Source organism: Mercenaria mercenaria, chromosome 14 (genome assembly GCF_021730395.1).
Source record: "Mercenaria mercenaria strain notata chromosome 14, MADL_Memer_1, whole genome shotgun sequence".
Lineage (NCBI taxonomy): Eukaryota > Metazoa > Mollusca > Bivalvia > Venerida > Veneridae > Mercenaria > Mercenaria mercenaria.
In genome coordinates, this window is record NC_069374.1 from 26,663,970 (window position 1) to 26,808,148 (window position 144,179).

At 34.6% G+C, this 144,179-nt stretch overlaps 6 protein-coding genes and 1 long non-coding RNA gene across 9 annotated transcripts; 2 read left to right on the forward strand and 5 right to left on the reverse strand.

Moving 5' to 3' along the window:
- Positions 1 to 3,981: 3,981 nt before the first annotated feature.
- LOC123527082 (cationic amino acid transporter 2-like) lies at positions 3,982 to 30,896 on the reverse strand. Of its 2 annotated transcripts, XM_045306350.2 has the most exons (16): positions 30,645 to 30,896; positions 29,893 to 29,965; positions 20,051 to 20,178; positions 19,538 to 19,657; positions 17,930 to 18,058; positions 16,934 to 17,089; positions 15,269 to 15,370; positions 14,741 to 14,880; positions 14,307 to 14,433; positions 12,185 to 12,407; positions 10,795 to 10,934; positions 10,076 to 10,235; positions 9,577 to 9,734; positions 8,889 to 9,055; positions 5,521 to 5,629; positions 3,982 to 4,735 (listed from the first exon to the last, which is right to left on the reverse strand). In XM_045306350.2, exons 3-16 carry the CDS (start codon positions 20,154 to 20,156, stop codon positions 4,548 to 4,550), a joined length of 2,025 nt encoding a protein of 674 aa, XP_045162285.2. In that variant the 5' UTR covers positions 20,157 to 20,178; positions 29,893 to 29,965; positions 30,645 to 30,896; the 3' UTR covers positions 3,982 to 4,547. The 2 variants fall into 2 exon arrangements, with proteins under 2 accessions (XP_045162285.2, XP_045162286.2); XM_045306351.2 differs by lacking the exon at positions 15,269 to 15,370 and having other exon boundaries at positions 30,645 to 30,893.
- A 4,502-nt stretch (positions 30,897 to 35,398) lies between these two features.
- On the reverse strand, positions 35,399 to 65,018 carry LOC123527086 (macrophage mannose receptor 1-like). 2 transcript variants are annotated; one of them, XM_053523103.1, is made up of 16 exons: positions 64,754 to 65,017; positions 64,438 to 64,548; positions 63,738 to 63,810; positions 63,164 to 63,484; positions 62,624 to 62,905; positions 61,807 to 61,953; positions 61,335 to 61,406; positions 59,643 to 59,927; positions 58,647 to 58,829; positions 42,631 to 42,752; positions 41,993 to 42,097; positions 40,429 to 40,501; positions 38,904 to 39,407; positions 37,850 to 38,128; positions 36,865 to 37,017; positions 35,399 to 35,522 (listed from the first exon to the last, which is right to left on the reverse strand). In XM_053523103.1, the coding sequence occupies exons 1-16, from the start codon at positions 64,856 to 64,858 to the stop codon at positions 35,485 to 35,487; spliced, it is 2,853 nt and encodes a 950-aa protein (XP_053379078.1). In that variant the 5' UTR covers positions 64,859 to 65,017; the 3' UTR covers positions 35,399 to 35,484. The 2 variants fall into 2 exon arrangements, with proteins under 2 accessions (XP_053379078.1, XP_053379079.1); XM_053523104.1 differs by lacking the exon at positions 38,904 to 39,407 and having other exon boundaries at positions 64,754 to 65,018.
- LOC123527087 (uncharacterized) lies at positions 44,818 to 58,408 on the forward strand. Its single transcript, XM_045306360.2, has 3 exons — positions 44,818 to 45,549; positions 46,661 to 46,825; positions 58,090 to 58,408. Exons 1-3 carry the CDS (start codon positions 45,396 to 45,398, stop codon positions 58,191 to 58,193), a joined length of 423 nt encoding a protein of 140 aa, XP_045162295.2. The 5' UTR covers positions 44,818 to 45,395; the 3' UTR covers positions 58,194 to 58,408.
- A 4,739-nt stretch (positions 65,019 to 69,757) lies between the features above and the next one.
- On the forward strand, positions 69,758 to 89,264 carry LOC123527090 (uncharacterized). The gene is made up of 3 exons (XR_006681629.2): positions 69,758 to 69,854; positions 87,616 to 87,766; positions 88,806 to 89,264. It is a non-coding gene; the product is annotated as an uncharacterized LOC123527090 (long non-coding RNA).
- On the reverse strand, positions 72,308 to 86,049 carry LOC123527089 (secretory phospholipase A2 receptor-like). Its single transcript, XM_045306362.2, has 10 exons — positions 85,825 to 86,049; positions 83,433 to 83,546; positions 82,269 to 82,341; positions 81,696 to 81,842; positions 79,566 to 79,847; positions 78,717 to 78,863; positions 75,811 to 75,885; positions 73,660 to 73,944; positions 72,838 to 73,020; positions 72,308 to 72,378 (listed from the first exon to the last, which is right to left on the reverse strand). The coding sequence occupies exons 1-10, from the start codon at positions 85,921 to 85,923 to the stop codon at positions 72,350 to 72,352; spliced, it is 1,434 nt and encodes a 477-aa protein (XP_045162297.2). The 5' UTR covers positions 85,924 to 86,049; the 3' UTR covers positions 72,308 to 72,349.
- LOC123527088 (macrophage mannose receptor 1-like) lies at positions 88,729 to 106,477 on the reverse strand. The gene is made up of 14 exons (XM_045306361.2): positions 106,366 to 106,477; positions 105,509 to 105,664; positions 104,866 to 104,976; positions 104,328 to 104,400; positions 94,611 to 95,021; positions 93,800 to 94,078; positions 93,271 to 93,417; positions 92,518 to 92,631; positions 91,878 to 92,156; positions 91,536 to 91,685; positions 90,264 to 90,305; positions 89,842 to 90,126; positions 89,316 to 89,486; positions 88,729 to 88,868 (listed from the first exon to the last, which is right to left on the reverse strand). The coding sequence occupies exons 2-14, from the start codon at positions 105,629 to 105,631 to the stop codon at positions 88,837 to 88,839; spliced, it is 2,217 nt and encodes a 738-aa protein (XP_045162296.2). The 5' UTR covers positions 105,632 to 105,664; positions 106,366 to 106,477; the 3' UTR covers positions 88,729 to 88,836.
- A 2,539-nt stretch (positions 106,478 to 109,016) lies between these two features.
- Positions 109,017 to 116,617, reverse strand: LOC123528083 (uncharacterized). The gene is made up of 3 exons (XM_045307832.2): positions 116,164 to 116,617; positions 111,513 to 111,639; positions 109,017 to 111,197 (listed from the first exon to the last, which is right to left on the reverse strand). Exons 1-3 carry the CDS (start codon positions 116,355 to 116,357, stop codon positions 111,108 to 111,110), a joined length of 411 nt encoding a protein of 136 aa, XP_045163767.1. The 5' UTR covers positions 116,358 to 116,617; the 3' UTR covers positions 109,017 to 111,107.
- Between the last annotated feature and the right edge of the window lie 27,562 nt (positions 116,618 to 144,179).

The following is a 144,179-nucleotide window of genomic DNA, read 5'->3' on the forward strand; positions in this document are numbered from 1 at the left end:
TATTGTCAGCAGCTCTGTGGGAGTCGTACTTATTCTTTATCTTTTGTTGAATCGCTCCCTAAGTGACACCAATATCTACCATCTCTAATGCAGTTGTACTAAAACTCGATCAAATTCTAGAGACATTGAAAATCTGTCTCTATATGGCACCCAACACAACTAACAACATCCATTCCCTATTCTAAACCCAATACAAACAACAACAAAAAACGAAAAAAAACAAAACTCAGCAGTAAAGAAGGTATCTCTATTTTTACACACTTTTTACGCTCGCTCCTAATTTTTTTGGAAAACATCCGATGACCAAGAAATTAATTTGGTGTGGCCTAAATGACTTGGTTTGGATTTAGGGTCTTCTTAAGCACTGGGCCGACAATATTTAAAATTTCCTCTTTTATTGTTGGTCCAACTTTGGGCAAACTAGAGCTCATTTCTTTGTTGAACAAACTTGGCATGTTGATTTTTGCCCAACTTAGGTCACAGTGTATAGACTCTCTGTACGCCCAAGCGGAAGTCGCCAAAAACTAGGCGTTCAGAAATCAAAACACAAATTTTTGCTGTCGCGGATGGCTTGGATTTTTATTGTTTATTTCGTTAATATCGCATATAGTAAGTGTATTTTTAATCTACTTATTGTTTAAGAGCTACTGTTTACGTAGATACCAAACACGGCTATTAAAACTCTTAATATACTTCATTTGAAGTCAAATCACGTGTGGGTATTTGTTCGATTTTGTAATGAAACTATCAATTCTTTAAAATACATGTATCTTGAGCTTTTGCAAAGAATTGAAACCTTTGCTACTTCGTAGATAAATATCTTACGCATCGATAAATACTAGCATGGCTCTATGGTAACGAATGCGTTTTTAGGAAAATGTGTTTTTTTTTTGAGACATATATGCCGATTACACTGTCCCACTAGTCGATACATTACTGGCCCACTAATCGCAATTTCTAAAATCCGGACTGAACGCTTAGTCGAAAAACTGTACGCCTATTCAAAACTTCTTTTCATTTATATATTTCAATAATTTGACTTTGTTTTATGATAACCAACAGTTCAAAAGTAATAGTTATAATTTCTTTCGTTTTCGTAACAGTCACGGACCAGTCTATATGTTATTACTGCAGTTTCGAATCCACTTTTCGTAAAGGTTAGTGTTTATTAGTAAGTAATTATCAAATTAATTTAGTCTAGCGACTAATTCAATTTGGTAAATGCGTACTAATAAACTCTAACCTGCATAGTGTTTGAAATTATTTTTTGTAATAATGACTAGATTCTTTACACATACATCACTAACGCATCATTCATATAATCGTTACGTGGCACAACTCAGTGTTTGATCCATTTCCGGCATCTCAGAGACTTGTTCGGACTTTACCTCGGGAACTTTATCATCATTCGCAGAATAAGCAGCTGCCGTCGGCGCGGTTATTGGTAATTTCAGTTTATTTTAATATCCGGCTCCAAATCACCGCTGATATCAGTCAAAATCAAGCAGATTGAAGCTAATATCCAGTTATTTTTCTTTTGCATTAATAATTATTGCAGTAATCGCTACAAAGCAAAATGAAAATGACCTGGCTCCTAATGTTTACATCAGTTGTTCTACACGTATAACTAACCACCGTCTTGGAAGATAGATGAGCGGACTCGTTTTGGACACTTTGATTGTACAAAGTTTTCATGTAGACAGCGCATTTGTCTGTTGGCGGAGCTTAAACTCAAAAAATAATTTCAAGTACAAAACCTTGAGTGACCTTCATCTTGGGTATAATGGGCAGTCCCTGCATAAAAAGGCTTTGTTTGCACAATGTTTATGTGAAGTTACAGTAAGGTATAAGCAAAAGTAAAAAAAAAGATGTGACAGAAAAAAAAGGTTGCCGAAAAAAAACTTAACTTTAACCGAAACCGGGGCGAGTAGAATAGCACCGCTATTCCCCGAATAGTCGAGCTGAAAATACAAAGAAAAAACAAACAAAAAAAAAACAACAAAGAGTCCTGTAAAGCTGAGCGGAATAAATATATATTTTTCTCTAATGTTAACGGAAGCACGTACACAGATTCTATTTCTTGTCCAAGACAAGGACATCGTTGGTGAAACAGACCAATAAATACTGTTTCACTGTCGCAAGTAAAATACAATACAAAACTTATATTTATAAATTCAATAAGTACAGTGTATAGAGCCTACAAGCCCTAACATGTCGTCATTTCTTTATTAAAAAGGCGTGCAGTGTTTTGGCGAATAGTGGTTTTAGTACAACTGCCTTAGAGATGGTAGATATTGGTGTCACTTAGGGAGCGATTCAACTAAAGATAAAGAATAAGTACGACTCCCACAGAGCTGCTGACAATATCAACTAGCTATACTGCGAGTCTGATAATTTATTATACGACCCTAGTGCTCAGTCAATATGAAACCACCGGTCACAAAAATCGCGTAGAATACTTTTCTGTTGCCATGTAGGCATTTACAATTAACTTCTTGCCTTGGCTGTGCATTGGAAGGTCTGAGCTGGCGGTAAACCATTCATGTCAACGTCAGACACAAATGGATAGCTCGCAGGCAAGGCATGTATAACACAGACATTTAAAAAAAAAGAGCTACAGGATTTCTGTGCGAGTGAGCAATACCACTGGGTGACAAAAAGGCAAACAATTCTGTATTACGAGATTCCTTTTGTATTGCAGCTGAGCTGAAGTATTTCATGCCATAAAAGGTGACATACTGGCTATTTGACCCAAACAATAAGCAGGACACGGAAATGTTAATGTTTCGTGGAGAGTACAAAAGCGGACTTCATGTACATTGGTTACAATTAAAGAGCTATCACCTGTTTACATGTACATTTACCTTAAGATGTAGGATTTTGCTAGTATTGGTCAGTAGAGTTACCGCGAGATCTGCATAGAAAATGTGAAAGAGTGAATTGTTTCCACAGCATACGCGTTTTACCTAAACATAAAAACGTAGTACATATACATGCAAATAAATAAAGCTGCGTACGTCTTCAAGATCACTTGTATCGTTTTTTGTTTGTTTTTTTCTTGCCTAGTGTTGGTAACTTTACTCTGTTTAGAATACTGAGCTCATTTTTCATCTTATTTACGAAACCTTAAGGCGTTCATCGTGAATATATGTTTATTATTATATTGTGGCATGGGTGCCTTCTTACGTATGTGAGGCTATGTTTGTTTTCTTTACTGAGCAGCTGCCGCTAAACCGACGTGTTCCATTTGCCTATTATTAAACCGCATTTAATACATCTTTTTAAATTCCGAAACAATCATTTGAAAACCAACCAGAGCACTAGAATTCTACATTTGAGCCGCGCCATGAGAAAACCAACATAGTGGCTTTGCGACCAGCATGGATCCAAACCTGCCTGCGCATCTGCGCAGTCTTGTCAGGATCCATGCTGTTCGCTTTCAAAGTCTATTGCAATTAAAGAAACTGTTAGCGAATAGCATGGATCCTGACCAGGCTGTGCGGACTATGCTGATTTTCTCATGGCGCGGCTCATTTATTAAATTTTTTCTACAAAACGGGAACGGCTGCTTATGTTTCTCCATATTAAAAGGTAAGACCATTTTCCCTATTTTGAAAGAAAATCTTGTGGCTTATGTCTTTTTCAAGTAAAGTTTCATTCAAATCCATGCAAGATTTACAACTACTGGATAGAAAGTAATCTAAGTCTAATCGTCAGGCTTAAAATGTTCATGAATACCGATCAATAGACCATTTTTATCAATAATTTTCAGATCGAATGTAATGGAAGCGTCGGACTTTTTTTAACGACAGACGGAATGCGTTTTAACACTCGTTTCAAATAACAATATTCACGATAATTTTTCAAAGCATTCTAGATTGTGCGGACACTGTGCGGACATTGTGCGGACACTGCAACACTAAGGTCAAATACAGCTTGATAAACACACCATCTTTGTGAGCTGTTAAAAATTCTTTCAAATCGTTTAATCATACTTTATTGCTTATTTACATTTATATTTAAGAACAATAACACGTGCACAAAAAATAAGTAAAACAAGTTCATGTAACAAGTAATGTCAGTTAACTTCATAAAGATGCAACACACTTACTTAAACATGAATTTGTTTTTAATCTCAGTTATGTCAAATTGTCAAAAATTCCCATTAGTTGAATGTATATATTCCCATTGAATGCTACAGTATATATCTTTTGAATCTGTACCATAACACATATCACAACATGTATATAATATTTATAAAACATTGTCGAAAGCCTTATCCCTTACCATGCTGGACATGATTGATTCTGCCTTTGCGACCAGTGTAGATCATGATCAGCCTGCACATCCGTGCAGTCTGATCATGATTTGCGCTGTTCACTATTCAGCCAGTATCATTTTGGTAAGCACCCCTTTTAACAGTTAATGGTACTGTCCAAATTGGAAGATAGACAAGACGTTTTTATTTCATTATAGAACTTTAGCAAGGTAAGGGTTAAGATGTATCATATTTGTAATGTCAGGTCATGCTCAATAGGAAGACTAATCTATACTACTGCACGAAGCAAGCTCGAGGTCTCGGATGGGTTTGATTCATTATTTGGTATTCTGGGCTCCCCTGAAGCATTGATTGAATTGTCACATCTAACTTCGTAATCAGGAAAAGTATCCGTCTCAGATTCCCTAAGCCCCTGATTGCTGTTTCTAAATCCATAGAAAAAGTAGACTATGAAACCTGAAATGTACAAACTGATAATTGTATTGCAAGTACACATAAGCCGCACCATGAGAAAACCAACATAGTGCGTTTGCGACCAGCATGGATCCAGACCAGCCCGCGCATCCGCACAGTCTGGTCAGGATCCATGCTGTTCGCCTATTGCAACTAGAGAAACCGTTAGCGAACAGCATGGATGCGTAGGCTGGTCAGGATACATGCTGGTCGCAAATGTACTATGCTGCTTTTCTCATGGTGCGGCTCATATATTTTAGAAATGAACTGGCTAAAAGACTGAAATTTAGCTTTTTATAAAATACCTGAACGCATTGTACTAGGTGTACTCATATCATCAATGTTTTAAAGGTCCATAATGCTTTAAATTTTTATCTTAAAAACAGATGAAACAGCTTTCCAAATAGATGTTATGCGTACTTACATGGTTAGGAAAGCACCATTTTTAATATTGCACATGAGCTCTTATAGCTAGTGCCATAAAGGGAGGTAATAAAAACAATAATATATTCAGCAATATATTCAAACCTTTGACAAATGTTAAAGAAAGTAATTATTAGAAATAGGATTTAAGAAGAAATTAATGTATCTTATGTTCACAACGGAAAATGTGGCAGCCACATTTTAAACAAAAGCGTTCAGGGTCTTTAAGCTGTCTGTTTAACATGTCAAAGTATATAGAATGCCGATACTGCAATGGACGTCAACAGTTACTATAATTCAGTTCAATTTTAACCGACTTTGCTATACAGCTGGTATAAAATAAATAACTTTGTATTTCACGCTACCTATAGCCATCCAGACAGCAAATCTTATCCAAGTCGCATTTGGAAGTCGAAGCATAAGAAAAATATTCACAAAAATACTTATGCCCGGTAAAAACGGCAACCAAGGCACCTGGAATGAAATAAAAATGCATTCTTTTAGACTATTGGTAACATACGTGAATACTGAGATTAAAGTGTTATTACATACCTAGTATTTACTTAAGAAATAATATATCTCATCCAGTGATTTGTCGTTGAATAAATCATTGTTTGGAGTTCAGATGCGAAGGAATTATATCACGAGGGCGCAGCCCGAGTGATATAATAATACGCATCTGAACGACAAACAATGATTTATCCAAGAGCAAATCACTAAATGAGATATATTATTTCGATTCTAACACGTTACCAAGGATTTTTAAGTACATCCTTGACGACATTCATTAAATATTTGCCCATTTTCAATCGGTTTCTTTTCCAGCGCGCCGCTATGCCGTTTGACGCCATGACGTAATAATTGTGGCGTCAGAACAGTGATTTGTTGTATAATAATTCACTGTTTTCAGTCTCCTTTGTTTAATAGCAAAATCAACTGGATCGTGTTAGAATCTCCGTTAAGTTACAGTGGAACCTGAAACGTCAATATTTTTCCATATTGACGTCTGAAATTTCATATCAGGGGCGTGACATCATTTGTCATGTGTCGTTCGATTAGTTTCTTTTATTAACGTCAGTATCGTCAATTTCATTCAAGTTATTCAACAAATTCATAATATTTATGTCATATAGATATGTGTAAATACGTGTGTTACTGTAATAAAAAGGTTATTAGCTTTGCATCGAGAAATAGGCACGAGTCACGTTCTTGAGCGGAATAATATTGCGCTCCTAAAATCGCGCAATATTTCCACCGCAGAACTCGTGCATATTTCTCGATACTAAGCTAATGACCTATAAATATTCCGTGATATATTTTGTCTAAAGTAAATACAACGTTCTTTCTGTTTCGATTTGAAACTTTGATATCTATAAATCCCGCACGATAACTCAAACGATAACATGTTTGATAATTATGATTTTCCTTCATTAAAACGTTTCAATACAGAAAATATTTTTGTATAACATTACAGTATGCACTTAACTTCTATCATTGACAACCTTTTTTGAGTTCAACGATGCATGAGAACCATAACAATCAAACGATAATATAAACATGCTGTCGTTTAAATTATCGTGCGGGAGTAGTACCTTAAACTCATTATCTTTTACACTATAACAAAATGAATTCGAAAACAGCTTTATGTCAGAGATAACTGAATTAACTGTTTAGATTTTATTGAAGAGAAAATATAATTATGCAATATGAGCAATTCAACAAATTTTGCCTAATTTTTAGTTTTCATCACATGAAGCCATGATTAATATTACTGTTTAATTCTGTTTAATCAAACTAAACTACACTGCGTTTGTTTGCTGAGCAAGTAAATGCCATACAGACTCAGCTCATATTTCAAGCTTAAATAGTGGCGGGGAGTCCCATTTGCCCTTCAGGGACAGGCGGGCACTTGAGTAGAACTATTAATATTGGTTGACTTAAAGAAATCTACCATTGATGCCCCTCCATTAAAAAAAACAACAATATAGTGGCATACATGTTTAAAACTATGGCAAAAGGAATAAAAATATTTTCCGACCTGTACCAGATGCTTCCGTAGACGTATAACAATTTTGATAACATAAATCAAGTGGAGACAAAACGTTAACTCTTACCCTGCTACATTTCTAAAATGGACTGGTCTATCATTCAGTTGGGACAGTACCACTTGTTATTCAAAGGGGTGTTCACTGAACATTTACTGACTGAATAGCGAACTATGCAGACCATGATCAGCCTGCACTGATCTTGGTCTGCACTGCTCGCAAAGGCAGGTTAAGAGTGTACAATTACTTATTAATAGATCTTGTCTTTATTTACAAACAACATGTTGTTGTTTTTGAGGAAGAATTCAATTAACTCATAGATATACTAATTACTCTGTTGACCTGACCGAACCCCTTTTGATCTTTGTTATTCCAGTAAAAGTTTTATAACAATTGAATGTTTTACGAGGGTCCTGCAAAAAGTTCTGTCACTAATGGGCTTCCGTAGTTTTATCCCGGGTATTTTATGAAACGCTTAATTGCACTAGAATGGTGTGTCCAATAGCCAACGATATCCGTTTATTTTGTGCAATTGCTTTTCAATTTATTTATTTTATTTTGTTGGGTTTTACGTCGCACCGACACAATTATGGGTCATATGGCGACGTTCCAGCTTTGATGGTGGAGGAAGACCCCGGGTGCCCCTCCGTGCATTATTTCATCACGAGCGGGCATCTGGGTAGAACCACCGACCTTCCGTAAGCCAGCTGGATGGCTTCCTCACATGAAGAATTCAATGCCCCGAGTGTGGCTCGAACCTACATCGACGAGGGACAAGTGATTTGGAGTCAGCGACCGTAACCACTCGGCCACGGAGGCCCCCAATGACAAAGTTATTTCAATTTGAAATACATGCAGTCATAGACACGACCAATTTACTTGTCACATTGTAAAATGGATGAGGATTGAAATTCGTAGCTTTATCAAATGCCGCATTAGGATTGATATAGATTCAAAGCAGATATTTGATGAATTGTGTGGTATATATGGACCTCGGGCCATTTCAATGAGCACAATTTTAGGTGGGTTAAAGCTTTTAAAGCTTGGAAATTATCTGTCGAAGATGATACCCGTTCTGGTAGGCCTAAAACCTCTGTTACCAGCTGTATAAGCTGTGGCCGACCAGGATGCGCGATTGTCGATGAAAGATATAGCCATTTGCACTGGCATATCAGAAGGCTGTATGCAAACAATTCTGAAAAAGCCTAAGGACCTGAGAAAGGTTTTCTCTAGGCGAGTACCTCATTTGCTCACCGAGGAGCGAAAAAAAGACGCCTTAAATATGCCCGGGAATTTTTGAAAACATACACAGGCTTACAGGTGACGAAACTTGGGTGCACATGTTTTAGCCACAGAGAAGGGCTGATAATAAGCAATGGAAGCGAAAAGATAAAAACACTCCCGTATTGCCAAGAGAACCGTAAGTTCGAAAAAGATGGTGTACGCAATTTCCTTCAATTCTAGTGGGACATTCGTTCAAGTGCATTGTCCAAATAAATTATTCAAAAGTTTGGCATGGGACAAACATTGTTTAAAAAGCTGATGTATTTATACCTGAATCGATTCTTAGTGTAGTTCATCTTGTAAATGAAAACGTGTGAGTTAAAAATAACTGCTGACTCTTTTAATCTACAAACCCTACAAAGAGACGTGTGGTGTTACAAGAGCTAGTGACTGTGCATACAAACCTTAAAAGAAACGTTTCTTTTGTTCTGTGGTTGACATGCCATTGAGATAAGTAGAAGTGGCATTATTATAGTAAACACAGATGTGATGACAATCGCCCAGGCTTTACGAGCCGACAAATCGTCTTCTGCAAACTTTAGAAAGAGCGACAGTCCAACTGTTAAAAGACCTGAAAACATTATATTACACATGCATCCCTAGTTAAAATGTTGGTTTCTTACATCACGACAAACAGAATTTCTCTTCCTACATTAGAAGATGCGTGCGACCATCATCGCTTTTATATACAGCTGAAACTCGATATCACGAACTCGCCTATCTCAAATACCGGCTATTTCGAAGACATTTTAAAATCCCGTCCCAAAAATCGAACAGGAAATATCATTATAAGACGAATTTCGGTTATCTCAAAGTATAACGCTCGATCCACTAAAATTCGAGATAACGAGACTCAGCATATATATATTATCATTATCTCCGATTGAGCTGCAATACTAAGGATCCATGTGTCTCCTAAACGAATAAAGGTTATAAAGGTGAGATGATACTGAAAGAAGTTTGGTATCGTCTAGCTTTTGTAGAATTCATACAGACATTTCATGGTCTGTGTTGCAACAGCTTTTACTCTATAACAAGACTAGGACTTGGCTTAAAATATCTTGACCGACAGATAGAAAATTCCTCACTTACTAAATAAAGAAACAGCATATGCAGATGTTTTCTCAGTAATCGGGGACGGGTTTTCATTTCTAAAATTAAAAGCTGTTGAAAATATGGTCTGGTCACCATAGTCATTTAAAAGCTGTCTTCTGTCATTTAAAGCGTCCGAAGGATCTAGATGTTCAGCACTGAAATTGTATAATGAAATGACGATTGGTCACGCCAGAAACAATCAAATGTTAGAACAACACGAAATAATTTGTTAGAAAATATCGGACAGTTACTCCATCACCACATCATTCTGCTCGGATATACCCTTAATATAAGTACTACATTTATATTTCTTTCTTATGAATGTTACGAATTTTAGACTAATAATTCCTTAACGTTAATTTATTTAAAAAGTTAAAATGGTTTATAATTATACAGAGAAAAACCTTGAAAGTATTTCGGACATATTTTGCATCTGAGGCTTTGCAACACAGCATTTTTACATGTACAAGTATATGCCAATGGTTGGTTTACTCACACTTGTGTATAACTGTCTCTAGACTCGTCTATTTCTCCTATATTATGGACCCTGTATCTCAACAGAAGTACAGACACTGCGACTAGAGTGTAAGCTAACAGGGTTCCTATAGACATCATGTCAACTAGCTCTTTCAGGTCAAACAACATCGCCATTATCCCTGTGATAAAAGGCATCTATCTCTGAATAAAATTTCTATTGTTCATATGATTAAAGGCGTATGTCAGAGGTCAGAGGACATTGAAACTGTCCTGTAATGAAAACCATCTATTTCAGACGTCAAACAACATCGCCATTATACCTGTAATAAATCTGGTCAAACAACATCGTCATTACTCCTATAATAAAGGACATATTTCTTAAATGTTTAAAAACATCGCCACTATTCCTACAATAACAGACGTATATATCTCAGAAGACAAACAACATCGCCATTAATTCCTATAATAAAATATATATGTCATTCATATTTATCAAAATTGTTGTATATTACTGTGTGAGTGTATGCATATCAATTTTTATTTATTATAAAAAAACGAGTAACTAAGTCTTCATGAGAGTTTTTTATTCATATTTATTTGGGCAGTATACAAGTAGAACATTGTAAATTTTTAAAGTCTTTGCCAGCCCAATGTAACCGACTTCGAAATATAAGCAAATTGTTAAACACATCTCATCTACATGCATATTAAAAAAAAAGGTAAATCAAAAGTACTAACCTGCAAAGGCACCAGATATTAAAGTTGCAATCAGTGGTGTTTTAAATCTGTCATTGACTTTGGCCAGAAATTTAAAGATAAGCCCATCACTGGCTATAGCGTAGATCACACGAGGAAGTGGAAACATTGCACCAAGGAGACTGCCAACATTTATATCATTCAGTATTATTTCACATTATTTCATTCTTATTGTAATCATACAGTTCAAATGAATAAAATAGTAAATCAGTTTTGTGGTGTTACACGATTCTAAAACATAATTATAATGATTCCAACGTTTGAATCTAATAAGCGATCTTATTTGATTTAAGATTGTACAACCGCTTGAATAAATCAAGCGCCTGTGCTTATAAACTGTAAACGAGTATGTACCAATAACTCTTGTAACAGAAATAGGTAGAAATTAAACGGTAGACGTACTGCAGTGAGCTATATAGAAACAACCAACTAGTGCTGCAGCTTAGTATTACGTAATCAAAGACACAATCTACAACTAATCATTTTTGGTATACATCAATACAGGTGAACCTGTATTAGCGGCCACCTGTATCAAGCAGCAAGTCAGTGAATTTCCTGAATTGTCACTGTCTTTTTTCTTTCACCTGCCTTAAGCAGCCACTTTCCTTAAGCAGCCACTTACCTTAAGCAGCCACATTGCGTCACTTCTCTGACTGGCTGCTTAATACGAGTTGGACAGTATAGATGAAACAGAACATACAAACTGCATTGCTAATTCTGGAGAAATACTTAGAAAAACAATAGATTACGATATATATAGAACGTACGAACATTTATACTAGTATATATTACTACACAATCTAGATCGGTAAAAAATCCCCTTTTCACTGAGTAAGAATCACTCCCCCGCCCCCTCATAGCCATGAGTTTAGCTCAGTAGGAAAAGCACAGATCTATAGATCGCGGGGTCGTGAGTTTGTTGAATGGGACTGGAGTATGCTCTCCGTGACGCTGAGAGAAAAAAAAGGACACTACTAGTATCTTTGTAATCATTCGTTCTCCACCTCATATTCATATGGGGAAGTTGGCAGTTACTTGCGGAGAGCAGGGTACTGGTACAGAATCCAGGAACATTGGTAAAGTTAACTGCCCGCTGTTACATAACTGAAATACTGTTGAAAGGAAAACGACGTTAAACCCAACACAAACAAGCATATTGAGACCCTGCAAGAGAAGAACTATTTCATTAGAGGAATCATTTCATCTGACTTGCGAAGGATCATTAATTTCAGGTACCATCTGTGTCTGAAATAATGCAAGGAATGAACATGACGTTTCCCTCCAAAATTAAAAGCTAGAAAGTAGCAATATGATCTAGATTGCATCAGTACAACAGAAACCCTATAGAACGACAGTAAAGCTGGACACATACCTTGTTGATAATCCACAGACAGCACCCACAGCAATGATGTACCTGGCAACAGGCCAACCAACTCTATCAAATACAGCGGGTAATGGTGCATTCCCGTCCAGTAAGTAATAAGGACACATCAGTGTTATAACAACAGATATACCAGAGTAGGCAAAGAAACACGCCAGCAGAGACACTACTATACTTATAGGTATAGCTTTCTGGGGGTTCTTTACTTCTTCACCTGTAAAACATAGTGACCTTTTTATCGTGTTTGCCGTGAGATGGCCCTTCCACGCTCCCGTAGAATCAACATTTATTACACGAAATTCATTTTGAAAATATTTCTGAAATGTCTGGTCTGCAGCTCTCAAATACGGAAATATCTTACATCCGAGGCATATAATGACACTTTCAGACAACATAAAAAGGGACCTTTTGAACGATTTGACGATTTGACGAAGTTCCAAAAATCTCCATATACCCTTGCTCCGTTACGGACCCCTGTGGGATTTGTCTTTATTCCGAGTTCAAATATTGTTTCGTAGTTGAAAAGCTGACATGTCGTGCTAAAGCTCAGGTATTTTCAAATCGTTAGAATGTGCTGAAAATTGACACTCCATTAGCAAAAAAAAAATGTCCACGCGCATACATTTAGACGGGGTGACCCCTGCGCGTCATCCCTGGCTATAGACCTATGCAAATGCGGTTTAGGCTGTTTACTTTCATTTTCTTTACTTCCGGAAAGAGCTGAAGGTCGTCTGACGCCATTTTCTGTGTTGTCAAAAACATACGTATGCCTGGCGAGATTGCATAAAAATGTGCCGGTAGTCCTAAGGCTTAGACAAAGCTATTTAGACAAATTACCTTGTTTGCAAAAAAGCTGACAAGAAATCATCTGATTCAGAACTAGTCTGTATTTGTTCATAGGAGATAACTCCCGAGGCTATTCAATATTTTCTATAACTATGCCCCTTTCCTACCCAAAACATGGATAATAAGAGCTAAAAGGAATATTCTGAGAGAGTAAAATCGAGAAAGTACAAATTTAGAAAAATATTGATAACAAATTAAAAAAGATTATCTAGTCAGTAGCCATACTAATTCCGAACATGAAGCCAGTTTTTATACTAATACTGAATTAGTATAAAACTGCCATATAGGCTGCACGGACCTAAATATTATTCCCTATATATTAGATCATTCCCGCATATTCAAGTATTATCTTAAAACTGGCATAAAATGAAAAGGAAATTAGAGTGCAGACATGTTCTAAGACAATCGCTTTCTGCACAGTCACATCAAAATCACACTGCTGTGACCTGGTATTACCTCACATACTAAAATTGAGTTTTCTGTCTCCAAATACAACATTCTTTCTCACTTTATCGACCAAAATGTCAAACATACATCAAGAATGACATTTAAACGAACACTAGCATTAATTTTGACGTCTATGGCCACCAAAGTAACAAAATAATGTCAAGAAATATGTTGGCAATTACACGACTAGATGACTCCTAAGTTGGTTCCGTTAGTACTGTGAAGTCTATAATAGTAAAAAGAACCTTCTAGTAAGATAGTTTCACTAAACCTGACCGTGAATTTGGTCACTAAACCGAATACAACGTGTTCACTAAACCTGATAAAGTATGTACTAAACAAGACAAAAGGTGTTCAATAAACCCGATAATGTGTTTATTTAACCTGACGATGTGTTTACTAAACCGGACAATGTATTCACTCCACCAGACCACTGAACAGAATAATGTGTTCACTAAACCAGATAATAGTTGTTGACTAAATCGGACAATAGGTTTTCCAAACCTGTCAGTGCGTTCACTAAACTGAAGAATGTGTTTACTAAACCTAACAATATTTTATAGGTTTTCAATAAACCTTATAAATACTGTGTCCACGAAACACGAACATGTGTTTTAACCTAACAAAAGTTTAACAAAACCTGAATATAGGTGTTCACTAAACCTATTAATATAGTTTATTAAACCCAACCATGTGTTCACTAAACCTGACAATTTGTGAAATAAACTAAGTTGTGTTCACTTAACGTAACAATATGTTTAATAAAACGGACAATATATCTTCTCTAAACCTAAAGATGTATACATTTTTACTGCTCTACCTGTTGTTGCTATTGCATCAAATCCAATAAAGGCATAGAAACATGTAGCCGCCCCAGACAACATACCAGAGAAACCAAACGGTAGAAATCCACCGTCTCCAATAACTGTAGAGTTTACTTCAGGTACCTAAATGAAATGCAATGACAATATAATATTGTATTTCTGTCAGTTTTTCAGATATACAATGTAAGAAAATTTAAATAAGAAACATAAAGTTGATAATCTGGATGTAACACATATGATGATATACTAAGGGATGAAATGATATTTGCCATAAAATGTTTCTGAATTTAATGTTACCTAAGACTTATCAAATGTATCACATGTACCGGTAAAACCTTTCAGATGGTATCGCATTCAACATATTGTTTAACATTTCATATAATTAAGCGAAATGTTTACTTTTATTCGATCGCGTAGACTGTATCCATACCTTTTCTGGGTCTACTTCCCAGTTATTAACATCTGCCTTGAATGCCCCACAGATCACTATATACGTTACTACCAGCAGATTGACAGCTGTAAACAGGTTGTTGAATCTGGAAGACTCCTTCACTCCCACTGCTAGGATTACTGTAACAGTATACATCAAAACGTATATACACACATGATAATAATTCAACCAACGTGTTATATTAGAAAAACCTGTAATAGGCTAAGCATGAGTAAGCTGAAATAATATAGATCTAACCAATGTGCAAAATTCAACAATTTCATTCAAGTTATATAACAGTACAAACCAATAATTCTTAATTAAGAAATAATGTATCCCAAACAGTGATTTGTCATTGAATAAAATCATTGTTTGGAGTTTAGATGCGAAGGAATTATATCACGAGGGAGCAGCCCGAGTGATATAATTATACGCATCTAAACGACATAAATGATTTTGTTCATGAGCAAATCCGTGTTTGAGATATATTATTTCGATTCTAACACGTTATCAAGAATTATTATGTACGTCCTTGACGAAATCCATCAAATATGTGCCTGATTTCTGCTGATTTCTTTTCCAGCGTGCCGCTATGCCGTCTAAGGCTATATGACGTAATAATTTTGACGTCAGAAAAATGAATTGTTGATTAATAAATAAATGTTATAGAATAAACAAACTTGAAAGTGTATTAATATACCCAATGTGTAATGATATACAAACAATGATTATGTAACAGTTAAAATAAGCTGTATAGTGATATAGCAAATGTGTTATAAAATACAAAACTTGTATATGATACAAACATGTATGTAAGGATAGGTCCAGTGTGTAATGATATATAAAGCATGCAATAACACAACTAAACTGTAATAGTGTAACCATCATGCAATAATAAACACACTCCGTTACAGTATGAAACGTACCATATTTACAGAAAACAATTAACTGGATCAATATGACACATAAGCTTATATTAAAATATTTTACAGACTGGACAGAAGAAAGATCAATGTTGACTTTTGACCTTCAAGTGTAACCTTGATCCTTCAGCTAGGGCTCTGTGTATTGTACATGACGCATTATCTCATTATGGGGAACATTGATGTCAAGAAATATTGAAAAACCTTACAGGATGACATTCAATCTCCGACATTGAGCTTGACCATTGAGTTAAATAAGGATGTGTTGCGCAAGACATGTCGTCCCATAATGGGAAACATTTGTGCCAAGTGATATTAAAATCATTTACTGGATGACAGAGTTGTGGACAAGACAGGAAAAAAAAAACTTTTGACATTTTGCTTCCAAGTGTGACCTTTGAGATAGGGGTCTGGATGTTGCGCATGGCACGTCGTCTTATTATGGGGGCATTTGCACAAAGTAATACTAAAATCTCTTTATGGATTGTCAAGTTACAGACTGGACAGATAAAAAGCCCTGTTGGCCTTTGACCTCAAAGTGTGACCTTCGAGCTAGGGTTCCAGGTTTTGTTCATGACACATCGTCTCATCCAGGGAAATATTAGTGCCAAGTAATATTTAAACCTTGTTTTGCATGAAGTTATGGACCGGACATGAAAAAAACTTTTCGACATTTGATCTCCAAATGTGACCTTGATCTTTCAGCTAAGGTTCTGGGTATTGCGCATGGGGAACATTTAGGCCAAGTAATACTGCAATCCCTTTATGGATGAAAGAGCAAAACATACCCTGTTCATGCCTTATTAACATTTGTCTGCCAAGTGTGACACTGACCGTTAAGCTAGGGGTCTGATAGTCGGCTTATTATGGGGTACATTTTTGCCAAATAATATCAAAATCCCTCCACAGATTGTTGAGTTATAGTTCAGACAGAAAAGGGCCTTGTTGACCTTTGACCCCAATTGTGACTTTGACCTTTAAGCTTGGGGTCTGAGTTTAGCGCATGACACGTCGTATTGTCATGGGAACATTTGTACTAAGTAATATTAAAATCCCTTAATGAATGAGTTATGCACCGGACACGAAATTACGGACTGACAGAAATTACAGACGGACGGACGGAAAAGCGCAATCATATCTTTCCCGAAATTGGTTTTCAACTAGAATGGGATTAATAATTATAGCAGACTCGGTTTGATTGTGTCTGTTCATGAGAGGTAATGAATAGTGCATTTCTTGCTCAATATTAGTACATGTATATGTTACTTACCTGTTAGAAGAAGGGTTATTCCAAGTGCAAAAAAGTCAGGGTAGGGTGAAAGACCAGAAATATGCATTGGAACATTGCCTTTAAGGTAGTTTTGTATTTTGTTGTGGACGAGAGAGTCAAAATACGAACTCCACGCTCTGGCCACACTTGCTGTGCCTAAAAACGTTAAAATCCAAAAGAATCAAATGAAAACGTTAATTAGAAACTAAAACAGATTAATTATAATTGAGCCGCGCCATGAGAAAACCAACATAGTGGGTTTGCGACCAGCATGGATCCAGACCAGCCTGAACATCCGCGCAGTCTGGTCAGGATCCATGCTGTTCGCTTTTAAAGCCTATTGGAATTGGAGAAACTGTTAGCGAACAGCATGGATCCTGACCAGACTGCGCGGATGCGCAGGCTGGTCTGGATCCATGCTGGTCGCAAACCCACTATGTTGGTTTTCTCATGGCACGTCTCAATTATGAGTTTTATTGACATGCCGATTTGTTTTTTGAAAGATATTCTGCTTCACCAATACCGCTTTATAATTAACATTGTTGGCGAAAGACAGTAAACACATTAAATTATGGTTACTAGGATGTCATATCCCTTAATATATAAATAACATTTAGGGAATGCTGGCAAATGTTTATTTTTAGGTCAGCAAATAATGAGTCTTTCACTGGTTGAATGCGCGGCTCGAAGGTAACCGTTAAACAGTTATCCGAGAGCCAGATTTGAGATTTCCACTAGCGCTATATTATTTTTCTTGCATGTCGTATTCTTTCATTAATAAAAGATATAAAGTAAAACAAATGCCTTTCTTTTTAAGCACTATTTTATTACAGTTGCGTATGAATTTACGCATTCCTAAGCTACATCACTTGAGTTATCTTACATCTCAGAATGTAAGACGAGTTTTTCCAGGAAATTTTTCCAGGAATACACGAAAAAAAAGTCCTGTCTGGCATGCGTAAATCAGCACAGTGATGAATTGTTTGTCTAACATACCAATTACATATTCCAATATGAGATTCCAGCCAATCACAAACGCCATGAGTTCTCCTATAGTGACGTAGCTGTATACGTAGGCTGAACCTGTTTTAGGTACGCGTGCACCGAACTCGGCATAACACAGTCCTTAAAAGCAAAACAGCAACTGTGTCACATATAAATTATTAAAATAAAGTGACAGATATGTTTACTTGGTCAGAATGCTTTGCATTGACTTGTGAGTTTTAATTACAATACTGGACACGGAAAAACGCAACTTCGGCCATCTCCGAACAATCAGCACAGACTCTAAGTCAATGGGGTGAGATAAAGTACTGTGTGAAATACGTCTACGAAAAACCGGATGTAGAGAGAACAGTCACGTGATAAATGTTTATGACAATGGAACACATGGAATGCAGATCTTGGTTGGATAATCTCAATAGTACTTATTGATTCCTTTGACAACAATAAGAGTATAACTCTGGAATTCTGTTCCGAGTTGTCGAAGGAATATGGCCTTTATTCTTGTTTCAATACGGCATTCTTCGGACACATATATGTAGCTGGACACTTAATGTCAAAGTTATTTATAGCCAATACGTAATTCACCGATTGTGACGTCAACTTCTTTCAGAATGTTATTGTGAATAGATATGCCTATTTCTGATCTAATCTTATGGCCAACATTAACCAAATTAAAAAGTCTACTAAAACTAGTTCAGGAAAAATAATTGTAAGCTTAGCAAAATTTATATATGAAGCTAGGCTTAAGAAAAATTAGACAAGTTGATAAAGTGTAGCAAGACACCATCTTATCTATACTACACTGTTACCTGAAACTGAATATAGTAGTCTTACACCGCTATAAAGTAAACAAAGTTTGCAGACGAACTCCATGTTCAAACTTCTTCAAAACTACAGGTAAAAACCGAGTCCAGTTAATTTAAAGTATAACCGGTCAAAATTTATTCCTCTCTTTTACGAGTATGCAAGAACTGAATGTTTTATATGTATACTATCTGAAATTACTATTCTCACCAAATATCATGCTTTTCTAATTTCAATATACCGTTATGCTGAACTGCCACATTGTGTATATTGCAATGAACATATTTATGTTTATGTCAAAAAAATCTTTGACTTGACTTGATCTATCTTAACTCTATAATTATGTTATTAAATATTAACCGCCACTGCTTAATTAAGATGTTTAAATTTCTGTCAGAAACGAATTTGCTGGAACTGTTAGTAAGAACTGTCAAAAATACGAAAACCCAATATCTCGAACTCACTAATCTAAAAATTACGGCTATCTCGAAGGGATTTTCAAGTCCTGTCCCAAAATATCATTTTTGGTCGAATTTCGGTTTACTTGAAGTAAACCGTTCGATCCTTAACCATAAATGTGGCACTGAGCATGTTGAGTATACATGTAAATACAAAAATGTATTAGTAGAGTAAAGTACAGTCTTTTCTTTTTAATTTGTCTTTCCTGAAAAAATAAGCAGAAGCAACAGTTTTGATACAGAACAAAAAATTTAAAAAAGTGGTGGAAATGACAACTTGTAAAGGATTTTTAAAGTGTTGCATAAATTCGATTGACAAATAGAAAGTTAATTTTACCTGCAAGAATGGAGGCTAATGCAGCAATAAGGAAAGAGATGAACACAGAGGGGCCGGATGTTTGCTTGGCAACCTGTCCAGCCACAACATAGATACCTGCACCCAAGGTACTCCCTATACCTGTTATAAAGACAGATTTTTTTTTAAAGTTTACACACATGCAGCTTGCGATTGTGTTGATAAAGAAGTAACGTTCATTTATATCTGTAAACTTTGGGCACGAATGATATTTTAATAAAAGTACGTATAGATAAGCTTCAACAATTTATTTACGATAAATTTGTATAATTATATAGTCTACCAGTCAGTAAATGGCCTCTTCTTATCAAAGTGTAAACAAAGTTGTGTTTTATGAATATATTTAGTAGAACTCCGTCTGCTGCAATCTTTTACAGCGGCAATCTGTGGTTGGCTCTTGCTTTGCTCAAATGTATTCATTCTATTTTACCTTTTTATTGTTTTTTTTACTTAAACACAGTGTTCTTGTATGATTTTAATATCATACGCCATTACCTAAAGCTGTTAAATCCACAGTATTAAGACACCGTGCTAGCTTCGTTTCGTGAACAGAGTCAGCTCGTATAAACTTCTTCCGGGACAATTTCTTTAGTATCTCCATATTGATTGCCTGTGGTGCTTTACTGAAAAGTAAATGTGCATAAACTGTTCCCAGGATCCAATAGCAATAGCTGGACAAAGGATCCAATATAAAAAGCTGGACCAAGGATCCAATAGAAATATAAATAACTCGATCATGGATCCAATGAAATATCCGGACCAAGGATCCAATATAAATGGCTGGACCAAGGATCGAATATAGACAGCTGAACCAAGGATCCAATATAAATAGCTGGACCAAGGATCCAATAGAAATAGCCGACACAAGGATCAAATAGAATATCCAGTAGAAAAAGCTGACCAAGGATCCCATAGAAATCGCCAGATCAAAGATCCAACAGAAATAGCTAGATCAAGGATCCAATAGAAAAAGCTAGAACAAGGATGTAATATAAATAACTGGATCATAGATCCAACGAAATATCCGGACCAAGGATCCAATACAAATAGGTGGACCAAGGATCCAATATAAATAGCTGAACCAATGATCCAATATAAATAGCTGGACCAAGGATCCAGTACAAATACTTGGATCAAGGATGAAATATAAATAATTGGATCAAGGATCAAATGAAATATCCTGACCAAGGATCCAATAGAAATAGCTGGACCAAGGATCCAATATAAATATCTGTACCAAGGATCCAATATAAATAGCAGGACCCAGGATCCATTAGAAATAGCCGAACCAAGGATGCAATATGAAAAGTTGGATCAAGGACCAAACAGTTATAGCCAGACCAAGGTTCCAGTATAAAAAGATTGACCAACGTTGAAATAGAAACAGCCGGACCAAGGATCCAATATAAATAGCTGGATCAAGGATCCGATATAAATAGCCGGACCAAGGATCCATTAGAAATAGCCGAACCAAGGATCCAAAAAGTATATAGCCGGACCAAGGATCAAATATAAATTGCTGGATCAAGGATTCAATATGAAAAGCCAGACCAAGGATCCATTAGAAATAGCCAGACCAAGGATCCAATATGTATAGCTGGACCAAGGATCCAATAGAAATAGCCGGCACAAGGATCAAATAGAATATCCAGTAGAAAAAGCTGACCAAGGATCCCATAGAAATCGCCAGATCAATGATCCAATAGAAATAGTTAGAACTGGGATCCAATAGAAAAATCTAGAACAAGGATGTAATATAAATAACTGGATCATAGATCCAACGAAATATCCGGACCAAGGATCCAATATAAATAGGTGGACCAAGGATCCAATATAAATAGCTGAACCAAGGATCCAATATAAATTGCTGGACGAAGGACCAGTACAAATATTTGGATCAAGGATGTAATATAAATAACTGGATCAAGGATCAAATGAAATATCCTGACCAAGGATCCAATAGAAATAACTGGACCAAGGATCCAATATAAATATCTGTACCAAGGATCCAATTTAAATAGCAGGACCCAGGATCCATTAGAAATAGGCGAACCAAGGATGCAATATGAAAAGTTGGATCAAGAACCAAACAGTTATAGCCAGACCAAGGTTCCAGTATAAAAAGATTGACCAACGTTGGAATAGAAACAGCCGGACCAAGGGTCCAATATAAATAGCTGGATCAAGGATCCAATGTAAATAGCCGAACCAAGGATCTATTAGAAATAGCCGAACCAAGGATCCAATGTGAATAGCCGGACCAAGGATCCAATATAAATTGCTGTATCAAGGATTCAATATGAAAAGCTAGACCAAGGATCCATTAGAAATAGCCGGACCAAGAATCTAATATAAATAGCTGGATCAAGGATCCAGTATAAACAGCCGGACCAAGGATCCAATATAAATAACCAATATACTGTAGGCGTACATTTATTAGCGCGGCAAAAATTTAGCGCAAACGCAATTTTTGGTGAAATATCTAATTAATGAGTGGACGTAAATTAGCGATCTCGCGAGACCGCTTATTTCTAATTTTAGCGCTATCCGAGATGAGGCTCTCGGAGATTTACGGAGATTTACGAAGAATTTCGGAAATAAATTAACCGTCGGCAATTTTTATCTACTGTATTTCTGCTGTAATTATTGTAATAATTAAGACTATCGACCCTAATCAACCTGAACATGTACCAAGTATGACTTTAAGATAGTGTGCCGTGATGATACTTGTATTTTTTCAATGATACTTTCAACTGTGATGTAGTAGCTTTATGTTTACGTACAGTATATAAAGTATAATTGGTCTATGACAAAACATTGACACGACAAAACGACGATGCGGCAATTGACCGATGCGACAAAAGATCGACCTTTCGCATAGTGTCGTGTCGGCGTTTTGTCGCATTTATGGTCGAAAATAATTTTGATCATACGATTATAATTATCATACGATCATGATTTTGATCATACGATTATCATTCATAAGCATTTACGTGCTCTAAATGCCCTAAATGATCCGAGTATTGAACATCTTTACAATTAATTAACCGAAAATAATTTATTGATCATAATTAATAATTCATAATTTTGATCATACGGTTATAATTTATAAGTATTTACGTTCTTGTAGAATTAGTCTAAGAGCACGTATAATCGAACGATGAAATGCTCCAAGTATTGACTTTCTTTATCGTCACAATAGAATGAATATAATTGAATACATGTACAAAAAGAGTGAAAACACTTTCATCTTCGTTCATAGTAATAATGTTCATTAATATACAGAAAGCAAAGTTACAACTTGTGTTTGATGGATATATTTTTAATAAGGACAGAAGTTGTAAGGATAAAGTATTCTTGTACACCGGACTGGCGTTTCCGGTGATTTTATCTGGCACCCCGCATGCCAGATGAAATGACAACTAGTGGTTCAGGCACTAGTAATATATTGTTTAGGTAAAATACGAAAAAGCAGGTACCTTGATAGTTTTTCTCCGTTCTTTATAGTATATTTCTCGATTGAAAATACGTTAGTTTACCGTAAGAACATAACGTTACGCTACAAATGATAAAACTAAAGTGAAACTTTGTTATTGTGCGTAACGCAAAACATCATGACGTCACTTCTGCTTACGGACGTTAATTTCCCGCGCTTTGTGTTCATTCTCTACTATAAGAAAGAGTGCTACGTAGTATTTCTACCTGTTATATTTGTAAAATACGGTATTCAAAAAAAATAATTTGCCAGAATAAAATGCTAACATGTATACAGTATGCAAGAGAAAATAGCAGTCATGTGTTTACGAATCGGATAGAAATATCCGTCCCTCGGCCATCTGCGCATGGGCGGTAATTCGGCAGGTGCCCTCGGGACGGATATTTCTATCCGATTCGTAAACACATGACAGATATTATTAGTAAAAACGTATTGGCGATGTGTCATACAAGAATGTTCAGGTCGAGCTGTAACCATCGGGGAACCACCGAATACCGAAGATGCCCGAGGAATAAAACGCTACACCATCATAGAGGCCCTTAGAATTACCAATATCTTATAAACAAACTGAAAAGGAAAGCAAGAACTTACTCTGGTCTGGAAGTAAATCATAGTGGCAATAACATGTTATTATTGTAATTTTTTACACGCGATCTGTTTCAGGCCTGTACCACCATAAATAACCGAACATGAGCGAATATTAGTTTTTAAATGTGTATTATATATTTTTGGATTGAATTGATCATAAACATCAAAATACATGGACGATCTTTTCTGAATACGAAATATTTTTATAAGTATACTAACTGAATTACATCAGTTGAAAGTTTTTACCTGTGAGATTCGTGTTCGTTGACTGAAATAAAAACATTGCAAACTTTGCGCTAAACAAGCTATCAAAGAACAATAAGTGAAGGCAAAAAACAAAACTAAAAAAGTATATATATATATATAATTGCACTTGTAAAAAGACTACGTCAATTATTATGAAATGAATACCTTCCTAGGAGATAAAAACAGGTGTTATTACGCCATGACAAGGTTCAAATTTCTTATAAATTACTTGAAGGCTATCTATCCATCATGATATGATTAACGACGTTTGAGACAATGTGGCGCGGCGTTAGTGAAATTCTATAGTTTAACTACAGTAAGTATTCGGTGGTTATGTTTTGACAACTCGTAAAAAACGGTTATGACGTTGATTTATAACAATAACTCTTAGGCTAATGTTTCCTTCTAAATAATCAAATAGTTAAAAGCGACAGTATTGTATACAGGGTTGTCAAATTATCTCTGTTTTATTGTTTTATGCTTTTGTTCATAATTACTAAATGTATACAGTTCAACATCGGTTTTAACGGTACAATTAAAACCAATCTATTTATATAAATTTTGCTATGATCAAAGGAAATCGCATAGCTTGAGTCGCTACTGACATATATAATCCACTAAATAGACGTTTTGTTGTTTTGCCAATATCTTAAACCTTACCGAAATAATGTCTTTAATTTTGCAGAGTAAGGGAACGTATATCATTTTTGTCATACTTCAATTAATTTGAATGAATTTAAACCATATTGCTAACTTTTTTTCATTATTGGCTAAATTACAGATATTATCTTACGAATAAGAACATACAGAAATGCAGAAATGAGCTGTTATCTGTGACATAGAATGATATTATTTGACACGAAACTTGTCTAGTATGTCCTAGTATGTCCAAACTAAGATCTTTGTCATCAAAATTGAGTTGTTGTCACATAAAAGATATCATGTTGCACTTAATCGAACTGGTATTATATTTTGTGCCAGCTGTGTATGTTTGGTCAATACCTGACGACAATTTTCACAATTGCACATTTTAATACCACCACCCATTAACTGAACATTAACCGTAAATGTTCGAGTCTTAATCTTGACTGTCTGAAGATTTAGACCAAACCTTTCAGATATGTGTTAAAATTTCAAGGTAATTTATCACATGAAAATGAAGAAAAAGGGTAAATAAATTATGTGTCGATGTTTGTGTCGATGTTTTTTGTCGAGCTTTTGTCGCGTCGGCGTTTTGTCGTGTCGGCGTTTTGTCTGTCAATGTTTTGTCGCGCTCCAAGTATAATATTGCCTACGTAACTGTATTGTCTTCTTGTATTTAATTATAATAATCTGCGTGTTTTATATTCTGTATACTAGTTATAATTGCTGAAATAAAACGAGATTGTCACACATTTTAATCATTGAATCCCCTTTGTCCTACATGCATTGTGTCTTAATACAAACGTTCACACCTTTCCGTAAACGAGCGACTGCAACAACGGACATGCCCGAAGGTGATACGGAAATCGATAACAACTTGGTCAAATGAGAAAAAACACAAACTACAGGCTTTAATATTTTATTTTGCATGATCATATATTTAAAATAATAATATGAACAATAAACAGGAATATCATACGAACCTTAAAATATTAGCAAGCAGTGTAACTAGTGCAAACTCTCAAGAGTATTTATTTGCAAAAGCTCGAAGAAAACATCATCAAATGAAAATGTACATGAAAATGCTTGGACAAATTAATGCGCGGACATGAATTAGCGCATGTACGATAGCGCTAAAAGCGCTGTTATTAGTACACCGCTAAAATAAGTAAGCCTACAGTATATAGCCGGACAAAGGATTCATTAGAAATAGCCGAACCAAGGATCCGATGTAAATAGCCGGACCAAGGATCCAATATAAATTGCTGGATCAAGGATTCAATATGAAAAGCCAGACCAAGGATCCATTAGAAATAGCCGGACCAAAGATCCAATATAAATAGCTGGATCAAGGATCCAATATAAATAGCCGGACCAAGGATCCATTAGAAACAGCTGAACCATGAATCCAATATAAATAGCCGGACCAAGGATCCATTAGAAACAGCCGACCAAGGATCCAATATAAATAGCTGGATCACGGATCCAATATAAATAGCCGGACTAAGGATCCATTATAAATAGCCGAACCAAGGATTCGATATAAATAGCTGAATCAAGGACCAAACAGAAATAGCCGGACCAAGGATCCATTTGAAATAGCCGAACCAAGGATTCGATATAAATAGCTGGATCAGGAACCAAACAGAAATGGCGGACCAAGGATCCATTAGAAATAGCCGACCCAAGGATTCAGTACAAATAGCTGGATCAAGGACCAACCAGAAATAGCCGGACCAAGGATCCATTAGAAATAGCCGAACCAAGGATTCAATACAAATAGCTGGATCAAGGACCAAATAGAAACAGCCGGACCAAAGGTCCAATGTAAGTAGCTGGGCCAAGGATGCAATAGAAATAGCTGAGCCAAGGATACGATAACAGCCAAGACCCACTAAAGAAAGCGACGTAAAGTACGGACATACTTTCTGATCACAGCTGCAGAAGTTATATTTTTTAAAGCATAAAAAGTAACTTTTTCTGAAAAACGGTGTTTGTTAGGGGTTGGGGAGGTTGAAAATTTTCAAATTGTTTTTCACTTCATAGTTAATTTTGGCCAAGGAGAATTTTTGGATGTTTTATACAGCGGAATATCAGTGTTCTCTTGGCTGCTATGTTTCACTCACAGTTGGTTGAGGATCATATTCTAACTCTTTTAAAGTTGTTTTGCCCTATTTTGAATTTTCATAATTCTTATTGTGCATGTAACTGAAGGCCATTTCAGTACACAAAATGTTAAGTACCCCGCTGAATAGCAACGATAACAGGTCCTGCCATCAAGTACATTGATATGGTAAATATTTATCTGATTACATTTTATCGATATGACAAAACGTACACTGTGCAAGACTTCTAATCGGTAAACATTTAATGGTGTATTTCAAAAGATTTTCTAAACATATAAATACAGTCTCATTGATTTTTCTAACATACCAACAGTGATAACATCTGCACAATACTAAAGGAATTACATACTTTTGAAGTGAGTCACCCACCAAAGCAAACAAAACACTATAATTAAGTAAATGTGACTGAAACAGGACAGTCACCGGTCGAACTGCTTTACATTTGATATTTATATTTTTATTTTGCATATATTTTTATTTTGCAATTACATAAATCACAAACATTAGCACATATTATATAGTATAACAAAATAAAATACTTTTAACAAATAAAATAGATTAGATAGACATTTAAATAAAATAACAGCATTTCTATTGCACGGATTAAAATTGATACATTGCAAGTTCAGTATTCTTAAAAACAAGAGTAATAAATACGAGAATAAGAGCAATAAATAGGTTAAGAGCATATTTTCGTATTGTGTTTCAAAAACTTTAGGTAATATAAATATGATCTATGGTTGCATGGATAACCCATTAAGCCCAAAAGCCTATTTCCAATGGGGTCCAGTTTACCAAAAAAGAATAAGATGGAATCTGAGAAGTAACGAAATCTAATTTAGTAATTCCTAAATCATACACCTATGACAATAAAAGTCATATGAAACTAAAAACTTAATATATAAAAAAAATATGCTCTCTAGGTATGAGATGTTTAAATACTACAGACTAGAGTTAGAAAGGAAAGGGTGGATGCTTCAAATGCCTTTTTTTCAGTAAAACGTCAAATGTGCTTTAATGATTTACTAACCCACAGAAGTTTTAACTAAATAGTCATCTTATTATTAATGAATAAAGAACTTTCAGCACAGATTAAGAGTTGACCGAAATATAAACATTCTACTGGCAGTGTTTGCAGTATATCAAGTGAAATTTCAAACCGAGTTCCATATTAAAGAGAGGTAATTTGATTAATTCCCATGCCCCTGTAAATTGTCCCAGAAATGTGGTAATGAAGGCGTATGCTTTCATGGGCTATTTAATTCAAAACGATAACTCGTACAATTACACAACATAAAACATGTTCTACATTGCCCACCATTTTATTGTGTATGAAACAGAACTAAAACTGTAGCTGGTATTTATTGGACTGTACCGGTATCATTACACATATTTATTTCGCTCCGTGATGGTAATAAAGAACATGCTCCGATAGCACTCAGTTTTTTTTTGACAAACGAAAATATTATGAGAGATACTGCTGTTATATACATACGTATGTGTGACATTGAGACAGTTTAACTTGTGTGTTACTTTATTTCATGACTGGTGTACAAGATTTGAGAAAAAAACACTTTATGATATCACTTATCATTTTTGGGTATATTGAAATTCATATAAAGATATCACAAAATGATTGATAGATATCTATAATCTGATCATTGGAGATCTTAAAATCAGTTTTATTTTATTATATCCTTAATTCTACTAACTGATGTCTTTAATTATATTTTATGGTATCCTTAAACGATTTATTTGTTATCAAAAATAGATTAAAGATATAATTAAAAAGAATTAAGGATATCATAGATATAGATTTTTTGCTATCCTAAAGTCGATTTAGGATATCATTAAATGAACTATAAATATCTTAAATTCATTTTAAGATATCAGTAAATGAATTATTGGATATCTAAAAATAAAGGCAACTTTTTATATCTTAAAGGCGATTTTTGATATCTAAATATTAAGTTAAATATTACGATGATATTATGGTTTTTGAATTATTGACCTCGGGATATCGTAAAATCAAACATATTATATCTTTAAATGATAAATGTACCTTGTGAATTGTGATATTATTACATCGAATTAAGGGCATGAAGAAATATTCGTTTTTAGAAATATGAGCTATGCCATGAGAAAACCAACATAGTGGGTTTGCGACCAGCATGGATCCAGACCAGCCTGCACATCCGCGCAGTCTGGTCAGGATTCATGCTGTTCGCTTTTAAAGCCTATTGGAATTAGAGAAACTGTTGGTGAACAGAATGGATCCTGACCAGACTGCGCGGATGCTCAGGCTGGTCTGGATCCATGCTGGTCGCAAACCCACTATGTTGGTTTTCTCATGGCACGGCTCATATCAAATATTCTATTTTATGTTACCCTTAAATCATTTAATGATATCTTTAAATCAGTTTTGGAAATTACAAAACAAATTTAATTGATATCTTAAATTACAGATAGTAAAATGATTAGACACACTGTATTTCAAGATATCACAAAATACATTTGATGATATCATAAAACGAATTAATATTAAAGATATCACAAAACTGTATACAAACAACAAAAAAGTACATTTTCTTTCTCATTGTTAGTCTTTAAATGGTAGCAGCATAATTTTTTGTAGCGAATAAAACATACAATTTTGTCAAGGATCGTGGAAAGAAACGTGATATTATATTTTGCCGACATCATTACCATCACCAGCACCAGCACCATCATCACTAAAGAAGTCAATCTGTTTACTCTTTCTTATAATTCATACTGTAATCTTTTTTGTCGTAAACATCATCCCTAGCATGTTTATGATGATGATGGTGTTGTTGATGATGATACTGTTGAGGTGACTGTGATGATCAATCTTCTCCATGAACCAGGAATCGTATGTACATTTTATTAGCTAAAGTCCACCTTTCATTAACCATGTTAGCATTGGTCTGTCTCAAATCAATTCAAATGGACCTGCGTATTTGTCTGAATAACGTTGATGGAAACACAAACACCCACACACCAAAACACCAACCGAGTCCCGCCCTTCCGCCTGTACGCAGCCACGTATGAACGCACGCACGCTCGCACGCACGTAGTCACGCACCCCTGCTCGATTGTATTTAAGGTAATTGGTTCATATTTTCGCGAACCTGGGTTTCACCAGTAGTTATGTATGGACTACAGAGTCTTATAAACGGCAGATATTGTTTATGGATTTAAATAAAAACATACATGCTTACTATATGTGTTTTTTCAGATCCCTGTATGTCTGCTTGATGTAAGGAAGACGACCTCCAGCACCTGCTACTTTATCTGGAAGATATCAAAGGTGGCAGGGGAGCAGTTTCGAATTTTAGCCCCGTTCATACTTTTTTTCCAAATAATTTGCGTAAACTTATTCAAAGTGCATTAAAATCATCATTTTAATTACTGAACGTAAATTCTAAAAGAGCACGTACCTGAAAAGAGCTGATGCAAATAGTTTGCTGAATAACACCATACAATTTTGTGTCATTATTTTAAGTGTCTTTGGGCCACATTTCTCCTAAGCGATCGAGGAAGACAGACACTTATCTTTGCAGTTTTTCGTAAGATTAACACGATAAACGTGCATAAATTATATCTAAATATACAAATTATTATATGACATTTGTCGAAAAGAATGAAATCATGTTGAAATTTCCTTTGATTTTAAGAGGGGGGGGGGGGGGGGGGTACGTATTCTAGAGGTGACACAATAGTCTTAATTGAAAGTGTCATTCTGAAGACAAAATGCAGACTAAAGCAAAAGTGTTGCTGCTTTCGAACTTTTAAAATTAAATATTAATACAGTTGAAAATCGTTGAGTATCCAGTACTTGCTTAAAAGTTACGAGAAAGCCACTCCTTTGTCACCTAATTGTTTTTTCTTCACGAACAACTTTCCTAGTTTTAGTCCATTCTTTAATATCATGTCACACCACGCATTTCAATCAATATGGGCAAAAACTTACCTTTAAATGGAGACGAAATCCAGCCCTACATTGAACAGTTTTATTTTGCCACACATAAAATATATCTAATAACTTCATTTGATATATAATTTTAAATAACTATTCCTGAATTTGTATAATGCAACAACTTCCCTAATATAAGGAAATTATTTTGATTTAAGAAAGTGTACTTTTGTGTTGTGTAAAATCACATGCGTATGTTCTCATTGTTCCGAATTATTTAGATATCAGTTGCGTGTAAATAGCTTGATTTTAACGATATCTCACAGGAAAAAAACCACCACGAAACAATCTATTTATATATTTGTATCCTGAATTAAGGTAGTTCTGCACGATCGTGTTAAAATTTTTCTACAATGTAGGATTTGATTAAACACTGATTTTTTCAAAACATAAATAAATAAATAAATAGAATAAATAAAATGTTAGGGTCATGTGCTCTATCTTTTTGCTAGACTTGTTTGAAAAGCTTTTACCTCTCACAAGTTTTCATAATGGGAATCTATGGGTAAATCATAAGTTGATAACATTTGCGCGAATAGTTTGTTTTCTACAATGTAGATTATAATGAAACTCCTCACAGTTGTAAATAAACATACGGCCTTTAATATGGTGAAATAAAATGCATAGGTCCGTGTGCTTGTTTCTGAAATATTTGCCCATGATTAAAGAGATCCGTGCATTTCAAGCTAATTCTAAGATTTTGTTTGGAGTTTTTTAATGTGTCAGATGTTTTCATATCATATTTTAACCTTAGAAAGATAGTAACGTTGCCACTGTAATAAATTTACTTACTGGTTGCCATTAATTTATTAAATGATTTTCATTTCCGTACGCCGATTCCAGGCTTTATTCTACGTTTTCTGGATAAATGACGTTACGTCATTACTTCTGGATTATCAAACGTGCAGAACTACCTTAATTAAGTTAAACCATGGTAAAATGATTAATACGATAAATGTAGAATTAATCGAAGCGTGCGTTTAAGTATCATGATACATCAATACAGAATAGAATAATTTTTTAATTTTATGATCGAAAATCATTACAAGGTTGTAACTTAAAGTTAGTTATTGAAATATTAATCAGACGTAGATCTATCTGGTGATTTCACTCATGATGATGAAAGATAAAAGATGCAAAACGATAAAAGAATCAGAGTTGTCGTTCTTCCACTTTCTCTGTCCACGTCTTACAGGATTCTTTCACTAATTGTATGTGCAGATGGGAATATCCGACTCAAGGGGAACTGTTTAAAGCGGTAAAACCGCGTGAAAATTTACCAGAGAGCCGGATATTCCCACCTTCGCCAATGATAAAATATCTTTCTTGCATATCAAACACAAGAAATGATAGTAAAATGAAATTAAAAGAACTACTTTCTTTTAAGCACTATTTTCTTATAACAACGTATTTAAACAAAGCGAATGGAATCAACGTTCGTAAACAAGAAAGACGTCACGACTTTTCAAAGACAAACACAATGAAACAATGTTTAGTTTCTGTTTTGTTTTATCACTTGCAGCATAACGTTACGTCTTTTTGATAAAGATACTGCTTTTTTAATCGAAAAATATACTATACGTAAAAAAGAGGAACTATCAAGATATTTAATCCTTATTTCTTTATATGAAATGACATATAAATTACTACAAAAATCTTCAACATATATATGTAGTACGTAATGCGTCATTTACAGGACGAGGGACAACTTGGTTAGTAATCACCAGTTGTTTTTCAATAGACTTTCATTACAACATAATGGCGTGTACGACCTTCCATCGATCGAATCAATATTCTTTTTTTAGGCACTATCTTAGTTCCACCAAAATATGTGCCATCCCGTCATACCGAAGAATATTCCTCCGGCCAATAGGTCAGATTTTCTATACACATCTTACTTCATAACAAGAATACTAAAAATAAAAATCCTTAGGTGCAAAAATATTATCAATGTTCAAGATTTGATTCACCACACGCTATTTTTAAAATAATTTCTATCTTTAATTTTGATTGACTCACGCGACGATTTATAATGCTATCATTTCATCATTTTTTCCTTCTATTTTCTATATATAATGTATCTAAATCACACCTACGTCTTTGTGTGAAGCATTTTGTGTATAAAACAATTGATATGAAAGTGAAGGTGCAAGTGATTTCTTTCTCCCAATGAATATATATATTTCAATTTTGTAGAATAAAAATTTGATGAACCTACAGGCGGTTCATAAGCGCGAAGTTTTTGCTGTAGCATAATATGCAGACGATACAATAATGCCGCATGAACATGCGGTATCGTGATCAAAAGGTTGAAGTAGATGATTTTATCAGTTTAGTTAGTTTTATTCGACATAATGAGTGTCATAAATGATTATGCAAAGCAACTATAATATTCAATTCAAAATTATTATTTTAAATGAAACCCATTTATAGACTGTAAGCTTATTAAATTAAAGCTGATTGAACTGATAAAATGTTTTATGCATCACGCATATATCTTTTTCTTAAATCTTGCCAACTATACCACTAAATAACGAGCGTTAAAGACATATACAACACTGATAGGGCTATTATATTTTATATTGAAAAGCGTATCAATAACGGGTAGTTATTTGCTTCTCCGAGCTCCCTGGTACGTGCATGTCGTGGAGAGGGCACATATGGCGCTATCTGGGTCAGCGCCCTAACTAGGTCAACGTCTATTCTAGTTAGTGCTACATGACGAAAGCCAGGGGAATTTCATCGACTTGGTTTGATCTCGTCGATGTATCTTTGATGCTGCAGCTCTATCCAGTTAACGAAGTGTCGGGATCTGGTTGACCCCACCCCCACCCCTCCCCATCCCACTGAATCGACACCGGAGCAACGAGCTCCATTGATTTCTGCCAGTTCTTGAGAATACCAACCGGACTTGTCGAGGATGTGTAGTCAAAACATCTAAGAGGAATTCAACAACGCACAAATCACAACGCAGATACAATAGCATACAGAAAGCGATGTATTATAACTACGAAGGAACTAATTGCACAGTAGATCTACCAGTCGGCCGTATGGTATTAACCGGTGGCGACTATAAATAAACTCAACACACACATACAAAGTAGTTATTTGTAATTGCAAGATATAATTTAATGCAATTTTAATTTTTCGCAACATTTGTTATTTTGCCAACATTTTGCATACATTGGTGAAATATGTATTGATACATTTATATATATCTGTAATGTCAGCTTGTATATGGCAAATTACATGTACTACGCCGATTGCTATTAAAGTTTGGGGGGAAAAAGGAGAAAAAAGACCAGTTTGACTAAGTGTGACAAAATTATCCATTTGATTTCTTTCAGTGCAAACATATCATGATTTTCGATTCATTTAATTTCAAGATGGATACTAATACTCTGAAATGAAAAGAGTAAATGATAAAAATATGCATGATTTACTGAAGCCGTCTATGTCTAAAACATTATAGTTAAAAATACGTTGCGGGACAGGTGCCCAATCCATTAGGCGCAGCTTAGATCAAAATATTGATAACAACATATCAATGTTTCAACAAATACCGAATTACAAGAAGATATGAATTATGAGCCGCACCATGTGAAAACTAACATAGTGCATTTGCAACCAGCATGGATCCAGACCAGACTGCGCGGATCCATGCTGTTCGCTTTCAAAGCCTATTGCCGTCAGAGAAACCGATAGCGAACATCATGAATCCTGACCAGACTGCGCAGATGTCCTGGATCCATGTTGGTTGCAAATGCACTATGTTGGTTTTCTCATGGTGCGGCTCAAATATTTTTATTCATTTTACTTCCACATTCCTTTTATATTTTAGGTGAGTCTAATGACACACCAGTAAATACCTCTTAAAAATCTTATAACAAGAAATAAATCATATTTTACTTGCAACATGTTGTTATATTACTAACTCATTATACCTTTCCTCTTGTATGTAGGTTAAAATTACAAGAACAGCACCCGTACCCGTAATAACAATCGGTTATTTCCGTACAATTACGAATACTTGTGTAGCACTTCGGTATTCTCCGGACAACAATGTAATTCAAATGCCTGGCTTTCCGTTTCTACCGGAAAATGCCGAAATCGTTTACGGAAAATTCGTTATCAAACGGAAATTTCCAGTTGTACGTACGGGTCCACTACCTTAGTACAAAAACAAGGACATGGATACCATAGGAATAAACAACATTGCAAGAATGCCGTCTTTCCAAAAGGATACCCTACAGGAACTGTTGTAGGTGAAAGATTGACATTTGCAGAAAATATTCACAGGGAAAGTAAAACAAAAGGACGAAGAGAAAGCGAAAACATCGTGGGCGACGGTGATAAATACACTACTGGGGAGATTGTACTCGTTAATGGTGCGCACCAGACATGCGGTACGCCTTGTATTAACGTAAGCGCTTTTAGAAATAACATCTTTATTAGATCTGGTTTGAAAAAAAAACTCAACGATTGCAGAAGTGTCTTTAAATTCCGCATTTTTAGTTTAATCAGGCCTGTTTTAACCTTTAGCCTGCTGTTGGCAAGTTAGTTTGCCTTTGCGGCTAGTGCAGGATGACTATGGCCTGCATCGTTCGCTATACAGTCAGTAAATTTTAATTGAACACCCCTTCGGATAATAAATGGTACCGTCCAAATTGAATGATGGACCAGTCCATTGTAGAAATTTAGCAGGGTAAGGGTTAAAAGATCCAAAGATTGAAATGTCAATATCAACAGCATTTTCTATTCTATATTATTTATTTGAAATTCATTATAATACTTGAGACATTTCATTTTGTTCCCTGCGAAACCAGAAACTCTACAATCATCCTATAAAAGATGGTGGGCTCACTTTGTGCTTTTCTGAAAAGTTCAAAAGGCATATTTAAATATACACAGGCATCGATGTGCTACATTTTAAAACAGAGATCACAAGTCGAAAGCTAAGAGAAAATTCAAAACGCTTACTTATCTTTCCATATTAATTATATTTAGTCTGCGTGTTTGAATGACACAACTAATATAGTATTTTGTAGCTGAACCATGTTTTAACATATTTTTACAATACAAATCGGTTATATGCCGCTCGGGGTACGGCCTCGTGAAATTATACCGCAAGCGTACTAATCCCCAATGATAACGTGATTCCCGCCGAAACGCGAGGACGAGTCTATTTCATGATAACTGATAAAATAATAATTCATAATGGTTACCGATTACTTGACAATTAAATATTAGTATTTCTTTCATTTTAAATATCCACTATGTATATGGCAACATAGCTCAGCTGGGTAAACAGCAGACAACAATTGGATGTAAGCAAATCGTTTTGTGGGTTCGAATCTTCATGAGGGTTTTTTTCAGATTTGTTTATTTTTTCTATTCGTTTTCATTTTTGTTTCATTATTTTTGTTTCTTTCTTTGATGGTTTGAATTTGTATATATGTATTTATATAACACAACAGTATGTTCATTATTTGCATGGCTTAAGTGCATGCATTTAATCAATATCATCTTTGATATATAATAAACTATTCTGATCTGCCATATCGGCTTTTGATACCTCTCTGTCGTATTGTCACAGAGCTCATGAAGGAAACTTAATTTTTATGCAAAAGTGAAATAAAAATTAATTCTCAATGCCGAGTTTCGAACCCACACGGCAAATGATCTGTTGACCACGGACAGTATGCTTTACCACTGAGCTAATTTGTAATTGGTACAAAATCTAGAAATATTTAGATTGTAACATGTTAGGAAAACGCTGAATACAATATGTTCCATTTTGATCTATTTATAGTCATGTTTGTAAATATCAAGTTATCGTTGGGGCATAGTATCACCTCGTCGTATTGTGTCGTTATGTTAAAGGCGATTAATAGATTTTGATCAAGTAATCAGTTTGGTCATTTACATTTATTTGTGTTCGCTGACTGCTTAATGCATGTTAGAATTCCGCTGGAATTTTTTTACATTTGACTTTCCTGATCTGGTAACCAAGGGTTATTTTAGCATATGTATAAATTCAATAAACAAACATTGCCTAAGAAATCATATGAATATAAGAACTATCGTATTACATTTGTCATATATTTACATTGAGAAACGTAAAATTTAGCCGAATCTGCAGGCTGATCTTGGTCTGCACTGATCGCAAAGGCAAAATAAGATGCCGCCGGCAAGCTTAACGTTAAACACGTCTTACCAAATTGGCAGATAAATCCTCTTGTCTCCTTACAGCTGCGATCTTCCCAGCGTCCGGAGTACTTGTCCAATGCCATAGCAACACAATCCTCTGTCCAGTGGAGAGTCGGGTCTTTCCTTCCAGGGTACCAATTAGTGTAAACAACAGACTTTCCTGCAACAAGTATGTTAAAAATGTTAAAATTTGAATCCACGATTTCATATTCTCACGAAATAGTTGTTTTGACAAAATTTACCAAATTTACGTACCAATAAAAGTAAATGATTAAACAAGATGCTTGATTTTGCCAACTGTTTATAACGTTTGAACAAACGATTTGGAGTTGGACCTACTTTTGTCATTTTAATTTCAGTTAATTAAAGATAAAAGTCGAAATTTTTTTGAAGAAATGGTTGTGCGGGAGTTGGTAATCGACTTCAGCATGTAATAATGTTTGATTTTCATTAATTTTTGCAGTGAATGTTTGTAAGAAATGAATTACAATGCACGTGCAAAGTTAGACAACGGTCACCCTTCAAGTATCACAAAAGAGACCACAAAATTGTATTAGATTTAATTTAAATGAATAAAAATAAAAATGAATATCAAAATATTTGCGTACAAGCTGCAAGAATGAAAAAAAAAAGCAATATAATATATGGATGTTGCGTTTTTTATTTTCTTGAGTTTATATATCTAATACACATTATTAATTTTACAGTCATATTTCTAACAAGACTTAGTCAATGTATCATTAAATACAGTGAGGAATTTCCAGCAGGAAATTACACGGTACAAGAACGCTGCATTCCCAACTTTTTAAAGCGCAACACGACAGCAGTGTGTGTATGGATGTGTAAATGTGTAAATAATTTGCATATATACAAAAATTCATACACAGATAATGTAGACATATATAGTCAAGGAAAGAACATACGACAGAGTACTGCACTGGAACTTACAGTGGCTATGAACATTTAAGTTTTGAAAATGTACACTGTCTTACCTGAGGTCCACTCGAATTTCTCCTCATGGTGCATATCATGTAAACCTATCCACACAGCCTCATGATAGTATGTATTAATCACTTGGTATATCACCCTCTGTTCATTGGAGTCAGCAATTGATATAAGGTGACCACCTTTCCTTCTACATTCTAATTCCGCATTGACCCACGTTGTATGAATGCGCAGGAGCTCAAGGCATTTCTCTCCGAATGCAAACAGAGTCCCATTATCCTTGGTCACAGTGTCACTCAGTAAATCATGGCATGACAACACAGTACCTAGAAATAGCGGTAAGTTCCTTTGAGATATTATGCTGTTATAGAGAATATATGAGAAACATGGAACCCGACTTTGGCGTAACAAAAACACTTGCTACAGAGCTCAATTATAAAAATGGACCGCGACATCGGCATAACAAAACACTTTCTACATAGCTCAATGAGAAACGAGTAACCCTACATCGGCATAACGAAAACTTTCTATATAGCTCAATGAGAAATCGAGAACCCGACAACGGCATAACAAAAACACTTGCTTAGATATCAATGAGAAACACTGAACCTGACATATTATTTGGCGCCATACAGACCCCGAGAAAGAATGCTACAAAATTTGATCTAGTATTTTATATAAAAGACGTTTCGGAATCAAAATGATATAACAGAACACTAGATTGATTATAAGGCACTGAACAACTCATTAGGCCTCAGTTATTCCGCGGGACGTGTTACCTTCTGTAACTTAATACTATTAAAACACGTTCTGACGTCACGTCGACCTACTATATTTTGTGTCGTTCATGCGCCATGAAATGATCCCCATTTCACTTAATTCTTAATATAAAAAATACATGCTTGAATCGAAATGAAATAGTAGCAGAGCAGAATTATGCTTTAATGTACATTACACTTTAAACCGATTATATGCCGCGTGTAATAATTCACTCGGACTACACCTTCGTCCTGCGTATACCCACATGGTTTTGCTATATACTGATTCTTAGATAGAACTTGCATCAAGACAATGTACTACATTCCTGTGCACATACTTTACCTCGAGTTGTTTGTATAGGCTTGAATGTATATGTGGTTGGTTGTGTAGTAGAAGCTGTATTTGGTTGTGTGGAAGTAGCTGTGGTTGGTTGTGTGGTAGAAGCTGTGGTTGATTGTGTGGTAGTAGCTGTAATTGGTTGTGTTGTAGAAACTGTGGTCGGTTGTGTGGTAGAATCTGTGGTTGGTTTTGTTGTAGAATGTGTGGCTGGTTGTGTTGTTGAAGCTGCGGTTGGTTGTGTAATAGTTGTGGTTGGTCGTGTTGCTGAAGCTGTGATAGGTCGTGTGGTAGAAATTATTGTTTGTTTTGTGATAGAAGCTGTGGTTGGTTCTGTGGTTGTGGTTGTTGAGGATGGTATAGTTTGTTGTGCTGTTGTGGCTGTTGATAGCTTTGTTGATACTTCAGTGGTGATTATTGTAGAATCAGTTGACATAGCTTGTGATGTTGGTTCTGTCGTGGTAGATGTTATCAATAACGTTGTTGTCAGTGGTGCTGGTGTAGTTGTGACTGTAACAGTAACGAAACTTAATAACGTTAAATTCAGTTACATGTTTGTAAATTTATTTCTCCATAGCATGTAATCCCTATACAAAATAAAGCATTGCTTTGTACAGAAAACAGAAAAAACAACAACACTTTCCTTGCCAGTCAATTAGACAAATGAATGTCTTTTCAACTGAAACGACAACAATGTCAAAATGATATAAAAATATCAAAACTATGACATAACTTTTATGTAGCGCAAAAGTATAAAATATTCTTTTGCGCTTTACAATAACCCTGAAATTTATAACTTAATTTTATTAAACAATGACAATAAATTTAAGAAAAATTAATTTCAAATATCAAATACAACTTATTTACAGTATTTGTATATCACTAGATGGTCATATTCCAAAAAAAGCTTTGTCATAATATTATAACAATTACAAATTGTACAGTCAGTTTACAAAAATAAAACAATTCTGAAAATGTGGCATTATTGTCCTGCTTTTTATTTGTAAAGTCACTTTAAAGAGGTGGGGTGGGGGGCGCGGCATTCCGCCATTTTGGACCTATTACACGCAATGATCTATCTGCAAATTTTGTTCTTGTTCTTGGTATAGCAAAGATTATTTCATTTAATGATCTTGTTTTGTATGTATTAGTTTGAACAGGATGAAGAAGTTCACTAAGATAATATGGAGCAGTGCCTTGAATAACTCGAATGTCAAATATGCGATACAGACATTTCAAAATATAGCAAGCGAGTTTTGCAGAAACATGCCTCTAGACATGCTTCAATTCATCTAGTCACTAGTTTGTAGAAAAGTTTCGAAAATACTCCATATGGAGGGAGACAATCTCTTAAGGTAATGACGATGAAGTGAGAAGATGCTAGCTTGCTGATCATATTGTTTTCATGTTATATTATTTGATAACCATATCCTTCTATAATTCATATAAACGCTTCTAAAGACGGACAATAGCGAACACGCACGGACATGACTGAGAATCGTTACAGGAATAAAGGGAATAGAAACTTTACCAATATCTTCGTCAGGAGGGCTTCCGGCACATACTTGCACCATAATCTGTCCATCTTTTCTGATGTACCCTACCTTTAAATAAAAAAAAGCACAACAAACTAAAGCGTTTTTGACACAACAATCCAATACTTAACTGTTTGTTTGGTATTACGTTGCAAAGTGGTTTATCACACTTGTCAGTCAACATTTTTAATGTACATTGCTTTAATTCAATTCAATTCAATCCAATTCAATAGTTTATTTGACAAAACATATACAATGTTCATCGCCAATACTGTATGGCGGTGTTAAACAATTACAAAGAATATGAGAAAAGCATGAATATACATGTATAGACATACAGACATACAGGTGATGGGTATGAATTGTAATACAAGTGCACAATTGCAATTAACCTCTTAAAGCAAATGCTTGATAAATATACTTAGCTAACTTATTAACAATACCACTGTGACAATTACTTAACAAAGTTTTAAACTTATTCAAATTAGGCCAATGACAATGATAGTTTGGTAGACAGGTATTTCGTAAATCTCTATAAAATGGACACACTAACAAAAAGTGATATTCATTCTCAATTGTATTCATGTTACACCTTGTACATAATGATACATTATTCCATCAATATGAAAATCCTGTGTCATCTAGTAGCTTTTTAACATCTTTAGACCACTTTAATGCTGCATGTACATGAATACTCTAAAACAATTTAATTGTGTTGGCATAAAATTCATGGTTTTGGTAAAATATCTAATTCGTTAGGACATAAATGGTTAATTTTTATTTTTTGAAGTAAAATGAATGAGAATTATACATGTTTGCTTGTGGAGTAATTTTGCGGACTAATCCAATGTAGAGATCGGTGAAAAATAGTTCCCCACAAATATTAATGATTTAACAATGACAGATAAATCCAGGTTTTATATTTCAGACTAATGTTTTATTTGATACTCTACGCAAAGTACAAACGTAGAACTATTTTGCACTAGCGCAAATTAAATGGATGTTTTGCGCACAACTTTGATCTCATTTACTTTATCCCATTACAGGCAGCAAAGGTTAAACTCACATATCATATACAATTTGATTTACAATTGATATATATTGATATTGTTCATTAACAGTATTGACAGCTCGAGCAACTGACAACTTATACATTATGCTCAGAGGCAAGCAAGTGACAACTTCTCCGTTTTACTAAAAGACGAACGATTTACAACTTTTCCACATGTCTCAGAGTTGTGTTACAATAACTTACAACTTCTCAACATGCTTCAGAGATGGAGGATGATGTACTTTTCTGTTATTTCGTCATGTAGAACGCACGCTGTGTCTTAAGATCGAACAACAACCCTGTCGTTTCATAGTATTGTGATATAGCATGATGAAAATGTGTTTTGATGCCTGTTAACTTTGAATAATCTAACAATTTTTAATACATATCTGTTGGATTAAGAAAATGTGCTTTGGTACATGATGATTGTATTCATATTTGTTCAGAAACATTTTGAAAACAAAACAAAACATTTATAACAGCTAACTATTGAATTATCTAAAACTTACTTGGTGCTCAAACGCGATTCTTAACCAATCACCGTCCTCTGTGCCTTGCTGTGCTTTACAGTCAAACTCGTACATGTAGCCAATCGGCTGACCTTGCTCCGATTTCTGAAAAAAATAAAAATAATGTAAACATCTTTGCAATATATTACGTACTGTTAGTTAGGATGATTTTCTCTATAGCGTTGAATTGATTTAGTATTCATAACCATCACGAAATACAAAGGTAAGTCAGTGAAAACAAATGACAGCAATGACCCAGGTTTTACTCTACGTATAACTTGTCACTAATATATATATATATATATATATATATATATATATATATATATATATATATATATATATATATATATATTCAGTATAGTCGAACATGAACGGCAAATGAAAATATTGTTCTATATTCTAAATTATGACTTCAAAGCTGCTAATCTTTAAACGTACGCGTACATTTACAAATATGAAATCACATTTTTTTTTCCTGTTATCTTCATTCCAGCAAGATCATGATTTTGGCGACATGTACGTCCATGTGAAAAATTATGACTAGTTAACTTGTATTGTAAAACATAGAAACATAACTGTATATAGAGTACGGCAATTTCAGAATAAGGTAAGAAATAGAAAGGTCTAGAACTTACCGATGAGAAGATTGCCTTTTCAACATTGTAATTACATATACACGAGTAATCACCCAACGTCGGTCGGAAAAATGTGCATACTATAGTGAAAACTATAATAGCGAAGTCACCGCCCATAGTTTCTGAAAATAGAAGAAAGAATGCATACGAGTTTTGCATTTTACTATTTGTATGAGGGGTTTATTTTATTAGAAAACGTTTATACATATTTAGTAAGTAATAAAATGGTCTCATAAAAGCCCTTTAAACACATACATTGATAGGTAGAATTTATTTTTGAAAGTTTAGAAGAGGTGTTATTTTTACGCGGGGTTTATGAAATAAGAACTACATTAATGTCTCTTATACCGCGTTATAAATTTCAGATTTGAAAATACCGAATTTATAGTTAAAGTTAATGTATTCACTACAATGTCTACATTTTAAATTCCTACTCTACATAAAAATATATACATGATTTCGTATCCTTCCTTCCTTCTTGACCCTTTAAGTTATATTAGCATTATTGACCTATATGTTAAGATTAAATATGAGATAAAGCAACTTTCTCTTGTTTTACTTAGGCACTGTCGAAATTATGCATTTCAATGTTAATTTGTTTGTTTGTTTTGGGTTTAACGCCGTTTTCAACAGTATTTCAGTCATATAACGGCGGGCAGTTGACGTAACCAGTGTTCCTGGATTCTGTACCAGTACAAACATGTTCTCTGCAAGTAACTGCAAACTTCCCCACAAGAATTATCAGAGGTGGAGGACGTGATTTCAGACACAGTGTCTTTTATTAAATCGTCACGGAGAACAAACGCCCCGCCCCGGAATCAAACTCGCGACCCCAAGATCTGTAGACCAACGCTCTCCCTATTGAGCTTAGCTGGCGGGTTATTTCGATGTTAAGGACTACTTTTTCGCAAAATCAAACTAATTACTCAATAATACTGCTAACTCATACACCACCTAGCTTCATAATACGTTAAATCTGTTTCTTTGTTACTAAAATATGTTTTTAACCCGGCACCCTGATCAAGAGCATTAATTTGTAGCACTAACGGACAGTTTACGGTCGCTAAGTTATAAATATGAAGTTAAAAATGGTTTTTGTTCGAGCCAGGTTTCCAACTCGCATAAAGATGGCTAAATGTGCCCATATAAATAACAATCCCTATAACTGCTGTAAACGTGTTCATGATGATTACACGCATGAGAACTTAAAAGCTAATGAACACATACATACCTTTAATGAAGCAGTCAAAGACTATTTTGTACATTGAATATGTACATTCACCATGGTTTGTGTATACTTATCTGAATATTTTACTCTAGCAGCGTAAAAGCCACAGAAAAAAAAAAACACTGTTAATAAGAGAATTATTTATATCGGAACCAAGTTTTGAAATATGTATTTCTTAAAATTCAAAAATTAATGTGAACTATTTACAGAAATCTTCTCATGATATTCTTTTAGCGTCAGATCTTTATTAGTGGTTATTTGGAGTTTATAGATTTAGTTTCCTGTGTTTGTATGGATGGTCATTCTAACTGTTAAATGCTAAATACTTTATGACAAATGAAAAATACCAATGTTTTCTGTCTTTTAACGCTATTTGTTTTCACGTTGCGTTTTGAGTACGATGCCATATTCGGTTGATATCATTGTAACAATTTTGAGTCCCGATTACCGCCCATAAAATTACGCTCGAATCGAATATATACAACCAACAATCTGACTAAAGTACTTGATCTTCTAAACGAAGATTTGAGAACGATTCATTCACATTCGTCTTCCGTATATTTTGGATTTCCAATATTGCTATTTTTATTTTCGCAAATCTATTTTTATTTAAACCAATCAGACAACTTGTTTGAATGTCAAAGAGTAAGAAATATTTGCAGTCAACTCAGGGCTCGAACCCGGGACCTCTCGCTTACAGAGCAAGTGCCCTACCGACTGAGCTAACCGGCTATCTCACATCTTTCGACATAAAAATTGTAGATATCAAAAACCAAAGCTTCTTAAAGCTTGCAGAATGTTGTACTTTAGTCAGATTGTACAACCAATGAAATATTAATTCACCTTAACCCGCCAACTTAGCTCAATACTGAGAGTGCAAATCTGTGGAACTCGGTGTCATAAGTTCTGCTTGATTCTGAAATTATTTGTCCTCTGCCTCTGATTCATGTGGAGAAGTCTACAGTTACTAGTACTTGCCAATGGGGACAACAGATTAGTTCAGGTAGAGATTTCAAGAACACAGGCTAGGTTATCTCGCCATATCATAACTGAAATATAATTGAAAAAATGACGCTAAATCCAGAACAAGGAAGATTAATTCTAAATCACTAATTATAATGAAGTAGTCATAAAGGGTGTTGAACTTCTCAAGGTAAACTAGTAGTGGAAATAGTAACATTTCGAGGGGCACCGGTAACAAGTATGTTTTTTTTTTTTTTTTTTTTTTTTTTTTTTTGGTACAGATGTACTTTTAACGACGAAATATGAAATAACTGTAGTTTCTTTCTGTACGTCACACTATATAAATTGGATGTTTCATGACAAATTAGTCTTGTTGTTAGCAACACTACAAACACACTCTAGAACTTTAAGCCTGTACGCTTTTCAGGTAACTTAAAGGTAACATTTCGCTATGTACCTTTTAAATATGTTGTTTACATACTATTTTGAATGATGTATCATAATTTAAGCAGTCATTCACCTTTCTACCTCTTATGTACTTTTGTTAAATGTTTACATTATCAATCATGTTTTAATGGCACAGTATATACTAAAACAATATACGAAGCTGTCTAACCTAAGTCGAACATTGGAAAGGTACGACAAATTACTGAAGTTTAAAATGGATGCCAGACTAAATATTGTACTGCTCGCGCTTTTTATCATTATTTCTGGACAGCAGTCAAACGGTGAGTTTCTGTTTGAATATTTCATTACGTTAACACTTTAACAACAAGATATAAGTCACAGTTACTTTTTTTCTATTTTTTGACGCATTTTTGAATCGTATCACAACTCCATGCTATTCGTTAAATTCATTCGGCTAAAAGATTTGCTACCGTTACTGAAACGAACCGAATCGACCTCTGTATATTATAAAGTAGTTCGTAGCAATTCCTGCAAATATGTCATTAATTGATAAACAGTCTTCCTAGGGTGCAAGCCGGGGGTCACCCCTAGCTGTAAGCCGGGTAGCATCTTTAGCTGTTAGCAAGATAGCATCCCTATCTGTAAGCCGGACAACTTCCCTAGCTATAAGCCAGGTAGCATACCCAGCTATAAGCTGGAGAGCATCCCTATCTGGTAAGCCGGGCAGCATCCCCAGCTATAAACAGGGTAGCACCGGGCAACATCCCTAGCTATAAACCTGGTACCATCCATATCTGTAAGCCGGGCAACACCCCTATCTATAAGCCAGGTAGCATCCCTAGATATAAGCTTCCTACCTGTAAGCCAGGCAGCGTCCCTATCTGTATGTCGGGCAACATCCCTAGCTATAAACCTGGAACCATCCCTATCTGTAAGCCGGGCAAAATCCCTAGCTATAAGCCAGGTAGCATCCCCAGCTATAAGCTGGAGGGCATCCCTTTCTGTAAACCAGGCAGCATCCCCAGCTATAAGCCTTGCTAAAAATGTATGCTATGTAAGAGCTGTTTGTATTCATAGATGCAGATTTAAACGAATAAAGATTCATTTAATGTTGTAGGTCTTCTTGATTAATTTCGGACAATTTAAGTCATGCAGAAACTTCTTGCTGCGTGGTTGCGTAATGTCCGGAAAAAAAGTTATGTAACGAACAGAAAAACTTAGAATTAGAAAGTAAGTAAAGTTAAAAGAGAAGAAACCAAAAACCGAAAACTTAATTTGGTTGACTCACATTTTTCTACCATACAAATTCAGCCTAGTTGGATTATTGAGTAACTTGCTCGGTATGCGACTCAAACTCAGACTGCAAGTGCAACGTTAAACATGTTCTGTTCTATGAAAATACATGTAAAATCTTGAACCTCTGTGTTATAGCTGAGTATCTTTGCTACCATTGGACGGACGAAGATCGAAGGGAAATGGGTCCCAGGCCATCTGTTGCCGCTGAAAGGGCTCAGTGTGAAAAGCATTCCAACATTTTTACACAAGGTCGTAATGGAGCACATCCGGAATGTGGAACCTGCTGGTGTTGCGAATATGGTATGTATTTATAGATTTTACGACATTTTAAGAATTCTCTAAATAGGCTTATTAAGAAAATATTTTGAAGGAAAAATACTAGCGTGCAGTTACGATACTTGTACCCATACCCCAGGACAAAATCCATTGGCACAAAGATATTTTACTTGACAACCCTTTCTTCCTCAACATTTAATCGTTATAATTTTCTTTCATGTGCGTTGACAATGATTTTTCATTATTAGTAGTCAAAACGTAACTTGGTTTCCTGATTATGAAGAAGTTTAGGCTTGCAAATCAACGTAAGATATTCTTTGGTTCTATTTATTGTTAGGTTATCACCTTGATCTTTTGATTAAGAGGTGATGCAGTTCCAAAGTATATTTTTATACACGCTGTATATGTCAGTTCATTAAATACCTTCAGATTGTCTTGTTGAATAGAATTTTAAAAAAGCAAGGATAAAACCCCATGTGAAAAAGCCACGTTCCAAGAACGAAACAACAAGTCACAAACCCACTACAGTAACTATGGAAACAAAATATTAAGATAAATTAAAACATAGAAACACAACGATGACAAGAGGAAACCGCTTTTTTAACGATCAATATATTATACAATCATATTTTGGAAATTGATCAAATGAGTTTTGTTAAATATTATGACATAGAATGTATAGTTTGTTATCTGACTATCTGCATACCTTTTATGAACCTACAATTTTGTAGAAGGAGCTCGTTATTTTTCTTGTTTATAGAATGTTATAACAAGGCAAGTAAACTCTACATTAGCACTACTATATTTCTATTTATTATTATTATTATTATCATTACTATTATTATTACATTGTACAGTTTTCTGTTATAAAATATTGATGTCAAGTTATTGTAAACATACTGATGGATTGTAATAAGATTATGTATATTCAATTTATGCAAGTTATCTCTATGTAAGCAGCAAGTTTATTTACAGTCACTATTTTAACTTCACGTTATGAATAGAGAAGGTCTGAGTATTCAGTATTGGTTTTAAAAATCCAAAAGATGGTATCAGAAAATTCTGAGACATGTATATTTTTCTTCAACTAGTCAAATTTTACTCACGATTGTTGGAATTAAATGTCTCATTCAGGGAATTAGTTATATTTAGTTTTTATTTAGATATGATCTTTCAAAATTTTATTTTAATTTGTTTTTTCTACGTATCATTCTTGTTAGAAGTAGTCCAAAATTGTTGTTCCCTTGTCTACCTTGTGCCACGCACGTACATAGCATTGTTTATTACATACACTGCCCAGTGGTTGATAGAAATGAAACCAGTTGTACTTTACCCCAATAGGTGAATGATTTAACTTCTTGTCGATCTACCATTGGACTGTTTAATATTAGAAAACAGCGAGTTGTGAGGCGAGTTGTATTTCAGTCAAGTCTATTAGTTTTGATTATTTGGTTGCTAATTAGAAATATATATCACCTGTTTTATCTTCTTAGACTACATTTTGCGTATTTTTAACATAGTACACTAAATCTTCAGTTCATTAGTATTATTAGTGCTTCATGTATATAGTAAATGCGAAATGTATTACTGTCTAGGGGAGATAACGTCGTTTGATTCTCCTATATTATATAATTCATATAATGTTGTAGTACTGAAAACCTGTTGTTGTTATGTGGAGATGTTGAAATGAATCCAGAACCTTTTAATGCATCTTTGTCTATCTTTCATCAGAATGTACGCAGCATTAGAAACAAATCTGAATACATAAAAACTAATTTCTTAGACTATGACATACTATGTTTTACTGAGACTAAGCTATCTCTTGATATTACAGAGGATATATTGAAATTAGAAGGTTTTGGTACTATTTACAGGAAAGATAAATCTTCTTACTCGGGGGGCCTTCTTACCTATGTATCAGCTAAACTTTGGTCGAAAAGAATAACTACATCAGAAAACATATTGCAGGAATCTATTTGGATGGAAATTAAATGTGAAACAAGGAAATATTTAGTATGTAACTTATATCTGCCACCGAATTCGGCCGTTGAACTCTGGGACAGAATCAATATTTGCATTGACAAAGCGCTCGAACTATCTAATAATATAATTCTGGTAGGGGATTTCAACGAGGATCAGTTAAATTTGAATAATAATAAACTTAGAGATATATTACTGTTGAATAATATGAACAATGTCATAAATGTACCTACTCGTATTAGTGCTTATTCTCGAACATTATTAGACCCTGTTGCCTTAACTAACAATATTCATTGTTTACATTCTGGTATTTTTGAAACTGACAGAAGTATAAGTGATCATTTTGGTACATATGCATTTGTTAAGATTACCCTTCCATCTACGACTTCTTTTAAAAGAACAGTCTGGAATTACAAGCGTGCAGATTTTGACAAACTTAATAACGATATTCGTTTAACAGATTGGTCTTTTCTGAATTGTAACGATATAAATTCTGCAACTGAAACTTTTACAAGCAAATTTCTTTATTTAGCAAAGTCGTGTATTCCTACGAGTTTCGCAACAATACGACAAAATGACAAGTCTTGGTATAACTCGGAAATTAGAAAAAATTTCTTGACAACGCGACAGACAAAAAAGAAAAGCTGAAAATTCGGGAAAAACTTCTGATTGGAATTCTTATAAAAAAAATAGAAATAAAGTCAATAATATGAAAAAACATGCCAAAGAATTTTTTTTCAATAATTTAGAATTTACCTTAAGCGATTTAAGTAAAGGAGAAAAGCCGAAAACTGTCCATTATGTGAAAGAATGGACAAATCGAGGCGCAACGCGCCGAGATTGTCCATTCTTTCACATAATGGATAGTTTGAGGCTTTTCTCTGACTTAAAACACGGTCCTCACGAAAAAATCAAGATTGTCGTGATATTATATAATGTCTCTAATATTGTCCTCTTTGAGGCAAAGACAAATCATTGATTTGTGTCTCTGTGCTAAATAAAAATACCAAGTCAAATGGAATTTAAATTAGATTGCATATAAATGTTTATTGCAATTAAAAGTTTTTAAACACTAATGATATTCAGTGCTGATTCTTAGGAAAGTTTCGAACATATCTCGTTTTGTCATATTTATGAATGATTTGAAGTGCCTTTACAAAAAGTAAAATTAAACTTGGCCTTATGATGTATGTATTAATAGTTGCCCATGCTTTGTTCGTGCTAAGTTTGCAGTTTTATATAAATCAAGTAATTTAATAAATGACGGGTCCAGGTGAAGACATTCTAAAATGTATGTATATGTATTTTATATCGTTATTAGAAAAAAATCGTTCTTATCTCGTAATTACGAGATATTCTTTCAATTTTATTAGAAAAAAATTACTCGTATCACATGAAATCTTTACTCGTTATGACTCATATGTCGTTAATATTTCGTTGTTACAATAAATAGCACCGTTATTGAAAGACAATTGTACTCAAGTTCAATGTAGATCATTACGGCCAAATTTTCTGGTAATACCGAAATGTGCAGTAAAACTTTAGGGAAATTGACGTTGTTTTTTGTCTTTGTAGTAGAAAAGTAAAATTGCACATTTCTGGGTAGGACTGCAACAAATGTCAGTTATGTTACAAATTTAACCAATTTTACATGAACACTGCATGAGAAAGATATGTCTGCAGCATTTGAAAAAAAAAGGAAAATTATGTGTTTTAGCTCGACTATTCAAAGAATAGGTGGAGCTATTGGACTCCAGTTTGTTTAATTCTGCCCACTGTTTTCTTGTTTAGGGCACAGCCATTATTTTATCTGGGGACTATACGCCACTTTTCATGGGTTTGCACTCTGTGCATCATTGAAGGTTCCATGTGCACCGTCGTATGAATACATCTGCGAATGTCTAAATTACATTCTGGTACTTATAACATGTGTAAATGTTGAGTTCTGCTCAACCCGGGGCTAGAGGGCGTGGACGGTAGCTTGCACTTCCACTACCGTCCATGAACAGGCTCAATCAGACCGAGCCTGCAACATTTGCGGTTATGTCGTGTTAGGCGACCTGTGGTTTTCCACTTTTTTATTTCATCCCTGTGTCGATGTCCGCGTCGGCGTCCCGATTTGGTTAAGTTTTTGTATGTAAGCTGGTATCTCAGTAACCACTTGTGGGATTGGATTGAAACTTCACACACTTATTTACTGTGATAAATTTACTTACACTGCACAGGTTCCATAACTCTGTTTCGTATAATTTTTTATTAAGGTTTTATATGTAAGCTGGTATTTCAGTACCTACTAATGGAAATGGATTGAAACGTCACGCACTTGTTCATTGCGATGATCTGACATGCATTACTCATGTTCCATAACTCTACTTTGCATTTTTACAAAAGTATGCCATTTTTTCGACTAAACAGTTGTTGGTTAATTTTTTTGTATGCAAGCTGATATCTCAGTACCCACTAATGGGAATGGATTGAAACCTGCACATTTGTCCATTGTCATGAGCTGATATACTTTGTACAGGTTCAATAACCCTTTTTGCAATCTTACGAAAGTATGCCCCCTTTTCGACTTAAATATTCATTCAGTTGACAAGGCTGTTGAATAGTCGAGCGTTGCTTTACTCCGACAGCTCTTGTTTTTACATAACGTTGCCTATTTTTATCTATTTTTGACTGAAAATGCTATACCAGGTGTATATCTGCGATACATTTCTATTGCGATTTAGGAGTACACAAAGAGAACATTATTACTTTCTAACGGTTGAAGATTTAAACTAACATTCTGTAATTACTTTTGGCACACTGTTTGATTTTCATTTGACTGATAATTTGTGGGGCGATTTAGGTTAAAGTCATACGTTCCTCTTCAGGTTTTTTTTTTATTTCAGTTACAAGTTCTGTAAAACGTTGTAGTTTAAATTTCGAAACTTTCGAATTTCTTAGGTTAATGTACTCACACCTCTCAACGCACATGGTTGTTACTATACCTGTCCGTTATTTACCTGTACCTGTCCATTCTTAAAGTATCCATTATTTTAAGAATGGACAGTTACAGGTTAATAATGGACAGGTATAGTAAAATAATCGTGTGTATAGAACGGTGTCGGTACAATAACCTATATAGTAGACAAAACTAACAAAGGATTACATCACAACCGTGTTTTAAGTTCTTTTAATCAACGGCAATATTGGAAAATAGTCAGACAGTTAGTAAAAGATAACTCTTCGAGCTGTGAAACAATACCACCGCTTTCTAAATCAGGCGATAATCTTGCCTTTTCAGATATTGACAAAGCTAACACATTGAACGACTACTTTGTCTCAATTTCAACAGTTGATGATTCTAACTCTAATTTGCCAAATTTTTCGCTGAAAACTAACAAAATTTTAGAGCATATCACTATTACAGAGCAAGATGTCACGGATGTATTATTAAATCTTGTAGTAAATAAAGCCAGTGGACCTGACGAAATTATTCACAGAATGTTAAAGGAAACTTGTTATACAATTTGTAAACCCCTAGCTGTTCTTTTTAATATGTCTTTTCGACTTTATGAATATCCAAGCATTTGAAAAGATTCAAAATTTAATGTGATGCCACTATTTAAAAATGGAGAAAAATCAATCCCATCTAACTACAGACCTGTATCACTAATAAGTTGTCTTGGAAAAGTAATGGAAAGGATAATGTTTAAGTATTCATACACCTTTTTATATGAAAATAAACTTATATATAAATATCAAGCCTGATTTCTCCCAGGCCACTCTCCTGTTTACCAGCTTATTGATATCTATGATCAGATTTGTAAGGCTTCTGACAATAAGAAATCGGCATGTATAGTCTTCTGCGACATAAGCAAAGCATTCGACAGGGTGTGGCATAAAGGTCTTATCTTTAAACTTAAACAATACGGCTTTTCTGGAAATGTATTATACTGGTTCTCAAACTAATTGCTTAACTAACAAAGAGTATTTGTAGGCACTTCATTTTTAGATGAACAATACTTAACAGCCGGCGTGCCACACGGCTCAGTGTTAGGGCCTTTGCTATTTTTAATTTACGTCAATGATATAGCCGATTCACTAATGAGTATAACACGTTTATTTGCCGATGACAGTTCCTTAGCGATTAATTCAAATGATAATAACTACAAAGAAATGACTATAAATACTGATTTAGAAAATGTATCTATCTGGGCTAAACAATGGTTAGTGCAATTTAATCCGGCTAAAACAGAAGTAATGTATTGTTCTCTGTCAAAAAATAATAGAAATCGTCCTGCTATTTATTTTCAGAACGAACAGCTTCATTTTGTACATTACCATAAACACTTAGGTGTTACATTCAGTGACGACGGTACCTGGCATAAACATATACAATATATAGCTTTGTCTGCATCAAACATTTTAGGAACAATGCGTATGCTTAAATTTAATTTAAAAAGGAACACTCTATACCAGATTTATATATCATATCTGAGACAAATTATAGAATACGCATCATTGGTATGGGACAGCTGCACTCAATATGAAAAGGAAACGCTCGAAAAAATACAATATGATGCTGCACGTGTTGTCACTGGTTTAACCAGATCCGCCTAAATTAACAGACTTCTTCGTGAAATTGGCTGGATTTCTTTGTCTGATAGAAGAAATATCCAAAAATGGATATTAGTATTTAAATATAATCGTGGCGAATTACTAAGTTATTTGAATAACATATTTCCAGAAACTGTTCTTGATTCAAACACATACAATCTAGGAAATAACGATAACTATGCTACTGTTGCTAGACGGTTGGAGATCTATTCAAAATCAGTAATACCATCTTCGATAAAATTGTGGAATAGCCTTGACACTGAATACGAAATGCTCAGAGACTTTCTTCCTTCTAGCAGAAACTTAAAAAATACAAACCCCCACTAATACCTTCATATTTCCTTTCTAGTAACAGATTTTCGCAAATACACCATGCGCGCATAAGAAATAAATGTAGCAATCTAAATTCAGATTTATATTACAATAATATACGGAATAATTCAAGTTGTAACTGTGGTTTCTATAATGAAGACGCAGAACATTTCTTTTTTAAATGTCCTCTTTATTCAGAGCATCGCCGAAATTATATAAATCAGTTATCCGAAAACGATAATAAAACATTATTCCAACATGTACAACACTTCATCAAAACAACAGCACGTTTCAGAAATGATAGAATTTAGGATATAATTATAGATATTCTGAACACCGCTGTTTACAATCAAAACAAGGTTTGGTTGTGCTGATTGCACTTTAGGTGGACAGGGAACATTTATTTATTTATGGATTACATATTTTTCTTAATTTAGATTTTTCTTCTTTTTTCATTTTTTGTCTTTCTTTTTTTTTCTATTGTTTTGAAACACTTTACCTCTTGTATTTATTTAAATTCTCTAAATCATTTACATTTACTATAACATACATACAAAGAAAATAATGCTCATTTTATTAACTTTAATGTGACAAATGGGACAGGCCAACCTCTAATGTTGGCAAAACTTGTGACCCAACCCTTTTGTTTTTATGTAAGTTGAATTCTAATCATACTGTTATTAATTTGTTAAAATAAGCAATCCTTTTTCATTGTATGATTTGTGTATTTGTATTTAAATTAGAAGCAATGAAATATGATTAAACTAACGATCAGTGGCAAGAATAACGAGGGAATTTAACCGGTTTGTGGTGTGCAGGTAGCCTCGCTCTGAACTGCCACCTTCTTCAAAACTCAAAGGACAGTGTAAATAAAAATAAAGCACATCAAGGTCAAGTGAATTCCCAACGTATGCAATGGAAACAGAAGGCATTGTATGTAAAACAAAAACTATAAGTTATAAGCATAAAAAACGTATGAAGTCAATGCATTTGCAGAATATAGAGCCATTAAGGGCCGGACGGAACAGGTAAGATGAATAGCTCAGTACCGGTAGTCTTTCAGAACAGTTACTGCCTATCACGGGATCTTCCGCTTATTCCGTCAGACACAATCCACGTCCAGGTGTAATATAAGACGGAACAAACGAAGACGGAACAACACTTAGACGCAGCAGCAATAAAACGGAGCAACACTTAGACGGAGCAAACTTTAGACGGAGCAACACTTAGACGGAGCAAAATTTAAACGGAGCAACACTTAGACGGAGCAATATGTAGACGGAGCAACACTATGACGGAGCTGTAATAAGACGAAACAACACTAAGACGGAGCAATATTTAAGCGAAGCAACACTTAGACGGAGCAAAACAAAGACTGAGCAACACTTAGACGGAGCAATATTTAGACGGAGCAACACTAGGACAGAGCAGCAATAAGACGGAGCAACACTAAGACAGAGCAATATTTAAGCAGAGCAACACTAAGACGGAGCAATATTTAAGCGGAGCAACACTAAGACGGAACTTTATTTAGACGGAGCAACACTAAGACGGAGCAAAACAGAGAAGGAGCAACACTTAGACAGAGCAACATTTAGAAGGAGCAATACTTAGACGGAGCAATAATTAGACGGCACAACACTTACATGGAGTAATATTTAAGCGGAACAACACTGAGACGGGCAATATTTAGACTGAGCAAAACTTAGACGGAGCAACTCTTAGACCGAGAAACATTGAGAAGGAGCAATGCTTAGATGGAGCAATAATTAGACGGAGCAAAACTAAGACCTTTGTTCTACTATCATGTTAAATATGAACTTTTAATCTATAATTTTCAAATTGTCTTGAAATTATACGTGCTTATTATACAGCATTGAAGTGTTTATTTATTAACTTTTAAGAAGTATCGCTGAATTTGTTGATGAAGCAAACAAAAGGATAACACCAATCGTAAGTAATTGCTTAGCTATGTGTGTTGTTTCAAATGCTTGTTTTGGCCCTTTATGCTTCTTAAATGTTGACTGTATCGTCTATATCAGAACTGTATATAACAACTTCATAGATCAAAACACAACAATACTGAATCTTACAGTAAACGAAATATAGGAATAAGAAATATACTTAAGCAAATACTCAAGTTCGTAATATCATGCTTAAATAGAAATATCAAATTTGAGTGACTGAAAAAAGTACTGCAGATAAATACTACTAACAATAGCATTATTAAGCTATAGATACATTGTTATCGAAACAATCAACATTGAAAAGGCAACAGCTTAAACAAAAGCACAATTTGAAAATAAGACTTAAGTACGTAATTACTTATAATAAGGTTTTTGGTGAAATCGGGGCCTAAGTATTCAAATACTTGAGAACAATTTCCGTATTTGAAGTTTAAGTGCGGCTAAAATTGCTACAGTAGCATTTAGAAAGAGCAATGCTTTGACGGAGCAATAAATTAGACGGAGCAAGACTTAGACGGAGCAATATTTAAGCGGAGCAACTGCGACGTTATTGAAAATGCATCTAAATGCAGATTTGTAACAGTTCTTTGAAAATGGTGGGTTGTTAAAGTCGATGATCTGTCCGGAAGTGTTGCCGATTTATGAAGTCCTTTTTCGGAATTCAATTACAATATCGACAAATTAACAATATTTTTGTTAAGTAATGTACAAGGTTTATAAGTGGTAGTTTTTATGTAAAACAACCCTTCTGCGAGATTGCACTTGTGATTTGACGTCGTTTACGAAATTAAAATGGCGTTTTTTTGTGCGTATCCACAGGTATAAACTACCCTGGGGTCCTTGCAAACCACCGAAGAATCACTAGCACCGATCCATGGATTTGCAGTGTGGTTTAAACCCGAATTAACGCATAAAACATCAATCAGTCCGTAAAAATAATAACAAACGAATGACTTTCTTTATAATATTATTTTCTTACAGTAGTGTATTTAAACGATGCATGGGGCCCTCGTGACCTAGTGGTTAAGGTCGCTGACTTCAAATCACTTGCCCCTCATCGATGTTGATTTCTTCATGTGAGGAAGCCATCCAGCTGGCGTACGGAAGGCCGGTGGTTCTACCCGGGCGCCCGCTCGTGATGAACTAATGCACGGAGAGGCACCTGGGGTCTTCCTCCACCATCAAAGCTGGAAAGTCACCATATGACCTATAATTGTTCGGTGCAACGTTAAACCCAACAAGATATAAAAAAATAAACGAATGATGAAACAGGAAATACGTCATAAGATTTCATAGGCAAATGAAAACATTACGTTCCTGTTTTGATTTGTCACCTGCAGCGTGATTTTATGAATCGAAAAATATACTTTAAGGAACAAAGTAGATCAAGGTAAGATATGTATCCGGGTTTACGTAAAAATATTAAAAATGCTGCACGAATCAACCGCCATTTTCAGCGCCAGGGTCATCCTACATTCCGTCATCCCCACTTTGCTCAATAGAGACTTATTTCATCTCCACTAACTCCTCAACAATTTAAATTTGTGTTATGAAGTTGATTAACCAAAACATCCCACCCTTTACTAGTGATATAAACACCAGTTCCCTTCCTTAACTGGTCATTTAAAGTGAATATATCATTAATAATTGACCATGCAGTTTTATTTGCTATGACCATTATTTTTCATCTACATATTTACACCGATTTTTTTATTTTAGCGCTGGCGACTGTTTTCGATTGTATCCTGTTAATGGTTTGTAAACACTCTGATTTTTACCGCCTCGGCAGCCTAGTAGTAGAGCGCCCGCTTTGCGTACGGTAGTAGTGGGTTTGTTCCCGGGCCGCGTCATATTAAAGACGTGAAAAATGGCACGTGTGGCTTCCTTGTTGTGTTTTCAGCATTAAGAGGAGGATAGTACTACTATTGGAAAGCCCGTTGTCAGTGTAATGTGACTTAGTTGGCAATCAGATCACGTGTTTACGGCGTGATATTCCAGTGAGACACCGCTTTAACCTTGCGCATTGCGCCCGTTAATACAGGTAAACACCGTCGTTAATATGACTGAAAAATGTTGAAAAAGACGCTTAACCCGAACACAAAGACATACACACACACTCCATTCCATTACAATGCCGAGTTGTGAGTGGTTTGCTTGCGGTGTGCTTGATATGCAACGTACTTCTCGGAATTCTACTTTCATATTCCCAAATACAAGTTACTGGTATAATGGAATGTATTTTGAGAGACTAACTTGTTTATGCCATACATTGATTGTGTTTAAAAAAAAGCTTTAAGCTCGCCTCCAAATGAAAACTACAAAATCACAGTTCATTTCTGAAACGACCATTTTCAAACAGGCATACAGTTTTCATATTAGATAGAGCTACCGAGTTCTAATTTAAATTTGTTTTATTTTATATTTCAGTTTTATCTGCCAACACAGGGGGTCCAGGATCTTCTAATCTGCTTCAAATGATATGCAGGTTGCTAAAAGCAAGTAACAAGCCAGGAACACAGTGTTCTTCGTGATTCAAAGGGTTCCCCAGATGTTGTTGTAGAACTAACAGCTATTTTTGAAGTGAATGATGTTTGAAAGGGTCAAAATAATTGTTATCCGGACTAGATGCTTAGGAATTCTGTCGCAAGTGGCGGCATTTACTGAACTTGCCCTTTGATCATGGATTGTGAGAAAGTATTGATACAATCAGGCAAACAAAAGTGTTTATTTCAAAGCAACATTTATACGCGCACAAAAACCGACCATCAGCCAACCACTACAGACGTTGCCAAATCTATAACAGATAATAGAAGATATATACCATGCATATAAGTGTCGTTATAATAACAGATCTACATGTTTATTAGAAAAGATATAGATATAAATAGAACATTTGTCATGCAAGAGTATTTATATTATTAGTGATATCAGCTACATAAACATGTGTCGGCTAGGTGACTGTTTACAATAAAAGCTGAGCTTACCATACTGACATAAGATAGGGTGTGTTTCTCCTAAATCTCCAAAAAGTATCAGATTATTTCCACATGGAATGTCGTCCCACTGACCGTTCTTGTAAGGTATGAATGCAACACAGTCCTCTGTGTGAGAACTTTGAAAGTTGCTCTTGTGTCCAGGAACCCAGTTTGTAAAACTCACAGTGTTACCTACAACAGTGCTTGTATTCAAAAAATTGTGCCAGCATGGCGCAAAATAATATGTCGACGTAACTTCAAATTTCCGTGTTTAAACGGAAATGTGCATGGACTTTTTATAAAAGAACATAACAGTCAACATACAGTATTGCTCGTTATTGCATAATTTACTGTAAATAAAAACAACTTTGTTCACGGAAGAATCCACCAATATCTAACAGGGAAAGTCATGTTGCAAAACGCGGTCTCTCCAGACTGCAGTTCCTGGTAACGTCCTTGACCAACAATGTTATTGACGGGGCGTGTGTGCAGTAACTGGTAATTAGAACGCTATGGTTATTTGACGTCATTTTGGATATCATTTACGATGTGTCATTGCGAAAAAAAGGTTCATTAACGTCAGTGGTTTATGTGATAAAATGATATAAGTGATCAAGTGCTCGTAGCTGCATCTATGTATGTAATAAACAAGTGACGTTTCTTATGTAATTACCAGCTTTCCTAAGTCTATATCGGCACTTAGGCTATGCCATCTTGCTAATATAGGTTTAGTCGTGCTAATAATCATTAAAACACCGTATAACCCTTTAATCAGTCTATTTTGATTAGACCGAAGCTGTTATAGCTTCGAACGTTTAAGGAGATCGTACGTAATAATTTCAAGCGAAGCAGCTGACTAGATGACATGAAGTGATATATGTGGTATAGTTTGATATTTTCATTCAGGCTGTATCTAATGCTAAAGAACAAGCAACTCTTTCAAAATGTCATTTCATGACAAATTATAATAAATATATACATGAAGGAATCGTTTGATTAACTGACCTGATGACCATTCAAACTGTCCCTCAACTTTGGTGTCGTGAAGACCAATCCATATAGCGTGTTGTGGAGAATAACGGTTCATAAAATACTGGACAAAACCTTGCTCATCTGCGTTATTTATATGTGCTAGATGGCCACCTCGATTTCTACACATATTTTCGCCATGCTCCCAACTTACCCGGGTACGTGATATCAGTTCGTAGCAACTTCTCCCGTACTGACCTAGTTCGGCATTGTCGTTCAATGCAGCTGATCTTACTGGTGACGGGCACATCATTGTATTCCCTGAAGAAATTCCAAAACTTCCAGTGAGTTCTTTTTCATTTTAAGATAATGGTCAATCAGTGATATAGATACAATCAAACCGTTCGAACTGTGGTATACAACTAACCACATAATAATATATAATTATTTAGTATGCACTAGTAAAACATTCTAAATTCAGACACTACCCACATAGTGTTCTTTGGATTATTTTATACAATGATACGTACTTGATGATTGTGAAAAAAATAACAATCTTAAACTCAAACTTCTGATTTAGTGCAAGTAGTAAAGGATACGAAAACAAATAAAATATTACTATTTTAAAGATACGTTAACAAAGCAGTTGCTATCAAAACATGCTCTAGAATCTTTTTTTAAAAGGCAAGAAATACCTGGCAATAAGTTAAGTGTATATGAAAGCCTTTCTCAAGCCTCAAAGAATTTTTAAAATCCGACCGCTATTTAAAAAGATATGGCAGTTTGAAAATTAAGAATGGAGGCAGCGATTTATGTGTGTTTATGACGTAATTTACACACTGTTGAATTCTTTATTTAGCAAAGTACCTTTTTAAATATTTTCATATGTTTCTTGAGAGTAGAAATGTAAAAAAAATAACAGAAATAAGTTTGTACGTTTCAAATAATGTATCTAGAAATTTAGTAAATCAGCCATAATATTTTTTGTTGCTATGGAAACAAAATGGCCGCTATTTTGATGAAATATTTAAATGCTAATACTTTTCACATGTTTTAAACCGATTTTGAAAATTTTATCACTTCTTTAAATGATTTAAGAAATCCTAGCAGATGGAATTAACATAAGCACAACACTGCCTTTCCCTTTAAATTTTGAATTCTATAATTGACAAAAAGAATTGGATAAAAGTCTACAATACTGAATTTAATTAAACCCTAAGTTTTCAAAACTTTGGAGTATACTGAAAAAGCCAGAGTGGTTTGTCTTAGCTTTTGATAGACGGATTTGAAAATCTTGGCCTCACACAAGTTTTCATATTGGGAGTCTATGAGAATATCACAACTTTTATGACATTTTCGCGAATACAAATTATTCTACCTTTTAGATTTTACTGAAGTTTGCGCAATTGTAAATCATAATCTTTTCTATTTCATGGTCAATCAAATCTTTAGGTCCATGTGCATTTTTAGTTAGGAAATCGAGTTTGAAGGCATTGTTTCATTATTAATTGTTATCAGTGTCCCTATCTTTTGAAAGCAAGAATTGTTGTCGTTCCTTTCAAATTTTGCCTACACTCAGGATGAAATTTATACGTTGGATGATTTTCCTTTCCGTATGCAGCGTCCAGGCTTAATTCTAAGCAATTCGGATAAATGACGTCACGTCATAATTTCCGGTTTTTAATATAATCTAACGTACAGATCTACTTTAAACTGTTATATACGCACCGGTTGTATATGTTCCGGTTTGAGACGGAGTAGAGACCTGCACACTTGTATCATTGCTGCCATATACCGCATCTGAAATACACAAACTGTTGCTTTTATTTTGTTTGATAATGTCGGTTTGTTGATTGAGTACATCTAAACCAAAGACCTTTTAACTGACTATTACCGCTTCTGCAAAACTATTGTAACTTACACGCATCTTGTGTATGTATACCTTTATTGTTGCAATGTATAAAACAAAAAGGAAACAACATTATTGTGAATATTGACCGGGAGAACGGTTTGGACAAAAGTTTTCGAAAAATATATTCAAAGGTTCAAACTAATGATAATGCAGATTTAAAAGTAATGATAGTGGTAAATATGAAGTTGGTCATATACCCCGAGTGCGTTCAAATATAGGTTGAGCAATGTGTTGTTTTTTTTCTTACTGTTTGGTAACAACAGGAAAAGAAAGGAATCTAATATTTACCATATTCGCAAATATAGGCATATCTGTCAAGGCAGTCCATATCTTCCCACGTACCAGTTAGTGGTCCCATTGCCACACAGTCTTCTATCCCATGTAAAAACAAATTTTTCCTACCAGCATGCCAGTTCAGATATACTACAGGTTCTCCTATAAAATTAGATGCTTGTCTTCATAGCAGTCTAAAAACGTATTTGCATACTTTACGATAATTATACAAAAATGCTTATATATGTATTGCAAACTTCTTAGGAAAGAATACTTTGGGCAAGATGACATGTATTTACAAATCAAGTGAACCTTAATAATTTGTTGGGAAACCGTTATGAAAATTGCTATGTCTGATTGATTCACCAAATAGTTTATAGACCAATTGTAGACAAATACATTTTGCTTATTAGTATATTCGTCCTCGTTTATCATTGCAAGCATTGTATAAATGTACAGATATAACCTAAAATCTGTAAAGATCCTTTAAACGCATAGATTGTAACCAGGCAAAATAATAGGACACTCGGTTTTACTGCCTTTTTATGACTGGTAATGAAAAGTGCAACACCCCTTGTAAACCCTAGCACCGACTGAAGCGGAATTCTATTACAAAGATATTACATGGGCTCAAAGATGCCAAAGGACCAGTTAATATAACAACAAATCATGTTTGCATGTCTGGTAATTACCGTCATATTGATATGAGAAATGTAGTATGCAAAATTGTCAATCCTTTAGGTGTTTTAGACAAAGTATATAAAACTATGGAGTTCTTAATGTAATATAATTATTATTTGTGCATAAAAACCGTTCAAAACAGTCACAGTACCAGATGCCCACTCAAAACTTTCTTCTGTGTTCATATCATGAAGGCCTATCCAGGTTGCATGTCCATATGACTTGATATATTTATAAACCAAGTCCTCGTCGCGAGAATCTCCTATAGTAGCCAAATGACCTCCTTTCAATTTGCAATCCTTCTCAGCATACTCCCAAGTATGGCGGGTTGTAATCATTTCATAACATTTTCGGTCATCATAATTGATAAACAGCGTGCCAGTTTCTTGCGGAGCACTTTGCTGGACGACCGTTGGGCACACCAAAGTGCTACCTGTTTAATACAAAGATACATCTCAATCTGAAGAATTTTGTTTCGGAAAGAAAGAAAATATACAAAACCGACCTTTTATTACAATTCCACACATTTATTTGTTACATTGACCTTGTTCAGTTTCATTCAATAGTGTTTAAACTGAATAGACCATAAGGTGGCAAAATTTGAATGTTCTCTGTAGTACTTGTCCTTATTTACAACAAGTGCAGGTAAAACAGAACTATATATCTCTAGGCTTTTCCAAAACAGTCAAACCTGTAGTTAATCCTGGAGTCTGTGATAGTTGTGCAGTTGTAAATAGTGTAGTGACGATATCGGGTGTCTGGCTAGTTGGTACATTCGATGTTGAGGCTGTGGATGTCGGGAGCGATGATGACACTTGAGTTGCTGATGTTGTTGGATTAGTTGTTGATGTTGTTGGTACTGGTGTTGTTGAAAACACATTGATATTCGTTGATATTGAGGTGCGTGTAGTAGGTACTGTGGAGGTAGTTTGTGAAGTTTCCACAATGTAAGATGTTGTTTCAGCTAATGTAGTGAGAGATGTCTGGCCGACAGGAACAGATACTGTTGTCACTTAAAATAAAGAAATGGTAATTAATGTTGTCACTTAGAATTGTTAATTGTCACTAAGAATAAAAGGATAGGCATATATTACTTAGTTTCATTGAATGAAGGCACACTGCCGCATCACATAAGTGCATTTAATGTCACATTTAACTGTTAAGTTGTAGCGTACATGTGGCAATCATAATATAGAGTTATAAATAGACATTAGAAATAAAGGTAATTATGACGTGTAAAATGTAACTTGTTAACAAATAATCACATTTATCCTCAGAGGATACCTCGCCGGGACAGACCTGCACTTTGATCTGAGGGTCTTTCAAAACATAACCTATCTGAAAGAAAACAAACATTTAACATAAGTTTGAATTAAATATATGATTTTACTTTATTCATAACTGCCTAAAACAAAAGGAAGAACTATTTAAAGCATGAATAAGGTTAATTACAAAGCAGAAGAAACAGATCCATCCATTATAAACATAACGCTTGGCCAATTATCATTAAGTAGAGTTGCCAGATGAACAGCTGTGTTAAAGAAGATCTTTGGATCATGGCTCGTAAATTTAAGGTCAATTAGAAACAAATTATAGAAGGAACATCAGTGCTTAAATGTGTATAAAACTGGTTTAAAGCTTTATACTTTGCAAAATTCATTTGCGTTCTACAACCATAAGGTATCTATGTAAGTAAACAATGTGATGTCTTTTGTTACAAATTTCGGAGCACTGTTTGTACTAAATGCAATATATAACATATTTATTATATTTCGTGAAAAAATGAATAAAATCTAAATCTATTTGGTATGTAATTAATGCTGATTTTCTTCCTTTCATCCATTTACAACGGACCAAACGGTGCTATGCAGATAGACTTGCAAACTGTTAAATAAAGAGTTAAAGATATGTATCAAGAAACTAAGTAACTAAGTAAGCTGATACCTAAATAACATTAAAATATACCTTATGCTCAATTGCAATCTCGGCCCAGTCAGAGGTTGTAGGTGTTAGTCTCACTACAGGTTTGCAGTCAAATTCATAAAGATATGCCATTGGCTTACTTTTATCTGATGCCTGCAACATGGAGAAGATAATTGTGTTGTTTGTTTTGTTTCGAGACAATAAGTTGCAAAACGTATATCTAAAAGCTTTCCTGCTTCGAACTTTGAGGTTGAGACTTATATAATTCATTTACATCATATGAAATATGAAAATGAGAACTTAAGGAAATAGAGGAGCTGGTATGTAAAAAAAAAGAGACTACCAACTTGCTACTTACCGTAGGGTAGACGCCTTTCTCAACGTTATAATTGCACAAGCAATCGTATTCGGCACGAAGTTGACCAACAAAAAGAGCTAAATAAATTACTAATTGACAAATCATGTCTAGACCAAAGTTAAAACTTATTCACAGTTTCTAACATGTAAATCGAAAATATATTTGCCCCGTGTATCCCGTGTCTTAAACAGAAACACATGTAAATAAAGGCGAGGTACCGACAAGAGGTTATCGAAACGTGTGTTGAATTGACCGATATTAGTCTTATCTCACTAGGCTGAATTAAGAAATTCATTGAATAAATAGTAAGGAGTGAGCTGATAAATGTATGACTGCCATTTTGGATCCACACGATATGGTCTGCAATGCTGACAACTGTATGCGAGACTGCCAGTTTGGCACTACAGGATATGGTCTATAATTCTGATAAATGTATGCGGGATTGCCTGGTGTGATCTTTAACGCTGATAAAAATAATATTACTAAAGCACTATATAAAATATAGGTAGAAGAGTCTAAATAGTTAAACAAAAAGCTTTTGTTCGATGATTTATCATATAAACAGAAATATCAGTCATCAACTTTTGAATGTCTCATCACCGTCGCACACATTTCGCAGCACTACAATATATATATATATATATCTTTATTGCCTCCATTCTCTGAAGATGTAAATAGCAAAATACATGTGATACAAATAGCAAAATAAAACACGTATAATTACATATGATAGACAGACAGAAAATATGCACAATTACAAAATAAGAATGTACGATTGTAACTTTACACATAATTAAAGGTACTGCCTATGACTTTAAACTCAGTTTCTCCGAAAACGAAAAAGAAACTATATTAATTGAATCTACATGTTTTACATGAATGCGACTGAAATCTCAGCCACCTAAATTACATGACACAGTCATACAAGTGCATGATATTATATAGTCCATACTATTTGTGCACTTGCTTTAGAAGTTCAGCACATAGAATCAAGAATGTTGGGTACAGTTCGACAGTTAACACTTCAGTTAAGTTTTCGTCAATTTTACCAAGCATATAGCCTATTCCGTCGTTTATATGACTGAAAAATTGTTGAAAAAGACGTTAAACCCGAACACACACACACACACACACACACACACACATAGCCTATGAGTTGAAATTCGACTTAACATTTGGCTGAAAGTAATACTCAATTAACTGACATTGGTAAGAAACGTATTTAGCAGTCTTTCGCCGTCAGTATAGGGACACTCGAACAATAAGTGCACTGTTTCGTTTTTGCGCTTCCGGCAACAGAGAAAACAATCTTCCGGTTGGTCGGGTGGTCGCTTACGACAGATGCAAGCAAGAAATTTCATCAAGGAGAGACTAGCTGAATGTAATTTAGCAACAGTCCAAATGCTTGACATACTAAGTTTCGGATGACAACGTTTGAATGTGTCAAAGTCTTCGGACGAGTCCATTCTAGTACGCCAAGACGACTTTTCGTATGCGTATACAGCTCGATAACAAAAGTTTTTTCCACGTGATCTTTGGTGGAAAAGTACCATCTGCTTTGAACTGGTTCAGATACGCTGTGAGATTGTATTTGCATAATAAGCACACAGTGTCAGGAATAAATCCCAGCTTTTTAGTCTTGCACATATCATGCTGAAATAATCGCAGCATAAATACCATTCCACATAGCTCACCGGGGGTAATCGGCACAGCGTACCAAGGAACAATAGTTTATCAATATGGGCTTGTAGTGAGGTAGCACCTAGCAGACCTGTAACCATATCCGACCGGGTGAGGAAAGGGGGACCCTGGATTCTTTTCAAGCAGAAGTGATGGGCGACTTCTAATTGCTGATAGCTGGTTTCGGCTATATCGTTCCATAATTCGCAGCCGAATAGTGCTTGAGGGAGTACGTATGTTCTGTATAGTTTCATGGCAGTATAGTAAACGTCGCTTATAAGGAACAGTTTGGGACCTCTAAACATTGTTCCTTATAACCGAAGTTCCTTATATCCGTATAGCGAACTAGTTCCTTGTAACCGAGGTTTGTATAACGAACACAATTTGTATAGCGAACACTATTTGACTGACGTTTGAAAATGGCTATGTGTTCACACTCCGGGCCGATATGAATCTTTATTTGACAATGTAGCGAGTCTGGTACCGGTCCTTTCCTGGAGAGATGATAAGGTAAACTGCCTACATGTTAATAACTGAAATAGCGCTGAAACACGGCGTTAAACCTAAACTAAGCCAAAATGTACGTCGGTAAGAATGACCGTAATTTGTGTTTGTTTGTGTAGGTTTTTTCTATCTTCTTTTTTAGAGAGCGCTACATTATGACTATTCATGAACTATGTTGCAGTTACTCCCCTTACCGTCCTCGACTGCATGTTTTGTGAATAGGCATCAATACTAATGCCAAAGAAAAGTGTTCAAATTGTTATTACAAAAATGTTAAATTAGACTACCCATTAAATTAAAAAGTATGGTGTTCATGACATACACTGCATTACGACTAGACAACAACGCCATACATACGGATTAAAGTGTAAATTATACCTATAGTTTTGCAATAGTCCATTTTAGCACCTGCTATATTTTTTACAATTTGAAATTTGATAAACTGGACTGTTTGCCATTGTTAATGACGCGTAATTAGCACATTTATTTAGGACAATATGACCGTGACCGTAACTGATTTTCGTTCACTATTGTCAACATGAAATCTAATACATGTAGAGCTAGCTGTCGAACGTAATCTTGAGTAAATATAAGTCTACTATCGTCTTGTATTTGGTAAATGTTAATAATATTATATATTTCCTTTTTCCGTATCCGTGAACATCATAGAAATGAAATAAGTTGTGTTTATTCATGTGCATGAAAGCGCGTGAAAGTGCTGACGTTACTCTGACGTCATCAGCGATTCTCCTGGTCATTTCTGGTTTTCAATAATTTTTATTCTTATGTCTGTTCGCTTTAACCGAGGGGTTTTCCATTGAATTTCGTACTTTGGGACTGGAAAATGTGTTCCTTATAACCGAGTGTTCCTTATAACCGAGTTCCCTATAACCGAGGAATTTTACATTGAATAAAGAAGGAATTAGATAGGGGGATTGAAAACTGTTCCTTATAACCGAGTGTTCCTTATATCCGAGTTCCTTATAAGTGAGGTTTACTGTACTAGGATTTGGGCCTGTACTTCCGGATATCATTCCAGTAAAGACATAAATGTCCCGCGAATTGTTTGTTTAACTGTATCGATGTTATTTGGGTGTTTCCCTGACGTTGATTGGACGATACCTAAGTGTTTATATACTTCAGGAATTATAGTGTTTCCATATTTTGCAGGCGCAATAGCACGACAACGCTGTTGTTTCCGGTCTAAGGAAGATGCGGCGCATTTTCTAGGATTATACATGTAGCGCCATTTGTTTGCATATATGTGACACATATCTAAGAGTTCGTTTAAGCCCTTTCGGGATAAGGACAGCAGTACTATATCGTCAGCCCGTGTCGGCGCTGCCAGCATACGTTTGTCGATGTGTAGACCATGGGGAGATGTCTGTAACGCTTTTAGGAGAGCATCCACGTATACAGTATAGAAGAAAGGAGCACATATGGACCCCTGTCTTGTGCCTTGCTCAATATTGAAGGCACGTGAGAGATGACAATGCAGTAGCACATGACTCGAGCATCCCTGAAACGAGTTCCAAATTAGGCGAAGCATTTTCCCTCTAATACCAATACCGTACAGTTATAGATCAGTCCTCGGGTCCATACGAGGTCAAACGCAGCTTTCGCGTCCGTGTAACATACGTGAAGTGGACTGCCACGCTCACAGCAGTAGTCGCGGGCTTCTTGTGGAATGAAAGATAACATTTAACAACTTTTGTTTTTCTGAAATCCATGCTGTAAACCGTTAAGGTTTTTTGTAAGGTCATTTTCTTCGAGTCAGTTCATCACCAGTTTTTCATATAATTTAGAGATAACAGAAAGTAACGAGATGGCTCGATAGCTATTAGGATCCGAGTATGGTTTACCATTGCCTTTATATAAGGTCACCGTAAGTCCAGATTTAAGTCTGCTGGTTCTTTTTGAAAAATGGTATTGGACAGTTTCGTCAAGCATTCAACAAGTTCTTCGCCACCATACTTCAAATGTTCATAAGTAACGTTATCACTGGATCCACTTTTGTTGTTTGGTAATGCTTTGATTAAAATAGTGAACCTCATCGGCAGACACAGAACTGCACAGTTTATTAGCAGAGGGCATGGCACCATTTAATGTGATGTATGAGTCTACTTCGCGATCTACAAATGTTTATGTTCAGAGTCAAAGTTCTCACTGTTGGCAACATTTCTCTTACTGGCACAAAACGTCCCGGTTTTAACATACAGATTGGTACCGCATTGCCGTATATCCAGCTTCACATTTAGACCACCAGACCTTCTCTATTTAGCATCAAATAATTAAGGCCTTCGAAAGGTTTGTCTCCGGTTTTATCACGGTTCAGAAGTCAGATGCACAGAAATAGAACCACAAGGACGTTCAGGCGCGTAGCTGGAGTGATTTTGTCATTAGCAGATCGATGCCATAAGGCATCGACCCTCGGCGTAAGCCGAGATGGGGGTAGGTGTAGGAGGGAGCCGTCCCCTCCCGAAGGTGGGGATGCGGGTAGCCTCCCCCGAATGTAATATATTGGAACACAATTTTGTCAACATTTCTGTGGAGTTACATATTTTTTTCAAATTAATCAGGTTTATTTGTTTTATAGCAAGCAGCGTATGTTATTGAAATACGCAGCATGCTGTCAAGCAATTAAACTTGAATATTTACATTCGCCCTATTCTTTCCCACTGAAAATTAGGACGTTCGTTTCGTATGAACAGCAAAAGGAAAGGCGCGAACGTTACGTCAACGTTGCTTAGTAATAACGAGCCGCTGCTTTGACGACGTCCGCGTATAGTCTGGAATAACGTTACATAAATGACGTCGCAGCTGTTCCGTCTGGTGGAGGCAAGTTTTAATGTGAAATGCAATAAAATGTGTGCAACTTATAATTCAAGCTTGTTTACAAAAGGAAAGGAAATATAATGTAAATATAAGAATGAAACTTTTTTCGGTGTTCATGCGAAATGAACGACAGAATATGAATGGCAAATAAAACTTGAATCGCTAGCGCGATGAACACCGAAAAAATCAATCATTTCTTAAATAAACCTTGATAAAGGTAAGTTTGTTTGTTTGTTTGTTTTGGGTTTAACGCCGTTTTTCAACAGTATTTCAGTTATGTAACGGCGGGCAGTTAACCTAACCAGTGTTCCTGGGTTCTGTATCAGTACAAACCTGTTCTCCGCAAGTAACTGCCAACTTCCCCACATGAATCAGAGGTGGAAGACGAATGATTTCAGACACAGTGTCTTTTATCAAATCGACACGGAGAACATACGACTCGCCTAGGGCTCGAACTCAGACCCCGCGTTCCGTAGATCTTCGCTCTCCCTATTGAGCTAAGCGGGCGGGCTGATAAAGGTAAGTAAACCCGATCGGAACGAAAACTGTGTTCCAAAAGTACGTATTACATATAATACAATTACGGTCAAAGTGTTCAGTTAATTTCAAAGACACTTGTTTACATAGACACACCTCTCCCAATTGTCAGTAGATCAACATGGCCCCAGTGTATTTCTTGCCCAAGATGGCATAAATACATGTGATAAATGCCATTGGAGGTACGGAGTCAAATTTCAATATATATATATATATATATATATATATATATATATATATATATATATATATATATATATACTACTGTAATTTTATTCGGTCCATTTGCGAACACTTGATTAACCCCTGGCCCCCTACCCCCTCTGCTTTTTATTTCAAATTTGGGTGATTATGGAAGGACAAAGAATTTAAACAGTCAAACTTCCATTACGCAACTGCGTACAGGCTAATTGAAATGTTTTGATAAAAAATATGCCGGACTTTATTCATCGGAGTAGTAATGTGAACTGGATTTCATGCGGCAATTTGGCATCATAAGTGACGTCATATAGCTCTCTTCGCGCGCCAACCTTTGTATTTCGTAGAATATACGTAGCTTGACATTCTTCTTGTTTAATTAGCAATCAAATAATCCACTTTTTATCTGGAATGTACTCTTTGGAGATCAAACAGAGCCATATGTAGTATCGATGCACTAACCGTATTTTTATTATATGCTGTGAACATCCGTGAACAATATTTTTCTGCCGGATTTGTGCAGCCAAAATATCGGTAAAACTATTGTTTCGGAAAGTGTTGGTTGCGTTGCTTGCCTTCCCAGTAAGTTCTATATGTTTATTATTCCTTCTGTTGTGTATTCATTGCTGTTTATATTATGAATGCAATAATATCAGAAAATGCTTTGGCACAGCGATTAACTGGTTCACTAAGGAAAAAGAGAAAATAGATTCTATTTGATAAAATATGTAAACACTACTTGTGAGACAAAAGCCAGATACGATTTGTTTGTCGTCTATCACCAACCATGTCGTCTGCCATCAACCAAGAGATCGTTAATGGCACTTGTAAACGGTTTATCCATTAGGGGGACAACTGACTTCCATAAAGCAAACGATTTAGAGTGTAAGAAAACAATTAACAGATGATGAGCAACCAGGTCTGAATTTGAAATACTACAATTTTACTTCGCCTAGGAACGAAATTAGATTTAAGTTTTCAAATTTGAATTTGGGTCATCAATTACACAATATAAGTATCTAAAAATGATAATTTTGAGCATACCTAATACAATGTACTTTATTGCTAATTAGATTAACAGAAGAAAGAAAAAACATGCGAGTAAAATGCGTATAATAACGGTACATGGACGCAGTCAGTACACCTCTTTAAACACAAAGCCTCGGCCTTGAAGTTTGTATACATACATGCATGTCTTTTCGAGTTTTCGTATAATGAAAACAGGAATATAAATATATATAATTATATAAATATACAAGTAAAAATTTCATTAAGAATATCCTTGGGAAGCGTAGAATGTAACTATGCAAGGTTATATCAGACTCTGTTAGACGGAGTCTGCTTATAAGAAGTAATTAAATATGCAACTGCTGTTGTGATAGTTAAGCATAGAACACAAAATCATAACAGACCCGTTCTTGATTAAGTCTGTTCAGGAGAGACAATAAAATATTCAAAACCGGCCACGCCCTATGGCACAGGCTAAAGGGCAATTTTGATATACAAACTCAGTGTTTAAAGTTCAAAGTTCAAAATGCTTTTGTCATAGTTAGTTAAACATCAAAGAATTTTAGACGCATAGAGCTCATCCAAATAAAACGCAATTCCTACCTTCGCAAAACAAAAGTTATAAGTTTTTTGTAGGTTGTTCATATTTTCTTTTCCAACTTTTCCAACTTGTTAATCGTTATTTCTACTGCATTTTTGAAGTACTAGATATTTCCCAAAATAGTTCTATTTGAGAAGGAATAAGAAACTTGCTTCGTCCATTGATAAAGATAATAAAACAATAACACAGTATAATTATTTTAAAGATATTCAGTGTTTATTATGCAAAACATATCATCCAATAACTGGGGACGTTGCCAAGTCTGAAATAGAAAGGAAAACAATTCTGATATCGTGATAAATGTACATGTAAGAGTTCTATCATAATCAAGAAATATCTCCTGCCTAATTGCTTAAGTCTTGTGCCCCTCTCCCCTGTGGGTTCTAGCCTTGCCTGTTATATGAGGGAGACATCTAGCTGGCTTGTGAAACATGGTGGTTCTACATAGCTGCCCGAATAATATCCGAGAGGGTAACTTAGGGCTTTCTTTCATCAGTCAAAGCTAGAAAATCGCCTATTGAATAAATATTTTGTCGCCGTTTCTTTAAACTCAACATCATCAACAACAACTACAATAAAACAACCAATTACATTTAGACTCATTTCTTTCCTAGAAACTCCTCATGTAATTGTATTCATAGTTATCATATTAAAACTAACTACTATTTTGGTAAAATCACATTAAACTCAAGTGACTAAGTAACGAAACGACTTTTCTTACTATATTGACACAAAATGGGATGGACTTCTCCAACATCTCCAAGCAGTTTCGTACTATCTCCGCATCGAATGTCGTCCCACTGACCGTACTTGTAAGGTATGAAAGCAACACAGTCTTCTTTGTTATGACTTCCAAAGTGGTCCGTGTGTCTTGGAACCCAATTGGTGTAACTGACACTTACACCTACAAATGATTGTAACAATAAATCAGTTAGGTTGATTAGAACCAAACTAAGCATGCATTATTGTAATCATTACGCTTGAATTAACCCTTACCCTGCTGAATTTCTGTAATGAACTTGTCCATCTTTCAATTTGGACAGTACCATTAACTGTTAAAAGGGATGCTTACTAAAAAGATACTGACTAAATGGCGAACAGTGCAGATCATGATCAGACTGCACAGATGTGCAGGCTGATCATGATCTACACTGGTCGCAAAGACAGAATCGTGTCCAGCATGATAAGGGTTAAACTAAGTGCAAGCTGATATATCAGATATAGTATATGTTCAAATTGTAAAAAACCGACTAATTTCTCTAGAGACATCATTATAACAAACGTACCATTTTATCGAGTCCATAGTTTAGACGATAACAAAAATCCGCTTAAGATTATGCTAAGGGGCCGTGAGGGCTGTTATACAATTCATTATCTCTCATGAACATACCTGATTAAACCGAGTCTGCTATTATTTTGCTTGACCGCATTCTGTACTTCAATTGATCTTTCTAAAAACGTATAGTTATAGTAAAGTCGTTGTAGAACGAGTTTACGCCGGAAAACGTGAGGTCTTAAAAGTAATGTTTGATTAACTATTAACCTGATGACCATTCAAACTGTCCCTCAACTGTAGTGTCGTGAAGACCAATCCATACAGCGTGTTGTGGTGAATAACGGTCCATAAAATACTGCATAAAACCCTGCTCGTCGGCGCTTTTGATGTGTGCTAGATGGCCACCACGATCTCTACACAAACTTTCGCCATGTTGCCAGGTGACATGAATATTAGAAATCAACTCATAGCAACTACTCTTGTACTGACCCAGTGCTGCACTGTCGTTCAATGCCGCAGACTGTACTGATGACTGGCACATCATTGTATTTCCTGAAAAGGTTCCAGTCTTTGTGTTACGGTAACAAATAATTACACCTCTGCAGAGAAAATGTATAATAAATTATTAGTTTTAACATATACATAGCCGTGGGGGTAAACATTTTCGCACTGCGTTCAACGCGTATGTTACGAGAGCATCATTTGAGAAACGGACTAACTGTTTATAATGCAAAAAAATAGTTGCCGTAATGAACTTTTATGTCAGATAGAAACAAAATGATACCCAGTTTGAATTTAAAATTAATGGTTTTAAAGGGTGGACAATGTCTAGCAACAAAGAAGATATTTAGTACTGCGGCCACTGTCTATTGTTAACATTACTTAGAATAAATCTTATTCTGATGCTCTTTTCAATGCGTTCAGTTTACGCCATTAACATTGACGGTGGTAAAAAGGAATGTATAATGTTTACAAAATCGCTTGATTAACACTGAATGATCCCCATACATAACTAGCACAGTCCAGTTAATTTTAAAAGGAACACAATATGAACAAATGTTTTGACGTTTTGATGGCAAAATTATTACGATTACAAATATAAATATATAGGTATATATTACTACGGAAATCATCAAAATTTAAAACATCACTAAACTTGATGTTACCAAAGCTACATTGTACTTCGTGTTATGTTTTCTCAAACTCTCAACTAGGCAAAAATTAAGTCAGCAAGCCTGCTACATTTCACCGTCTAAGACTGCAACCTGGAGATTATACATCTATGACTATTGTATGTGGGTTTTTATATGCTAGACAGTAGAACAATAACATGTAAAATGTGTACTGACAAGTGAACAACACACACGTTGATACTGAATTTAATTCGCTAAATAAATTCGGTACATCCGACCTTCACAACTTATAATTCGGAAAAAATAAAAAAGGTCTTCAGCGTAATTCACGGATAAAGTGTAGGGGCATACATGTTACCTTACAGTTTAAGAGGTTATAAACTATGTATAATTTATCTGTTATTTAATAAATTAAATTATGTAGGAAACGACCATTTTTACAAAATGATTCGAAACGAAATAATGTATTCAACCAATTATAGCTATTGTCGAAATGATAAGTATTCGTCCCAGAAATAAAAAGGCCGTAAGCAGAAAAAAACGTACTTTTGGAAAAACAGAAACTGTATTTAACAGATTTCTACCAAAACTGTTCTTATCCAAATAAAAACGTCATAGATAACGAATCATTATAAATACTGACAGTATCGATTGTCATATATTTATCAGGAATTGTTATTAAAGAAATTGTATATACGTATTCTTTAAATTGTTATAATGAAAGGTCGTATGTGCTACTTTAACCTTTATATTTACTGTATAGTTGTTGTATCCAAAATCACATAGTATGCACTATTAAAAGGTTGTATGTGGCAGATACGACTTTTTAAAAAGATGTTTCTAAAACTGAACAAAATTGGTCGTAAGTAACAGATGTAATCTTTTGGTTCAATGAATTATTTTATGTTCAGGTCATGGCGCTTTCAATGTAGAGGTAATAAAATGAACATCGTAACATTTTCGATCTTATATTTCTGGGACGTTGAAATAATATCACTCAAAAATTCACTGAGGAGTTCGCCAGATGACCATCCGGTCATTTTTTTCAGACACGGAGGAACACCCATGAAGCATTTGGAAAGCTTTCTAAATGAAAGATTTATACTTCTAAGTGATGTCATTAACAGATTGACGACTTAATCCAAACCGACTTTCAAAACATTCAAATATGTTTTAGTGTACTAAGGTATTTCATTATTCAGAAAATAAACGAATAAATCACATTCGTATCTTCTATGATGTCTCAAGCACAATTTACAAAAGTTATGAGCAGTACAAAACACACCATCAGTATACATTCCGGTTTGAGGTGGAGTGGAAATCCGTATATCTGTATCATTATAGTTGCCATAAACTGCATCTAAAATATACACGGTATATAATATATACACTGCATCTAAAATATATACCTCGTCTAAAGTATACATTGCATATGAAATATACACAACATGAAAATATACGCCGCATTTAAAATATATACTTCATCTAAAGTATACATCGCATCTAAAAGATACACACCATCTATTATATGCACAAAATCTAGAATATGCCCCGCGTCTTAAATATACAGTCGCATCTAAAATATGCAATGCATCTTAAATAATATACAGTGAATAAAATGTACACCACATCTAAAATACACACAGCGTCTAAAATATACACCGCACTTAAGGTATTAGGTCACTAATAGTAATGTTTACAAAATGGCCTTCTCTTGGTATATTCTGAAAGGTAACCATGTTTTTCACTATTTTGCAAATTTTAAACAACTTTTACCGTGCCGTTTTTTTTATAAATTTTGAATAACTTATGGTATCTCCTCAAGCTCAAGTAGAGACAAATTTCAAAGTGGTAGCGACTATCCAAAACGTTTGCAGAGAACTCATTTTACCATTAATTTCAATAGAAGAAACATCAGACTATTGGTAAACTATAATAAAACACAAAATAAAAATGTCAATACCATTTTTTCTATGGTGCCTCAAATAAACGGATTTAATGAGACAGAATTCATACTTCAACATTGAAAAAATAAGGTCGAATGATGTGTTTCTGTTTTTGGATTTTGCTTACTCCATTTAAAAATAACCTTAAGGAAGATGTAAAACCTACTTGAATTTCTTCCACAATATATAATCTAAGAGTGAAAGCAAAATAGAGAACTTTCACCGTGTGTAACTCAATATTTTTAAAGACGTGTAACTCTACCCCTTCTGTTAAAGTAGTAAATTCACTTTGAACACCAAGAAATCGCTTATAAGATTAATCTTTTTCCATTTTTGTACAAAAAATCAATAATAAGTCTTGAAAGAAGTAAAAACTAACTAGTAAAAATGGAAAATAAGGAAAAAAAATTGGTCCCAGTAGGGCTTGAACCTACGCACCCCTAAGAACTACAGTAAAAGTAGGTTTATGGTAGGAATTGAATACTCTTCAAAAAGGAGGTTCTCTATTAGTGATCTCATACCTTAAGGTATACACCGCGTCTAAAATGTACACCGCGTGTTAAACATACAAAACACTGCGTCTACGAAACACTGCGTCTAAATTATACACAGCATGTAAAATCACAGCATCTATAGTATACACCACATCTAGTTTGAGGCAGAGTGGAAATCTACATATCCGTATCATTACCATTGCAATATATCGCATTTGAAGATACATCGCATACTGGTTCGAGTCGTAAATTCGGCCAGGTCGTAAATATTCGGCCACCCATTTTAAAGCTTTTTTTCGAGCCAGATGCTTGAGAGCGCATCTGTGTCATCACAAGCACTTGCGTTAGCAACAAAGTCGGCAAAAAACAACAAGTTGAAGTGTGTAGAATTTAAATTGTCCTTCCCTAAAGTTGTGTACTCTAAATAGCAAATATTTTGTCTCGCGGGTCGCGTGACGTCATTGCACGCGTTCGTTTATGCTTAGGCCCGGCAAGGGTTAATTCAAATCTAAACTTTTTAACACAAAAAGAACATGCGCTAACTAGCATAAAACGCGTTAAAACCAAAAAAATGAATATATTGTCCATCAACGTCATTGAATTTCCATGTCTACGTTGTTTTTTCACATTGACGTCATTTCCTTTTGAATTATCCGTTTTGGGGCCGTAATACGTTTATGCTTTGTCACGGAACGCGCATATATAAAAAGGTGTTATAATAGCATCGAGAAATTCTCTTTACTCTCCTGTTGAAACACCCCCGAAAAGTGACAAGAACAGCAATTTTATGCTAGAATGTGTGATAATCAGTGACGTAAAAATTAAACTAAGTCATGCTGGTGTGAGAAGGATGACAGGCGCTTTTTAAATCTCTGTTGGCAAATATTTCCCACGAGGTATGCTATTGAAAATTGATTGCAGTTTGTTGAAAAAAGAACAATTTTGGCTGTAGCATCGATTTATTTCCAAGAAAATGTTGAAAATACAACCAACTTTATGTTTAAAAAGTGGCCGAATATTTACAACCTCTAGAAGGTAAAATGTGGAGGCTAAACCTGTCTGTTATTTTAAGCGCGATTGTATTGTTTACCGTACTGTAAACGGCCGTTAATGATAACAATCAATGTTGCTTGTATCAAAGCACATATGGTAGAAATTTTATACAAATCAATTGTAAAACGAAAGAAATATTTATGAAAAACCACAAAAAGTGGCCGAATTTACGACTCGAACCAGTATAGAATATACACAGCATATAGAAATTTAATGTACACTGCTGCTTAAATATACAATACAAACAACATCTAAAATACACAGCATTTAGAATTATAATTGTACACGATATCTAGAATATACAAGGCAGAAAGTCAAATTGCATTTTTTCTTATTCAATAGACTCCTTAAGCTCAAAAATCTGTAAGACATGTAATGAATGTACAGCTATGTAGTTGCAAGTGAAATGGAAATGTCATGTATATGCCGCATTTTATCATGGATAAAACTGAACAAAAGCATTAATTCAAAACATTTAAATACAATATTGAAAAGAGCTTATATTGAATCAGATGTAACTTGCTGACTATATATTCCAAATTGCATTCGATGTTTTGTCAGAAAATTCGCTCATTGGCTGTTTAAAAATACAAAATAAAATAAAAAATACAGTTATTCTAGTAATATAAGTCTTACGTTTTTTACAAATAAAATGTCACCTGGAAGCATATTAGAAGATACAGAACTGCAATATTTACCATATTCACAGATATATGCATATCTCACTGTACAGTCCACATCTTCCCAAGTACCAGTATGTGGTCCAATAGCGACACAGTCTTCTGTCCCATGTAAATATATGTCCTTCCTACTATGATGCCAGTTCAAATAGACAACAGGTTCTCCTGGTGAAAGAAACACATTGATGTAAAACAAACAGTAATTTCTATATCTTTGCAGCATTTTGTGGTGTAAAATTTTCTTATCCTTTAAGATAATTGAAATTACTTAACATCGACTTTAAACAGTGTTTTGACGAGGTTGAAACTTTATGGCGCGAGGGGTGTCATAAAAGTTTATTTACCTCTCATGATCAGACTCAGTCAAATAAGATTTGCTTATAGTTTGGATGTGTTCTATGCTTCCAATGTGCCTTTTAATGAAAATTTGAGCCGCACCATGAGAAAACCAACATAGTGGGTTTGCGACCAGCATGCATCCAGACCAGCCTGCGCATCCGCGCAGTCTGGTCAGGATTCATGCTGTTCGCTAACAGTTTCTCTAATTGCAATAGGCTTTGAAAGCGAACAGCATGAATCCTGACAAGACTGCGCGGATGCGCAGGCTGGTCTGGATCCATGCTGGTCGCAAACCCACTAATTTGGTTTTCTCAAGGCACGACTCAAATGTGATGTTATTTTGCTATATCTTGTCAATGTCAATAAAATTCATAAGAAGATTTCTTTGAGAAAAAAGACGCAACCAAATATAACATTATAACAGACTACGGTTACACTTGCAAGTCAAGAATTTCTTTTTGGCCTATACACGTACACTTAGTAACCCAGTAGTTTATTAAAATATATAATAAAATTTTCAACGAATACCTGAAGCCCACTCAAACGTTTCTTCGTTGTTCTTGTCATTAAGACCTATCCATGTTGCATGTCCGTAAAATTTGACAGCATTGTAAATCGAGCTCTCGTCCTTTGAATCACCGATTGTAGCTAAATGACCGCCTTTCAGATTACAGTCCTTCTCAGCATACTCCCAACTTTGAAGCTGTGTCACCATTTCATAACATTTTACGTCAAAAGAGTTAATAAACAACATGCTTCCTTCTTGCAGAGCACTTTGTCGGACAATTGGGGGGCACACCAAAGTACGAGCTGGTGAAAAGAAATATATATGCTATAAATATAAGGCCCTTACAAGCATTTTAAAAATCATGTATTGACGCACTATCTTTCTCTCATAATATACATGCCCGGGACCAGTGAAAAAAAATGTTGATTTTATGCAAGAATATACGTTAAATATACTGCTAGTCCTCAAGGTAAAGCGGCTCTCGCATAAATAAAAGAAATTACATGACTGCTGCAGACACCAGGAAAATGATTTGGTGGATGAGGTGATAGTTAAAAAAATAATAAAAATAATTTATCCTAAGAGTTTCAAATATTTGTCACAAAACTATTAATTTTTCAACTTAAAATTACGTTTTGGTGGTCTACATCAATGTTTGGTACAATAAGATACTAAAAACAAACAATGGTCACATACTTTTAAAGTTTATGGAATTACTCTCGTTTTGTAAATGGAATATATGCACAATTTACTTTTCTAGGCCACACCAAATTAATTTCTTGGTCATCGGATAATTCAAAAAAAAAAAAGGAGCGGGCGAGCGAAATAAAAATAAAAATATTTTTCTTTGGATTTCACATATTTTTGGAGCGGGCGAGGAGCGATTTGAAGAAAAAAATAAAAACAATGTCACAAGAATCAACAACCACTGTCAAAACATATCCAAAAAAACTTTGAAGTACATAGAAAACAAAAGATCCTTTAATACTGAAGGTTTAATGGCAAACTGACCAAAAAATACATGGCAGCCACTCAACACCTGACTCCAATATATCTTTATGTTTACCGGAACGCGCTAAATTGTAATATTTACAAGCATTAAGAGAAGGGACAAAGGCGGATAGAAAAAAGCTGGCATTTCTAGTGTAAAGAACTAATGTGTTCGCTAAGTTTTTATCCTAGGCAAACCAGTGCCCTTGCCACATAAACAAAGGGTTTCTCCTTGGATTCTATGTCCCCACATAAGAATAAGAAAGCTGTTACTCTCATGTAGTGTATAACAGAAATTATTATATATGGAAAACACTGCAAACACCTCCCCCGTACATTAGGTACCAAGGATCTTTACATTATACCGTCTGTCAACTTGCAATGCAATTCCGCCAGATGCCAGGAAATCCATCATCCACTGATGGCCCTATCACTTGTAAATTCAGTGACTAATTTTGCAGTTCAATGGAGCGGGAAATCCGTTGACCAAGTAATCAATTTGGTGTGGCCCTACCTAAATATTGATTGTAACTATATCTTAAGATTAGAATATAACAGTACATACTAGTAGTCATAAATAAGAAACCGTGCAGTCTGACAGTTTGTGTGAAGAAAAATATATGCAGGATAATGAACAGACGCAAGAAAAATCATGTTAGGAATACAGTTAAACCTGTGAACAAATACCACTCTTCGGAACAAGCAAAAGTGGTCTTTGTTCACAGGTGGTCTTTATTCGTGGGGAAGGGTCACTTCTTAGTTAGCCATTATCATGCTGATAAAAAGTAATTCTAAAGCTTTTAGCTTTCTTTATGTTCTATGTATTAATTCGGCCGGTGCAAACTTGCAAATTTCCAATCAAGCAGTAATAATTATGTTTGCTAGAAGGCGAAAGTCGTAAAAATTCGGCGGATTTCAAATATTTTCATTCCGGAACGGTCCAGCTTGGTCGTTATTTGGGGGGGGGGGGGAGCAAATATGACCCTTGGGAATGAATCAGGCCGGTCGCTGGTCGCGGTCGCCAGGTGGTCACTATTCACGGCCTTTTAATGAGTATTTTTCTACGGGGGGACCAGAGACCGGTCGTTGTCGACAGGTGGTCACTATTCACGGTGGTCGCTAGCACAAGTTTGACTGTATATAAATTGTATCCACGAAACCTGTAGTTGTCCTAATAGTGGTCGGCTGGGTTGTTGATGTTCTGATTGTTGTGTCTGTCGTGGGTGTTGGACTAGTTGTTGCAGCTTCTGTAGAAGATGAGCTTGTTTCCATAGTAACAGTAGTAAGCGAGCCAGCACCCGTTGGCACTAAAAGTAAAACGATAACTGAAGACACTATATTCTTACATTGATAAAATATGTTCATGAGTGATAGTTAAATATGACACAACCCTCACGACTACAGCACAAACTCCGAACGGTACATAAATGATATGTAGGACCAAACATTTTACACACAGACTCATCAAAAGATTCAATTTGGCAGATATTGTCAATATCAAATAGTTAAATGCTTTGCTTATTTTGAATGTGTTTCTGGCATATTGCATACTCTCATAAAATAACAGAATTACAAAAGATCACTTGAAATGCAGATCGAAACATAATAACGTATTAATCAAAGTATTCAATGTTATATGTAAGTGTGTGTGTGTGTGTGTGTGTGTGTGTGTGTGTGTTTTTTTGTTGTTTTTTTTTAATAAAAAAAAAGTTAGTTTTCTGACAAATATTCACATTGAACAGAATCCGTTGGGTCTCCCTGACAAACCTCTACCCTTGTCTGAGGATCTTTGAAAACATATCCTATCTGAAATACAAACATGTTAGCATTAAAAAAATGTATGAAAAAGATAACTGTTCTATTTAATATGCATTTATGTATTTGGACAAACAACGAGGCATAAATCAAATGATGTAATTTAGTCATTTTGATAACCAGTAGCGGAAAACATGACAGCTGTAGTTATTATCCATGCATTATTTAAGAGTAATGTTGGATGAATATGGTACACATAACGATCCCTTTCTGTTGTTATGTAAACTTATATGATGATTTTTGTTTGGTTTAACTCTACAACGAAATCTGCAGGTCATTGGCGTATGCATATGTTCAGCCTTTTGGCATTTGTTTCAGGCACGAGCTTCTTGAGCTTGAATCTAGATAGAATCACCTATCTTCCTTAGGCAAGATGGTTGGTTTTCATATATGAAAGAGTTCTACACCGTAAGCGAGTTTTCAAATCCACAGACAAGAAAAGCAGGTGATACAAAGTCAGTCACCTTATACACCCCGGTCAATGAGGCTTCTTACATATTTGCTGCAAGCAATTTGTAAAGTCAATGAATACTGGAAGAAAACATAGCGGTTTAAGTTAACACATAGTTCCTTTCTTGTGGTTATAATTATATCCATGTATTTTGTTAAAAAAATCATTGCCACCATATTTTCGACCGTATAATGTCATTTACGATACTGTACCTGTTCCATATAAGACTATTAGTACACAAAAATAGCACACTGTTGGCGAATATATTTATCTATCATGCAAAGCATATGTCATTAACCCTTAGCCTGCTTAATTTGTAGAATGAACTGGTCCATCAATCACATCAATCAATTTGTTCAATACCAGATTTAATTTACTGACTGGATAGCGAAAAGTGTATACCATGATCAGCCTGCACGGTGCAGGTTGAGTCTGCGCTGGTCGCTAAGGCAGAACGACTCGTCACAAGCAGGCTAAAGGTTACCTTATTGCAAACAAAACAATCACATGCGCTCACATGTATACATTGATACAGGTAATTTTTAAAAGGTAAAATATCACAAGTTCGAAATTCCTTTATTAAGTAAATAAATTATTCCTGATTAAAACCATAACAACATAATTCTATTACCTGATGTTCAAACGCAATAACTGTCCAGCCAGAAGACGTTGAAGAAGCTTGACTGACCACAGGCTTGCAGTCAAATTCATATAGATAACCGAGTGCCTTAGCGTCTTGGGATTCCTTCAAAGTAAACAAAACAAAAATGCACTGGAAAAAAGCCACGTTTACAAAATGGGTACATATTTCATATACAATACATATACAATGCATACGTTTCAATAATTCTGTACATATGCATAGATAGCAAAAGTCTTTGCAACCTTTATACCGATTTCAACCTAATTGTGAAAGAATACGACAGAATATGATACTCAGATGCTAAGTATTTAGTGCTAAGCAAAAAAAAAGAATAGTAAATAAGGAGAATAAAATTAAAGATAAAATAAAATAACAAAGTGTTTGACATTTCAAAGGCAAATTTATAATTTATCTAATCAACTGTATACCACAGATATTCATAAAATGTAGAATTGTGTTATTTTGAACGTCTGAAACAGTTTTTGGGAGCAATTGCCATATCTATCATGAAATCATCGGAACTTTGAAAGGACGTAGTGGTATGCACAATACAGGACTAAAATAGACACAGAGGTATATTCTATATAATTAAGAAATGAAAATGTGTTGAAGCAATGTTTACGTATTTGATTGACTATGATAAAGGTCCGGATAACTCTGAAACACCCCTAACATGTCTTAATATATTTAACAGATATACTTGCTATACATACATTTTATTCCACGTTATATATACATGTATATTAAATGCAAAGATACATGGTTACGAGCGATTGAAATAGATCTACCAATGTAAATGTAAAAAAGGAAATCAACTAATGAATTTTCGGTTTTATCACATGATCGTAACTTCAAAATCTGGACAGCTTATAAGTTATTTCCTTGACAGAGTGACAGGAATACGTATTTAAACGAATTCATTAAACCAACGACCTTTCAGCAGTGACGCAATATTATTACGTCTGAGCATATTTATACCTATCAAACAATAAGACTACAAGTTAAAGCATACCAAAAGTTCCTTCTAGGGCACATCTATATAAATATAAAATGACCATCTTGTAAAATTTTGGTTGCAATGTCTGTTTTATACTGCCAAAAAAATACCAGGTAAGTATTTACGCTAGTTATTTAACATAAATTGTTAAATCCAACAACAAATTAAATCTGTTACCCCTTTCAGTAGAGTAAATACGGCAATAAGACATTGACCCGGTTAATGTATTATGATTCGATGGGTGGATTCTTGCACATAATTAGAGGGTCACAATGGGGTTTGTTTTCACATATTAACCATGCATTTGAAGGTAACTATAATATTTGGTTGTTTACATTTAAATTTGCTGATATATGTCTATCTAGTGAATGTACATATGTTATGTTCAGGAGGAAATAAAAGAATCAATTAATCATCCTCGGGTTTAGTATTGTGTAAGTCGCCTCAATTGAGAAAGAATAGTTTAACGTTACAGATTATTTCTAAGGTCACGGAGTTCCATTGGCCAGCTTGTAATTACAACAGCTAGCTCAGTCAAGTGTGACTTGTTGAACTATAATATTCCTTCTCAAGAGAAGGAATAATAAGCCGACCATAACAACTAAACCAAGCATTGCTGTTTAATACTTTTCATCAAAGAATGCCTGGGTTCCAAATTATATAAATAACTATTAGAACAAACCTTTTGGACAAAGAAATACCAATAATGTTAAGCGTTATATTCTTGAGATTTAGGAACAAATTAGAATATTATATCCTTCAAAGCTAGCCCGAGAGACAATGAAATACAAAGATAGGAATGCAGATAGAGTATTATATATATATATATATATATATATATATATATATATATATATATCCTATAGAGGGTAAATGTAAGAGCAAGGGACACAAATAGTGTCTATCTATCCTTCAGAGCACCCAGTTACAGTTCTGTGCATAATCTGCGAATGAAGAATTATAATTTATGTGCATTCTTTGGAGAGAAAAACGGGAGATTTAAGGATAACTGTTTATAACTGTACTCTATAAATCACATATTTGGGACTGAAGGGTGATAGGTCATGTACATACCCTACACAGCATACCTGTGGAAATATTATTGGATGAAAAATGAATGACCTCTTCCGATAACCCGTGGAATCAAACCTATGCAATTACACATACAAATGTATACGAAATTATTGTCAGCATTCACTTCAAGATACTACATAAACCGATAACAGGCAGGACATTATAAGTAGTGACGATAACTGAACAAGATAAATGTACCCAGTTAAGAAATTATACCTAGATAAATTACCCTACAACGTTTTGGCAGAACCACATAAGGATGAAACCGTTGTCTCTAATATTATAAACTTGCGAAAATATTCAACTTACCTTAGCAAAAACCCCTTTCTCAACATTATAATTGCAAACGCATTTATAATCGGCACGAACAATACTTATACTCAACAAAACCAACAGTAAATAAATCATGTTAATGATACAGCGCTCCCAATCGATCTTGTCGAATACAGTTGAAAGAGAGACAATCTGTACATAAAACTACAGACGGCTATCTTGACCAAAAATATGCAGCTCTTATCATTGCACTTTGAACGTTTAATGTGAAAGATCAAAAATGTACAGATAAACGTGTGTGGAACTGCTAATTATAAATCTTTCTACAGAGGTGATTCAGTTCATATTTGTTAAATCAATCGACAATTACAGTATTGCTTTTTTATCACGACACAAAATTACATATTCAAACAACAACAACATACTGTCATACACATTTGTGTACCTTACAGAATGACTAATTTGTAAACAGTTATTATTATATGTATACGTAGACAATGATTTAGGCCTGAATACACTAAAATTAGTCAGACGTACAGGCTATCTAATTAGGTCTACGTACACTAAAATCAAGCAGAAAATTACACAAGATCACAGTTATTTGCCCTTGGTTGACAATAAGGAAGTGGTTACGCAGAAAATAGTTTCTCCGTTTGATGGTGAATATTTGTGAATTTTGAGTGAGAGACCAGCAATAACTTTCATAATTGAATAGAAGAGATATGCAATTGTAGGTACATGTACAATTTGACAGAATGATAATGTCAGAATATGCATAACATGTCTTTTTGATAGGGCCAGTTTTGCCTGTTTGTGGCCATCTAGAGGGCATTCTTTATACGGATGTGATTTGATTCAAAATGGTGGAAAAAAGAGCCGATCAACCCCATGTTTATTGTGGTTTGAATGTTTTCTCTTGAATAGTTCTGTTGCGTTCAGGTATTTTAGAGTGTTTGGAATGCATGCGAAATTGCAGTAGTGTCCAGTGTCTATATGGAATATATAGTAAAAACAAATATGGTCTTAGGTCAAATGATGTCTAGAATTAGGTCATCGAACATTACAATGCAACAGATTAATTAGTGAAGGGATTTTTTTGAATGATATAGCCCAGCAATTTTACATTTTCGTCTCTAACTTAGAAAATATTATTGGGAATGGCACGCAACCTGGAACTTAATGAGTAGCAGAGGAGTCACAAAATTTTCAAACATTTGCAACGACGTACATACGTTGTAGTTTTTAATGGAAGTTTAATTAACTGTTTTCCCCAGCAAACGGGACGACCGCAGCTACTTTTAAGGGACCTACATGAGTGACTGGATAAGGACCCTCGACGATGTGGGTACGAACTTGGATTATTTCATGTAAGGGAAGTATCTAGATGGTTTACGGAAGGTCGGTGTTTGTACTAATGTACACAGGTGCCCGCACATGCTTTTATTGATTTACTTTTATTCAAAGATTTCAAATAATTTGTGGATCATTATAAAAGTTCGGCTCACATAGCACAGACACATAGGCCGTGACCATACACATTTTGTACCATTCTTAAATATCAGTGCGTAATGTTGATACACAGAAGAAAGTGAAACATAAACCTTTTCCTTGGCCATTTCTGGTACAGAAATATATGCGCGGTAAGAGACATAATAAAGATATTATGTTTGAATAACAATTAGATTATGTAACTTGTCTCAGTTTTTGTTTTGTTTTGATTGTTACATTTTTACACTTTGCTCATCTGGAAGAATCCAAAACAAATATATGTATAATAATTGTAAATAAATAGCAAAATATCAGATATTTTGCTTTGAATCTTTTCAGAAAATCATCTAGGCCAAAATACGAAAGCTGGTGTTTGCTGATCGCGGCTAGAATGGCGGAAATATAAACGTATATGCATCACTGACTACAGCTCCAATCCTTAACCACTTTGAGGAATTTATCTTGAATATGAAACAAAATGAAGAGAAAAGTAAGTTCTGTGGAATGGTTTTTGTTTTGTTTGTTCTGGGTTTAACGCCGTTTTTCAACAGTATTTCAGTCATGTAACGGCGGGCAGTTAACCTAACCAGTGTTCCTGGATTCTGTACCAGTACAAACCTGTTCTCCGCATGTAACTGCCAACTTCCCCACATGAATTACCACAGGTGGAGGACGAATGATTTCAGACACAATGTCTTTTATCAAATCGTCACGGAGAACATACGCCTCGCCCGAGGATCGAACTCGCGACCCCGCGATCCGTAGACCGACGCTCTCCCTACTGAGCTAAGCGGGCGGGTCTCTGTGTAATGGTATGAAGATCGGACATGTGTTAAAGCAAATAAATTCAGACACTAATATTACCATTTCTCAAAACATTGCGCTATATGTTATCACTTGCAATAGTTTTTAAAATGATAGAAAAAAAGGATGACTTACTCGAAATCGTTAAAGCTGCTCTCAACAATTTGCTAAATCTTGATACTACATACACGATTAGACACGGTGATTACTGTTTTGGCACAGTTAAAGTGCGCATAATTACAACCATCTGTTTTGTCGGAACAATTGAAATGTGTTGGAATTTTACATGCTCTACCTGTCAAAATTTCCAGTCGTGCATGCCCAATATGGTATCGATTTTAACCGGTCAACACTGATCTGGAGGCAACGATTAAACTACTATGCTAGCGATGTCAAATTTATGATTTAACATTATTGGAGTAACTTGTACGTTTCATATAAATGTTAAATCAGTTTAGGAAGACGTAGTTTCAGAAATATGTACATGACAAATAATGTACATCTATTTGAGACTGGAAAATAGGAAAAACTTCTCAGTTGACGTTGCTGTCTGAACTAGCATTTAACCAATCAGAAAACTTTTTAAATGTATCAGTTTAAATTTATATAACCTATAACCTTTCATGCCACAGTTGTTTAAATAAAACATCATTTAATATCATCTTTAATATGTTTGCAGAATACAATAATATTTTGGAAAATGTCTATTGATCTGTTTTGTCCAGGTCAGCTGACGATGTCTGAATGATGTTTCCATCAACCAACAATTCCTGGTGCCATTGGAATCTCTGTAAAAACGTTTAAGACAGTGTAATTGTTTAACAAATTAATACATAAATGCTGATCTACAACAGTTACTTATTAGTATTAAATCATGTATGACATTATTTTATTACACCAAGTATTTTCAAATCAGAAATAACATATTATTTATAGTGCTTCAAAAATGTTGTTCCACTTTGAAGTTTGTGATTTTAAGAATGAGAAAGTCAAACAGATTTAAGTTACCTTGGTGCAGATGATGGTGGGATTAAAATAAACTGCCAACCTATGTATATAACATTATAAATCTCTACTTTTTTTAGTTCAGACATGTTTTGCAGGTGAGAGTCATGTCTATTGCATAATACCTCAACACAAATCTTGTTTTAATGTCTCATATGTTGTTTAAAATATTTCTCGTAAGTCAGTCTAACATATTAATATATTACAGTCAAGACGAACCAGGCACTTACTATATTGACATAATATTGGATGTGTCTCTCCTAGATCGTAGCTATTGCCGCACGGAATGTCATCCCATTTCCCATTTTTGTAAGGTATAAATGCCACACAATCTTCCGTGCGAAAACTTACAAAGTTACTTGTGTGTCCGGGGATCCAGTTAGTATATGATACCGATGTCCCTAAAACAATAAGTTAAACATAAGTCTGGTATCCACATTTACAGTAGAAATATAAGCATGCAGAAACAATCAGACTGTATCACGGACTGCCTTACGTAATACTGAACAAAGTAATACGCAGTAGTTTCTGCTAATTATATACACATTGACTTAATTTCGTACGGATAACGGATGTGCACAAGAACAGTTTAATGATAATCAGAAGCTTTTGTAGAACATATATTTCATTTTCAAACTTCTTTACTGAACAAATTAAAGAGTAAGAATGTGGAAGTCTTAAAACAGTTCTGAAAGTGGTATGAATTTTGAAATAATATGTGTAAAACAACGTTTTATCATTTATTTAGGCTGTTACCTGCAGTCCATTCAAAAGCACCTTCAATACGGGTATCATGAAGTCCGATCCATACTGCGTGTTGCGGTGAATGGCGATGTAGAAATGACTGAATAAACGCTTGCTGTTGCGCATTACTTATGTGTGCAAGGTGTCCGCCACGGCTTTGGCACATATCTTCTCCATGTTGCCAACTTACATCTGCACTTCGCATCAGTTCATAACATCCTCTTTCATATTGACCGAGTATAGCATTGTCCCTTTCAGCAAGGTGACGAACTGTTGAAGAACACAACTGCGTGTTACCTGAAACAAAATGCTGGTAACTATGATATTTCGATAAGTCGAGTTTAAAATGTGGAATCAGAAATACTTAAATTTGAAGACCGAAATAATGTCTGGTTAGGTCAAAAAAGTAAGAAAAGTTATTTTGTAAAACATACCATCAACGCTTGATAACGATCCATGATTACTAGTCACTGCATCTGAAATAAAAGTGTATTATTCAGATGGCACTTCAAAAATTAAACAAAGTTAGCAGCCTTTCCACATCGGTGTTAACAATTATTCAAATATCAAGTATGTAATTGTTTTCAAATAGCTAACAGCTTGGATTACTCTACCTTTGTTATTGTACTGAAATTGTTTGTTTCCGCTTGTTGTTTCTTTGATTGTACATATATCTGTGTTTAATACATTTAATATGTGTCTGGCGTCTATATAGTCAGTTTACCAAATCTGCGTTCATAGATTTTTTAACAATACTGATTTGCTCTTCAACGTTACTGACAAGCGAAGACCACACGCATACAAGTACTATATAAAGGTAAAGTCTTACATTTTTTATGTGCATATATTTCAAAGCATATGAAAGATATAACCATATAATCAGAGCATCATAATTGCTCGACTGTCCACACTGGAACCATATAGACAGTAGCACGAATTCAATGCACGAATGGGTGTATAACCATTTTTGTTTTGTTTTTTTCTTTGCATTGACACATTTTGATGATATGCTTTACTCTTTAGTCCTTCCCAAAATTAATACGTACGTTTTAAGCAGGAAAAACTTAAATGTAGAAAATGAATAAAGGTTACTGATTCAGATAATTATTACTTTTCAAATTACTTCCCCCCCCACCCCCACCTCCCCTTAATAACTAAAAGAGCTTGATTTGTCAACATCTTGCACTGATGTTAAAATGTTAAAGGAGAATTTCCAACTAGTGATATGTCATTTGATACCCTTATACTCTTATTTAATCATCTCTACAAAACAAAGTCTGTCATGTATGGAAAGCATTTCCGCGTCTCACTTTGGACCATTTTTGTCAAATCTGCACGTTCCCTATGGTTTCTTAATTTAAGATGCAAGTTCAGGTATACGCCATTACAAAATATAAACACAATAGGTTGCTACCCAGACATGTTATTTAAAGACTGATATAGAACTTCAAATAAAAACTTTACTTTGAAATCATTAACTAACGTCTACATGAAACTTTGTGGGTTTGTCCACAAAAGCTAGCTCGTGGGCATTTGATTTCATTTGAAGATTAGAACAAATGGAAGTTTTATTTAATCGTCGCGATCAAATTTTATGGTTTGACACAAATACTAAATCCACTGATTACCGAAAAAGACCTCGAGAGTATAAATGATTTCACAGTAAACAGAAAATGTACATAAAACAATTTCAAACTCCCGTATACCATATTCGCAGATGTATGCGTAGTAATTATACAAACAGTCCATATCCTCCCAAGTCCCAGTTAAAGCTCCCATGGCAACACAATCCTCAAACCTATGTGTATAGGGATCTTTGCTACCAGGATGCCAATTCTGGTATGTCACTGGATCACCTTTAACAAAACTATTCGTATGATAAAAGCATAATACACTGTACAAATAAAGCACTTTAAAGTTCCATTTTTTATAATTAGCCTAAGCTAATAAATACTAAGATGACAATACAAAGTATATACATTAATCATTTTGATAATTAGTAAACAAATTTGTAAAGGAACCTGTGTACATGGAAAGTTTTCAATTACCGGAAGACCACTCGAAATGTTCTTCTCGATTCTGATCATTTAAGCCAATCCATGTTGCATGGCCGTATGATTTCACGTAACTATACAACAGTTGCTCTTCAGACCAGCTCGAAACAGTAGCTAAATGTCCTCCTTTACTTTGACAGTTGGTTTCTGCATTATCCCACGTGCGATGATTCGTAACGAACTCGTAGCATTTTCGGGTATTTCGACTAACAAATACGTTTTCGCCATTCCGATTTGCTGCATGCAGAACATTCTGTGGACATACCAAGTTGTCTGAAAAAGGTACCGTTGTATATACAGTATACACACATATGCATATGCTACTGTAGGACTAATGTTAACAATATTAACAGGCCTGTTCTTTGTGCGAGGGAAATTATATTAATGTTTTACATAGTTTTCCAATTGGCTATACTGTTATATGGCAGCATAGCTCAGCCGTTTAGTTATTTTCCACTTTGTCTTAATGTTTTCATTTGTCTATATCTCCTGTGTATATTTTCATGGTTTAAAAACACATAAATCCGGTGCTCAAGAATTTGCAAGGAGGCTACGCTTTTTTCACTGTGTTAGCGCTGTTTCTATCGGATATGATATTTGTAATTTGTTTCATGGATGTAATGATATAATCTACCGTTTCTGCTTGTAGTCGAGAGTAAACTAGCAGTCGTAGTTGGCAGTGATGATGCAGTACTGTAACTGTGCGTAGTTAACTGGTTTATATGAGTACCATTATCGACAACTGCATCTGAAGTATAAATAAACAATTCAGTTATATATATCATTGTCAACAGTTTAAAATTAAAACCGAGCACCTCCGGCATTTGTGTCTATGTACAACACGGTGAGGGAAAGTAAATTGATCTCAGTTTTGGTACGTATTCATACATTAATATGGACCAGGTATTTTGGCAAAATATTTAACATAAAAAGCACACAAACGTATTACCATATTGAATCATATGTTTCGTGCTTTCGTATTGTACAGAACAAGGTTGTATTGTAAATTACTTGATAGATTAGATGAATCCATTTCTATTGTTTTATCAATTTTGCGCAACCGTAATGTTAATATAGTATAGCTATATATATACAGTACCAAACTGTTAAGCAAAAGTCTAGCAACGCATAAGAATTTAACACTCAGACATTCTAAGATAAAAGCCAAATTTCAGACGTTGAATGTTTTTTGAATATGGACACTGACCTATATGGTATTGCTCAGTATAAAAACAAGGTTTATCATTAATTTTTCCTTATTATTATTAAGTATTAATCATTTTATATTAATTTAAACTGTAAGCTCTAGCATACTTTAAGGTAAAATGAATGATACATTTTATTTTTTTTATTGAGCAATAACATAGATTAAATCAAAATAACTCACCAAATTTGCAAATATATGCGTAATAATTGCCACAACTTTCATCTTCCCAAGCGCCAGTAATGGCACCTATTGTAACACAATCCTCAGTAGAGTGTTTGCTGGGATCTTTGCGTCCAGCTTTCCAGTTCTGATACACTGAAACATCCCCTGTAAAACAAGACATTTAACTTTAATTAATTATAGGTATTATATCAGGCATATTAATAGATTACTGCCGTACAGCAATAAAATCAACCAATTTATTGTCTAATCATGCTTTGAAATAACACCTACTGTTTTTAATAAGAACTACGATAACTTGATTCTGGAATGAAAGTCAGACAGATTATTATTATTACAGTTACTCGCGGAGAACAGATTTGTACAGGTACATAATCCAGGAACACTGGTTAGGTTAACTGCCCGCCGTTACATGACAGAAATACTGTTGAAAAACGGCGTTAAACCCAAAACAAACAAATAAACATACAAAAACAAAACTATTTATGTTTATAAAAGTATGTACAATTTTATATAAAGCATAGTTTACCAGAAGACCATTCAAAGTTTTCCTCGCTGTTCTTGTCATTTAATCCAATCCACGCACTGGAACCATATGTTTGAACATATCCAAACAGAAGCTTTTCCTCAATAGAGTTTTCAATAGAAGATAAATGTCCTCCTTTCCCTTGACAGTCGTCCTCTGCAAAACTCCAGGTTCGCTTAAACTTTACAAATTCATAGCATTTCCTGTTGATGTCATTAACGAAGACCTGACTTCCTTCAGATATAGCCGCTTTCTGGACGTTCAAAGGACATACACGTTTACCTACGGGGGAAAAGTCAGTTCGTATTATTTGCGGTTTAAAAATTACATGTTTTTTTTTACTTACAATAGTAACTAGAGCTATTGTATAGTCACAATATATTCACAATATATTCACATTCCTAAATAAAAGCAAAACTGAACATGCAAAAATATTTAGATTTGACTTTTGTTAAAAAAAGGACAAAGACAAACAAAAATAGCTCTATGTCTAGCAACACGGGCCCATAAGTCTGTTTAGTAAAAATGAAAAGGAAAAGCTGTATGTTTCATGAATATTTGTATACAGTTCAATCATTGGATGTATATATTGACAAAAACGTGTACGACTCTGGTTTTACTGTTAAAATGCATGGTTTCTTTTGCAAACTTTCCAGTGGTAGAGGCACATACATGATATCCAGCTTCAAGTTGTATATTTCTTATACATATCTTTAAAGTTTTTCCAGTAATATATTTCACAGCACTGTTTATATTATCTAGCTGTCACTGTATAATGCATGAAAAAAATGTACTTGCAGCCTCATATGTCTACCTGTAGCCATTGATGTAGAAGATATGGCCGGTCGTATTGTCGATGAAATAGGAGATGTCATTTTGGACGTTGAGGTGGACTCAGTTACCAATGATGCAGTTGTTGGAGATGATTCAGATGCGGGCTTTACTGTAGATGTTGATGTAGCTGTTGGTAACGTTGATGTTTTCAAGGTCGTAGAAGTAGTCGGTTTTATAGTTGTTGAAGTTGTTGATGGTGCCATTGTTGTTTCTGTTGATGTAGGTTCCATTGTGGTTGCTGTTGTTGATTTCATAGTTGTTGTTGTTGTGGTTGTCGTCGGTTTCATCGTTGTTGTTGATTCTATTGTTGTTGCTGTTGACTTCATCGCGGTTGAAGTACTTGGTTTCTGGGTAGTTGTTATTGTTGTAGCAATTGTTGATGTTGTTGCAACTGAAAAAATGACAAATTGAATACTTCTTTTTTTTGGCATAATGTTAATTAACAATTTCTCGTATGAATATATATATAAGTGATACAGTATGTTCTTACGAAGATGTTATAACTCCGGTTTTACTGAATATCAATGACAAGGGAAGAATGGCGAACATTATATATTCAATAAGGGCATATCAAAATATAAAGTTGTTCATCGATTTTTTTTTCAGAAAAAAAGGCGGCGAGCGAAAAACAGTACGTGTTTTTGTTGTTGATTTGTGTGTGTGTGTGTTTTTTTTTTGTTAGCTCACCTGAGCATTGCTTTTTTTACATCTTTTCTAATCACTCGATGTCCGGCGTCCGGTGTCTGTCTTCTGTCTGTCGTCTGTCAACATTTAGCTTGAGTATGCGATAGAGACTGTATTTTTCAACTGATCTACATGAAATTTGGTCAGAATGATTACTTTGATAAAATCTAGGCCGAGTTTGAAAATGGGTCATCTGGAGTCAAAAACTAGGTCACTAGGTATAATCAAAGAAAAACCTTGTGTATGCGATAGAGGCTGTATTTTTCAATAAATCTTCAAGAATTTTTGTCAGAATGATTACCGTGATAAAATCTAGGCAGAGTTTGAAAATGGGTCATCTGGGATCAAAAACTGGGTCACTAGGTCAAATCAAAGAAAAACCTTGTGTATGCGATAGAGGCTGTATTTTTCAACTGATCTTCTTGAAATTTGGTCAGAATAATTGTCTTGATAAATTATAGGTCAGGTTTGAATATGAGTCATCTGGGATAAAAAAACTAGGTCACTAGGTCAAATAAAATAAAAACCTTGTGTATGCGATAGAGGCTGTATTTTTCAATTGATCTTCATGAAATTTTGGTCAGAATGATTACCTGGATAAAATCTAAGGAAAGTTTGAATATGGGTCATCTGAAATCAAAAACTAGTTCACTAGGTCAAATCAAAGAAAAACCTTGTGCATGCTATAGAGGCTGTATTTTTCAATTGATCTTTGTGTAATTTGGTCAGAATGATTGGCTTGATAAAATCTAGGTCGAGTTCGAATTCGGGTTATCTTGGGTGAAAAACTAGGTCACTTGTTCAAATCAAAGAAAAACATTGTGTATGTGATAGAGCCTGTATTTTTCAATTGATCTTCATGAAATCAAATCAGAATGATTGCCTTGGTGAAATCTAGTTCCATTTTGAATATGGGTTATCTCAGGACAAAATGTAGGTCACTAGGTCAAATCAAAGGAAAACCTGGTGTATGCGATAGAGGCTGTATTTTTCAATTGATCTTCATGAAATTTACTTAGAATGTTTGCCTTGATAAAATCTAGGTTGAGTTCGAATATGGGACATCTGGGGTCAAAAGTAGGTCACTAGGTCAAATCAAAGAAAGACCTGGTGTATGCGATAGAAGCTGTATTTTTCAATTGATCGTCATGAAATTTAGCCAGAATGATTGCCTTGATGAAATCTAGGTCGAGTTTGAATATGGGCTTAAAAAGTAGGTCATTAGGTCAAATCAAAGAAAAACCTTTTGTATGCGATAGAGGCTGTATTTTTCAATTGATCTTCATGATGTTTGTTCAGAACGATTGCCTTGATGAAATCAAGATCAAATTTGAATATGGGTCATCTGGGGTCAAAAACTAGGTCACTAGCCTAAGACACTAGGTCATATCAAAGAGAATACTTGTTTAAACTCGATATCACATTTTTAGTCCAATCCTAATGAAAATTGGCCAGAATATTTGTGTCCATGAAATCACTAGGTCAAACATGTTGGGTTGTGTCCCTTGGATAAGATGGTCATGTTTTTTGTGCTCTGATAATAACTTAAAATTTTGGTGGAAATAAACTATCAACATTAAATAAAACTGCATAAAACAACTGTGGAATATAAAAAGTATCTAATTGGAAATAAGAAATGTGTTTTTAACAAGAACAGGATTAGGAACTATGTAAACATTTTTGTCAAAGGTTATTGAATGGGTAGCCATTGTGTACATTGAGTGTATTGGATTTATCTATACATGGACACTGTGTAACAGAAACACATGGATTAGGTGGACTGAATCAGTGAGAGTACTGAAGTGACTATAAGGCCAAGCTAAAAAAAAAACTTAGGTATATAATATGTAGTATATTGTACAACTGTAAAAGTTCAGGATGTCTGAAGATAGTAAAAGCAAAAATGCACGGGATAAGCGAAAACGAAATGAAATGAGTAGTGTAAGCGAAAGTGACACCAGCATGAGTGCAACACCAATTAAAAGTGACAAGAAAAAACAAAAACATGAAAAACAAAACGAAGAGTCAAATGATAATACAATGAAAAGTATTCAAACAGAACTAAAGCAAATCAACAAAAGCTAGAAAATGTTATGACTAAAAATGACGAAACTCTCAAAACGCTGATCAAAGAAACAATACAAACTATGAAAGAAGAACTACTAGCCTCAACAGAGAAGAAAGTGGAAATACTTGAAGTTAAACTGTTTGAGAAAGAAAAGGAAATTGACAAAATGAAGACAGAATATGATAAAATGAAGGAAGATATAAGCAGGTTGAGCAAGGACATGTCTGATCAAAATGCAAATATAGATAGATATAAATATGAAATGAGAGATAATGCTTTGAAAACTGATGAATACCTTAATGACTGTGAACAATATAGTAGAGTAAACAATATTCGAATTTTTGGTATTCCAGAAGAAACATTTCCTAAAATACAAGTTAGAAATGAGAAAAAGAAACTTGATGAAAACATTGACACTAAACCAGCAGAAAAAGACACGAGTGAAAACAGCGAGAGTGCAGAGAAGAAAAGTGTGGAATCAAACCACGATACATACGCCATGAAAGTAAGTAACACCGAGGAGGAAAACGAAAAACAAGTATCAGAAAATGATGAACAGACGACAGAGATAGTAAGGAAGAAACTGAATGAATATGTACCGGGTTTAAACCTCAAACGTGAAGATTTTGTCATCAGTCATAGAATTGGGGCAAAAGGTGATAAACCAAGGCCGATTATTGCTCAGTTGAAATCTAGACTAGATAAAAACAAAGTAATGAGAAACAGAAAGTTATTTCCAAAATCAATATCCATAATGGATGACTTAACAGCTGAGAATTATAAAACTCTTCAATCAGTGAAATACAAAAACCAGATCTGGTTCAAGCAGCATGGTTCCGTAATGGGAAAATTTTCTATAAAGATCAAACAGACCACGTTATTCAGCTCCATTATAAGAACTTTAGGTTCTGGCAAAACCTAGCATGGCCAGAAGCACCACGTAAAAGGGGAACTTCTAACAGGTTGGCATAACTATCCAAATGACAGTTTGAAGTATTCTGTACAGAAAATAAACATGCAGTAAAACACGAATTCTGTATGATTTGTAAAAATATGAAATGGACACAAAACATTGAACTTGATAACAGTGCATGTATTCACATGGTTTTTGATGAGATATGATTTGCTTTTACAATTTTTCAGTATTGTCCTGCTTGTGAGTCTTTTTTCGTTTTGCAAGACTTTAAAAAGTCAGGATATATGACTATTATTGCTCTTTAGACCAAACCCTTTTTATTTGACATTTTTTGCTTTCGACCCCTTTTCTCCCATTTCTAAACAGAATGTCACCTAAGAAAACGATGTTTGGTTTGTGTGGCCTAGTAAGATGAACTATTAATGGCCTGTAGGCTGTTTTGTCTACTGTCAAGTTGATAAATACACACTAAATGTTAATCCCTTCTCCATGATGTTAAAGGTGGTTAACCAGTTTTTATGTATATAATATTTCAATACCCATTACATCTTTTGTTTTGAAAGCAGTGATTATACAACTGATTCTTATATAAAAAAGCAACAATCAAGAACAAAAAAAAGAAAAGAAATATGTTAAATGGAGAAGGTGTTACAACATCTATAAGTATCTACTAGCCAATTATGCTTATTGAATACCATGAATATTAAGCAATTAATGAAAACAAATGATTCTGTTTTTTAGCTTTTAAGCTAATCATTATTTCAAGGATCATCCGTATCACATGGAATGTTAAACAATACCAGTGAAATCTTTGCAGCTGCTTATAACATGTTACATTCCCTCTCATAATATGACTGGATAAGTGAATTATGCATAGAATCTTCTTTCCCCTTTGTTTTACCTTTTTTGGTTCTAGTAGAAATGCGTTATATAACCCATAGTACAAATGTATATAATGTCATTTTTTTTTATCAGTCTTATTATATGACATAGCAACTAATGAATTTGTAATTAAAATATGGTTGCACACCTTTAACAAGCATCTGTGAAACAAGTAAAGGTGTAAAACAGGTGAAATATGATTGCCTATTTATAGCTTAGGTAAATCCCAGTCTGTGTAAATCATGGGTGAATGATATTTATAGATTTAGAATGAATATTGTGAACATAATGTTGCCCTTGTCAATTAGTTACAGACTGTATTGTTATTGAACTTTGGTATGATACTGGTTAAACATATGCAAAATATGCACATGTATATATTTTTTCTGATAAGAAGGTAATGTTTACCATATAGCAAGGACACGTAAAATATGTGCACATGTAAATAACAATGAATCACTGCTGTAATAATTACAATGTTTAGCATTAGACACTGAGATCCCAAACTTAGACCTTTTACGTAATGGTCAGATCAGTAAGTGTGTGATGTTGAATGACGTTGACCGTGGGTCAAGTTTTTTAATGAACACATTGTCATGTTGTTATACAATAAAATAAACGTGACAACCTCTACAAATGAAAGTACAATATATATAGCATTAAAATAGATGAGTACGATAGGATCCTTTTCTATTGGTTTTTTATTCTTTTCCGAAAGTATTTTTCAGTAATGTCTCATTGTGTGAAACATTCTTCAAGAATTCCTGTTCTTTTATAATATATTTGGTGGATCAATTTAATTAAATATTATTAAACTCAGAATTTCATATATTGAGCCAGTTTTGACTACATAGAACTTTAATAATTTATATTAAAGTAAACTCTTATCATATATTGTATAGGACTGCATTTGTCTTTGTATGTAATTTTTAAAATTGACATTTGTATTGTATGCACTCAAATTGTAACTTTGTTACTTAAAAAAGTGTACCCATTGACCTATCTCACTAAGATGTGTATCAAACAAAGCAATATCTTTCGGAAATCTCCGCTCGTTTCCTGTCTTTATAATGATAAAACAGTTCTCGCTCTATTTAATAGTATATGGAATCCATAATTACTACAATGAATGTAAGAGGCTTAGGAAACTCTAGTAAAAGAAAACAAGTTTTCCAATGGTTAAAGTCCACAAAAGCATCAATATTTCTGCTACAAGAAACTCATTTACCTGAAAATAAAAGTAAATTTTGGGAATTAGACTGGAATGGAAAAGCATTTTTCAGTGGAACTAGCTCTAATAGTGAAGGTGTAGCTATCCTTCTAAACATATCAGAACCATACAAAATTATAAACTATAAAGAAATAGTCAAAGGCCGTCTTATGGCACTAGATTTAAATTATAAAGATCAAGATATTACTATTATCAACATATATGGTCCAAATAATGATGATGAGCATTTTTTCAAACAACTTGAAAACTTTTTACTTGAAAATGACGACAAAAATTTTATTATTGGGGGAGATTTTAATGTTGTCTTAGATCCGTTGATAGATAAAAGAAATGGCCGCTTACATACACATACTAAATCTAGGAATAAATTGAAAGATATCATGAGGAATTGTTGTTTAACGGATATATGGCGAAAATTGAATGGAACCTCACACCAATATACATGGACCTCAAATACAAAACCTAAAGTATACTGCAGACTTGATTTCTTTATTGTTTCAGAGTACCTTTCAAATTTAGCGAGCAAATGTAACATAATACCAGGCTTTAAAACTGACCACTCTTCAGTTAGTCTAAACTTAAAATTGGAAAAAAGTAGTAGGGGACCAGGTTATTTTAAGCTGAACAACAGCATTCTATCTAGATAATGAATTTAAGACAACACTCCAAAGAAATATCATTGAAACAGCTGCAATAAACTCAGAGGCTCAGCCAGAACACTCTTTGGGAAATCATAAAGGGAACAATAAGAAACACAGCTATTAGATATTCAACCTTCAAAAAGAGAAATGATAACATACAAGAAGTAACATTAATAAAGGAAATAAATGAATTAAAAGAAGAAGCTGAACAACTTATTGACAACAACAACAACAACAAAAATAATAATGACAATAATAATAATGACAATGATAATAATGATAATAATATAACGGATAGAATTTCAGAAAAAGAGAATGAACTGGAAAACCTGTATGATAAAATAATTAACGGTATTCTGTTAAGATCCAAAGCTATCCATATTGATGGAAATGAAAAGAATTCAAAATATTTTGCAAATTTAGAGAAAAGGAGAGCAGAGAAAAAAAATATTTCAAAATTGATTATAGATGGAGAGGAAATTACTGACAATAATGCAATACTGACACAAGAAGTTAAATTTTATAGATCACTATATAAAGAAAAACCTCAAATCCAGTCAGATTTAAACTTCTTTAAAGAAGATATTGTTAAATTATCTACGGAAGAACAAACTTCATGTGAAGGTGAACTCACAGAAAACGAATGTAAACTTGCACTCTTTCAAATGAAAAATCAGAAATCTCCTGGGTCTGACGGATTGACTACTGAATTTTTTAAACTATATTGGAATGATATTAAAACCTATTTTTTGAATGGTATAAATTTTGCCTATAGGAAAGGTGAACTCTCAGAATTACAGAAACAAAGTATAATAACACTCTTACCCAAAACAGATAAAGATCAAACAAATCTCTCGAATTGGAGACCAATAAGTCTGCTAAATATTGACTACAAAATAGCAACAAAAACAATCTCTAATCGAATAAAAAAAGTTCTTAACAAGATCATTACTCATGAACAAACAGGCTTTATCAAGGGACGCTATATTGGAGAGAATGTCCGTCTAATATTTGAAATCATAGAATATATTGAAATCAAAAATGAATCAGCCTTACTCTTTTTCTCAGATTACCATATAATATGGAACAATAGTGAAATTAAACTTGGAAATAATGTAATTTACTGGACAAGATGGCATGAAAAAGGTATACAATTCATTGATCAACTTTTTGATTTTAGAACAAATACATGGTATCAATTTGAAGACGCAAAACAAATACTTGATCTGAATGAGACTGACTTTTTGAAATATCATCAGTTAGTATCAGCAATTCCGAAAAATCTTAAAGACCTTATTTCAATGCAATTTCTTTATGGAAGCAAAACCAACCACCTTATTGAGAAACTGAAATCAAGTAAAACCCCAAACAAGTTTCTTTATAACCTTTTAATGAGTAAGAAAACATATGAAAAACCAACAGCTATATTCAAATGGGAAAACATTCTTGGTGATAAGGAAATTGATTGGAAAAAAGTTTTTAGTAACCCATTCAAAGCCACAATAGATAACAATCTTAGAAGTTTTCAATATAAACTGTTAATGCGCTTGCTCCCAACAAACAAATATCTTTATAAATGTAAATTGTCTCAAAGTAATTTATGTGATTTCTGTTGCATGAGTAATGAGAGTATAGAACATTTAATTTGGGAATGTCCAAAGGTACAAACTTTCTGGAACAGACTACAAGTCTTTCTGGAAAATAAGGGATACAATGAGTTAAAACTAAATATAAAGAATGTTTGTTTTGGTTACATAGGTAACACAGATAAAGAAGATATCCTAAACTTTATCATTATTCTTGGTAAATTTTTTATCTTTAAAATGAAATATACAAAAAATGTTCCTTCTTTTGATAACTTTTTTACATTTTTCAAGCAGAGAATTAGAATTGAAAAAGAAATAGCAATGATTAATGACAGGCTCCATAAATATGAAGAAAAATGGTTAAATTTTACTGAAGTGGACTAATATTGAAATAAGCCAAGCCTCTCAGCTATACAATACAGTACCAAATTATCAATTATGAAAAACAGGAAACGAACAACACTATCCTTTAAAAATATCCTTCCTTATGCCTTTTAGGATCATGATTCCAAGTGACATAACTCAACTCTTACTCTTCTCACTCTCCCTTCTCATCCTTCCATTCTTGCCTGAATGATTATTATCTTTCCCACTGTCCTTTCACTTCTAAACTCGTTAACTTTTATTTAAATCTCTTAGATATAAACATGTAAATCTAGTTGTATTATTGTGTTTGAGTGTAATTTGAAATATAAACGATTTGTATGTTTGTATTTATGATTGAAAAATAAAAGAGAAAAAAAAGGTCAAACATGTTTACACTGTTATGTTGTGTTTGTCAGGTGAGCGACCTAGGGCCATCTTGGCCCTCTTGTTTTTAAGGGCGGGGTGGCGTTGTGACGGTGGTTTGCGTACAAAGGAGCGAAAAGTGAAGAAATAATTTTTTTCTTGTTTTGCCTCTAGTTTAACTAAAGAAACGTTAAGATAGATATTACAACCTTTAACAATAATGCATGAGGGATTGAGACAACATAGTTACAATTTTGGTTTGGGTACCTCATGACCTGCATACGCAGACAGAGCGATTGAAAAAGGTAATAACGTTGACCTATAGTTAATAAAATGATGTAACTGATTGACAATGTTATTATGAAATATGTAATATGCAACAATGCATAACCTTAAAACATACTGATAGCATTGATAATTACAAACTTTGGTTGTAATGGATTCGGACTGCCCATATACAAAGATATAACGGTTTACAGGCATTAGTCTGTATTTCCCGGATGAATGGTGTTACGCGTTTACTTCCACTGAAACATTAATATTATACTACTTTATATGGTGTCACCGTACGCATTGCCAAATAGAATCTTTTTAGTCGATGAAACATTGATATATTTTGATTTTTTCATTCATTACCGGAGAATATATAGAACATATTTTTCTGTTGACGTAACGTCGTAATTCTACAGGCCGTTTTCAATAATGTTTCTTGATCATTACATTTTATAAGGTAAATGTATATATTGCTTTGTTTCTGATGTAAGAATGATTTAATTCATTGTTATACCACTCCCTTTATATACAATTTACATTCACTCAGTTATACATCCTAGTTTCTATTTTATTATTTTATTTCAAGTAAAGGACTCTAAGTTAAGTACTTTTCTTGTAAAGTAATTTCCGTTGAATTTTGTGAACATCCCTCGTATAATGAATAATAACTATTCAAGAAATACGTACTTTTATCACCTAAAGGTGGATCTCCTGGGCATATCTGTGAACTTATTTGAGAATCCTTTTCCACATATCCAATCTGGAATGGAAAAGGCTTCTCCATAAAACCCTAAGTATATTCAAACATTTTAAATAATTGTGGTAAATACATCCGTAATCAGTTTCCAATGTTTTGAGTATTAAACTACGAAGCAAAAATCTGCAATTTCATTGGTTTATATTTACTACAAAAAGTTATGACAGAGTAATTAATTGCCGTGCTTAAGTTTAAGATTTTAAGCTTTGGTGAACCAGTGCTATGGAGTTGTACGACATCTGTACAGCGGTGTAGCCGTGTACCTATATAGCCACTCGATACGGCAAGTTTTGGTCAGATTTGTCTATCAATATTTAAAAAAAAAAGACAGACGTTTCTTCAAATTTAGTTAAGGTTCTATAGAAAACAGAAATTCTAGCATCCATCTTCCGTACTTGTAAATCAATTACAAACCTATTTTCTGAGAGATTTTTATGTGAGTGATATTTGGAAGTTGACATATCTAACCTGGTGCTCAAATGCAACTTTTACCCATGTCGGGGAGCTTGAGAAGTCACCAAGTATTTCTTTGCAGTCAAATTCATAAAGATATCCTATCGGCTGACCTTGGTTGGATGGCTGAAAACAAAATAATTTTACATGTGTAAAACAAAGTCCTGTTAAATTCCCGAGCCATCCGATATTCCGTTATCTAAATACGTAAATATTACTGACACAGTTTAGTGTTGTGTCCATGAAGAATTCGATGAAAGTGATCGTTTTACACTGAATGATAAGACAAACAATATTAATTAGTGTTCCAACGATGAATATAGCACCGTTTTAGCAGTAGTTCAGTTCTGCCTTACCTAACCATAGTTGTTTCTGTATAAATACTAACCTGTTCTAAGCAAGTAACTGTCAACTTCTTCATATGAATCTGAGGACAAATGAGTTCAGACGTAACGTCTTTTATCGTTACAGGGAATATAGAACTCCCACGAGGATTGCACTTAAGACACCGCGGCCCATAGATCTGCGCTCTCCCTATTGATTTCATGTGGCGGGTTTTAGCAATTATTTTAAATATAACATCGAATACTTTGTGTGAAATGAACTTAGTACATGCTTGATAATAACACGACAATTATAGACTGAGACAGAATCTTACCGACGGAAGAACCGTTTTCTCTACGTTGTAGTTGCATAAACACTCATAGTCACAATACACGGTTCCAGCCAAGCATATTATCATGAGTATAACAGCAGAATACACCCTAAAGCATATTGCCATGATTACTGCGTGACGTAAATTACTCCGATTTTCCTACATATGATAAAATACAAAGAAAACACTATAATAAATTCTTCATAGGATATATATCTATACAGTTTATTTGTCCGTTGAGGAAACATACTCCGTAAGTCACCATCATGATGATGGTCTCCCACTCTTATCCCTTCGTGTGTTATCGTGATCAAAGTAAGATGTACTTATGATATGTACTGTATGTACTGCATGATATCTTGGGTTAACGTGTACATATGACATTGTTTAAACCAAACATGATAAAATAGGGAAACAGCAAATACTGAAAATATATTTCTTATTTCAATCTCATTTATGAAACAGGAGGGACAAAGTTTGTCTGGCAGAAGACGCAATCTGACTTTGAACTACTCTCCCTTTAGGTATGCTGGTAATCAGAAGGAAGTACATAATTATAATATTTATATGGCCATACTGTGTTTACGTGAAAGATTCGTTTCAAGTGCAAATTAAAGATGATCATAAATCAGATTTGAATCATGTGTCTTCTATTGTTTTTGTATATATATTGTATATGCAAATATATATTTGCACATTAGAAACATTCAAAGACCATAAGGTTGTCTTGTCACGTTTTAACATTCTATCTGTTTACACCTGTATGTCGTGTATATATTGCGTGTCTTCATTTACTTAGCGGAAAGTCTTGTAATAAATTCAGGATTCAAATTAGTTGAAAAATAAATAAACCGATTTACCTTTAAATGGAGCTATTCCTTTTTCATATTCATAAAAAGTGTGTGTAAACAAATGTTGACGCTATGCCAGATCAAAACTTTCTTCCTTATGAAAACACAGGGTCGTTCAAAATGTTCCTCTGATAATTTCATTTTTAATCTTTCGTACATATAGCGTTTCATCAGATATCAATGATTGCGTTATTAGAATAAACAGACATAGCATGCGTGTGACAAACATTCTTAGAACCTGGGTATGAAAAATCCTTCCGTGGACGTGATTGCGATAAGAACGATATATTTTATTTTTAAAAGTACATATTCTTTTTTATCTAACCAGGATTTATAGCTTTACATAATGTTGCATTAAATTGTTTCAAAATTTATTTACCAGGGCATTAATTGAAACAAGAAATTAGTCCGATGGTCGATATGGTTCGCTTTTGCTGTTTGTTCTAAATTAAATTCTAACGATGCGAATACATAATTAAAAACCAGATACATTTGTAAGACATAACTGTTTGACGTATTTTAAAACAGACTTGAGACTTTTATTAAGCATTTCTAAGAACATTTAGAAGAAGATCCTTTGGAAGCGTACAGCGCATTGAAAGAAAATAATAGCAATCTAGCTTAGATTGAGTCTATTCTTGACTGGTAATGAAACGTGTAACACCCCTTACACCATTTAGCATCGGTTTAAACAGAATTCTATCAATGTAAAATTGAATGTACTCCTTGGGCCAATAGAACCAGAAAATATAACAACACTAGAGTCCAAGGCTGCAGTTCTACACAGTGCGAAACAAACTATTTGTGAAACCCCTTTCATGATAAGACGGACATAAATGACCATATTATCAAAGTAATGAATATTCCATGAGTGATACGCTCTGACGACTGACCTACTAAGATACTGACTAAAACTTGTCCTATCTATTGTCAAAGAAAGAACTAATGCATATTTCTCGATGCAGTTAATAAATTTTATTACATAGTTACTTATTTACAATTGTTAATAATGTTTGATTTATTTCTTTAGATAAATAAAATTGAAAGTATATCTGTTAATTAACATTTTGATGCAACGAAACTCATTACAATGGCATCAAACGTGACGTCACGAAACCAATTTGAAATTTGAACGTCAGTATGGAAAAAATCAACCTTCTCGCAGGAACACTGTCAATTAATCGTCAAATCCGTGACATGGCGACTGCAGATCATGTGATCGTAAAATTGCGACATGCCTGGCAGCCCCGGTGTGTAAATCGAACTATTATCATAACATTCTGCTACGGCCGATAAGAAAATGTGGAAAACATTCAATCTGTAATAAACTTTCAAATTCATTAACTATGTTCATTTTAGTTAAAAATCATGCAATTATTTGCACTTTGCACGTCAAAACGTCAGAAAAGGAAGAAAATTGTGTATTTCTGTATTTGCTTTCAGTTATTAATTCAAATTATAGACAAATATATATTATTAATCGTTTTAATTATTTACATATAAATTTGGCACAGCAAAGTTCTTAAATAAAAAACAACAAAAAAAAAACAACAATATCCCTCGACTAAACTTCAGCATCATTCATGTGTTTCATCAATAACTGCTGTACTGTTAAGGGAAATAACGCTTTGTCGTAGCTTGGAAAAAATGACGTCTCATGTATTTCAAAAGAAGAGCGGGATCTGGTGTTTCCGAACGTGGAACTATTTACGACATTTTTTATTTTCGATCGTTGGTATGCCTAACAAGCAAATTGCAGAATAGTATTGGGAGTTCATTTAACCTCTGTAAATTATTTTCTCAAAGTTATATTTTGTCCTGGTGAGACCTGCCTGTTGTTACTTACTGAAAGACTTTCATTGCAATTTCCTCACTCCCACGGTAATCAAATGACGAACATCATAAGCTTAAGCCTGCTGGTGGCAAGTGATTTTGCCTTTGCCACCATTGCAAACCAAAATCAGCTTGCACATCAAACATTTCATGATTAGCACTTTTCGCTATTCAGTCAGAAAATTTTCAGCGAACACCTCTTTGAATAATTAGTGGAGACGCCGAAACAGACTGATGGATCAGTCCATTTTAGAAATATAGTAGGGTAAAGGTTAAGTTGATGCAGCCAAGACTTTATAGCTTATTGATCACACTATTGGTACATTTCACATGTTCCCGTTTGTCTCCTGAAGCGTCACATATACCTCGAGCTATATTGATACAATTAATAATGCACTATTTAAACCTTTACTTGTAATGCGTAACAAATTTCTGCTGGAAGCGTTCACTTTTGGTAGTTAGGTGTAAATATCATACATTAAAATATCATTTTGATGTGTTTCATACAGCACAAGTGCATGCATTAGCAGATGAAAACGTATCAAGTGTGAATGAGAAACATTCATAAATTTTCAATACATACAATTAAGAATCTCTGACTTGATTTAGAAATACCCAACCTCACTCTATAAGGAGGCTGAAAACATGTACAGTCTACATAATAAAATAATACCGGTCTTTGCATTACTTTGTGCTAATGCTAGCGGCACGAAAGGCATGAACCAGCAATCTAGACCAGACCGAATAATGTAAACTGATAAAAAAAAAGCACAAAGTAGGCACTTTAATAGACATTAACAATGCTAATTAATACAATCAAGCACATTGAATGGTCTTTATAATCTAGTGATCGCAACCCACTCTAAGAAAAATGTGCAGCTCAGGGGTCGGTTAGTTCGTTCTGTTATAAGATACAAGGTTAACAGTTTGTAAAAGCGTTTATTATACTAATATTCAACGTAACATAAAAAAAGATATATGAAGTACATATTCTCGCAAACCATCAACCAGTTACGTTTTCCTTTGGTTGGGTTCATATCGAGGGCTTAGAGCGAATCTATTCTAGTATCTGCTTCTATTTCTATATACAGATAGACCAGTTTTGCTCTAAGCCCGCGATATGTTGCAATAGCTGGTTCTCAGTCTACCACAAATGCATTTGCAATTGCTCGCACAGAAAGCAAGGTAAAAGTCTACGTGGTATTCGAGAGCGTCGGTCTTTTTCGTTGTGTTTAAACAATATTCCAATCGCAATACCGACCCGTCGAGACAGACCGGAAAACTGTCAGTTAGGTTATCCCAATAGAAAATACTAAAAATCTTTAACTGTGTTATTATTATATATATACAAAGAAAAGCAAAAGTTTTTCAAAACAATACATTAATCAAACCTAAATACATGTAAATATTGTTTCATTGACATAATTTACTATAGGAATAACAAGGAAAAACAGCAGCCATCAGGAGGTTACTATTAGAGAAAGAAATGTCACATACATGTACATAATTTATAAAATTCACTGGAGCAAAATACCAAAGGGTGCTGTATCATAAATAGTTTATGCAATATTTGATAAATTCTGTATAGGATATCTTTAAAATTAACTATTTTATGAAGAAATATCCTGCGGATTGGAAAAGTTCAGCGTTTGTAATTGTCAGTGAAAAGATGACAAAATAAGTTTTGAACACAGTACGTCTAAACTGATTTCATCGTTGATATTCATTGTATGCTTGTTTCCTTCTCGCAAAGAGCAGTAATGAATTAAGCTCGTTGTGGCGTATAAAGGTTCTGCACGTCCTTGACCGGTCATACCCATTATGTAATTAAGTACGAGTGGTGAGTCATATTTTACTGTATTGTGGTATTTACGGCGCCTGGGTAATGATTTTGATTGTTACAAATCATTTTATCAGACCTTATGCCAAAATTTGTCACAATTGTTTGAAAAGAAGACTGTTAATTTGTGTAAATGTCTGCTTGCAATGTGCATCAGCGCCCATTTTTATTCTCGGGATTTTAACACTTATTTTCATTTATAGTCGATATTTATTTCATGTATAAGCAGTTTCTATTTGATTTTAATTTTGTATATTTTTCTGTATACTTACTCTGTTTAAAGTAAATATCATAGGGTTATTATAACAGTAGCGTGATCTGGGATGCAGTATTCGGCTCGAGTGGATTTTGCAAGATCGGATCTCACGAGGCGCGCAAGCGCCGAGTGTGATCCGACGTTGCAAAATCCACGAGAGCCGAATACAAAGTCCCAGATCAAGCTACTGTTATAATAACCCTTTTATTATATACCTTTACTATTCTGATTCTTGTTTTGTTCTTGAACGAAATCTTCAATATTTATCGATATTAAATGGAACTTAGTGAAGTTTTTATGTGCGCTATTTATAGAACTTTGTCAGGTCATGCATATTAATGAAAATAGTTCGGCAGCATACAATACGGAAGGTACAATACGGAATTTAAAAGGTACAATACGGAGATTTTGTCTGTCTGTCCATATTTAATTGTGAAATACAAGCCGAATTTTTACGGAATTTATATAGGTATATAATAAAGTGTAATATGTACAATCTCTTATTATTAATAGCTTGAATGGCAGCGTATTAAAATATTCATGTTTATTCTAACTGCATATATGTTGATTAAACATGTACGTACATATAGAATATAAACAAACAACAATGAACAGTTTATCTGCGACACTGAAGAGTTGGGCATCCAAACTCCTCTTAGGCTACACAATGATTCCATACGTGTCCATTCTTTTGTTACTGTTTTCATAAATTTGTTGAAATGTAAAAAAAATGTTCGGTTTGCTTGTTAGTTATAACAAGGAATAATAATTCTAATGTTTGTCTGAGTAAATGGTATTGGATGCCTTTGTTGATTTATCCTTTCAAGTTTCTGTGCAAATCGGACCATTCCCGCCGTCAAAACAACTTTCACCTGCCGAGCACGTGTTAAGGGTACAGAAGTTCGGGGGTGACTGAAAAATATAGGAACATAATATTATATTGCATACAGCATCTGTAAGAGGTGTAACGATCTGTCATTTTTATCGAACATATACACTTATAAAATCTTAGAATGTTATGAAGAGTGCAGTTGCAATGTTTCAGTCAAAAGGAAGAACGAAAGCTGGTGAATATCACTCACTCAATCACTTATTCAATCATTCAGCCACTCACCCGACTCAATAACAACAATTGATAAATTTATCCAACATTGATCAATTAATCGTTATTAAGCCATTATAATCAGTCAATATTTCAAATGGCAAATTATCAAACAGAATATATACCCCTGTCACGTCGGAGAGATGTACGGCTTTCCATTCCGTAATAGGGGAGTCGACGATGGTCTCCGATCCGGAAATATCAAAGAAATGACAAGTCCCTGTAGCCGGTGCAAAATTGATTTTGTTGCAACTGAAACAAATTATATTGCATTATATTATACGTAAATATGCATTTGTAATCTTTTCAAGCGACAATTCTTCAAATGGACTAAACAAACGTAGACAATTCCGAGAAATAAAACTGATGTTGAAAATGTCTGTGGGTCAATTTCTTATTATATTCGTCACGACTGTATACGTCTATTTACACAAACGAACGCTACAAAAGGAACGAAAACATATAATAAGGCTTCCAAATGTTGTATTCATAGAAAGTTACGAAGAGGTCTAACTCCTGACAACAAATAGAGTTCAGTAGTATTGTACTTGTATCACTTCCCTATTGTATTCTGCCCATCTAGAACTTCAGCATGGCTCCGAACGGATAGGATGAATGGCCTAAAACAAAGAATAAACGGACAAATGGACAACTCTAAAACGCCATTTTTCCGGTAATAATGACTGTATCTGTTTATAGAAACAGAACTATGCATGTAAGGATCTTACATACCTGCATGTGTTTACAAAACAGGGGTTTCCCTACCCGAGGGACAGCGTGGAATGAAAACGCGAATGATAGCCAGGCTTTCTATCTGTTTCGTTATGCCATCCTTGGCATATAATCTAAAAGCTAATTAGGCAAGAAATGTTATATTTACGGCGCCCTGTTAGGGCAATCATCCTACAACTATCACGATGCCGCGCGATGGTGATGAAAAAAAAAAAACAAGATAATAAAGGGTAGATACAAAGATAGTGATACAGCGATGCTGCTACAGCAAGAGGACGAAAACGCGATACTATTTTACATCTTCGGCATCGTTCATTTCCTCCTCCACCATCGTACTATCGTACCATCACCATCGTACAATCATATCATCATCATCGTACTAATGCGTCGTCACCACTGTACCATAACCACCGAGTCATTACCGTCGTATCATTATATATTCGCGGATTTTCGACAGTGATATGGAATGCATTTATCGAGTTTTTTATGGACAAGATCCCGCTTCTGCCAACCTCTGATATATGATGGGCATGATATTATTAACCAAAGGGGCCTGTTCGAAATGAACTTTGAAATGGACTTGGCGTTGTGATTCATTTATGTTTTGCATCATGGTGTCTTTCCGATGCTAATTGTATTTCATAATGGAGTTGCTTGGAGCGTGACGGGTGTTGCACATTTCCTTACCTCACATGAACACAATCAGGTAATCCAAGTCTGCAACTGCGTCATTTGCTTCGCCACAGAACAAATGTTGAAGACATTTTAATTTTTCAGAAAATTAGTATTTTTCCTTTAGCAACAATTCTGCGGGCTGAATTTATGAAGTGCTGTAAGTGACATTTTGTTAAACTTCAAATGCGAAGTAAGTCAGTCGATTCAAACAAACTTAGAAATAAATTTCATAGTCGGGAGATCAATTAGGAATACGGCTTGGCAAATTTAATAGGATGAAGCACTTATGCAAATACAATATCAACATTGAGCGATTAATAATTCATATCTCTTATCACAACTTGATCACAGAAATGTACGAGTTTACTTTACGAATTGGATCAAAATGATTGTGAGGTAATCGAAACGTGTCTTGATTAAATATTTATGAAACTATGAAACTTTAACTCTTTCTCCTGATAAGAGGAATCGATCGTTACTTAACCTTTACCCTGCTAAACTAAAAACAATACTGGTTCATCATTCAATTTTGGCAATACCATTTATTATTTGAAAGGGTGTTAACCCAAACTTTACTGACTGAAAATAACATTATATATTGTATTATTTAGAATAAACAGATAAATTTGAATTGAATGTGTACACTGAACGTAAGTTAAGACAACTTATGGAAGTATTTAATCATGTGATCAACAACAATAAAAGAACGTCAAATACCAGATTTTGACAGACCGTGAGCGTAACGTCGTGTATTCTTCGTGAAATAACTTATTTTCAACCCTATTTATTTATTTGGGTTTTACGGCGCACCAACACAGTATAGGTTACATGGCGCCAAACAGGACTACAAATTTTGGTTCCACATCTCATTTACATCGAAATAAAAACATGAGGTATGTAATCAAAATGTGCATACCTGCTGGAATCACAGAGTTACTGCAAAACCAAGTGTTAAGACCCTATTAGTCGCCTCTTACGATCATGCAAGGGTAAGGCAGTGGTTCCAATTCTTTTCATACACAGATTTGATTTTATACAGTATATAGCCTCTTATAAATACAAATAATGCTGAAAGTTATTATGCCAGTACATGCTAGTACCCATAAAAATGACACACTAAATGTTTCTTGCTATATTATAGGTAAACAGCCAGGGCCATTAACACTCAAAGGCACCACTCTCCCGTTTATTAACCTATACGTAACAAACACCGGTATATTACTAAACCTGCAGCTTCAGTGACAAAGAGCCGCGTCCCTAAGAAACATTATGATAAATGTCATTCAAGTCGGAGAAAAATATATAATGCAGCGTTATTTGAAAGACAAATAACTGACTGATAAAATTAAAGAAAATATGAAGTTTTCAAATATAACGAACAACTTTTACATCGAATGAAAATAATAAAAAGGCGGTTTCTTAGGCAGGATATAATTGGTGAATTATAAAACGTTTATTTTCAAAGCGACTAATCCACACATTGAAATTTCTTATTTTTAAAATAATTTTTCACCGAAAGGCAAAATGCTGCCACTGTGCCATATATGTACATAAAATTTAATTGTTGATCAGTTTCTAGTTTCCCGAATTACGGGAACATTCGAGTTATTTGCAGGTTTTACCATGCACTATTATAAACCGTTGCAACGGTTTTCTTCTGTAAACATCGATAAATAAAGAACGAGAAGCGACATTATTTTGCGACACTATCATCACGTGGACAGCAAACCAAAACTGCCCAAGAGCATGTTTTGCTTCCGTAACTAATAATAGAGCACACACGTAAGTATAGGTATCGCACAGTATTATGACTTTTTTAGCAATACGTAAATAAGCAGTCAGTAGCACTCTCGTTTAAAATAAAAGATATACGAAGTAAAATCAATTGTTGGCTTGATGGCGCAGTAGGTTGAGTGGACGGATATATATTGTGATAGTTCTGATGGTTCGAACCTTGCATCCGACCAACATTTTGTTGTTTGTTTGCATTATATACTTTGTGTTAGTTTTTTTTCTCTGGTTTCTTATTCATTGTTTTGAAATTGTGCCGACATTATGACCTGGTAATGCTTTTATTAGTAAGGTGTAAGATTTTTATAAAATGTATAAAACTAACCAGTCAGCTTTAAATATATCACAGGAAAGCTTCAGATACATGAGATCATATTAAAGGCGGAGTGTACATAATTACGTGTAGTGACAAATATAAGTTAGTGAACAAGTTAGAACTAACTCATTTTGTCTTCGTTAAATTTTATGGAAAAAAAGAAATTAAATACATTTTTAAAATCAAAAGTTTTACGGGTCTGGGAATCGAACTCCCGACGAATAAATACGAATATCGTAACCGCTTAAACGTGGTGTAGTGACTTCATTTTATGTAATTGTTTTGCATCACATTGTTTACATTTCAAAACGCCATAATACTGTGTGATACCTATACGTGTGCGCTCTATTGATTATCATGTTTGGTGTTACATTTATTTTCTTTTACTGTCACGCGATGTTTGCAAGGTGCTCGCTGAACGGAATTCCGTTTTATTTATATACCGGGAAACTCTTATCAGACATAGTAGACAAATGTTATTTTCATTTTTGATTTATCAGGAAAACAACGATTTTCAACAGAATTCGCTAAAATATTCATTATTAGAACATCAAATATGCGACATAAAGGTCAATATCCGAAACGTTTGATTGTTTAAAATCTCAAACCACAATGTGTGGGATATTTTCTTTAATTAAGGTAGTCTATACTAAATAAAATGTGATCAAAGTTTTTTATATTGGCCGTACCATTCGTAATATAGTGATGATTTTTTGTATGTTTACTTATTGTTGAGCGGCCTTTGTGCAAAACATAAAGAGCGCATGCGCATTAAAATCAAAACATCTGGTTAAACAACGGCGTTGTTAATTCGTCTATATGTTTCACTCGAAATTGTCATTCTTGAATACAATAACATTTTTAACTAGAAATTATGTAATTCGCGAGAACAATAATTCATATTTGCACTAGAATTACATTTACATTTTCACTCGATATGTATAAATTGTGAACATACTAACTTATATTTCCGCTAGAAGTAACGTCGTTCGCGAGCAAAATAATTCACATTTTTTACTAGAATTGTGTCTTTCGTGGACACAATTACTTACATTTCATTCGAAATTACGATATTCGTGAACACAATAACTTACATTTTCATTCGAATTTATGCCATTCTTCGAAATGTTACATGTAGTATTAAATCGAAATACATCACGGGGTGAACACCAGACCTGATCATATAAATATTGTTTTTACGCTCATTCAAACATATATTATCCATATATTATTAAACAAACAAAATAATGTGAAATACATACGTTTTCACACGAAGGCCGTCCTGAATGCATTGCGTCAAATGTGAGCATTTCGTCGTGGCAAGTGGCACGTGCACTGTAGTATTCAGCTGAGTGTTCTGAATATATCCCCCGCTCACTTGAAAAACATCGCATCCAACTGACACATCTGTTAGAGAACACAAAATCACAACAGCAAATAATATGCCCGTCTTCATTTTGTTTTACCTCAAATGTCTTCCGTTCAGCCGTCTATTAGTCTGCTTATGAAAGCTATGTCTTTTGATATAAATATTGGATTGTTCCACTTCATGTATTTCCTGACAATGCAACCGTGTATAATTACCATGAATTAAACATTACATGTAACTGAGGCTTGTAGCGTAGCCAGACATCTGCCAACAGCTTGCTTCTATTTTCTATATAAAACTCTTTTTAAATAAAAGACCCGCCACAGTTTATTGACCTACTCTCCACTTTTCACGGAAACGTTATGATACAGCTATTCTAGAAAACGACAGTAGGATAATTCAAAGCCCTGTATGGGTTATTGATAGTTTTACAACTTTAATTGCCTATTATATTCAAGCTTTTCATATGCATTCAACCGTCTTTCATTGTATTTTAAACTTTTAAAACACAAATTAATAGATATTTTACAAAGCAGAAACAAACTGTGATCTGAAATTAAAGTTAGAGGATGGAAAACCAAAATATATAACATTGACCGCCCAGTAGTTGTACGTTTTTCCAAAAGAGAAAGTAAAAGGAATTATATTCATGGTTGCGTCCATTATGACAACCACCACTTCAATTATTGTGGCCCCAACCTATTTTATATTTCTATGACAATTTATAAATAACTTAATTCATTGAAAGAAAATATGCTACTATATGATTTTATAGAAATGCACTTTCATCTGGTTGAGCAATGGTTATTGAACAGTCACAATTGAATGGTTCAGAATTTTATATTACATTCAGAAGATGTGTTTCAAAGTGCCTTCGTTGTTTTTAATTTCTAATTCTAAGTGGACTTTACGCTTGCTTTCCATCAGTCCGTCACCAAAAGCTCCATTGTATGACAACAACAACATAAATACGAGATATCTTCAACTTTGTTTGCAGTTATAAAACAGTAAAGAGATAACTGATTCATTTTTATTTCGTTAGTAAGGAAAGGAATGTATTTGATATGGCGACGGACAAAGCATAGACTCACACAAATTAGAAGGGTCAAGAAACAGAGTGTTAGGCAGAGGGCAATGAAGATATTGTTTTATTAAACTTCAGCTAGCATTGAAATAACTCCCACGCTACTAACCATGCAATGGTAACCAACTCCCACACCGTACCCCTACTTCCCCACCCTTCCCCCTACCCCAACACAAAATATATCGCGCTAGTAACGGTTTCCGGAGCTACAACTTTGACGTAACCGTTCTATGGTTCTTTAGTTAGCAGTGTGAAATAGAACATAGCTTCACACATATTATAGCGCTAGATGCTACCGCCAGCACTGCCTGGGTTCAAATCCCAAAACGTACACTTGTTCCGCTACACTCAAATTTGTGCAAATGTGTTTGTACCAATACATTTTCTCTTCATATGTGCTGTTAACAGAATCCGATTCCAATGAATACCACGAAAAGTGCACTCATTCAAAGAATCGACGAAAGGATTATATAATGTGGACGAGAGAATATCTAATTGATATCCCAAACCCGTTTTATATTTTGAAGAATTATATGTAAAGGATAGTTCAATGACATATGATAACAACGTGTGACGTCACCAGGTCCCATTTTAATTGTTTATCTTTTAAGCATTTACATTCGATGTCAATATTTACATGAAATAGTGTTTTGCATAGAGACGTCAAATCAAAAGTTCCGCATCACTGAAATATTTGACATGCATATAGTTTTAGGCATCACATAAAGTGAGTGTTCAATGGAGATCACCGATAACAGTCTGTGTTCTTGAATCAAGATTCAAGGACTGGGACAATTGCTTTATTGCACAAGACTAAAGAAGACTTGAAAAACAACGTTTTAGAAGTGGCAAGAAATATACCGACCTGCGGATCCAACGTCAGAAGACGTTAACCTCCAGTCTCGTGTAACTCCTTGACGTGGAGCAGTACGTCAGGTATCAATGACACAGAGATAGAATATGAATAAAACTGATGCATTTAATATGAAAACACTGCTTTGATTATATTTGTTTAATTACAGGGTCGTCATCGTTTAAGTGGCAGTGACGTTGACTTTGAAATGATAATAAAAATGTTTAGATTGTTAACTTTTGAAATTTAAGAATTCACACTAAATAATGTTTTAGTTCAGTTTATCAATATTTTTCAAATGTTAGCAGAACAGAAAGGGGACTGAAGATTTTGGAGCACTTTTCCGGGTATCTTCAGTACACCCCTCTAATATCGCTTATATCTATAGGAAATCCATATTTCATGTTTCCATTCAATAGCTATTGGGATATTTCAACATTGTGAATTATTTATTATCCGTCTTTATTGTTCTGCAAATGCAAACATAAATGAGATATTCATACTTTAAGGTTGAATTACTGCTAAACATAGTTTTACGAGCACATGTTAGAAACATATTATTATATTTGAGCCATTCTGTATCCTAAGAATATTTATACACATTTATACTCGGGATTTCGGCAGAATTTGTAAACGAATACCCACCCTTACACACACGTATACTCGGACGGTTTTGTCATCAGAACTTGAAAACGAATTCTAGCCCTTAACCATATTCATACTCGGGTTTTGGTAGAACTCGAAAACGAATTCCTGCTCTTACACATATCTAAACTCAGGGTTTTGTCAGGACTTTAAAACGAATTCTAGCCCTTAAACATATTTATACTCAGAGTTTTGTCAGAGCCTGAAAATGAATTACTGCCCTCATACATGCTTATAATACTTGGGGTCTTGTCAGAGCTTGTAAACGAATTCCTGCACTTATACATACTTATAATACTCGTTTTTTGGTTCAGAGCTTGTAAACGAAGTCCTGCCCTTACACATACTTATACTCGGGGTTTTGTCAGAGGTTGTTAACGAATTATATACCCTTACACATACTTATACTCGCGATATTAAGAGCTTGTAAACGAATTCCTGTCCCTGCGCATGCTTACACTTGAGAATTTGTCAGCGCTTTTAAACGAATTCCTAGCCTTACAATACTTATACTCGGTGTTTTTATCAGATATTGTAAACGAATGAATTCCTGTCCTTACATACACTTACACTTGGGGTTTTGTCAGAGCTTCTAAACGAATTCCTTCCCTTACAATATTTATACTCCGAGTTTTGTCAGAGCTTGTATACGAATTCCTGTCCGTACACATACTTATACTCTGTGTTTTTATCAGATGTTGTAAAGGAATTTCTTTCCTTACACATACTTATACTCGGGGTTTTCTCAGATCTTTTAAACGATCTCCTGTCCTTACATATACTTGGGGTTTTGTCAGAGCTTGTAAACGAACTCCTGTCCTTACACATACTTAATATACTCAGGGTTTTGTCAGATCTTGTAAACGAATTCCTGTCATTACTCATACTCTGGGTTTTGTCAAGGCCTGTAAACGAATTCCTACCCTTACAATACTTATACTCGGAGTTTCGGCGGAATTTGTAAACAAATTCTTGCTCTTACACATACTTTAAAACTTGGATTCGGAAGGACAAAGTTACACAATTTTCTACAAATAAACAACTCACTATTGTTTAAAAAGAAGTTAACTATAAGCAATACTCAAAGCTCCTTTTTCTTGTCTGTTTTCAAATGACCTTATTTCACATGGTATACCAAAGTCTGAGACAAGTAATTAATTTTATCAAAAAATGGTTATTAAGTAATATTTTGTAATGACTGGCGTACAGATTGTTTGAAATCAAATTCAAAATGTAAGTTAAAAGATATCTCTCCACAGAGTATTGTTAAATCCTCTATTTTTATCCTAGATTATACATTACTTAAGTAAAGATCGGACACGATAGCGGTAACAATGCTCATGATACAACGGTTTCATTCACATCATATATTTCGACAGAAGGGTCTGTTATATATTAAACTGGGTACAGTACTCTCGAGTGGAATAATTCCTGATTCCTAACCAAGCTTATTTCCATAGCATGGGCTGTCTGCACGCAAAACGACTCATTTTCACTGACAGAACTTTAATAAGCTTTATTCCGAAATGGGCTGCGAAGACCCCGTATGAGTGGGATAGCTAGTAAACTAGTTTCTAAGATGTTGGAAAACATGGTCTTACATATCCCTATTGTGTCGGACGACACTCCCATTGAAAATGATGTCATGACGAAATGCATTTATGAATTGTTGCATAATTTCATCCGCTTTTCTAGTTTTAAAAGACTGGTTGTAGTTGCAATATCTGGATCTGGGTTTTGGAGGTTTCTCTATATGGCCACATTACCTCTATTTCTGCCACCCCCGAGTCCGAGTTTACTCTGCAGAGCTACATTGCCGATAAGTGCACATGAGTTTGAGGTTACTCTGCCCCACTACATTACCGCTAAGTGCCCCCGATTCTGAGGTTACTCTGCACGACTACATTACCGCTAAATACCCCCGAGTCCGAGATACCACTCAAAACATGCAAACAATGATTAACATGCTTTACAGACATTTTGCCTTAACATAAAATATCAGCTAAAGCTAACAGGAAATCAATCAATTGATGCAGTTAATACTTCGAACGCAGCTGTGAATGTGGCAGAAATTTTAATGACAAATTGATAACGTGTTCTATTCAATCAAATATTCATCTAATCTAATCAACAGCCTGAACAACGTCCATGTCATTGATTTGTTCAAAGTTTAATCCGCCCATTGTTGATATGTACAAGACTTTAGTTTAGAGTATACATCAGACTACTACAATGAAATACTTTATTGACAACTTATAGGATGGCGAATTAAGCTTACGGGCAGTGATGATGACAAACAGTATAATCTGTTTTTATGTAGAGATCTACACATAATTTAAATCACAAATGTATATTTTATGTCGTTAATATTTAATAAGATAGACAGTATGAATTATATGTAGATTTTGCACAAGATCTGACAATATTTAGATTTGCATCAGTTCAAAATGATAAGAACGTACTCATTTATGTTTCTCATGTATCACTTCATATTCTTTTGATGTTGGTTGACTTTTATGATGATCAAAATTTTCGCTCACGTGATATTCAAGAAATGTTTTCCTTATTTCCGACGTCTTCCGGAATGTGCTGGATTCCAGAATCTACAGAACTCTCTTTTTCCGGCTCGTTCCTGTTGATGAATAATAACACCAATCTGTACATTGGCAAAGCTTTTACAAGAGTAATTTTGGATGTGAAGAACATATTTGTGTAGCTTAATGCATATGCTTGAAAATTAAAAGCACACGCAAGACCAAGATCAGTAAATCTTGTAAGACGATTGAGATAAGAATTCCAAAGACATCCCTATGACAACAGCCGCACTTGTTCCCCTTTCCTTTTGTCAGGTACACAGTTCAGCGGTCTTAACGGGCTAATGAAACCGTGATTACTAAAGAAAACTGCACAAGAATCATCGACCAAATCCCTAGTATAATAATGATTAGCATCTTTGGTTTCGGACCTGAAACTCAAAAGCAAAACGATTATTTTGTTGAGTGGTAAACGTGTAGACTATGAAATATGCAGTTAAATTGCAGGTACCAGGATCCGCAGAGGGATATAACTTATTATCTTTCTCCCTATCATGTTAAAACAAGATCTCCGTTGTGTGGAGTTAAATAGGCCCGGCAAAATGTGCCTTTGAAGTTTAATTATCCTAATTCAAAGCATTTTGAGGTTATTGAGCGGAAAATGAATAAAAATCAGACTTCGGGATGACACACAATCATTATAAAAAGATCTACGGTGAAATATTTCTGACCGACAGTCATTGTAATCTTGACATTTGACCACTGGCCTAAAAATGATTAGAGGGATTATTCACTGCCAATAAGCCTATCAAGTCTGGAAATCGTCGGTCGACATGAAGTCGAAACGTTTTTTGTACTAACAGTTGTTGTGTTCGTGACCGTAAGCCACATTACCTCAAAATTATTGGCAATGTACTTGACGAGTAAAATCGTAGGTCAAAGGGTCTTTAAAATTTTGAGCGGAGATGATTTTATAGCTTTGCATGACAAAGTGCTGCTATGACCTTGATTATCGAGCCACTGACCTAACAATCAATATGGGCTATTTGCCGTCGTTAGGAAATTTTCTAGTCAAACGTTTGATGATGGTGGGGCATTCTGATTATATTCAACGGAAACGCGACTTTTTGTAACATTCAATGTGACCTTGAATTTTCATCCAATGACCTCAAGGTCACTTGGTCCTGCACTATCTGTGATCAAAGATTAAATGTTGTTGATCACGATTTTCCTACGAAATTAAGTGGAATCGTGACATAAACTTTTTCCCGGGTGATTAACTGCCCATTAGCAATTTCAGGTCATCGTTAAAAGCATTCTTAAGAAATTGCGCAGAAACAAAATTGGTACTAGACGGACAAGGCCAGAGTAATCAACTATAAAATGCATTTCATATATACTTGAAAATGGAAAGGAAATCAGTGTCTGAACGCAGAATAATGAAGGTTTCAGAAATACAGCTGGAACTATGTATGACGTTATAAACACATCCATTTACGATGTTGCATGCATGTGTTCTTGCAGAGATTTTTGTGACAACAAGTGGCATGGAAACTTTATCAAAGTAAAGATTTCGAATCTAAAGAAAAGGGCTTTTAATCAAAAATAATTGCATTTCCTCCTGACACAGCAGTCATCGCGATCGATCATACTGTTTTGACTCGAAATATTTTACCATTTCAAAGATATTTATGAATTTAATCAATGATGCATTGGTTAGCTACTGTTAAGCATGTTTTCATATTACAAAATCCTTGCATACAGATACCTATCTCACTTCAATGAAATACATGCTATCAAAATGTTATTAAATCATAGTTACAATCAAAGGCTGTTGTTTATTTGTATGGTGTAGTCATATGGGATTCAAATAAAGTAACGGTTTCTACTCGTGAGTATTATCTTTTGTTCTATGGATGCATTTCTATTTATAGCATGCTTTGTAAATAGATATTGACGTCCAAATAAATGAAATTAATTTCCACGAAGATTTGAATTGATTAATATTGTAACGATGAGTTCCTTTTTGGACTTATGCAGACTAAAACTATAGCCAGGAACTCGATTAAACGCAGAATATTATTTTATTTAGCTTTAATCGATTTGAATATCAGTGCATATCAGATTATAGTTCAATCTAAATGTCTTTTGCTTACCTGTTTTTCCTTAAATTCCTCAAAGAATTCGACAATATCTGCCGCTGTTCTTATATAGACGAGCAGTAACTGTGACAGTTGATCATGGGTCAGTTTTCCTTTCGGCAATAGCCATCTTCCCAATACCAAAATAAGCAATAACATCTTCTCTCGCATTCGTATCCATTGATCTGGTGTCAACTTGATAAGAATTCTTACTTCAAATGTCACCTGTAAATTTATGCAGAATAGTTTAATCATTTGTACTGTATACTCATCACTCTCCATTCTCTAAAAACTAAATGTCGAAGTAGGGATATATAATATAACGCTCTTGAAAATACTAATTTCTTATCATTTCTTTCTTAATTCAATATCTGTGAAAAGTATAGCTATTAATAAAAGATAAAATGTAAGGGTAGATTTCCTCGAAACACAGAACACCCCAAACACAACCATAGAGCCATGCATCGCAAAGTAGGCCCACAACAAAAAGAAGCTGTAACGGAAAAAAAATATTGTAGACGGGTTGCTTCAAAAATCCAATGATAAGTACATTATAAATATATGCAAAATACAGAAAAATGGGGGTATGGTGGTAAGGGGTAGATAAAAGGGTCGGATGAAGGGGAAGGTGGAGCAAGGATGAATATTCAATAGTGAAAGTTATGTTCCTTAAACGCAGTATTCCTACAACGTCGCAGACACGCACGTACAAAACACACACACACACACACACACACACACACACACACACAAAAATAACATACACAGGTAAACAAGAAACAACACTGTGGCGCAGCGCCAAAAACAAACACGCACAAATACACATACATACACATAAGCTGGACAAAACAACAGTAAGGCTAAGGACGACCGACTGTCAAAATTATGGTGAGCACGATAACTTACTCATGGTAAAAGGAGAGAGGCAGCAAAGGCAAGGGAGCATAAATGCATTGGAAAGGGATGGAATGGGAGTAATGGGGGTAGTGTGGAGAAAGAGGAAAGAACTACTAACAACAAACAAGACAACATACACAATATAAAGTATGAGACGGACTGGAAAGAAGTTGAAATAGGGGCGCCGCCTTGGAACGGTCAGTGACCTATAAAAGGAATTTGGTGGGGTTTAAACGCATTTAGGGCATGCCAACGTCGCTCTTAGCCTATTTTCAACAAGTTAGACAAGACAGTGTAAATAAAATCACTCCCCGCTGAGAAAGGCTTTAACATTAGTGACAAAATACCTGATCATATAAAGTAAAACATAAAATAGGATCAATTTAAGGTATGATTACACCAATGTACCCAACAACTTGTTTGAAGTCAGAGTACCAAGAGCCAAACCTAAGCACGACTTAGCAAGCTGCAAGACAAAACTCCACTCCCTCTGTCCATTTTGAAGGATTTAGAAAAAAAAGCATCAAGGTGTCTTACACTTATTAGTCATCGCACCATAAAATAGGCAAGCGTAAACCGATTAACTGTAGAGGGGTCAATCACCAAACATGCACTGTGCTTAACGATTTTCGCATTATATCCTCTTTTGATAATGTTTTGACACATATAGCAAATGTTTGGTTAAAATAAGTATTATGTATAATTTTCGAATTTTATAAACTACATCTCCATAGTATACCGGAGGTGTAAGATCAAGTTTTAAAATATTCTAATGTATGTGTTATATTTCTTTAAAAGTTCAGACGATCTGTAGTAAACATTAGTGAAAGCTTTCCGTATTATATGATATCGGTAACCCTGTTGTAATAATTATCGGTGATATGAAGATTTTTACCCTTAAAATACTCTTTAAACCGGAATCATAGCCTGTCCCGTCGTCAACACCTGACTTAACTATTAGCATTACTATTAGCATTTCAAATGGTTATAGTTTTTATGCACTGTACATAGTGATTCGAATTCATATTTTTTTCCAATTTATTAAATTGGTAATTTCCGCTTAGGTAGCCAACGTCTAATTCCAACTTTGATCAGAAATGCGGAAAAATAACATATAAAGAGTACAATTAACTGGGATACCTGTCAATAACCTCATGCTCTGTAGTATTATCGGCCACTCTTAGATATTCTATTGAGATCATCCAGACTAAATCCCAGAAAAGTATTTAAGGAAACATTTAAAACTTTTCTTACATTTGTGAACTTTTCCATCTTAACACTAACATTTTACAATATATGACATACAGACTTCTAAATATCTAGAAGAATGATAATTAAATAGTTAAATGCATTTCATTTTAACAAATTCAACACTTGTAAAATCATCGGTCCGTAAAAAGACTCTGGAAGACTAAATAAGATTTTTATGCTTTATTATATCTTACGTTTAACGTTATGTTCGAATGCATCTATCTAATTATATGAATCAATCGTTGCAAGAAAAAAAAAAGATTTACGTAATCAATTGGAAATTTACTCCTCCGGTCAATTGCACCATACCAGTCAGTGTATTTTAACATGAACACTACTTCGTTCGCCCAGGATTTTGAAGTTGAGTGCTCACTTGCGGAAATTAATGGCAGAAAGTTATTCAAGGGAATGTTTTCATATTGTAAGACTCTTCATTTCTTACTGGTAATAGCAGCAAATAAAGGTATAAATGACCTTCAAACTTAGGTCCCAATGTTATTTTGCTTTGATACACTGGGAGCAGTGTGTCAAGAATGCAATCAATTTTTAGTGAGACTACATATTCATTCTGAAAGCTGGCCTATATTTTCTACATCTAATACATCTGTATTTGCGTCGGTGTATTGATCATACGAGTGAATCGTTGTAGGTCGCTTTCAAGACCTTTTCCTCCATTCAACAAATACAAATACAAAATACACTTGGACACAGCTTTATGAACCTAACAAATCGTATATCCGCAGTCCTTTAAATACATGTAAATACTCGGATTTTAACCGTTCTTTTTCTTCAGAAACGCTCATTACTGAATCGCTTTTGCGATTAAAGTTAACACAACAGTTCTAGTTCAGAATAGGATGGGACAATGACTTCATTTGAAGTATATAAAGCTTGCATTTTGAATGAACTTTATTTCTCCCCTTGACGTACATTAACCGACTCTTGAATCAATATTCCAACATTCGGGAAATATTCCAATACTACTCAAATCTTTATGAAAACCGAACTCTTGTTATTAGAAAAAAATATTTTCTTCGCAGAAAGAATAGCAGTTTCAATGAACATACGTCGGAAGTTCGTATATTGTTATAAAAGATTGTGTTCCGAAATATTCTGGTGCTGATTAAATTTGCCACAAACTTCCTTTTGCGTTAGCATGTAAATAGAGGATATTTGTTTGTTTCAGTGAAATATCAATTTTATTTCACAAGTGAGCATCAAAAACTGATATTTTCACGAGTGACGTAGCCACGAGTGAAAATGACTTTCTTTGGTGCTCACGAGTGAAGTAAAATCGATATTTCACTGAAACAAACAAATTTTCTTTTTATTTCATGTGTAAAACTCTATTTTTGTTGCGTAATTTATAAAAATGTCGAAAATCGCAGGAAAGATCAACAGAAAACATAACACAAATGACGTCATTTTAACGACGTCACCGTCATTATGGTCCCCGGTATTCATAACGCCCGGTATACAATTTGAATTCAGTTTCGACGGAGGACCGGAACAAGTTCGGCAAAAACAGTGAAAATAAAAATGATAATCTACTGTTTCAAAACTGTGGATTATCACTTTTATTTCACTGAGAAAACTCTATAATTCACTGGAAAACATAAAATAAAATGGAATTGTATACCATATGTAAATTTGGGAGTAGTGCATATGTTACGGCTCTTTAATACGGCATTTAGAAGCGTACATGGCCTGTAGACTGGGACTGTACAACGAACCAATTGTAAGGTACTGTTCCGGCTGAACTATTGATGGTAGATGGTTATTTACGCTCGGTTAAATTTCTTCCTTGTGTGATTGCGGCATTCTTCAACCGTTAAAGAAAATATTGCCATTATGTGCTACATTTATCATGGCCGAAAAATGGCGATAGAATAGGCGAGAATACGTATTCGCATGGAAATTGCCGATTGTCGCCACTGGTCAACTTCCATACGGCAGTTGTATTCCCATTGCGGGGGTTTCAAGTTATAAGTTCAAATGGTCTATATCTTGTTACCAAGGGTATAATTATTAAAAGTATTGCATTCAAATGAAAGTGCGTATTCGTAATGTTTAGTGGTCTGAAAAAATAGCTTTTATGAGTTGTCTAAAACTGCAGCAATTAAATAGCTTCCACTAACGCTAAATTTATTTAGTTCTCCTGGTGTAATACAGACAATTGCAGCGGGGACACTGTATCGGTTTCTCAGTTCCATATGCATCACGATTACCTCTCTATCAATGACAGCTGCACTGAAATCTCCCGGAAGTTTCATTTCCAATCACTCTTCATAGTGTAGCATGAATAAATATACTCAGTTCCAAAAGAAAGTGTGCACTTTTTAAGTTTAGATATTTTAAACACCTGTCCTATTTCGATTAAAAGCAACCACTTAAAGCGACTGCAACTCAAAATCTATAATGCACACCAATTTGTTTACGAACTGATTTAAATTTTGATACCAAACATTATAAGTTTTCATGAAAATGACCGAGAAAAAATAACAGAAAACTAAGTGCACACTTTCTTTTGGAACTGAGTGTAAGTACAAAACTAAGGACTTATATCAAAGCAAGTAAACCGTTGACAACATGATCACATCAACATTCTGGTGTGTTTGATTAATGTTTTATACAAATTTGTTAACATTTTAAGTCTATTTAGAACTTTTATATCTATAAACATCGTCGTCTTACTACATGTGTCTAAACATCAGACCTAAGCAATAGATATGACTATTTGTATGTGAAACACGGAATTGTTAGACTTACCAAAGAATAAAAAAGGCCTAGAAAAATGTTTGCTTTTTATGTTTGTAGAGATGCTTTGCCTGGTCAATTCTCATTAATCAGATATTAAAGTCAATGCTTTTGATTGAAAAGAAGTTATCTTATGTTTGATTTCTTCGTCTAGACCTCTAATATTATAACGTTGTTCAATATCTGTAAAATCTCAAATTATTTTGCACTGGTAACAAATTGTTATTGATTTGAACGCTGCTGTTTCTCCATACAGTTGTTTGATATAAATTAGAAAATAATTGTAAACCTGTTTTTTTACGAAACTTTATAAATTGTACCTGAAGTTATAAATGCGCGATCTTTCCACGTGCTTCTGTAATTCTTTATAAACACTGATCGTTTTCGACATAAACGTTTCTATGACAAGTTTAGAGTTTCGACCACATATAAATATATTTGGGAAGGACAGTTCTTTTGACTATTTTTGAAGTTTTTAAACTAAATTTGACGACAATGCGCGAATGCTAGTATGCGATGAGGAATAGGCGATATGTTGGTCGCTTAGAACCCGGGATGTAAGATGACTCATGATATATAATTTATAAATGAATGCGTAAATGCAAACTCTATTAAATAAATGGGTGCGTAACGAAAAGCATTCGTTCTGTTGCTTTTCTCTATCATTTTAAGAATATGGTATGTTAGAAATTGAATCAATTGTTGTAGGTCGGATGGAAATATCCTGCTCTCTAGTACCTGTTTTTGCGGCAACTCGGCAGAGCCTCGTTATCGCCTTAAAAGTTAACTTTGGGCCAGTTATTTTTACCGAACCTTAAACAAGTGAATGGATCTTCCATGGTCTTTCGTTTTTTCTTGCAGAGGTTTTATATTAACGATTTATATTTGTTTGAATTTACAGAAACCGTGTCACTACTTCACAAACAGGGACGGGACCCATTACAATCTGCAACTATTTGATAATGCTCATGTCACCTACAATATACTTAGAATTTAATAACGCCTTTATTTATATAGAGGAAGTCCACTACATGTGATGTAAGCTTCTAGAAGGATTTCAGAATTTTGTGTGTGCTAGAAACAAAATAGACATTGTGTGGTAAGTTCCTGCTATGACGCTTAGATAGACAATTCTTTAGAAATTACATGTGCATAGCTCTTATTTCGTGTAACGTTCCATTGTTTATCAAATATTTTACAATTTGTCGAACAATTTACAGTCGACCGAAAACTAATGGACGGAGAATGCTTGAAACAAAGCATATTTCAAGTTAAGCATCGCAAGATATGCAAAACTGCTTCATTATTTGTATTGACATTGTCTAAATCAATTCAGAAACTGAGACTAATTTAACATGAAAGTCTTCAAGCATGACTAACATTATATCTGTATTAAGAGCTTAATAAAAATATAAATCGTGCACGCAGCAGGCGTGTCTATTGACGCAATAATATGATGGAAACCATTAGACTAAGTATAGACAACCCAATAATTTCCGTTAATAAATAAGATGTCTGTAACGGTTTGATGCGTAAACATTTATCTATATCTAACGAAAACAATAAATGTAGTGTAGTACTTGCATGCTTTTTGATTCAATGATCTTTTAATTGTTAGAACAATTCATTTTCAAATAATAAACTAGAAAAAAATATGTTTAACTTACTAGAGTTTGTCATCGCGACATGAAAACACAAATGTATGGGAAGTGTCTCATTCATGTCGGGATGTTCTACAGATGAAGTAACACGATTATATCTTTAGTGTATGCACGAGGCAAAAAGTCTACTATCAAAAAAGATGTGAAAACATTACAATGTTGCAAGTCAGACATTACTCAAGTAAATGGCTATATTATAATTGAATCACAAAAATCAGTAAATCGTCAAAAACAAAACAAATATCTTAAATAACTTTCGGGATATATAATTCGTGTAAGCTGGTTATGTTTAGTTTGCAATAATCAGTAAACTGAAGATGAGATGCACTCCCTATATTTAGTGTCCATTTTATAATTTATGTTATATCAGACAGAGCAGATTTTTTCCATGACCTATTGTCTGAAATACAGTTGCAGTACATGAACGGTACTGATAAAATGTTGCATATTGTCAGTAACTTTCCATTAAAAATAGCTAAATATCTTTTGAATGCTTATCTAGTAAGAAGACATACAATATATATTCATTGACGAAATATTATTTCAAATTCCAACATTATATATTATGATAAAGTCTCTTGTCTTATACATTCATAAACCTATGTAAAATCTTGAGCAAATTTAATTTTGTATATAACATAATCTTAATTCCTTGTGATATAATATTGTTCAAATTTGTATATAGTTACTTATAGGGCAATAGTGTGATGTGTTAAATCGATTATCATAATTAGATTTGTGAAACATTTTGCATATCTCACTACAATCAAATACTTACATACTTACTTGCTTACTTACTTTTACTTACTAACTTACCTAATAACTTACTTATTTTTACTTACTTGCTTACTTACTTACTTACTTACTACTTACTTACTTTTACTTACTTACTTACTTACTTACTTACTTACTTTTACTTACTTACTTTTACTTACTTACTTACTTACTTATTTACTTACTTTTACTTACTTACTTTTACTTACTTACTTACTTACTTACTTTTACTTACTTACTTACTTGCTTTTACTTACTTACTTACTTATTTTTACTTACTAACTTACTTACTTACTTTTACTTACTTACTTACTTTTACTTACTTACTTACTTTTTCTTAGTAATACTTACTTACTTAATTACTTACTTTTACTTACTTTACTTACTTTACTTACTTACTTACAGCAGGAACGCACAAAATCCGAAAATTTCTCACGGCAATTAACCACACCTTTTCGAACGTATGTTACACATATACACAACAGTAGAACATAGCCTCAACGTCCATAGCACATTTTCTTATACATGTACAGCCTCAATGGAACGCATTCTTCTATTTTTCCTTGCATCTTCCATCCTAAATATCAAATCGACTGTTCCAAGCTTAGTCTTTGTGTCAATCGGTAGCGTTAAGGACTTAAGAGCGAATGACTTAAGAACTGTATGTTATTTTCGGAATTCTTCGTACATTCCATTAGTTCCGCCCAAAAACCGAATGGTGAGGTCGATCGAAATCTTGTGGTGTAAAAATGAATTTTAAATGGATTTAAAAAGTGTTTTTTCTTGTAAACAAAATACAATCATGTATTAATGAAACATTGTAATAAAGAAAACCCTGCCATGAACACGTTTCAAACAAAACTTGCACATTTATCAGGGATTTAAATTCTATACTGTCGAATTATTAGATTAACACCTCTTGTAGTCTCTGTGTCATGACTTTAAGTTTATCTATGCAGTTAAAAGATAATTAGTGCAGTCAAGATGATTATTTTTTTAACTTTAATTATAGCCATTTCCAATGGATTTAACATAGTCATATGATTAACAATAAAACATGTTAATGACTCGTGGACGGAGCTAAAACCGTATTGATATGAGCAGATATTCGAAAGAGTAAATTAAACATCATATCTATATCAAGCAAAATGACATTATGATTGGTTTAGGCATTAATTTGATATACTCTTTAAAAAAAATCACAAAATCTGTGCGAGTTGTAAGATTAGATAATAAACAATAAATGTTGCTGTCTTTTAGGTTTGTTCGATTTGATTTTTTTTCAACCTCGGCCAATGCCATTTCTCACAGGTCTGAATAATTTTTTTAAATCTTACGTTAATGAACAGAATGGTAAATAAAAATTGTATCGAAATCACAAAGTCATCACCTATTTAAACGATACATTGTAGTCATTGTGTAATGTTTTATGCAAGAAAAACGACACTACACGGTTCTTTCGTGTATTAAGGTCTGCAGAAGCCCTTGGTATTTGTTGGTGATCGAGACCGAACTAAGAATCAACCCTTTGGGTTTCAGTAGACCTTAAATCACAACACGTCGTGTATTATCCCTATAACGTACAATCACCCTAGCAAATGAAAATCATTGTGTTCAATACGAAACAATACGGCGAAATATTTCTATAATAATTTCCAATGATGAATTCCTTTCAACTAGCTGAATCCAACACTTCAGGCATCATATTGTAAAGATCAAAAACACCTACAATACAGCAGTTCTCGAAATACTTACCTGACGTATAATTTGCTGTAATAACAACATAAAAATAACACTCAAACTGCATTTTTGCGTGTGATTTTATGTGGATACTTACACCAATTGTGTCTATAACGTCTGTTGTTTCATACAACTTCACGTGTAAATACTCGTGGGCAATAAATCATATTAAAATTTGCGATACATGTTATATATTGAAAAGGCTTTAAACTTGTTATCTGGAGCTTCGATGGCTCTTGTAATTGAGAAACGCTTATAGTAAAGACATAAATACATATAAACCCAAGTGCATGGTTTTCTCGAAAAAAGTATAGCAGAACGCCGAGAACTGCCTGCAGTTTCGTATGCGCATTATTCCTGGACCAGAAACTGAATGTCTACTACGACATCTATTAAATATTTTTAGCTTATTTCAGTAAAGCTTTAATCTTACATGCATGTGAAATATTAAAAAAAAGATATGTTTTACGCTATTCATCCAGACAAAACGTAATGTAAAAACAATAGCAATATGCCTGCACATTGAACACTAGGGCAAATAATATGAAACATCACATTTCAAAACCTGATGCTAACATCCAAGATCAATTATCTTACTGTAACAATCACTGTATTGCTGCTCAACACAAAATATTAACACAGTATAGTACTGTATCGATTGTATTTGTCATGCTTTGATGGAAAACATGTCTTTCTATTTAATAAACGGGTCGTTTCCAAGGCATGTTCTTATCTGAAATATTTGCACCGCAATCTATCATTTCATTTGAATATATTTGACATTTACAAGCAATTTTAGTTTGGCGGAATTCCAACTAGTATAAGAGAAGTAGTCCCGACAGACAATAGGAATAAAAACATAGAACCAATTTTAAAGCTTCAAGAGTGAATCAGTATTCATATAGGTCTATGAAGATGGTATAGAATTGTCTCTAAAACAAATAGACTTTTAATGTTAATGGCAAGAAATGTCCAATGATGAACAGTTATATTTCCACTTTCACATTTATTCTGCGTTTATGTTTAAGGTATTTCATCAATCACTGTAAGCGTCTATGTATAATCTTTAAAATATAATTAAAATAGGCAGAATATTACTTAATCATATTTAGACCTCTTATTATTAGACGTTTGCTTTCTCCCCCCCCCCCCCTCCGCCCCCTAGGTCTCTTATTATTAGACGTCTGCTCCCCCGCCCCCCCCCCCCACCCCCCATTCACAATTCAGTGCTCGCTTGCTTCAGAAATAAATGGAAGGAAGTTTTACAAGGGTCGGGTGTCATATTGTAAGACATTTCATTTCCTATCGGAAACATGAGCATAAAAAAGGTATAAATGACCTTCAAACTTTAGGAAGTATTGCCGACTATAAAGTAGTCTTGCGCCAGGTGTAGGCTGCAATTTTTTCTGCTCTGCAAAATTGGATTATTTTGCAAAAACCAGTGATTCTAGAGATTGGATTTTTGACTCAGTTTTTAATAAACTGGTAACCAACATTCTGCAGAATTTATTTTGTGGAATTATCATTGGATTTACGAATAACTTTGATGTAAAACAATTGTAATTTGACAAATATTGGGGTAACGTTTCAATAATTTCAGTCAGTTTTAGTGAACAACATCTCACTCGAAATTATGGCTAATCCGTGTACAGGTAGACAATACAGTAGAGACCAATTGCTGGATTATAGAGATGTGCCTAGGAGGTATACAATACCGAATAAAGAAACATTAGCTATGTTGAAAAAGTATAATCTTTTGAAATACAGAGGTAAACGAGCTGGTCGCCCGAGGATAAAATCTAAAGCTGATATTCACTTGACAAATTCGACCCAAATTAAACTAAATCATACATTTATATCAAATGCACACAGAAAGCAACAACAGGAACGTTCAAATGTGATCCAAATTAAACTAGATCATTCATTTTCAATGAATGCCCAAAGAATGAAACAACTGAAACTTTCAACTGTGAACATACGGACTGTGCGAGGAAAGTCTGCTGACCTTCTCCAGCACATATTAGAGGAGTGTATAGACCTCTGTGTGATCACAGAAACTTGGCTACAGCCGGATGGTGATGACGTTGTCAGGGGGGAATTGTCTCAAGATGGTTACTGCTTTGATGATGTCCCGAGACCCGACCGTAAAGGTGGAGGACTTGCCCTGTTATACAGAAACAATCTCAAAGTGTCAAGATGCCCAGCAGAAACCTTTCAGTCTTTTGAATGTGCTGAATGGAAAGTACGTAGTCAATCATTCATCCTCTACATCTTTGGTATATATAGACCGCCATATTCGGAGAGACACCCAGTAACTCAGGCTATGTTTATGACAGAATTCACTGGGTTTCTCGAACAAATAACGTCAAGATCCGAGTCTCTGGTGCTGTTAGGGGACTTTAACATCCACATGGATAATAAGTCAGACTGCTACACAAAACAATTTCAGCAGTGTTTGAGATCTTTTGGACTGGTTCAACATGTCAATGCTCCTACTCATTCTGGTGGTCATATTCTTGACCTGATGATCACAAAGCTAGAAGACAAACGTGTGAATGTCTCAGAACCTTTGCCAGACTATTGCATCTCTGACCACTGCTTTGTAAGTTGTAACATTGAACAGTGTCGCCCTCCCTTGATCAGGAAAGAAATCAAATCTCGCAATTGGAAATCTGTATCAAGTGACATATTACAATCAGAATTCGGTCAATTAAATGAAATTGTAGTGATCACTTCCAATGTCAATGATCTTGTGTCTGAGTTCACTAGAATCACGTCCGACATTGTTCAGAAACATGCCCCTCTAAAGGAAAGAACTATTCTCTGTAGACCGACAGTTCCTTGGTATTCTGGATACCTAAAACAGCTGAAACAATACAAACGATCAATAGAAAAAATCTTTATGAATGACAAATCTGACCTTTCAAAGAAAGTGTATAGCGCTGAGCTTTCTAGGGCCAAGGATGAGTATTACCAGAACAAGATTGGAGAAGCAGAAGGAAACATCAAAAAGCTGTATGCCGTAACATCCGATTTACTGGGAAGGTCGAAAGACAATCCGCTCCCATTACACACAAGTGCAGTATCTTTGGCAAATGACTTTCTACGATACTTTGCTGATAAAATAATCAAGTTGAGAAATGATCTTGACAACATATCAACTGAAACACCCAATGGTAATTCTTCCTACTCAAATCCACCTGTGACTATGAATACATTTACTGCGTTCAAACCACTTTCCGAAAACGATATTTTGAAACTTGTATATGCATCAAAATCTACAACTTGTGAACTTGATGTGATACCAACTAAGAAATTAAAGGAGCACTTTTCACAACTTGTTCCCGTTGTGACAGAAATTGTAAATCGATCACTGCTATCTGGTGTGTTCCCTGATAATTGGAAAAGTGCTGTGATAAAACCTTTGTTGAAGAAGAAAGGTCTCCCACTTGAACTGCAAAACTATCGCCCAGTGTCAAATTTAACATTCCTCTCCAAAATTCTTGAAAAAGCTGCACTAAATCAAATCAACAAGCATATTGAAGCTAACAATCTCCTCCCAGCTTACCAAAGTGCCTATAGAACATATCATGGGGTTGAAACAGCAATGGTCAAAATGTATAATGATCTTTTGGAAACCATGGATGAAAATCAAATAACAATGTCATGATCGACTTGAGTGCAACGTTCGATACCATCGATATCCCGATACTGATTCAAATCCTTCAAGATGACTTTGGTATACATAGCACTCCCTTGAAATGGATAGAATCTTATCTCACGAACAGAACAATGAAAGTTTTAGTCGAACAGTCTGCATCTGACACGGATCCACTAAGGTTTGGTGTCCCGCAGGGTTCTTGTGCCGAACCTGTGATCTTTACCCTGTATATATCGGCTCTTAACCGAGTGGTGCAGAAATATCCAGCTGATCTCTATGGATACGCGGACGACCACAAGATTGCGTTAAAAATTCAAGCGGGAAATTCTCAAAATGAGACAACTGTTCTTCAACAACTCGACAGTTGTCTAAATGAAATCATAAAATGGATGACAACCTTCAAACTGAAAATGAATCAGTCTAAAACTGAAATTATTATGTATGGAACAAGACAACAGTTAGCGAAATTGGACATCACAAGTGTAAACGTTGGTGGGTGTGACGTAAAATGCGTCGATCACGTCCGAGACCTTGGTGTAACTATGACCAATACACTCAACTTTGACCATCACATTCAGAAAAATTGTCAGATAGCTCATGTACAGTTACGAAACCTTAGGGCTATACGGAAACATCTCACACAGAAGTCAACTGAATCATTAGTGCATGGATTGGTTCATTCTCACATTGACTTCTGCAACAGTCTATTTACAGAAATTCCAGCCTACCAAATCAATAAACTACAGCGAGTCCAAAATCATGCCGCTAGAGTAGTCAAGAATGCTTCCTATGAAAAACCAAGTACCGAACTTCTGAAAGAATTACACTGGCTTCCAGTTAAGGCTAGAGTCATGTTCAAAGTTTTAGTAATAGTCTTCCGTGTCATCAATGGTACAGCTCCAGTATATCTGAGGGAAATGTTTGTACCTACTCGACAACGATACAGACTTTGCTCACAAAGTGACACTAACTTTAACATCCCTAGACGGCGAACAAAACTAGCAGACAGATCTATGGCAGTCGTTGGTCCCAAATGGTGGAACGATCTGCCTAGCTATCTGAAAAACATTCAGTCTAAAGCCAGCTTTAGATCAAAACTGAAAGCACATTTATTTAGGCAGTTTTATGAACAATGAGTGTAGTCTTGTTAAAATACAAAATATTCAGAAGTGGTGTAAAATAGTATTTATATATGTCCAAATCTTTAAATCTAAGTTCTAGAATCCTGTTCATATTTTGTATGTATATATGTTAAATGTGTGTTATGTAATTGTAAAGCGCAATAGAATATTTTATAATTTTTGCGCTATATAAATGCCATGTATTTGTATTTGTATTTGTATTTCGTAGTCCTCATGTGGTTTTTACTTACTATATATAGATACACCATCTTTGTCACGAAAGGTAACCATTGTTTTAGTGAGACAACATTTTCATCCTGAAATCTGGCCCATATTTTGTACAGTTTAATACATCTGTATTTACGTCGGTGTATTGATCATACAAGCGATGTATTTAAGAACTGCAAATTGTGTCATGGTAGGTCGCTTTCGGGACTTTTTCCTCCATTCAACACATAGACTTTAATACAAATTGTAGAGTTTTATAAACCCAACGATGGTATATACGAGGTCTGATATCACTTTTCACATACTTTGATTTCAATGAACCCAAGCTGTTTTTTTATAAAAACGGGTTTTGCACATTATACGAGTACAGGCTCGAAATCCCAAGGAATGTGAAAGAACATGTACAATTATCTGAATAATAAATTAATCAATATCTGACTTATTTAAAATTGAATTTACGAAGCCAGCGTCTGACAGATACACAAGGGCGGTGTCTGTTTACGTAACAATTATGACACTTTAATTTCCGGCAATATCTGAAATCTCTGCATCGATCGATGTACTTGACTAAACGATACCAACCACGCCCCGGATAGTGTCATATATATCCATACCCTTTGATTGTTGCTATAACAAATTCATTGTAAGGCGAACAACCCTTCACTTCAAAACATTTATATTTTTAAGCATGAGCGAGAGATTCAGGCAGTTTTTAAAAGTTTATCTTCATCATGCTAAGAATTAATACGTTATGCTAAAAGTTATGCTAAAAGCTTTTAGTGGATTTCAAATATCAAAAGAAAATGAACAAATTCGTTAAGCTTTTCAAAGTATCAGCCAAGAGAAAAACTTACATTATACGCTTTCCTGATGAATACTGTAATGCTTACAATATGCACGAAACTTTCAGGATAAAAGCAAAACAGATTTTTTACGCAAATTAAAGCGAACAGTCAAACAAAATAATCGAAATGCTGCTGAAACGTTTTTGATGCTTTCCGTATATAACTTTGAAGAAGAAAAATACGAGCTTAAGATGATGCGTCCGTAATAACACTCGGTAATTTCCGTGTAATTACGGATTCTTGTTCGACAATTTGGTATTACGGAAGTAAATATAGCTTAACACGCATCTAATTTTCTGCAAGCACTGGAGAATGCCGAAATCGCATATGGAGACCACGTTATTTGTTAATTGTCATTACTAAGTAATTATTAAAGTATGTAAGTTTTATTTGGCATTTAGTGCACATCTTAATCATGTCATAAAACTATGTATGATATATAAAATATAAAATGAAAACATAAAAAAGCAACGTTACAGTATAACACACAGATAGATTTTTAACTATGATATGCACACCAATACCAGTGATCACAAAAAAAGATAAACGAAATGTTTCCCTTAATACCATTGTGATCCCTGCTATTGGTGGCATGACAAAGCCTTAAGCCCATGATTTCATAATAATACTATCAATTATTGCACTAACCTGTACATATGTGAGAAAAGAAATTCAACCCTACGTACGACTAATACTAAAATACCAAAGCATAAAAGAATAGATCCAATGAATTATAAGACATACTAATAAAGACACAGCGACTGCATACCTAATTGGACATTATATGGGCTTTCACAGCCTTTTTGAATTTCAAAAGGGGAAGTAATATCCCTGAAGTATTGTGGAATTTTATTCCATAAAGATATACCCAAGAAAACAAATGACTTTTTCCCAAAACTTCCAACCTTAGGCAATGCAAAACGACCTTTGTCACTGAAGATATGGCCATAATTGGTGTCCTGACCGGTATGTGTAAATGCTTTAGACAGGGTACACCTGTTATTGATAGAATTTAAAGGAAGAAAATGATCGTTCAGATAATCTGGGACCAAACCAAACTTACTTTATGAACATGGCATAGTGTAAAACATAATAATTTATAAGGTATGAATGATAGGGTTTCGTTTTTTATTTAATCATTTTGGACTACTATCCTTTAGGTAAGATTAATTTAGTTGAATGGCAACGCTAAGCCATTTACTTAAGTCAACTCGCGTCGTTAATTTAAAAGCTTTTCAGATTGCAGCCAAGCTGCAAAGCGAGAGGAAAAACTACATGCGGAAATAACAAGATCTAAAAATTGATACTTTTACTTTCAAAAAAGTTTTTGTCTTTTTTTTTTTCAATGGGTTTGATTTTATCATTCCAACATGCTATGTAAGCTAAGCAAACGCTCTTATCTGAAACGCTATGTGACTTTTGAACTTTGGAAAAACGCGTTCCTCAGTCAAACCGAGTTGGCTTTTATATTGCTTTGTCGGATTCCATGTTTCCAAAGTTACTTCTTCCAAAGTTTATTTAATTGAAAAAATATATTTTAGAACTTGACTGTACACTTCATTTGCCCTTTCAGTGTAGAAATTCAGTTCGTTTAAAGTATATAAAGCTATTGTTTTGAAGGACGTTTTTATCTCCTAATATAAAGTAACAATTACGAGCATAGCTGTTTCTGTTCGGTTTATCTTCTAGCAATACATGTTCGAGAAAGCAATAAATGATTGATCTTTTTTTTTTTGGCGGGGGGGGGGGTGGTTGTGGGGGGTGGGGGTTTAGCCTTAAAGTCATTGTTTCATACAACATCATATCAGACCTGAAAAAGGGAGAAGCTTATAACATTTTACTGAGTTAGTTTTGTAACATTTTTCCAAACCATATTAGAGCAACAGCTTAAGAAATTGCAACATTACCAGCTAAAAAGAATGCAATGTTGTCATCGCTGTTACATGAATGAAATACTGTTGAAAACGGTGTAAAACCCAAAACAAAACAAAAATACTTATGTAATTCCATAACATCTCTATCTATTTTGAAAACCAGAACTGAATGGGAATTTCCAGCTAGTTGTGCTTTATTCAATTCTAACTACTCCGAATGAATCAGACGACGCTTCATACACCAGGAAGTACGTGGAATCTGTTGTCGAATACAAATTATGTTAATAATATATTTTTATTGTTTGTGTAAGTGATATCTAAAGACATTGAAAAACAACAATATCGATATCCCGTTTTTTTTAAATTTAAATAATATTAATAAATGAGTTCATCCGAATTTTTTTAATAAAGAAATCACTTAACAAGTATTTAAACACGTTAAATTAAAAAAGTCTTTGTTCATAATTGTATTATTTTAGTGTTTGTATCCGTGATTTTTTGTTGAAAATGTATGTAAGATAACTTATTCGCTTGTTGGGTCAAGAGTATAGAATTTGTAATATTTTATATGGCATTGTATTTATCGATGGCATACAGAAGAAACTATAATAAAAGATTATCTTATCTTATCTTATATTGGTAATAAGGTATTTTGTAATGTTTGTTTTCACTTGGTCGTTTATTGAGACAACTGAAAGTATTATATTAGGTCGTTCTCTATAAAGCTTATAAGGAAAACCTGACTATAAGCGTGCTGAATGCAGAAGTGTCACTGGAACAGATTCTGTATAGAACGGAAACATCAATCAGGTAAATACAAGTATTCTAACTTTTGAAAATGTTACGTACTGTCAGAAAAACATTTACAAATCACGTAGATGTAGTTTTTAGAGACTCGAATTTGACAGAATAATTAAATATTTGACAGTCGTGTAAATGCACATAAGTTGCTGGCAAGCTAAAAGCAGAATTATAGTCAATGGAGCCAGGTGCTAATGAGCATATTTAAAATGGTATTAAACAGTTTTTTTTTTTTTTTTTTTTTTTTTTTTTAATTTTCTTTCTTTATTTGATAGGAAACATAAAACGCGATTTAATTCGGATGAGATAGAAAATTTACGTGCATCTTTTTGACTACTTATGTATACTAATCTAGACCTTTTACATTTATATACATTTACCAGAATCAATCAGTAAATTGGCAATTAATTTCGATTCCGAAAATGCATGAATCAAGAGGGATTCTGTGCATGAAAGAAATCTAAACGGCTTCACATCTTAATTGTACTCGGTACTTGCTATATTTAAGGAAAGTCATATTTAAGTTTCATAAACATCGCGCGATGTTCATCCGAGCCAGTACCCTTCGTCTATATTTTATCTTCGTTCGGACTTGTGCTATTTTATAAAACAAATGAAACAATAAAAAGCAAGGGTATATAGCTACGTCTTCCCAGTGGTTCATATGTTTTTATGCACAAACCTGTGTTCAGGACGACACTTTCGATTTTCCAAGCTCCCTGACGTTGGAGTTCATTGTGTACCATATAGAAGGTCCAGTGCGCGAACATTTCTTATTTACCACAGAGAAGGACCCGATATGCATACACATCGTGGGCTATGCTTCAGATTTTCATACTCGTGCCAGTTTATAATCATGCCAAATTAAATGCATTAACTTGTTAAAATTAAGAACGAATTGTATTACTATTTCATGTTAAATAATAATATGTAACACTTTTTATGTATATTATATTAAATGCATAATTTAAAGAAACTGATGTCTAAGACAGACGAAAATTAACATGTTAACGGTTTTAAAATCAGTGCATCTGATCAGTTTGTATACAGTAAATTAACTTTCAGATTTTTTTTTATATTTGTGTTTGCTGCTATGTAATACTTAAAAGCTAATTGTCTTGTGCATTTCTGAGTGTATGTGAGAAGCATATAAATAACATTTATATTCCAGCACCTAAACAGGAGCTACTTAGCCGATTATGTTTACTAAATACTGGACAAAAGGCTTTTAGTCAAAAGAAATCATGCTTAAAATTCTTCGATTTCACACGCCGGTAATTATCACACTTTTTCTAACGTATATTAATTACACATCTACACAACTGTAGAACATAGCCTCAACGTGTTATACAGCCCTCAGGAACGCATCTTTCCTTTGTTATTACATTTTCCTCGTATCCTCGCTCCTAAATGTCAAATCAACCGCTCCGAGTTTAGTATGTTTCCCACACCACTGTGTGGTGGGAGACATAATGATTTACACCTGTCTGTGTGTGTGTCTGTCACTCTGTCTATCACAAACATTGTCCGCATTATAAATCAAACATTTCTCATCCGATCTTCACCAAACTTGAACAAAATGTGTTTGTCTATAAGACCTCGGCCAAGTTCGATAAATAGCAAAATCAGCCCAGGCACTTCAGAATTATGGCCCTTGAATTACCGAAAATCGGCCTTTTTACTCTTGTCCACACTCTAAGTCAAACATTTCTCATCCGATCCTCACCAAACTTGAGCAACATTTGTTTGTCCATTAGACCTCAGCCAAGTTCGATGACTAACAAAATCGGCCTAGACACTTTGGAATTATGGTCCTTGAATTACCGAAAATCGGCTCTTTTATCTCGTCCGCGCCCTAAGTCAAACATTTCTCATCCGATCTTCACCAAACTTGAATAAAATGTGTTTGACGATATGTCCTCGGCCAAGTCCGATAATAGCCAAATCGGCTTAGCCACTTCGGAATTATGAACCTTAAATTACCGCAAATTGGCTCTTTTATTCTTGTCGCGCTCTAAGTCAAATATTTCTCATCCGATCTTCACCAAACTTGAACAAAATGTGTTTGTCTATAAGACCTCGGCCAAGTTCGATAAATAGCAAAATCAGCCCAGGCACTTCGGAATTATGGCCCTTGAATTACCGAAAATCGGCCTTTTTACTCTTGTCCGCACCCTAAGTCAAACATTTCTCATCCGATCTTCACAAAACTTGAACAAAATTTGTTTGTCCATAAGACCTCAGCCAAGTTCGATGACTAACAAAATCGGCCTAGGCACTTTGGAATTATGGTCCTTGAATTACCGAAAATCGGTCCTTTTATCTTGTCCGCGCCCTAAGTCAAACATTTCTCATCCAATATTCACCAAATTCAAACAAAATGTGTTTGACGATATGTTCTCGGCCAAGTTTGATAACTAGCCACATCGGCTTAGCCACTTCGGAATTATGAACCTTGAATTACCGGAAATTGGCCCTTTTATTCTTGTCGCGCTCTAAATCAAACATTTCTCATCCGATCTTCACCAAATTTAAACAAAATGTGTTTGATGATATGTCCTCGGCCAAGTTCGATAACTAGTAAAATCAGCTAAGGAACTTCGGAATTATGGCCCTTGAATTGCCGAAAATTGGCGTTTTCACTCTTAGTCGCGCTCCAAATCGAACATTTCTCATCCTATCTTCACCAATCACAAAATGTGTTTCGATAACTAGCCAAATCGGCTTAGGCACTTCGGAATTAAGGCCCTTGAATTATCCAAAATCAGCCTTTTTATTCTTCAAAGGTATATTTTTAGTGAGTAAACAGTATATAAAGACTGACTTAATATTCAGTTGATTAGGCAGTGGTGGGAGACATGCGCTTTTCTCAACGGCAGCTCTAGTTTACACCTGTATTTGTGTCGGTTGATAGCTTTAGAGATCTGAAGAGCGAAGGACTTAAAAACTGTATGTAATTTTGGCAATTCTTCGTGCAATCCACCAGTACGCATATTCCTTATTAAAGTGTATATAAGCGCCTCAAAATGATCAGGGTTCAAC

What these genes read in the sequence shown, in the direction of transcription:
- LOC123527082 (XM_045306350.2), bottom strand. Translation starts at nt 20,156, where the DNA reads ATGGAGATACTAAAGAAATTGTCCCGGAAGAAGTTTATACGAGCTGAC. An exon ending in AATAACCCTTCTTCTAACAG is followed by an intron (nt 15,371 to 16,933) that starts GTAAGTAACATA and finishes TTCATTTTTCTG; the next exon opens with ACGTCAAAATTATTACGTCA. An exon ending in TGCTGTCTGGATGGCTATAG is followed by an intron (nt 4,736 to 5,520) that starts GTAGCGTGAAAT and finishes TGTACATTTCAG; the next exon opens with GTTTCATAGTCTACTTTTTC.
- LOC123527087 (XM_045306360.2), top strand. Translation starts at nt 45,396, where the DNA reads ATGGCACAGTATATACTAAAACAATATACGAAGCTGTCTAACCTAAGT. An exon ending in TTCTGGACAGCAGTCAAACG is followed by an intron (nt 45,550 to 46,660) that starts GTGAGTTTCTGT and finishes TCTGTGTTATAG; the next exon opens with CTGAGTATCTTTGCTACCAT. An exon ending in CTGCTGGTGTTGCGAATATG is followed by an intron (nt 46,826 to 58,089) that starts GTATGTATTTAT and finishes TTTATATTTCAG; the next exon opens with TTTTATCTGCCAACACAGGG.
- LOC123527086 (XM_053523103.1), bottom strand. Translation starts at nt 64,858, where the DNA reads ATGATTTGTCAATTAGTAATTTATTTAGCTCTTTTTGTTGGTCAACTT. An exon ending in TGCCTATATTTGCGAATATG is followed by an intron (nt 61,407 to 61,806) that starts GTAAATATTAGA and finishes TGTGTATTTCAG; the next exon opens with ATGCGGTATATGGCAGCAAT. An exon ending in GCCTATACAAACAACTCGAG is followed by an intron (nt 38,129 to 38,903) that starts GTAAAGTATGTG and finishes CGCTATTTCTAG; the next exon opens with GTACTGTGTTGTCATGCCAT.
- LOC123527089 (XM_045306362.2), bottom strand. Translation starts at nt 85,923, where the DNA reads ATGATTTATTTACTGTTGGTTTTGTTGAGTATAAGTATTGTTCGTGCC. An exon ending in TTATTGCGTTTGAACATCAG is followed by an intron (nt 82,342 to 83,432) that starts GTAATAGAATTA and finishes TTTGTATTTCAG; the next exon opens with ATAGGATATGTTTTCAAAGA. An exon ending in TGCATATATCTGTGAATATG is followed by an intron (nt 75,886 to 78,716) that starts GTAAATATTGCA and finishes TGTATATTTTAG; the next exon opens with ATGCAGTTTATGGCAACTAT.
- LOC123527088 (XM_045306361.2), bottom strand. Translation starts at nt 105,631, where the DNA reads ATGGCAATATGCTTTAGGGTGTATTCTGCTGTTATACTCATGATAATA. An exon ending in AAGTTGCATTTGAGCACCAG is followed by an intron (nt 104,401 to 104,865) that starts GTTAGATATGTC and finishes TTTCCATTCCAG; the next exon opens with ATTGGATATGTGGAAAAGGA. An exon ending in CGCATACATCTGCGAATATG is followed by an intron (nt 90,306 to 91,535) that starts GTATACGGGAGT and finishes CTTTTATTTCAG; the next exon opens with ATGCAGTGACTAGTAATCAT.
- LOC123528083 (XM_045307832.2), bottom strand. Translation starts at nt 116,357, where the DNA reads ATGAAGACGGGCATATTATTTGCTGTTGTGATTTTGTGTTCTCTAACA. An exon ending in GACGGCCTTCGTGTGAAAAC is followed by an intron (nt 111,640 to 116,163) that starts GTATGTATTTCA and finishes AATTTGTTTCAG; the next exon opens with TTGCAACAAAATCAATTTTG. An exon ending in ATCTCTCCGACGTGACAGGG is followed by an intron (nt 111,198 to 111,512) that starts GTATATATTCTG and finishes TATATTTTTCAG; the next exon opens with TCACCCCCGAACTTCTGTAC.